The sequence below is a fragment of the Gopherus evgoodei genome, chromosome 2, assembly GCF_007399415.2.
Source record: "Gopherus evgoodei ecotype Sinaloan lineage chromosome 2, rGopEvg1_v1.p, whole genome shotgun sequence".
In the NCBI taxonomy this organism is placed as follows: domain Eukaryota; kingdom Metazoa; phylum Chordata; order Testudines; family Testudinidae; genus Gopherus; species Gopherus evgoodei.
Genome location: NC_044323.1, coordinates 24580831 through 24725009, shown reverse-complemented (window position 1 = coordinate 24725009; position 144179 = coordinate 24580831). Strand labels below are relative to the sequence as shown.

Here is a 144179-nt window from a genome sequence, read left to right as displayed (position 1 = left end):
GGTCACTTGCTGGAGGATTCTCTGCAGCTCGAGGTCTTCAAACTATAATTTGAGGACTTCAATAACTCACACATAGGTTAGGGGTTTGTTATAGAAGTGGATGGGTGAAATTGTGTAGCCTGCATTGTGCAGGAGGTGAGACTAGATGATCATAATGGTCCCTTCTGACCTTAAAGTCTATGAGTACATAAGTTGCAACAGCTGCACAGCTATTTTTTTACCATGCTCATGTGAGCACAAGTTTGTGAACCTGGACTGTGAGGCTTGCTCCCAGATGCAGTATAGACATACTCAAAGACTGTACTTGACAGGTCATAGAATTTCATCTCATTAACCCTGCATTGACCTCAATGACCCGTTTGTTACAGTTTCCATAAACTTTCATGAAAGAGAAATCTTGTTGGTAAGAAATTATTATGGAAAGAAAATATATCCCAAATATTCATGCAAATATGTTTTTGCACATGTGTTTCCGAGTGGCCATTTTCACATGATAATCTTGAAATAAGTTTGTAAGTCCTGGAGTCATCCAGTCAGGAAGCAGGAACAAAACTACATAATATAAGTGATCAGTCGCACTGCACGAAAGTCAATTACCACTAATGGAAACAACAAACACAGTTGTGACAGTGCACAGATTGCAAGAAATCCATGGGATACAAATGCCTAATCGGGCCACCCTCATTCAACAGTGAGTACAAATTGACTCCCAGATTGATAAAAATTGAAGTTTGTTCAACAAATGTAGCCCCTTTTACTTTTGGCAAATCATTTGTGAATAAATTGCTTGTTAAGAATAGTTCATCCAAGTCTACTTGCACCTATATGTTATGTAAAGAAAAATGAATGCCCTTGATGCAAAAAACCCCACCTGAGTGTATCAAATAGAGAAATGAATTATTGGTAAGGTCAGACCAATTGCACCCACTGGGTCCCAGTGTCAAAGGCATGCATGTGCATATAATTGCACGCAGCTAATTTATGTGCACATATGGCCACTTAGGTGCCTTATTGGCTAGATGCACTTGCAAAACACCCAATGTATTCACACAGGTTGGATTTTTGTGCTCATAAATTAGGAGCATGCAAATGTGTGTGCACATCTTTGAAAATGTGGTTTCCCCTTGTGCTGTAAATCAATGCAGCTGTCTCCTTTCCCACAATCTGCTATTTAATAACAGCATCTAAGGAAACCCAAAAACACTGGTAAGAAAAAGCACTCATGTGGATGCAATTCACATGTAACCCTCCTGTATCATAGAACAGTGGCAATCTGAAAAGTTTTAAATCAACAGACATTCCAGTTCACTGTTCAACAAAACTTCAGCTGGAGGATCGAAGAACATTGTCTATGAATGAAATACAGAGCATATCAGGGAAGAGCAATAATTTTTCTTTCCAAGAACTCTTAGGATTTCATTCGTTCCAAAGTTCATTTCACCCTGTTTATTAATCAAATGTTGATGACTCTCCTTTCCATGTGTTTTTTTTTAACCTCTTTTATATTTGCAGGAAGGTTTCCCTTTGTGAATCATCGAATTTCACATAATTTCTATTTGCCAGCTCCTGTCTATCTCTTACAGACCTGTCAAGTGAGAGTAGCGATTGGGTCTGGGAGATAACAGTGCTGTTTAAATGTGGATGTGGCATCGCGGATCAGTTTCAATCACTGGCCCCTGGACCATTCTGCAAGAGATCACCAACATTCAAGAGGTGAGATTCTGTGCTGTGCCTCTAAAACTCTCTGTTGAAGTCAGGCACCTATCCTGCTTATGCACTTTTATAGATCCCACCAGGGCCGGCTCCAGGCCCCAGCACGCCAAGCACGTGCTTGGGGTGGCATGCAGCTGGGAGCGCTCTGCCATTTGCCAGGAGGGCGGCAGGCATCTCCGGTGGACCTCCCACAGGCATGGCTCCGGAGGGTCCGCTGGTCCCGCAGCTCTGGTGGAGCATCCGCAGGCACGCCTGTGGGAGGTCCACCGGAGCCGCAGGACCGGCGAGTGGCAGAGCGCCCCCCGTGGCGTGCCACCATGCTTGGGGAGGCGAAATGGCTAGAGCCGGCCCTGGATCCCACTTGGCACCTTCCTGCATCTTCAGGCACTTAAATATCTTTGTAAATCTGGCCCTAGATTTGCTTCTGTCACTTCAGTCTCTTATAATTATTTGTGTTACAGTAACACCTAGTGGCCCTAATATATAAACACAGCCCTTGCCCTGATGAACTTACAATCTAAAGAGAAGCACAGATAGGCAAAGTAACTTTCCCAGGACAACAAACACCAAGAACTGGGAATAAAACCTAGCACTCTCTGGTCCCAGTCCTGTGCTCCATCTAGTGACCCATATTATCTCACCTGTTAACATGATGTTGTTCTTAGTCTTCTTCTCGGGATAATGAGCACAATTTAAATAAACATCCAATCTCTCTTATCTGGTGCCAATGCTTAGCTGTAACTACTGGGCTCCAAAAGATACTGCTAAACAAGTGGTTTTTTCCTTGCATCCAAATTATGTTTTTCATTGCCAAGATAATGCCGAATTCTGCAAGTGTTGAGCCCCTCACAGGACTGGGCATTTATCAGTGGATGTCCTGGAATTACTGTGCTAGAGATGTCTAACTGGTATTGTGTAGTATTGCTGGATAAAGTAATCCCTATACAACTTTCACCTACCTTACAGGACTGCTGTGTGATTTGAGATCCTTGAATGTACAGCAAGGTGCAATGTATTGTAATTATAGTTCTGTTTGGTTATTTCTAGAAGTCTTGTAGATGTTGAAATAAAGTCCTTGCTATGGAGACTGGGCTGGCACACATATAAGTGTCCATGGATTTATGGGATAATTAGTGAGTAATATGTGGAGTGGAGTTTCCTTTCAATTCTGTACCATTTTGCTAACACCTCAGAAATATTTGGGTTGTCAAATCTGATTACTTCTCTTTTGGTGTAGGGGAACATACAAAATAAACTGCACCAAAAATTAGCATTTCTAGCCAGATGAGAAATGTGATTGTCATCTTTCTCTCCCTTTCTCTTTCTTTTACTTCCATGCACATCAATATTACGTGATATCCCAAGCGACCAATTTAAAACCAAACCAAACCAAACCAATGGACTCTAATCCATTGCTCTTGATAATTTCTGATTTCCTATTTTTAAAAAAATCCTGAAAATCATGAAATATCTCTAAAAAAATATAGCGCTGTTTAAATATGTAACTCGGGGATCAGAAAATACTTCCAAATATGGAAGTATCTACAATATGTTCAGCCAAACTATTCAGCATTTCTTTAGGTCAAGGCAACTGTGGGTTTCACTGCCAATCCCATGCTTTGCTGTAAAGTGGTTAAAACTGCAATCCTGACATTTCTAGTTAGTAGTACAGTCTGTACTGGATGCTATGGGACATGCCAGAGGGCCTCTGGCATTCCTCTGGAGTCAGTGCTACATTAAAAATTTCACTAACTATGCAAGAATGTTCTCCTCTGGTGCACAATAATATATTTTTTGTGGGCAGTCATGAAGAGCACTTGCGATTTTCCCCAAGAGTAGTGTAGGGTTTCTAGTCCTCTCTTCTATTCATTGATTCAACTGCACTCCACTCCTCTATTTGAATAAATTCCTTTTGATGTTTTAAATGCTTCTTTCCATATGTTGGTGGGAGCCAGTGCAGAGATTATATTGCCTATACTGAGGTACTATTAAGTCCCTTTTGTTTTTTCTCAGCAAGGCTGTCAATTAACCAGCCCACACAAAGTAGCAGTCACTAGTGGATCCTTCATGTTAGACATGCTACATGTTTTACAAATAAAAGTGAAAATTCAAAAGTGTGTGTATAGAGTTCCAGCAGAGCTGAGAGTAAGGAATAGCTGATGCTTATCTACATTCTGGACTCAAGTAACTAAGTAAAATTTCTCTAGATTTCTGATCTTCAAAATGATACTTTCTTGCACTTCACAAGAATCCCTCAAGTTTCCTTACTTTGCTGCCCAGAACCAAATATATACGAGTATTTGTGTCTATGTGTATAATTCAAACATTGTGGGCCCTAATTCTGCATTCCCTATGGCTTAAGTAGTCATTAACCCCATTTTCACACTTGCTTTGCATTAGTATAAATGACTACAGCAAGTGTGGACAACAGAGAATCAATCAGGCATTTATATAATAGACTTTGCATAGATGCACAAGTTCTGAGAGGATGCAATGAGCCTGCCCATGATCTCCTTGCATCCCCCTGAACAAGGGCAGGCACAAATGAAGTCTCTGCATGTAGAAGAAAGCCCGCATGCTCCCGCCTAGCTCCCCGGAGTGCTTACCACACTGACAGATAGGATCTTGGACCTAATATTCACCAAACCAGCCAATGAGGCTGCCCTGAGAACAAAGTTCCGGGTGAGATTGTGCTTCCTGTGCCTGTATCTGTTGGGTACACTCTGGACTCTGGAGTCAACCTTTATTATATATCAATTTTGCATCCAATTTAAGATAAAACAATAAAAGATAAATATTTCTATACAGTAAAACAAAAAGCATCCCCTTCCTCTGCCTGCCTTGTTTTGCTCTTCCTTCACTCCACGCTTTCTACTTCTTCTTGAGTTCAATCCTTTTCAAAATGCTTCACTTTATATTTTCCTCAAATGTCTCATCCTTCTTCCAACCCTCTTTTCCTCTTTAACACTATTTTCTTTCTTGATGCTGCCTTTCACCATCTCCTTGTTTGCTCTCTTCCTAACTCCATATTCTGAAGCAGGAGTCCAACCCCAGAAAGATGGTGAGGGCATTACACATCCAGAGGTTTCCTTGTGCTGCCTCATTGTTTTAGGCTTGAGAGACTGGCTTCATTTTGAGTACTTCTTTTGATTCACCCTGTCAGGCCACTACTCCTGCAGAGCAGTCCGCTCCAACAGATCAGGCAATCTTACCTGAGCATCCCTCCAACAAAGCTAAGATACCCTCTCAGCCTCTACTGGATACTTGGTAGCCCTCGTTGGGCAACTCCTCCAAATGCAGGAGACAGATGCCTCAAAGATAGAATGAAGTGCCGCCTTCTCTTATTCTCAGAGGTTCAAGGGATTGGTCAGACACCCTAGTAGCATCCACAAATAAGAGCTACTCAATCTGGAAAGCTCCCAGCAATGCACACTGCAAATGTATAATGGGCAGGGGAGTCATGAACAGTCACAGAGTGTCTTATGACATCAAACTAGGGGAATCAGGTCAGAACTGATGAACAATTTGGCCATAAATAAAAAGAAATTGGCCAGATCCTATTCTACTTCATTTTCCATCCAGCCTTTCCCCTCTCAGTCCAATTCTGATAGAATTGCCTGTACTGGGACAGCTGGGGACAGTCATCAAATGCAAGAGTAGCAGAGGCATGACTCTGCAGTGAAGGACTTTCTGATAATCTCATCTAGACATGCAAAATGCAGGATTTCAGATAAAGTGTTAAAATGCTTTCAAGTTGAGAAAAAATGCAACCAATAAATCCTACAACAGAGTTTATAGGGACTTTGTTTTGTGGCCAAAATGAAAGTTAGGAAATAAAATTTGCTTCAGGGAGTTAGCCTCTAATCCTTGACTCTCATTTGACCAATAAAGTGGCTGATGGAAAGTGTATGTCTCTATCAAATCCTGTCCCTCAGCACTGGCTTCTCTGTTCCCTGGAGTCAACAGAACCAGGGAATTTCACATGCTAGTCAGAGCTGTCTCACTGGACAAATCTCTGAGGCCAAAATATGACTTTTAGAATATAATATTTTGCAAAATACATCTCCCAGACTTGATGACAAGCTATATGTAGCTCAAAAGCTTCTGTCTCTCACCCATAGAAGTTAGTTCAAAAAAAGATACTTCACTCACCTTGTCATTCTAATGTCCTGGAGCCAACACAGCTACAAAAACACTGGAGGTTGCAAAATACTGAAATTTACTGCAGCCACTGCTGGAATACTGTGTCCAATTGTGGTGCCCACAATTCAACAAGGATGTTGATAAATTGGAGAGGATTCAGAGAAGAGCCATAAGAACGATTAAAGAGCTGGAAAACATGCCTTATAGTGATGCACTCAAGAAGCTCAGTCTATTTTGTGTAACAAAAGGGTTAAGTGGTGACTTGATTACAGTCCATACGTACCTATATGGGGAACAAATATTTAACAATGGACTCTTCAATCTAGCAGAGAAAGATATAACATGAGCCAATGGCTGGAAGTTGAAGCTAGACAAATTCACACTGGAAATAAAGCATCGATTTTTGATGGTGAGAGTAATTAGTCATTGGAATAATTTACCAAAGGTAGTGGTGGATTCTTCATCACCGACCATTTTTTAGTCAAGGATGTTTTTCCAAAAGATCTGCTCTATGAATTATTTTATGGCCTGTGCTATACAGGAGTCCAGACTAGATGATCACAATGGCCTCTTCTGGCCTTGGAATCTATGAATCTTTTGGTTCAAACTGTGTTATGCAGAAAGTAAGGCTAGATTATTAGAATGGTCCTTCTGGCTATATAAACGATGCCTCTATAATCGGCTCTTCTTAAAAATACCAATGAACCCTCATTAAAGAAAAAACTGAATGGATGCAAATTTTAGCTGTCTGGGGAACACCAATTCATTTAGGGTGAAACCCCCTCTGTGCAAGGGGCCAGCCCAAGTCCTATACATCATCCTAACAAAACCTATTGGTATCAGAGGGGTAGCCGTGTTAGTCTGGATCTGTAAAAGCAGCAAAGAATCCTGTGGCACCTTATAGACTAACAGACGTTTTGGAGCATGAGCTTTCGCGGGTGAATACCCACTTCGTCAGATACATGTCAGATTCACCCACGAAAGCTCATGCTCCAAAACCTATTGGGTTTTTAAAACTGCCTTGCTTTTATTTTACTTCTTGTGCCTAGTCCAAAATCAGTTGAGACTATTATGTCAGGCCTATTTCTAAAGGACAGAAATCATGACTACTTGGTGCAAAGGGCTTGTGTCAGCTCTGACTTGATGACTGGTGATAATCCACATATAGATCAATGATGTATCATTATTCCTATCAACCAAACAGAATCACTTGCTCTTTAAAAATCAAAGTGGTGTTTTCTGTGAGGCCAGAATCAGATCCATTAGTCAGGCCCTATTGGAGTAAGGTACTATTCAATGTGATATTAGAATTGGGCCTCTTATATGTAACCTTGTCTCTTCCCTTAGTTACTAACTGAGCTGCAATTTTCCAAAGGATCACCCCAGACTGTTAGATACTCAACTGCTATTGAATTTCAGGGGTGTGTGGGCAGCTTTGTTCATTAGGCTCCTTTGAAAATCTCTGCTCATGTGAAAAACATGATTCCCACAGTGTCCTGAAGAAAACTCATGGACCCAGGGTTCCAAGGACACTTTGGCAAATTTCCCTCCCTAAAAACATTTCCAAATATGTGTGGCAATATCCAACTGTTGGAACAAAACTGACTGACAAGGTAAATGTTGGTGACCAAGTGGCACAGGAATTTGTGGCAACTGAGACCTCATAGCTGCAGTTTGGGAAAGGAGGATTTGATCTGAAACAACTGGGCAAGTTGGAGAATTAGGGCATATTGTAAATGATCTAGGATTTATTAGCAGTACATAGTTCAAAATAGGCTGGATGGACTGTTTGTGCTGGGACTGATGTGAAAATACTGAGTAGCATGATGCTCTGGCACTCTTAAAGCCCTGATGGTATTGACATCTTAAGAGACTAAAAGGATCGAAAGGTGTTCCAGTCTTGTCTGCCAGCTACCATCTTGCTCCTTGGGTGAAAAGTGTTGATAATGTACTAATAGTCCATCTATCCCACACAGAAATGACAGACTAAATTGGCTGCCTACTGTATGTCTCAGCACTTCTAACCTTGCTATTGATATTAGCCATTTCACCACTGGTAATTGGCAGTACATCTTAAGTGCTCTTTAACAGGAATACACTATAGAGGAGTACTATAGCACAAGGAATAAGAATGTATTCTGATGTACAGTCATTTACAGTAACTCAGCCAAGGAACATAATGCATAATGTAAGCACGGCAAATCACTACAGACTACATTAAAAGCTTGTGATAGGCTACGTCCCATATTCCTTTTCTTTATTGATGTGGTACATACTCTTGATCTTTCCCATGATGTGAAATGAACATCTCTTTACTTTAAAACACATCTCTCTTTTTTTTTTTCCTTCTAAGAACAGGCTGCTGCTTTTTTTTTTTTCATTTTGGCCCATACCAGAGACAGTTTAGCTTTGATCATTGCCTATGCTCAGCAACAGGAAATATACAGCACATATTGTGCTGTCACTTGGGTGGACAGGGAACAATACACAAAACTAAGTTAACAATAACATGATGAATGCATATATATGCTGTTCCATAGATTTCCTGAACCAAAGGGCAATTTACGCAACACAGGCTCCCTCACATTGTTTTTGTTAGCTGCCGTTCTTTATTTGCTGCCACTGCCACTGGAAAAAAACCAGCTGATTTTCTTAGTGTCATGAACAGGAATTTGTGCTGTGGCTGGCTGTACATCCTATTTTGCTCCAATTTCTTGCGTGTTTTATAAGCCCTTTTCATTTTATAGCACCTCAGTCCTTTATTCCCTCTGATATCAAATTGATCAGCTATTATGTACATTGACTACCTAGAATATTATGGTCTACTTCTAATGAAGCATAAACAGTTGCATGAGAACATTTAGCTCTCTCACCAATATACTAGAGATCCTTTAAATGCCTGTACTCTCAGCTGGCCTCTTCAGTAGCATGGGTTTAATTTCTACCTGTCACAAAATTGTCACATAAGCAGAGGCGTTTTGAATATACAGCTTCCAAACCCCTATAAAGCATAAGACCTATTTTACTAAGACTTTTAGGTTCTTATATTGTATATAAGGTGCAAAGACCTTTTTTTTTTTAATTGAGCATCTCATAAGAGCTCCAGGTCATGCATTTGGAAGCTCCAATTAACACTGATGCACATAAATACCCATTTGGTGCACCTAGACGCCCGTCCTGCAATCAGCTCCATGCAAAGCTTGTTGCAGTATTGAGGCTCTAAATACTGATTTGATTCCCAATGGGGATTTGTTTATCCCATTTAGCATGGTCTTTAGGTAAAACTTGATTCCCTATACCTCTATGATGGCTCTTCAGTGCCAATTTTTTCACCAAAGGTTGAATATTTAATTGATGGACATTTATAACAATGCTGTGATAGGATTCTGAGTGCCCTTTGGTGTTAGAGCTGGGAGGAGAGTGTAAAAAATTATATGGAAATATTTAGTCTAATTTTTAAACAAACTAATTTCTACTACATCTGTGCATCTTCAGTTCAATTTCTATGTCTAGTCTAGCAATCAAGTTTAATAGCAGGAATAAGACAGTGAATTTTAAGTAAATATTGCAGAATATTCCTGGAAAGTAAATTGTAAATTCATATTCATAAGAGATGCATACTGTAGACCTGGTTTTAAGAAACACAGCCATCCAGTCAGGTAAGAGATAGACATAGATATATAAGTTCAAGCAAAATATCTCAAGTACCAAATTATGGCTATTAGAACAATGTTCATGCTTCCAGGTTCACAGAGTATTACATTCATTTGTTTGATTTTTTTCAAGTGTTTCATTACATATAAGATCCACTAATTACCTTTTATCGGTCCATTTAGAAAATATTATCTGACTCCTAATTTCTAAGCAAAGTAAAGTTACAGTGAAAACAATGTACACTACAATTGGAGAAGCTGTTAGAGTAAGAAAAATTGTGAAGACCATGTAAAGACTGAGGTTCATGGATTCTCAGTTCAATATTTCTTTAAATGATTAAGTCAAGTCTCTTTCAAAGGTAAAATATTTAAAGTAAGAATTCAATATTATTCTTGGAAAGATTATTGTTTACATATAGAGGCAGATATTTTTTTAAAAGCCAAATCTCAGAAAGGCTGTGAATGTTGGAAACATAATAGCTTTTGTGGTTCTCTGACTCACATAGATAAATAAGCTTCATGTGACTTTTTTGCTCAGGGAAACCTTTCCATTTCTCATTTGTTTCTTTGCAGAAGCACTATGAAATTCTTGTGAAGTTCTGATTCCTTTGTGTTAGAGGTGATTGAGGGGTGACCCCCTCATATTTGCATAGTGCTGTAAAATAAGTTATATACTTCACAGTGCAAATAAAGAGACAGTCACGTAGTCCTTATCAAATGCCTTCCTATTGTTTGTTACTTTCACATGAGAGTAACATACAATAGGAAGGGATACAGAAAAAGGACTATAAATGGCTATAGAAAATGCTATAGAAAATACCAGATAGGACAAGGGTTGCTGTACTAAGATCAGATGGTTACTTTTGTTTAAGTATTTAATAGGATAACACACTTTTGGGGTGACTGGGTGATAAATCAATGGGAACATTACTAGTGTGTATACTGAACAATGACTTGTTAAGTGACACTGTTATAAACTTTGTTTACTTCATTGCTTTGGATTATGGTATTATATTTATCCAGTGTCTTTTACTAAAATAAGTTATATGCAGCTTTCAGCTGAACACCCTTGTCAGATTTTGTTGTGAGGAGCTTTTTAGAATCATTTGTTTCATCTTTCTTTTTCAGTTCTCTACCCAATAAAATTCTCTACCTGAATTGTGATAGGTTGCTAAGCAACAGCCTTACCTTCCAGTTCTTTCCTAATTCTACATACCTTTCAGTTGCAGGGAATCAACTTTTCATCACAATTGGAGCTGGCTAAATAATTCATTAGGAATAATTTAGTGAACAAATGTTCTAAATGTTTGTCAAATAAATTATCTGTGATTGTTTTTTAAAAAACATTCATTATTCAACCATGATTTTACAACCAGATTAGACACAAAGGGTCCAGATTTTTAAGTGACCAGTGACTTTGGGTACCCATCTTAGAGGGGCTTGATTTCAGAGAGTTCAGAGCACTCACCTTCTCCTTATCTCAATTATACTGGTGTAAATCAGGAATAATTCCACTAACGTTAATGGAACTACACTGGTATATAACTCATGTGAGTGGGAGTAGGATCAGATACACTTGTCAGTAGACCAATTAGTAATCATATACTTGGAGAAAAAAAGGTATTTTCAGAGAAGATTTGAAGTAAATGAGGTGGAAATATACAGAAAGTCTATTCCAGCTAGTATTAGGGACAGAGAAGAAGAAACTTGCATCAAGTGTGATAAGGTTCTATGGAGGACAGAGTGGAGACCAGAACTTGATGAGTAGAGGAAGAAGAGGAAAGTAGAAGAATCAGGCCCTGTGATAAGTTGAAGGAAGGCTATACAAATCATTAGTATGTGAGTGACTATCCTAAGGCTTGTGTTGAGCATCCAAGCATGCCCACTGCAAGCTAGATATTTCCAGAAACCCATGCACACTTGGACTCAATCCTGGTCTACACCTAAAAATTAGATCTAACCTAATGACATCACTCAGAGCTGAGAAAATTGTCACACCCTGTGAGATATAGTTAGGTTGACTTAACTCCAACTGTAGATGAAGCTAGGTCAATGGAAGAATTCTTCTGTCAATCTAGCTCCTGCCTCTCGGAGAGGTAGATACTTACATTGAGGAAAATCTCCTTCCCCATTGATATAGGAAGTGTCTATGCTATAGCTCTGTCGCTGTGTTGCTGTAGTGTAGACATGGCCTCAGGTAAGTACTCATACATTTAATAAAAAGTGCTCTGCCTTCTCCCTGGACACACAAATCCTTGTTAAACATTACAAAAAAGGGCAGTTTAAACCTGGGTCCTGAGGCAAATGAGCAGCTCATGGGATTGTGAAACAGTTTTATTTCTTGGTAATTGTTATCTCTATGTTATAGGACTATCTTTGATCTGAACTTTTTCCTGTATCCTGTAGTCATAGAATCAAGAACTATTCTACATAATCTGTCCCACAATGCATGTCTGATAAAGGTATGGGGAACAGATACTTTAAATATTCCTATATCTTGCAACAGAAGCATGTTTTTAAAAGTATTTAGACACCTAAAGACAGTGGTGCTGGAACAATTTTTATAGTGGGGGTGCTGATGTGGAAACCATCTGAGACAGGTTCGGTCACAGAGACCAATCTGAGGCTGTCACATGCTGGAATAACCTCTGAGTCCATTTTCCACTGCCAGCATGAACTCCAGAACCCTACCTTGTTGAGCCAGACATGCTAGCCTGCTGCAACACAGACTCAGGATCTGGGCCACGCCCCCAGAGCTGCAGACTTTAACCAAAAACTGCTCAGCAAGTCATCTATCTCAGACACCCAGCTCCCAAAGGAATCCAAAACCCCCCAAAATCTGTTTTACTCTGTATATAGCTCATACAGGGTAAACTCATAAATTGTCCAGCCTCTATAACACTGATAGAGATATATGCACAGCTGTTTGCTCCCCCAGTACTAATCGCTTACTTCGGGTTAATTAATAAATAAAAGTTATTTTATTAAGTATAAAAAGTAGTGTTTAAGTGGTTTCAAGTAATAACAGACAGAACAAAGTAAGTCACCAAGTAAAATAAAGCAAAAACACAGAAGTCTAAGCCTAATACATTAAGAAACTGATACAGGTAATATCTCACCCTCAGAGATGTTCCAAAAAGCTTCTTTCACAGACTAGACACCTTCCTAGTCTGGGCCCATTCCTTTGCCCTGGTACAGTTCTTGTTAGTTCCAGCTCAGGTGGTAACTAGGGGATTTCTCATGACTTGCAGCCTCCTTTGTTCTGTTCCACCCCTTTTTATAGCTTTGGCCCAAGGCAGGAATCTTTTGTCTCTCTTGGTCCCCACCCCTCCTTCTAAATGGAAAAGCACCAGGTTTAAGATGAATTCCAGCATCATCTGACATGGTCACATGTCACTGTAAAACCTCATTCTTCATTACCCACTTCACATACACAGGAAGGCTTGCAGGTAAATAGACTCATTCACAACCAATTGTCCTAGTCAATGGGAGGTATACAGGAAGACTTACAAGTAAAACAGAGCCATCTACACTCAATTGTCCTGGTTAATGGGAGCCATCAAGTTTCCAAGCCAACATTAATGGCCCACACTTGGCATAATTACAATAGGACTTCAGAGTAATACCTCATACTTCTAGCTTCAGATACAAGAATGATACATTCATACAAATAGTTTGAACAGACTCACTAGATTATAAACTTTGTAATGATAGCTTACAAGAGACCTTTTGCATAAAGCATATTCCAGTTACATTATATTCACACTCATAAGCATATTTCCATAAACACATGGAGTGCAACGTCACATCATCTAGATGGTGTTTGTTATTATTACTTCAAGCCAGAGGATGTGGCAGCACCCCTGGAAACCTTAGTTCCAGCACCTATGCCTAAAGATGCAGATGGGATGAGTTCAATGGGAGTTAGACACCTGGCTCTTATGAAACTTGCACTAGGGCCTTATTTGAATTTTTAGGTGCCTAAATAACATTTAAAATTTGGTGCTTTGTTCCCTGTAGCGTTAACTTTAGACAAAGGCTGTGAAACTGGAAGAGAAGCAATAAACTAAAAGTGCTATATTATTAAAACAGAAAAGAAACTGAACTTTTCCTTAAAATGCAGGAAAATGTCTTTCCTCTTTCAGGACAATAAACACCTTCAGTAATGATGGTCAAATACATACTATACATTTTTTAAAGCAAAATTAACAAAGAAGCCCAGATTTTTTTTTTAAATGTATCTCTAAATAGTTGCACCTGCTATTTTTGTTCATACAATTATTTGCAAGAATGTTCTGCTACTTTTCTACATCAGAAAAGTGGAAACTGGATAGCTGGGCCTGCTCTAAGCTAGATAAAAACAGAGGTCTAGAAGAAATCTGGCTGGAAAATAAGCATTTATAATTTAAAAGCAATTCTAAAAAGGCCTCAAAAAAGTATAAAACTAGAAAGACACTCTATCACAAGCTAGGATCAACATGGTTTTACATCAGATCCAGAAAAAGAAGGGGTGGTTGATAAATCTCTGAAGGAATGATGCCATAGCATTTGTCACTAAGTATATTGCCTAAAAATGTGGTGACTATTTCAGGAAGTATCATTTTGATATTTGTAATTCCAAAAATATCTGCATTAAGAAAGGAATTGGGAGGAATGTAATGAATAGTAGGGGATTAGTAAAGGGATTTTCAATGGGACATAGATATTTTCAAAACTTTACCCATGAAGCTTTTCACTTCTAGACCACACATTCATTTATGTTGTATATCCTTAATGAATGCCATGAACAGCTCCTGGTGTTGCTCTCTGCACTTCTCCTGAACTTGTTATGCCATGAAGATCATTTTGGTTGTGCCTCGAGATGGCCTGAAGCCACACTATGATTCAGGGAGGAGTTCCTTGGCAAGGGGGAGGAGATGATTTAATAGGATCCAGGCAAGGATCTTCCTTGCAATGGAGAGGAGGGCAATGCCTCTGTAGTTCCTGCACAAAGATTTGTCCCCTTTCTTGAATATTGTAACAATATTGGTGTTCTATCAATCATGATGCTCGATGGAAGGTGCTGTGTAGATTTGGTTGTCCACAGAAATTCATTTCCATCATCATACTACTCCATGATGGGATAACTGCCACCGTTCTGTGCAATGGCTCAGAGACCGAACCATTCATCATTCGCACTGGTGTCAAGTAGAGCTGTGTCATTGCTCCAACACTCTTTTCCATTTACCTTGTTGTGATCCTGATTCTCATCTGTGACCACCTTACTGATGGAATCGGGATTCAGCATCATAAGGGTGGCCTGCTCCTCAGTTTCCGATGTCTCCAAACAAAATCTAAGATCACGAGAACTGGCATCACTGATCTTCAGTATGCAGATGACTGTGTCATCCTCGCACACACAGAGGCTGACCTGCAAAGCACCCTACATCTTTTTGCAAATGCCTATCACAGCTTGGGTCTCTCTCTCAACGTCGGGAAAACTGAGGTACTCTATCAGCCCTCATCTGCACAAACTACTCTTCATACTCCACAAATCACCATTGGTGGAAAACCCCTGGAAATGTGAACCTTGGCAGCCATACCTTGGCAGCCATCTCTCCCAAACAGCCAGAAATTGAATACGGGATCTGCTGTGCCAGCACATCCTTTGGTAGACTACTCAAACGAATCTTCAATGATAGGGATCTGCAAACAGGCACCAAGATCTTGGTTTACAAGGCAGTTGTCTTTCCCACCCTTCTCCATGGGTGTAAGACCTCGGTAACCTACAAATGACATCTCAAGCGGCTGGAGTAGTTCCAGCAGTGCTGCCTCAGAAGGATTCTCAGGATCAGCTGGGAAGATCAATGCACTAACATCAGCGCTCTCTCTGCAGCCAACATCAGCAGTGTAGAACCAAAGGTCATGAAACACCAACTTCGCTGAGCTGACCTTGTGTACATATGCCTGTCACTCGCCTCCCGAAGCAAGTACTCTTCTCTCAGTTAAGTCAGGGAAGAAGGAGTAGTGGAGGGCAGCAGAAGCGCTTCAAAGACATATTGAAAGTACACTTTAAAAAGGGAGGCATCAACCCAACCAGCTGGGAGGATTTGGCACAGAATAGAACACAGTGACACCACACCATAGACAAAGCCACAGCTCACTTTGAGAACAGACGTGATCATAAGACAGAGAAGTGACAAAGGAAGAAAGAAAGGGCACAACACTCCACTCAACAACTGTGTTGCCTCCAAGATTACACCTGTCACTTCTGTGGGAAAATCTGCAGGGCATGAATTGGGCTCCTTAGCCACCTAAAAATCCACCAATGAGCTCCCTTGGCAGACATCATCCTCACATCAAGGGGCAGCCGAAGGAATATCCTTAATATGGCCCATGTCACTATCTGATAGTTATTGGGTAGCCAATGTAAAAAGTCTATGGTGCTAGTAGACACATTATAAATACTACAGTACCACCATGTATGGCACTGATTAGTACCCTAGTAAGAAATCTTAGCAGAGAATCAAAGTACTAAATAGGCCTGGGACTGAACTACCTTCTTACTCATAAAGGTGGTTGTCACATTTAAGAGGCAAACTGCACCTCTGACTTCTCCCAGTCTTCCTGAGTGCACCGTCCTTAAGTCTCAGGTCTTGAGCTGTGACTTGTCTCTTGGGATGAAATCACATGATTTTCCCTGCTCAGTCCAGGCCCTAGTTGCAGATCCCTGTGCATCAAGTATGATTTACCTAAGCAGATCTGACTTATGTCCAAACCCTGCAGTTATGTTCCCTCCAGGGCAATGGCAGTGGTAATCAGTGACCAAACATCTTCCACAAAGCAAAGTATTATTTATTTAGAACAAAAGCATTGCAGAGAAAACATATCTCAAAAACAATAAAACAGACTGTACAAGTATCTAGATTTTTCCAAGGCTGACCATTCCATGAATCAGAGAAGGCCCTACTCCTTACACTCCTTCTGCAGATTCACTATCTGAGACAGCCTGTCTCTATAGACAGAGTCTGACAATTGACTTTCCTATACCTCCTTGAGAAAAGTTTTTAACTCTTTCGTGTTCTGTTGATCTCTAGCCTCCCAGCTTTGAAAAACATAAGGATTGCACCCTACTAAAGAGCAGAGACAGAATCTTAAGGCTAACAGAATAACTCATTGTCTTTCAGGTGTGTATTGGGGTGTCCTTATCTAGATCTGTTGTCTGACTCCCCTATTAGCTCCTCCCACAGTCTTCTATTTATTTAGATACATTCACCTGCTCACCAACCTACTGAAGAGGTCTTTAAATTAGGTTCAAAGGAAGCAGAAGACAAAAGGCCACAGGTTGATATAAAAAAAGGTAATCTTATCAGAAGGCTAAATGTTAGAGGAAGTATATCGGGCAGGGGGAATAGGAGCAGCAAGAAGGATAACAGTGGAGGAATCTGCTGAGCAGTTTAGATGTTTATACATAAATGCAAGCACAATGGGGAATAAACAGGAAGAAGTGGAAGTATTAGTACATAAGCTAAATTATGACTTAATAGGCATCAGAGTGACTTGGTGGGATAAATCTCATGACTGGAATATTGGTATGTAGGTTCAGCTTGTTCAGGAAAGACAGAAAGGGGTAAAGGGAGGAAGTGTTACATTATACATCAAGAATACATACAGGTGTTCCGAGGTGAGCAGCTGAAAGTCTTTGGGTGAAGATAAAAGGGGAAAAACAGGAACAGTGTCATTTTAGGGGTCTACCGTAGACCTCCACCTCAGGAGGAGGCGGTGTATGAGACATTTCTAAAACAAATAACAGAAATAAGAAAAGCACAAGTCCTGTAAAGGGTAAACTTTAGCCATACAGACATCTGCTGAAGAAATAATACAGCAAAACACAAAATGTAAAATAAGTTCCTGGAATGTATTGCAGAAAACTTTTAGTTTCAGAAGGGAGAAGAAGTAACAAGGGGACAGCCTTTTCAGCCTTGACTCTAAAAAACAGTGAGGAATTCATTGCAAATCTGCCAGTTGAAGGTAATTTGGGTGAAAATGATCATAAAATGATAGATTTCATAATTATAAGGAAAGAAGGAGTCAGAGAAGCAGAATGAAGAGACTTTAACAAACTCAGAGCTGTTAGGTAAAGTCCCATGGGATGAAAATCTAAGAGAAAAAGTAGTTCAGGAGAACTAACAGTTTCTCAAAGAGACAGTGTTAAAGGCACAACAGCAAACTATCCTAATGCAAAGGAAAGATAGTATGAGTAGGCAGAGGACAATATGATTGCATCAGGAGCTCTTTAATTACCTCAAAATTCTAAAAAGAATCCTACAAAAAGTAAAAAAAAAAAAAAGATAAATTGCTAAGGATGAGAACAAAAGAATAGCGCAAGCATGCAAGAAGAAAATCAGAAAGGCTAAGGCACAAATTAAGTTACACATAGTAAAAGACATAAAAGGCAATAAAAAGAGGCTCTATAAATACAGTAGGAGCAATCTAAAGATGAAGGAAAATATAAGTATTCTACTTAGGAGGGATAGTTCAGTGGTTTGAGTATTGGCCTGCAAAACCCCGGGTTATGAGTTCAATCTTTGAGGGGGTCATTTAGGGAACTGGCATAAAAAAAAAAAAGTCTGGGGATTTGTCTTCCTTTGAGCAGGCTGTTGGACTCGATGCTTTTCTGAGGTCCTTTCTAACCCTGATATTCTATGAAATTAATAGCTGATGATGACAAGGAGTTTAATGCCTATTTTGTTTCAAGAAGAACAGGAGTACTTGTGGCACCTTAGAGACTAACAAATTTATTTGAGCATAAGCTTTCGTGGGCTACAGCCCACTTCTTTGGATGCATAGAATGGAACACACAGAAAGAAGATATTTATACATACAGAGAACATGAAAAGGTGGAAGTAGCCATGCCAACTGTAAGAGGCCAATCAACTGAGATGAGCTATCAGCAGGAGAAAAAAACCCTTTGAAGTGATAATTGAGATGACCCATAGAAGGTGAGAGAACTTAACATGGGGAAATAGATTCAATTAGTGTAATGACCCAACCATTCCCAGTCTCTGTTTAAACCTATGTTAATTGTATCTAATTTGTATATTAATTCAAATACAGGGGTCTCTCTTTGGAGTCTGTTTTTGAATTTTTTTGTTGTAAAATTGCCACCTTCAAGTCTGTCACTTAGTGGTTAGGGAGGTTGAAATGTTCTCTCACTGGTTTTTGAATATTATGATTCCTGATGTCAGATTACAGCCAAGCTCTAAAATACAACCTCATTTGTTCCAATCCCTCAGTGCTCCAGGCTCTTTTGCTCTACTACACCCAGTATCCTTAATCTCCTCAATTTACAAGCTATATGAGCAGGTAAAATAGCACCAATATTGGAAGGGCAGCTGACTGATGACCAAGATGGTGTCTGACAGTGACATCCATGCTGTAGCCAAGTTGTAAATTTAACTGAGTACTTCGAAGATGGTTTTGAAACGAGCAAAATGGTCTGTGATCCATACAGGAAATTCTAATAATCTTCCATAGTTACATAGTAGCTTTACCTCACTGAGCAGTACAAATTCATACCATTATTGCACATTATTATTCATAGAATGTCACATAGCAGCTCCATGATTGTCACAGTGGCCCCTTTAGGGATACCTGGATAAATGCACTCACTGTTTCTGCATTCACTCATGTGTGTCTGGGGACATATTCCCTGGCTGGTGTTGAAGTGTACTGACAGTGCAGTGTGAATAGGTTTGCAGTCCCGCTGCCCATGCTTGTGATTGGTAGGTAGACAGATACAGATTTCAATCTCCGCTTCAGCCACGCCAGCACTTTCCACAAGCACTAAATGTACTTTTAAAAAGTGTTTAAAAATCAATTTAAAAAGGATAGGATGTGATTCTTATACCCACCAGTCTGAAGACACATTGAATAGGCAATACACAGTTGCCCTGCATTTATTTATTATTGACCCCCAAAAAAGAGCAAATTCTAATGTGCAGGGGACCTCCCAGGGTACTCAGGATGGTCCAAATCTATCCATTCCACCTTCAGATAAAAGCCTTTTTATTATCACAAAATTATGAGATCCTCACGACTCCATCAAGAACATGAAGGATCCCAGAGGGAAATGAAAGGTTGTATTTCAGGTTTTTAGAGAGACAGCTATAATTGAAGCTATAGAATACTGATTATAAGATTCTACTATGAGAACACTGAAAAAAGAATCAGCAAAAATAAGAATCTTGATTAAGCAGGGGTTTGATGGGGATAGTTCAGAGAAGTTAGTGAAGCATAAACTGAAATGGAATTCTCGAAGTCTCAGATTGACTTAAAGACAGGAGAGATAATGTTTAACTAATTTTCAGGTAATGTCTTGGTTCTTCACTTCCCCATATTTCCATTTGATTTTATTCATAGAATGTCCCTGATGATGAGCATAGAGTTTTGCCAACAGCAGATCTTAGCACAGTTAATGGATGAACCCGAAACTGTTTTGAGCCTTAGTTTGGTCCCGATTAGCAAAGATTCCAATGACTTTCAAAGCCCACAATTCTGGCTCTTCCAACTTGCACTGAAAATCTCAGAGAACAGGCTTTCCTGATTCTGGTTGGATTGAGAATACTGTGATGAAGAGAGGCTGTATTGAGGTATTTTGACATCTCCATTGTGGCTGAGGCTCATAAAAATGAAATGTAATGAGGGGAGGGAGGGTGATAAGGGGCTGTGATTTGAACACAGGATCTTCACAGCTACAAGTATAAACCACTACTACCTAAATGAAAGGAACCATTTTACCTCTAGCTGTTGGCCCAAGTAGCTTCTTATCCTCTTATGTGGACTAGCCACTAGAGAGAAACAATGATTTACACTTTGCTAGTTCAGGTTACAAAAAAATAATGAACAATAACCTAAATTTTTCTGACCCATGCAGTTAGTTTGCTTTAGGATCAGTTTGAATTTATTATACAGGTCGTGTGAGGCAGGTGCCTATAAAACCTCACAAATGGGATCTCATATCCCAAGTACAGGAAGAATTCAGCCATGTTTTTTAAAGGTACACTTCATTGTCAGGGATATTTCAATGATCACATAGAACACAGGTGGGTAATCTACGGCCCATGGGCCACTTCTGGTCCATCAGATGTTTTTATCTTGCCCTCTAGCTCCTGCCGGGGAGCAGGGTTGGGGGCTTGCCTCACTCTGGCACTCCAGCCAGGAAGTGGGGTTAGGACTTGCCATGCTCCACCTGCCTGGCGCTCCCCAGCCCTCGACTCACTGTTCCCTTGATGAGCACCATCTTCTGGCATGCAGAGCCACATTGCACAGGCGAGACTTCACTGCACTGTTTCTGGGATCGGAACCTCGCCCCTACGCAGCAGAGGCCCCCCCATGCAGCAGCATGCCCAATCCCCTCCCAGTCTCCTACAGCCCTACCCTCAAGAGCCTCGAAACAACCCAGCGACCACACCCATCCAGCTGGGGTGCCTTCGCCCATGGCGGTGCCTGATACGGCCGCCTTGGTGTCAATGCTGGCAGGGCCCCTAGGAGTCCCCGGTATTGCCCCTGTAGAGGCCCCCTCCTCCCACCTCGGTAACATTCCTTATAGAGCCCCCCATGCTGCACACCATACAGTCCTGCTTCCCCACCGAGCATTCATGACCCCCTATACAATTTCCTTACCCAAATGCGGCCCTCAGGCCAAAAAGTTTGTCCACCCCTAACATAGAAGAAACAAGCTTCTCCCCCCAACATAGCTACTGCCTCTCGTGGAGGTGGATTGACTATGCAGACAGGAGAACTCTCGCTGGTAGACATAGAATGTCTTCAATAAAGTGCTATAGTAACACAGCGGAAGCTGTGCAGCTGTGTGAATGCAGCCTTTTAGGTGTAGATCTGCCCAGAGGCAAGCAACCTTGACTAAATTCAGTGTGTCACATTTGTGAAGTAGATGAAAAATTCCTCACAGTGAGAAACATTTTACTCTGTTTCTGACAAAGGAAAACTGAGTTCAGCAGGCTGACAGGATCTGGCAGATATTTTGGAGACATTTTCTTTGCCTTCGTCACAGCAAAGTGGTGTGGTGTTCAATCAGAATTAGGGCATGATGTCATCTCTGGATATCAAGGTGATTAGTGAATATGGCATAAATAGAGGGGGCATTTAAGAGGCACCATAGCAATATTTGTGGAGTAATGATGATGATAACATCCCACAGAACACAAATTGCTGCTCACTAGTTGTCAGAGAGCACTAAAACCCAGCTGGGTTCATTAATCCCAAAGATGTGCCTTAACATCAGCTTGAATGAAGTAATGGTCAGACCATGACAAGGGTATAAGATTTCTGACATACTCCTTGCCACCAAACTGCCAACTCCATGCCAAAAATAAGAGCCATCAATATGTTTTGAATATATGTTCAGACACCGTCTGAAGTAAATATAAGATGTAAGTTCTTGACTCAACCTACTGTACCAGAGTCATTGCATAAATGCTGAAGGACAATATTCTTTAGTGACTCCAACCTCAGGCCAGAATGTAACAAATGCAGCCTGGGGTGGCAAGCCTGGGGTGGCTTGTATACCTCCACAACTCCAATTTTATTCTAGCCCAGAACTCATATATGAAGTGTTTACTCTGAAACAAATCTTACTTTAGAACGGGAGACTTCCTATCTTTATGTTCCGATGCAACCAGTAGAGTTATAACCATTTCTTAACATACTAAAGCAGATATTCTGGGTTGATAATAATTCAGGTACATCATCCAGCCAGTAGTTAATAATACAGGCACAGACAATGCCACATAAGCAATTGTGCAATTATTATATATTTAGATTTTGTACATAAGTTATTTACCTATTTATTTATTTATTTATTTATTTTATTTATTTCTATTGTGGTCTTGCTCAGAGGCCCTATTTGTGCTAGATATTGTACAGAGAAATTCAGAGATAGGGTGCCTGTCCTCATGAGCATATAGAGGTGCTATATTTGTAAAATTTAATAGAGTAAATCCAGTTATTAATCTCAGGGTTCTGGTCTTCTGCCTTGCTGCTATGCTGTCTGGTCAAACTCTTTATGAATTCTGATGAATTGTTGAAACAGAAGTTCAAGTGCCGGAGGTGACAAACTACATGGAACCAGGGTGAAAAGTTTCATCAAATTACCTTAATATTCAATCACATGTTGTATGTAAATATCAAAAATCTCATTAAGAACCTAAGACTACTGACAAAACAGAAAATAAAAATCTAGGGAAACAGGAAATAAGTATCTAAGGCCAAAACAGGAAACATCACAGGAAATATTGAAGAAAAATTCCATTTAAACACCAGCAGGGAGCAGGCATGCATATGAAGACTTTGCATGTCAAATTTAGAGTCATTTTTAACTTTAGATTCCTTCACTTGATACCCAGCAGGAGTGAAATGTCTATGTATTTGTGGAGATATTGGTGTTTAATTAGTTGTCAGCAGCTTCTTAGGGATAAATGGGAATTCAGTTACAGATTGTGATGGCTTAGGAATTTGATTGGTTGTATAATATCAAAACTACATTTGAGACAAGGTATAGTGTTAAAACTAAGGATCCTCAAATTCCACTACATAGAAGCTTTCAAGTTACAACTTATACATTGTTAAGAACAGATTACGTTACCTGTATTACTACTAATATAAAAAACTATTAAAATGGAGATAATTTTAAATATCTAATTTGCCTTTCACCAGTTTTGCTGGATATGTACTTTTCCCATGCTGTTTCAGCTTTCTTGTATGTCACTTTAGTTTTTTTAATTTACACAACCCTTAAATGAAAATTACAAGTCTAGCCTGAAAACATCTCAGCCATATAACACATCAAATCAACCCATCAGGCTATCAGCTATGAAATGAAAATCCTAACCTCCCTAAAAACTCCAGCTACCCTATGCTTCTCAATTGCCCTCTAAACCAGTGAAAACAAATAAACCTATCCTGGAAGTCAATACATCTAGGCTATTTTGAGTCAAGGGCGTGGAAGCAAATTCCTAAGTAAAGAGCCCTTCATGCTAATGAAGTCAGGAAAAATTGCACAGTGGAGCAGAAGAGAGAGAGAGCATGAGGACTGTCCTGTGGAGTGCTAAGAGGGATTGTGACATCTGAAAAATTTTTTATAAGGAATGTTCATAGAGTCAGAGAGGCCAGAAGGGACCATTAGATCATCTAATCTGACCTCCTGTATATAACAGGCCACCAACACCACCTGGCACTTGCACACTAAATGTGAAATAAGATCAAAGTACATGAGACCCATGGAAGACTAGTCTATATTATGCCACAGGCAGAGAATAAGAGGGACCCACATGCACCAGAGCTCGAGGCCCCTGAAATGGCAGATGATCCCAGCAAGTGACCCACACCTACGTGCTACTGAGGAAGGTGAAAAAAACCCAAGGTCACTGCCAATCTGACCTGGGGAAAAATCTTTGCTGCTTTGGAATATTAAGATGGAAACATTCTAAATGCCAAAAGATTCTAGTCCAAACACCTGAGAAAATGGCTAAATTCTCACTCAGGGCCTTGTATCCTTACAGAGATCACTGCAAGATTGAGGCCTTACATCCTTCATAAAATATTTCATACACTTCATACATCAACCGTTTAGGCTCCCTTTGTACCCTTTTCCTTGGACTGTAGGACTTGTACACCAGCATACCCACTGAGAAAAAGAGTTGGCTCTTTTACACACAAACATGTTCAACCATCCTTCAAGGAAACCAGATTTAGATTCTTTATTCCTGGCTGTGTCACCACGAACTCATCAGTGTGCAGCTAACATCAGTGTGTAATAGGGTGACCAGATGTCCCGATTTTATAGAGACAGTACCAATACTTGGGGCTTTTTCTTATATAGGCTCCTATTACCCCCTACCCTGTGTCCCGATTTTTCACACTTGCTATCTGGTCAGCCTAGTGTGTAATGATGTTTTCTTTCATTTTGGTTGTCTCAGGTGTACTGACACAGTTCAGTAATGCACTGTAAATAAGTAAACTTCCCTTTTGTATGCAAGACACTGTGTCCAACTTCTTCAAGTGCTATGAGATTTGATCCAGTGCTACAAGAGAGTGAAGACAGTGGGAGTTGAGAGGGCGCCTCATCTCTCAGCACACACTCTCATCACCTCTCTGGTGCTTTCAGTGGAGCTGGACCAGTGGCATGCCCTCTAGGTATGCAATGCATGCATTGCATGTCCCAGAACTGCCTATGCCTGTGGGGCAATTCTATCCAGCCCCCAAAGGCACATGTAGAACAAAATGGCTTCCTCCACACAGCATGACCTCACATGCATCATATGTGTGAGGTCATTCCTTGCAGCAAGTGCATGTCATACTAAAAATGTCATGGCATGCCACTGAGTTGGACCTTCTTACACTAGTGATGAATTCAACTATGTGGCTGGAAATCTCTGGTCCAGCCAAAATGCACTCCACACAGTACCAGAAGTGAATAGCAACAATGGCTTTGCATCACCTTTGTAGCTTCTAGATCTATGGGGTGGCCACAGGCCAGTAAAGCCAGCTCTAATACATGCCTGGATCCTTTGGTTCCAAGGAGAGACCTTTCTGTGATGTTGCACTCTATATGATTTTATAAATAAATGCTAATGAGTGAATATAAAGTAACTGGAATGTGCTTCATGCAAAAGGTCTCTTGTAAGGTATCATTACAAAGCTTATAATCTACTGAGTGAGGTAATCTTATTTGTATAAAAGTATCACTCTTGTATCTGAAACTAGAAATATGAAATACAGCTATTGTAATTATGCAAAGTGTGGGCCATTAATGGTGGTTTGGAATCTTGATGGCTCCCATCAACCAAGACAATTGACTGTGGATGGTTCTGTTTGCAGGCAGGCCTTCCTGTGAGTTAGGCTGGGAGGAATGAAGGCTTGAAGTCTTCAAGTGACATGCGATCATGTCACCTGAACTGGAATCCATCCTTAATCTGGTGTCTTTCCATTGAGAAGGAGGGGGTGGGAACCCAGAGTGGGATAAAGGATTCCTGCCTTATGCAAAAGAGATATAAAGGGATGGAACAGAACAAAGTGGAGATCCATCATGAAGAACCTCCTAGCTACCACCTGAGCTGGAACAAGAGCTGTACCAGGGGAAAGAACTGTGCCCAGGCCTGGAAGGTATCCAGTCTGAGAAAAAAATTTACTGAAGCATCTCTAAGGGTGAGATTATCTGTATTCAGTTTGATTAGACATAGATTTGCGTGTTTTATTTTATTTTGCTTGGTAACTTACTTTGTTCTGTCTGTTACTACTTAGAACCACTTAAATCCTACTTTCTGTATTTAATAAAATGACTTTTTACTTATTAATTAACTCAGAGTATGTGTTAATACCTAGGTGGACAAACAGCTGTGCATATCTCTCTATCAGTGTTATAGAGGGCTAACTATTTATGAGTTTACCCTGAATAAGCTTTATACAGGGTAAAACAGATTTATTTGGGTTTAGACTCCATTGGGAGTTGGGCATCTAAGTATTAAAGACAAGAACACCTCTGTTAGCGGCTTTCAGGTAAGCCTACAGCTGTTAGGAGACGTGATTCAAACCTGGGTCTGGGTTTGCAGCAAGCTAGTGAGTCTGGCTCAAACCAGGCAGGGCACTGAAGTCCTAAGCTGATAGGGCAGGAAAGCAGGGGTAGTAGTAGTCTTGGCAGATCAGGTGGCAGCTTCCAAGGGGGGGTTCTGTGATCTAACCCATCATACTTACCCAGTGGTACTTTGGCCATACTCCCTTCCCTGGGAACACCTGCACTCGGAGAATCCAGTTTACAAGCCCTTTTCCAGGCCAGTATAATACAGAGAGACTACAGTAGGACTGAGAGTCTGGCCCTCCACCTGTGACTATATCTACACTACCAGGTAGGGGTGTGATTCCCCACTTGCACTAGCTCATAGCAGTGCAGCCATGATAGCGTGGGTAGTGGCAGTGGAGGCGTGGCTTCGCCATGCCAAGTCCATACCACTGGCATCAGGGAGGTTAGTATTTGGCATGGCTCACCCATGTTCCCGCTACCTGTGCTACTATGACTACACTGCTATCTATACTTTTGTTGACTCAATGAGAGCTAGCAAAAGTATGTGTACATGAGCTGGGGAATCATACCCCTAGCTTCTAGTGTAGATGTAGCCTAAATCACCCCTCGCTCCAAAGCACTTTGTATTGATAGCACCAGGCCAAGTACTCCACTGGTAGATCACTTTTAGGCAGGTGCAATTCCACTGTAATTAATGCACCAGCCTAAAACTAACACAATACAGCAGAGAATCAGGCCCAATTTCTACCTCTAATACAAATAAATTGCATTAAGAAAATATCTTGTAATCTGAGTATTTATCAGGTAAACTGTTGTCTGCCTATATTTTAATGTATGTCTTTGTCTTAGTTAGCATTTGTACAGTGCTATAAAAAAACTAAGCATCAGTATTATACTTAAAATTAAATCTGTGAAATGCCTGCATAATGTTTTCAGTTCAATCTACTCTCCATGTAGCCCTTAAAGCAGACCAGTGTCACTGTGGTTTGCATGCAAGGACCGCACCTACAGTCCAACTCACTTCTTCCAATCCTCTCCTTGGCTACTCTGAAAACAAACAGAGCACGTTGTTCAAGCCACAGCAAAAGACAATATGAATCACAGCCTGCCTTAGCCACACACCAGATTACTGCTTTCCCTACCAAAAGTAAAGAGCAAAGAGAACAAGTCTCTATGAACTGCACTAATTACAGGCTCAAATCAAGCAAATACATCATGAAATAACTATGATGTTTATGTATATAAAGAGAGAAAAGATTTGCAGAGGGTTGCTTGAGTCAAAATAAAGGCTGGTGGGGATCTTGAGGATGGAATCCTGCCTTCCTTCTGGTTGCTGTACTAGTCTTTAGCTGCTAAAGGCCACATTCAGTGGAGTTTCAGCAGGAAGGAATTTGGCCCTTACAATCCTGAAACACAATACCACTCCTGCAGCCATGGCAATGAGCAATTCAACTTTCAGCTATTCACCAAATTAAAAGAAAAGATACTGTGCCAAATTCTGCTCTTAGTCCTATCCATGCAACCCTGTTGCCATTATGGACCAGAGAATGGAATTCAGGCCAATTATTTTATCGTTTTCTTTCAATGGTTTCGCAATTCATAATAGCAATCATGACCTCCAAGTTGATCATCTTCCTGCAATTAATGACTTTCTGGAGTAAGGACCAGCAGGGTATGTCTACAGAGCAACTAGACACCAGCAGCTTCCCTGTGCCAGCTGACTCAGGCTCATGGGGCTTGGACTATGGGGCTGTTTCACTGCAGTGTAGATGTCTGGGCTCTGGCTGGAGTCCCAGCTCTAAGGCCCGGTGAGGTGGAAGGGTCCCAGACCAAGCCTGGAAGGGCTCCAGGCCAAGCCTGGAAGTCTACACCGCAATGAAACAGCTCTGCAGCCTGGGCCCCAGACATGCACCAGCTGTGGGTTTTTCTTTTCTGCAGTAAAACACCTTGTCCTGCCCATGTCAGCTGATTTGGGCTTGCGGGGCTCAGGCTGTGAGGCTATAAAACTGTAGTGTAGACATTCAGGCTCTGGCTGAAGCCTGGGGTCTGGGACCCCACATGGGGGGAGGGTCCCAGAGTCCAGGCTCCAGCCTGAGTCTGAATATCTATGCAGCAATTTTATAGCTCTGCAGCCTGAGCCCCAAAACCCAAGTCAGCGGACATGGGCCAGCCACAGATGTTGTATCGTAATGCAGACATATCCTCAGCTACATCTCAGGCCTTCAGCATGTCATTAAGGGCCAAGAGGCCCGACCTACCAATCATTAATGCCGAAATAGCAGTTTCTGCTTGTGCTAGATGACAACCACCATACGAAAGGAAGGCTGGTTTTGTGCTTAATGTACTGGCCTGGAACTCAGGAAGTGTGGGTTTATTTCCCAGCTCTGTCTCTGTGATGTTGGACGAGTTACTTAATCTTTCTGTTCCTCTATTCCCCACATGTGCAACGACAATAATACTGTCATCTCCCCATCCCCCTCCCCATCTTTGCTTGTTGTGACTGTTCAGACTGTAAGCTGCTTGAAGCAGGGGTTGTCTCTTATTACATGTTCACACAGTGCTAAGAACAATAGGGCACTGATCTCGTTTGTGCTCTCAAGGTGCTGCTGTAATCCAAATAATACTAATAAGAGGAAGACAGATGTTCAGACAAGAAGTAAGTTTTCCTTAAAAGGAATTGAGACTCATAAGCATGGGGCATGTGTTAAACCATGAAACAAGCTTAGTGAATAGTGTCATTGATATAAAAATAGAGCACATTGCCTAATGGAACAGGGCAAATTTAAAAGAAAGAAAGTAAACAATTTTATGAGTTTAAAATAGCGTTATTTTTATAATAAAGAACAGCCTCATTTAGGAGGCATTCACATCATTCCGTAAAAGTAAATTAAAAAAACAACATAAGCATATGATCATCATTTTCGATTAGTAACTCTGGGAGGGGAGTGAACTAGAACTTTTCCACACCACTTCTTATGTTATTCTCTGAATCCATATAACATTGTCTACATGGGAGAACGTGGAAACTAACCTGCCCTAGAAAGAACCATCCCACCCACCCCTATGTTCCTGAACATAACTTTGGACACCTAAGGTAGAGACAGGTTCTGAGTAATCTATCATAGAAGCATAGAAAACCCAATGCACGCTGTGAGAGCACTTTGAGTGTGTTACTTAGAACTGTACATTAAGCTCACCAACACTTGTGTGCCTTGACAGAGTGGATTTGTTTAATAAAGCTGATCATTGTCACAATAACGCTGAGTCCGTGGGGTTAAGTTCTTTGCTGACTTACATCCATGTGATGCCTCTGTGCCAAATTCTGTTTCCTTACCTGACTAAATCTCTGGCCAAAATCAATGGAATCGCATCGGTGTAAAACTGGTGGAGAAACAGGCTCATTGATTTTATTTATGGGATGAATAAATTGGGGTGAAAGTTGATATAGAATTGGACCTTACCATTGCCCCAGCCTCTTTGCACCATGTAAAAGAGCTGGTACATTGTAAAGGGGCTCTGAAAGACATATAGGCAACCAGGAGAGGATTCCCCCGCCCCCACGCAGACTCTGTGCAGCCAGCTGTAAGGCTACCCTCTAAAAAGTCCCTGGTGCAAGGTGTGTATCAGGGATGTTGAGATTCTGGACAGCACTGTAGTCCATAAATAATGCTGCAGGGCTGTTGTAACTTAAACTTGCACATAGGGCAGCTTAAATTATGCTCAGGGCCTCTCTAGTTCCTGGATCAAGAAGGTACAAAGGTGGCTCAATATTAGTGCTAGTCAGAACCTGAAATTCCATGGAAATTCCAAAATATTAAAACGAATTATTCAATGTTGGAACAAAAACTTGCAGTTATGAAATTTCCCCTGGAAGTGTGGGAGAGGGGCAACATTTTTGCTTTGAAAAACCCAAACAACATTCTGTTTTGACTCTTTTAAAAGGAAATTGATGAGGGTCCCCAAGTTGCCCATTGCTTCCACTGCCCAGCTGGTGGGGTGCTAAGAATCCAGGATTCTGACTTTAGGCAGGGCTCTCAGGGCGTCTAGGGTCCCAGTACTGTAGCAAGTGGCCAAATTGGCAAGCCGGAGGAAATCAGGCAGATTTCCATTAAAACAGAAGATGAAACTAAATTGACATATTAGGGAAATGTTTTGACTTTGACAAATCAGCATTTTCCAACTGAACATTTTTCCATCAGGAAATTTCCAACCAATTCTACTTAAAACCACCATAGCTCTCTCTATGTGCTGTGTCAGAAACTCACCCTTTGTATTTGAATTCTGGGTTTGTGGCTGTCTGGAACCAGAGGTCAGCTACTTTATTTTTTCATATTCATGTCACTGATAGCAGAAAGCAGGCGGAAGGCAGAGTGGTACACAATACCAAGTAGAGGCTAAAAGATAATAGGCAAGTATTGGTGAGAAAATTTTTAAAACGATAACTTTGAAAAATGCACACAAGTGTAGGTAAGCTTAATGAAAATTAGCAGATAACTACCCAGCAAACACAGCATTTGCTGTAAAAATGCTCATTTACTTTTGAGTTCTCAGAAGACTTTCTCTTGGTGTCAGATATACTCTGATTCCACCAGACAAAATTGATCTTCAAAGGAGCTGTCATTTCAGCATTTTTTTTTCTGACTAATTGTTTGTTGTCAGTAGTCACTGTCAGGCTTTTAATTAAAAGAAAGGCTCAACGTAAAGCATGAGAAATGGTAAACTTTAGAGAGCTGAGGGACTCAGGGCCTATTTCTGACATCACTTACACTAGATTTACACTAAGGTAACAAAGTGGAGTACTTCCTAACTAGCACCAGTGTAAATGAGAAAACAATCAGACCTTTAGTCCTCCAAGTGAGAAACATTCACAAGCTGGTAGAGGCCCATCTAGTTTAGCAATGAAAAATGTGCAAAGCCTATGGTGTTAAGGAGACAGGACTTGATAAACTCAATGCTGCTCCAGATCACTTTGCTAATTTTATTTATCTCCATGAAATCTGTTTCCATTTTGAAATAAGATGTAAATCCTGAGTGCCTCTTCATCAGGCCCAGAGAGTGACTCAGAATCTTCATCTGTGCTATCTTCTTCAAGAAACACTAACACCAACTGTAACCATTCACTTTGGTTCATTGCCAGGTTACCTGGCAAATCTGTAGATCCAGGCAGAAACGTTCATTCAGTCTGTCATTTTGCCAAGGTGGTGGTGGTGGTGTTTTTTAATTATTAACCTTCTGTCATGCCTACTATACAGCAGTCCAGAATCCTCTGGAGTCTTTTGCAGAGCTGCCAGGGATAGTTTCTGACAAAGAAACAATAAGGACTCAAAACCAATGGCATTTAATTACTTGTGAATAACAGTAAAATATCACAGGATTGGATGGCTCTGGGTATGGAATCTCATGTGTTAGTTTGGTTATGGGGGGATATGTGTTCAGTGGCCTGCCTGAAATAAATTTGGTGGTCCCGTTTCAGTTCCTACAGAACAGATCTCCATATTTCTGCACCACAATTGCTGCCGTATAGCATTCTTGGTTTGAAGTCTCAGTAGAGGCCAAGGACTGAATAGGTATGAAAAATGAACTGCCCTTCCCCTTACTCGAGATAACTAAACCAAAACTCAATTCAGAACACTCAGATTTTCAAGGAGATCAGAATATGGCTCTGACTTTTGTGGATAGCCTCCCATTTCAGCAATGGGCTGAACTAAATCGCAGCCCAGGTCCAAATTTTTGCAGTCCAGACCCATCTATAGTTGTTACTAAAGATGGTCTCTAGTTCGGAAATGACGTGCATTAGCCACTCCAAATGCATTTGTTCTGTGGATAAACAGAGGCCTTCCGTCTTCTGGGCTCTTCTGTCAGCCCTATACCAGTTCTAAATTCACTATAAAAAAATACCAACAATGAACCATTTTCAGACAAAACACACTGTTTTCTGTGATTATAAAATTTCAAACATAATTTCCTGCTTGTCGGACCCAAGTCCTAAATGATGGACTGCACCAAAGGTAGCTGTTCCCTCAAACACAGGAACAGCTGAGGGAAATCCATGGAGGCTGTTTGGGAAACTGGTGTTTCCTTCTCATAATGGTCAGCGCTGCCTATGATTGGATGACTCGTCAGTTTCCTGCAACATTCTTTGAGACTGGCCTGTCAGTGGGGATCTCTCACATAGGGGAGTGAGCTATAGGAAAGAGCAATGAAGCCTCTCAATATCATGTAATACATGGGTTCCCTGTTGGCCTCAAGCTTCTCCAGACCCCAAGAAGAAGCAGTACAGTAGCCAACCTAACATGCTTTCACCATTCCCTGGCAGTGATGCCCTCAGCAATGCCCATGTGCTTACAACAGTTTATCCAGAACACATTGTTTTACTTTCTCAAGGGAACATGCCAGAAAAAGCAACATATTTCTGAGTTTTCATGAGCCAGTCCTGCCCCCACTCCCAAACACTCTCCCGTTTGCTATGCATTATTGGTGTAAGGGGACTGCAGCTGGCTAAGCCAGAGAGGGCAGGGAGGAGTGCTACCACTCAACAACTTTTTCCCTCTGTGTGGCCCTTATTACTTCATTTGCGTGTAATATCCACTATTTTGCTTCCCTCTGCACTGGACAGTGGTGAGAAACACATGACCACAGTCACATCTTGGTTTGTCTATTATTACTTCCCATCTTTGTCAACAGCAATTGATGTAACGTACTAACAAACCATAATCATTTACAATATTAGCACCATGTTTGCATCCTCACCACAAAATGGCAACCACCCATGGTATTATTTTATTATATATTATTATGTATGGTGCCAATGGTTTTTCTTAAATAAAAGAAATTGGCACATTCTCTTGAAAAAAAATAAGGTTCTCTAGTACAGGAAAATAAGTTCAATGATCTGTAGCCAACAACCTTTGTGTGACAGAGGAAAGTTTTCTAAAATTACCAAGAGGCCAATTCCTGCCAGCTCTATGCAAACAAATAGTTCTTCTAGCATCAGGCTTTGAGATCTTGAAGTCAGTAGGACTAATCACTTGGGTAGAGCAAGCAGGATTTGGTCCAAAGATAGCAACATAACTGGTTGGATATTTTTCCTTTTAACAAGCTACCATGTATGATGTATTTAAAAGTAAAATATAAAAAGAGATGGTCTTGCATCCCTGCTGCTAACTTGCATCCGAGAGATGCAGGTTCAAATCCTGCAACTTCCATAGACTTCCTCAGTGGTGGTTTTTAAGTCACCTAATCTCTTTCTCTCCAGCCCTGATTTGGCAAGTGCTTACATGCTTTGCTGGATCAGGCTTTTTTGTGTCCTAGTTTCTGTGTAAAGTGAAGCTAATAATGTTTCCTGACCTCACAAGGTGATGAGAATTTTAAATCACTGAATGTTTGTGGGGTGCTGAAATACTATGTGATAAGAGCCACAGCAGTCTAGACAGATAGACTCCTCACTGTGATGAACACTTTACAGGGTTGTCCTAATATTTCAGTGCATGCACTCACCCACACAATCTTTTTTTTTCTCTCACTCATATACTTTCTAACTCACTCTTTATATTCACCGTGAGATCCGGTCGTCATGTATTACACCAATTGGAGAATGCATCAACTGACATTACAGCAGGTTAAGACCATTAATAAAATCTACTGAATAAGCAACCTTCCAATGAACGTGTGCCCTGTGGTAATGATGCAACTGTCAGTAACAACTAAGCAGCAATAACAAACCTACATAAGGAAACTAATAATCATCTAACCTATGGTAGCTGGCAGGTCACAACCTAACTCGATACTGTAATGTATACCTTTGCTTAATGAGTGTAGTGAAACAGAGAAAGGGAAAATATGTGCATATCTCAAAGTGCTCATTCAGTAAAAAGCAAGTGAGGCACACTTGTTAATGACTGATTATTAGCTGTTAAAAAAAGCCTTTTGTCAAATGATGCGGGGACGCATAGATACATTAGTTTGTGGTCACAGTCCTTATAACTGCAGTATTGGAAAGCTGGATCCTGTCAAAGCTTACTTTCTTGAGCAGCCCAGTTGAAGTCAGTGAGCCTACTTGTCTGAGTATAGGTTACAGGATCCAGGTTGCATACTGTTATACAATGGTAGCAAGCAGTATAATAATAATGTATTCTTTATGTATGTGAGAAATGTGTGACATAACAAAGCCATCTTAAGCATCTGGAGTAGTACCAACTGCGCTGCCTTAGGAAGATTCTCCAGATGGGAAAATCACCAATGCCAGCATTCTCTCTGCAGCTAACACCATCAGTGTTGAGGTGAAGATTATGAAACATCAGTGTCATTGGGCTGGCCATTGTATGTGGATGGCTAATACTCATCTTCTGAAGCAAGTTCTCTTTTTTCAACTTAGTCATGGTAAGAGGAGTCACCGGGGACAGAGAAAATGCTACAGGGACACCCTGAAAGTATATCATAGGGAGGGAGGCATTGACCTCATGAATTGGGAAGAGCTGGCTGGCAACAGATTGTGATGGTGTCGCATCATACATCAAGCCTCAGCCATCTTAAGTCTTATCAACGACTTTTCCCCCCAGCAGACATCATCTGCGTACGGAGCGGTAGCCACTGCTAAATAACATAAGAGGAGATTTTTATCTGATGGAAAGAAAGTGTTTCCACAATAAGGGCAGGAGGGTCCTCGCAGTAAAAGCAGAAAGGCTTGTCCTACATAGAGAAGCTGTGCTGATTTAACACTAATGAAGCAGTACAACTCCCCAGGCCAGCCCTACACATGGAAGGCTTTGCCAGAATTGTTGTGCAAGCATACTATACCTACCAGCAAAGCAGTCCTAGTGTGGATGCAATTTATATTGACAAAACTGCACTTAAGCTTCTTCCAGGCGCCACTGAATAAGCTATGCCAGCAAAAGTGCAGTTTTGCTGGGATAACTGAATCTATGCTAGGGGATTTTTCCTGGCATGCTATGTTATACACAAATCACACCTCTTCACACCTCCAACCACCATAGCTATACCAGCAAAAGTTTATCATGTAGACCTGGCCTGGTGTGGACACAGGTATCCCTGTATAAGAGCACTTTATATCAGTACAGCTATTACCATACAGGAAGGGAGATAAACTATACCAGTATAAGGATACTTTATGTGAGTATAACTGTGTCCACACTACGAACTGAACTGATATAACAATGTCAATAAAAAATCATATCAGTAACTCAAATAGCTGTACTGATATAAACACTGTGTGTAGATTAGCCCATGGCATGGTTAGCAAGGGGTAGGGGGCAACAAGCTAGAGAGGAGAACTATGTGAAATAATGGCACATTCAGAGGCAGTGGGGCAATATTCTGCATCATGCAACCCCTTGATGTCACATTGGGCAGAATGTTTTTTTGCAGTCACTGAAGAAATGGCCTACCTTGGTATAAACTCTCAGGTGCCCTGTATAGTGTTTACATAGGCAGGGATGCCTGGTGTGGAGCAACACCAAAGAAGAACTCTTGTGGGCTATTACCTCATGCTGCCAAAGTTGCAGCAGGGTGAAAGGAACGGTGCTGGCAGGAGATCATGCTTTCAGGTCCTGATCTTCCACGATTAAGTAAATGGAAGCTTTGCCACTGACTTCAATGAGCATAAGATGAAGAGCAGTGATGTTAGAAGGTATCTTCCTTAAGCCAGAAGTATTCGATTACTTGTTATTATATATGCAGGTTAATAGTGCCCATCCTTATTGTACCTGGGTCCAATATAATGAAAAAGCAGTGGTAAAATGAAAATTACCTTTATGTTGATGAAAATCTATAAACATTTTTTGTTTCTATTGATTTTCTCTGTTTCCTTGTGAGCAAGGACAGTTTTGGTGTATAAAAAGAGCTCTCTGTTTGCGGAAGATATTGACTTTATGCAACCAGCCAGACTGGGAAAAGGAGGATAGTGGATCATGTGATTCTCTCAAAGACAGCATAGATTACATTTTAATATGTCTTGAGAGCAATTCTTTCTCTTTCTCCCCAGCTCTTCTTCTTATCTTTTAGGATCCAGTCCACCAAAGGGTCCTGCTACAACTACTAGAGACCAGAGATTGGAGTGCAAGGGAACCCAGTGGGAATGGTTTAACTGTAAAGCAAGACTGGAGATAAGACTGTGGGTCAAATCTCGTGCTAGTGTAAATCACCCTAGCTCCACTGAAGGCAATGACTTCTATTGTTTTCATTGGAGCAACCCTAACTTCTACCAGTTAAGAATAGTGCCTTATATTTCCAAGAATTAACAAACTGTGGATCAAACTAAATTCTGCATTGTCATTCTTATGTTGTAGCTCTAGTCTGTTTTCTTAGGGGAAGGTAATGGTGTTACTTACAGTATGTTCACTGATATATGGTTATCATTAATTATCTTTTTGTACATTATGCATATCCTATTAATAGATGCACTTCCAAGCTGTAAGGATCAAGATAAATTGATTGACCAGCTGTTACTCTGAGGACACAGTATTTCTGCAAAGTAGCCAAAGCTGTGAGTCTTCACCTTGTTTTAACCAGTATTTATCATCACTTTGTGTGAAAATGGAAAAGATACCTTCTCAAATGTGGTTAATTCTTCTACTGTGCACAAAAAATAAAAACCTTTGCTTTCTCTGTTTAATCTGTTATTTGTGGATCTCTCTCTCACGCACTCTCTCTCACACACACACACATACTCAAACACACACACACACCGTATGTACCTTTGGTTTACTTTCAAATATTTTATAAAAAATACTTTGGCTGAAACAGTAACAGCCGGACTACCATTTGCTGGTTGATGCTCTGCAGAATAATTACATTAGCCAAGGAAATTGCATTAACCTGAGAGAAGTGTGCTCTGTATTACACTGTATCAGACACTTCAGTAGTTAGTATTGCAAATCAAAGGACATATGGGAAAAACAAAAAATCAAAATGACCAAAACCTGATCTGGACATCATCTATTCACAGTGTGATTTGTTGTCAGGCTTATTCTAGTTTTAATGATCCTGATCATTTAAACTTGGGTTTATATGCTGAAAAGCACAATGAATCTGATGCTGGGTGCTCCTAGCAGGAGCGTTTTGCAAACCTAATTTTCTGCTTTTATTTAGAGTCTGGGGGAAGAGGGAATAGAGTGGGGGGAGAGGAGAGAGGTTGAATTCATGAAATTCTTTCTTTGGGATTCAGCAGATAGTGCTTCTGGAGGTGGACATATTTCCTCTTGGACTGACTCCATCTCCTTTTTTGGTCTGCAAACCCTTGAGGTTAATGGCTGAGGTTGGAGAACTTGGAGCACATGCCAGTGCTTTGAATATGAAAAGGGGAATTTGTACAATATGAGCACATTAGTCATTTGCAGTTCACTAATTATCTGTTTTATTTTAATGCTAATGCTTCATGTAAGTAGAGTAATTGACATCCTAATATAAGAGAAGAAATTCATGGCATATATAGCATTTGTAGCCATAATAAATCTGATTTCATGCCGCACACATAGCAAATAGTCTGCTTAGGTCTCTAAAGTAAATTAGAAGCTTGCTGAGACCTTGCTGCTCTAAGTAACACCAAGGACAGGCTAACATGACATAATATTGTTGCCATAGTAACAGGGATGTACACCAGCAGAATCATAACTATATATCATCAATTTAGCGCTCTACTAAACACAAAATAATACCTCTCCCAATTATGTTATGGCTTTGATTCTTAAGAATGTGGTGCCACTGTTAGCTAGAGTAAACGATATGAAATTTTTGACAAAATGGGTGGGGGCACATTTAGCTCTCTGTACACCTACCAACATGAACAAATAACTCCACAAGTCTCCCATAATTGTCCTAAATATGCCACTTAGAGAAGATAATTGAATGTGTGCCATTTGGCAGTCCCCTTCTATAAAATTTATCTGGGGCTTTGTGATATGAGCTACTTTCCAGAGCATGGCAGCTCAGACTCGACTCAGAACCACATCTGGTGCTTCTGGGAATCATACTCAATATCAGCAATTACACTGCACACACACAACTTCCAAAATATCTTACCCATACTCCAAATCATAATCTTTGGAGGGAAAAAAATCTGTTGTGATGAAATGATTAAATGTATTGATGGTAAACCACTGACTCTGATGAATCCACAGTATGGTACAAAATGGCTACAACTGGCTTAATGAGAAATGATTCTGGAGGCTATTTTCATCTAACTGGGCTTTTGAGCTCACACAATGTACAGTTTCCAGACGCTCTTTTAGCTCAATAATGTACATACTCCAAGTGATCTCAAACAGGATACTCCTTCTAATCCTCTCAGTTCGGAGCCCTGACATTTGTTGCTAGACCTGATTCAGCCAGGTATTTATGTATGCATGTAACTTTTAAGTACAGGTGCAATCCCACTGAAATCAAAGGGACGACTTGTGTGTTTAAAATAAGCGTGCATAAGAATCTTGCTGATTTGGAGTCTGACCACTTCATTTTGCTCTGCATTGTCCTTCAAACACTTCATGCTGTTCCCTCTAAATGGGTTGGCACTTTCAACTTATTTATTTTGAATCTGTGTTCCCTTTTGGATTTGCAACAAATGTGAACATGATTAGATAATTATGCTTTTTTCAGTGAGTGGAATGTTAGTCCCAGAACCATATACTTGTTTGTGGAAAACCTCTGAAATCCTGAAATGATCCATTATCCTTTCCCAGGCCACATATCTGGTTGACCCATTTTTTTAGGACAAGAGCTGAAGGCAGTTCCCCATGGAGCCATCCTCTATTCAGCGATGTATTTTTATTTTCACTTGGCTTTGGTTTTCTTTCTCCTCTGTTTTGTCTGCTGGGGGTATGTACAGAATTGATCATATTACCACTTTAAAAAAAATCAAGAGGAGTCATGTTTTCTTTAAATAGTCTTTTCTAATCTAAATTCAGTTCCTAGCCTTAGTTAACAAAAACAGGCACATTTCCTATACGAGTAAAAGTTCTATTTTTAGTACATTTTAGAATCATGAGGGGAGTGGGTTCTCCTGAAAAGACAATGTGTATGCAGGTTTCTTGGTTATTCTTCTAAAGGACATTTTTCTTCAAACAATGATTATACTTCTAACAAGGTTCAATACAAACCATGATTTCACAGGATATAGCATCGTTTCTGCGGAGCACACTGACACCTGGTGGAATACAATTGTATAAAGATTTACTGTATGAAATGCTATGAATTGTACAGTCTGCCCATTGCTTGTACTAGTAGAATGCTTTGATCATATTTGTATACCCAGCAAAACACAGAATAAATGCATCTAAATTTTCTAGACTATCTGTTCCTGTGATTATCTTTAAAACCCTGAAAGCACCATCTGTGTATGGTGTTCAGTAGGGGGCATATTCAGATGGTCATGTGAACTCCCGGCACTAACAGTTTTGTGCATGCACAGATAAGAGAATATCACTAGATCTTCAAACAAAGATCCACTGCTGGTGGACACTGTATAAAGTTTAACTTGATAAAATACTGACTATTTCTACTTTTCATACATTTTTCAATTGTATATAGGACAGCAGCAATCTAATATCTTTTGCTTTCATCCTATATTTCATTTGATTCCATTAGCTTTTACATTAGTTAAATATAGTGTGTACCTGTTTTATAATCTGCTATTAAAAGCGATGATACTCCTACCAGTAGTTTTCTCTAGGCTTACTTTTAGCCTCTGCTTCTTACCTATAGTAGCCTTCTGATAGATCTAGGATTACAAGATGGATTTGCCTGAAATAACCTCTGCTTTAATAAATCCTTAGCAAGAATCAGACTATCGTATTATGGACCAATCCTTCAGAATTAGCATAACTCCACTGAAGTCCGTGGAACTAGTCTGTTATACACTAGTTAAAGATCTGACTCCATGTATCTTAGGTCTTATTCTCAGTTACTTATGGCAGGTACTGGGTGGGGTGGGGGCTTTAAGTCACATTTTTGCTCCCCATATTCTAGGGCCATACAAAAATTGGAAAGGAGATTCACCAGATGAACTCAATAACATACATTTGAGGAAATCACTCATCTGCTTGCAAATATTCTGCAAATAGAAAAAGAAGTTAAAGTAGTTAAATAATTTGTTCACTACAGGTGATTTCCTCCAAACTAATCAAGACTGTGTTGCTAAGTATGTAATAGCTGTCTGCAGTTAAAATCTTACAGTGGCAATTTGTAGAATGCTGTACTTCATCTAAGAAAATGAATTCCACATTCACCACCTCATAGTGACTCACTGCAACAAATCCAGTTAGACATCAGCACCTGAAGGGGGCAAACTGTAGCCCGTTGAGTCGTGCACTCATATTATACATCAGTCTATGTGAAAATTAAATGTGAGAGCAGCTCTTAGTCATGACATAGTTTACTTCATTCTGTCTTTAGCCTTTCCACACAGGACACCTTTAAATGGTCATTAAAAACGGAACATCATTAATTATGATGATTTGTATGTATGTATCTCTGCTCTGTGGTGGAACATGACGGAGCTCCTTGGCTATAAGCATTTCCTCTAACAGCTGCTATCCCTAAGATACTCTTTGAAGGTCTAATCCAACTCCCACTGAAGTCAATGGGAGTCTTTCTTTTGACTTCAATGGGAGCTGGATCAGAATCTTAACTTATGCAATAAGGAAGCAGGTGGGACGTAAGCCTGTAGGTACTCCACCTAAATCTACAGGTGATGTAGATGGAAGGGATGATTAATAGCATGGAGTTGGAGTGAGAATAACAGTTGATTAATCTTACACACCATTGCCATTGAATTCTTATAACGAATCATTGTAATGGGAAATGTGGTTTTGTGCAATTTCACTGAGATCAGAAGAGTAGTGTCCTACACATTTCTGGGCCTAGAAAATAATAATACTTTGAACTCAGAGACTGCGTTTCATCCAGTGGTCTTAAAACATGTTAGATATAATAATTAAGACAGTCTTGTGAGGTAACTGAGTAGTATTACAGATGTGCAAGACTCAGACAGCACAAGATCACACAATAAATCAGTGGCAGCATCAGAACTAAAACCCTGGAGTCTTTCTTTACTCCCACTCCCCTGTGTGACCGCTAGATCAAATCCAGAATAGCTGGGTTTCTCCATTTCCTTACCTGACAATACCAGACATATTTTACAAACTTGTTATAGAGGGTTTTGGACCAAAAGAAAGCCAGATCCTCTGCTGGTGTAAATTGGTGCAGCTCCATTGACTTCATGCACCATGTCACGAATATGACCTACCTCACATTTAGCTTTCATGGAGAATGATATAAACTATGAGAACTTAATTTGGGCTTCAATGGGCCATCTTTAGGTCCTGCTGTCTAATTCAATTAACCTTGTCTCTGACTTCAGTGGAGGTATGCCAGTTTAAACCAGCTGAGGAGCTGGCCCAGAAATCTTATAAAACCTTTGAAAATACAAAAAAAAACCCTCCTAAAATATGAAGTAACATGAATGACTGATTTATTATAAATCATTAAGCAAATATTTTTGCATTTTCTATATCCAACAAGCATGAGATTTCATGGTGGATGGATACAGAAACACAGTTGACTATAACAAGGAAGTGATGTAAGAATGTACAAGATTGCTCTCTTTTATCAAGTTTACATTTACAAACAAACTAAAATTGAGACTCATACCAATGACAGAGAAGGCTGGAATGATACACTACTTCAAGCAATCATGGATTTCAATTAATAAATAATGTTTATAAAGTACTTTACATGTTCAAAGCATTGTGAAAACATTAGTCAAACAATCCTCACAAGATCTTTGCAGGTTAGAATTTTTACTATCATTATTGTCCCCATTTTACAGATGGGAAAACTGAGACATAAAATTGATGTGTCTTGCCAAAGTGCACACAGTTTTTGCTCAATCTTCCAGACTTTAGAATCTTAGTTGAGGAGGGATTTATCTAGTGATACACTGTTATCATTACAAGTCATCATTTGGGAGAAAAGAGGTAGTATGACTGGGCTTTACAATTATCAGTTTTCAAATATCTCTTTGAAGATTTGTTATATTTGGTCAGACATGAGCTCTGTCTGCCTTCTGGTACTGGTTTTCTCAGACTTGTATTTCAGATATGTATTATTCCATCAGTCAATGTCTGAAACTACCACAGCTTCAACAAAACTGACTTATTAACAGCTGATTAAGCACTGAAATACCTTTCCTTTTGGTAGGAAAACATCACCTTAGACAGAAATATGACAGAATTAGCATTCATATGTATGTATGTAACCCCTGCCTGTTCCATGTAGCACTCTGTCCCCCTCTAGTGGTGGCTAGGCCAGCTAGAGATTGATGAGCCTGCTACAGCCTTGCCTGAGAGAAAGGTGCTTTTTAGCTCAAGTGGTAGAGGCTCGTACTTTAAACTCTATAGGTTCCAGGTTTGATTCCTGCTGTTGAAGAGTAGGGTGGTTGGCTTTATATATATATATACATGTAATTCCATAACCCTTCCCTTTAGTAGCAATGTTTAAAACAGGTTGGATTTGATTTTAAACACACAAATGTGTGTGTGTATTTAAAATCAAATCAAACACGTTTTTTACATTGCTACTAAAGGGAAGGAGTATTGCCTCTAACATGTTAATGAGCCTTTAGATCAATGGCAAGGGCTCTCTTTAGTCCTTCGCCGTATACACTGTTTGGCCCTATTCTTAAATTCCAGTATTTATTATAGCACAGAGTTATCATTTTAGCACATCTGTCATCATTTACAACACCAGTGTTGCATGTTAATGACCAAAACCAACCTCACTACCGCAGAGTGTAGAAGTAGCATTTGAACTTGAACATTTCATTGATGACTTTCTGAGCTGAATGGCATGAATAGAAAGGATAGGTCCTATTGTATTAAAATGTTATCTTCCTATAGATTCATGTATTATTAAAGTCACCACCATCTATGTAATTTCTGGATCTGGAAAAATGGTGAATCCATCCACTGAGAGGCCCTGTGAGCAGCAAAGCCACAATTTTGGCTTTGTTTACATTGTGTGAGAAAATGTTTCACGATAGAAAATGTGGTAACTAACGCCTTTTAACTAACATGCTGTTAAACATGACTTACTACCTAGTGTCGACAGGGACAATTTGTGTTTTAAAACATGTTAGCTGGTTTTGGTTGACCATAGGGCTCTATCTAGGGTTAACCATGACCAGCTATGACTGTCCATGTCCACTGCTAAAGTGATTTTTCCTCCTTCTGATAATAGCCCACTTTAATTGAATTGTCTCATTAGAATTGGCAAGGCAACCCCCATCTTTTCATGTACTATGTATATCTATCTATCTATATCTTTCTACCATATTTTCCACTCCATGTATCTGATGAAGTGGATTTTAGCCCACAAAAGCTTATGCCCAGCTACATTTGTTAGTCTCTAAGGTGCCACAAGTACTCTTCATTGTTTTTGCTGATACAGACTAACATGGCTACCACTCCGAAACATGTCCACACAATAAGGGTGAAATCATGGTTAATGTCATTTTAGTTTAAACCTGTTAACTCAGTTTCTAATACGGTACATTTTTCCAGGGTTGACCAGGCCTTTGATTTAGCATTGAATTCCAGTTTTAATACCTCCTTGATCATTCAGGTTGCTGATGCTGTGGGAAAAGAAATCATGCCACAGGATGTTTCAAGCAAGGAGTCAGCACCAATGCAAACATTTAATCCAGTTACGAAGGCTGAAGTTATTTTATTTTTACAAATGTTGTCAATCTCTTTTACGTGCTTTAGTGCTAAGAGTTTCAGTCCCAGTGGAAGTTTCACACTCACTTTAAGGCTTCAAGGACTTTCCACGTAGTCAATGGTTTGGCTTGATTGTAGGAGCCATGCTGTTGGGTTTTAGGTTTTTTTTTAGGACACATGCTGAACTGGGGCTACTTTTATGTCTCTGAGCTAGATCTTCAGCTGGTATACATTGGCATGATTCCACTGAACTCATTGGAGCTATGCCAGTTAGCACTGACCCCAGGTTAATTGATGGAATGAATAGAAGATATGTGGCTGAATTCCCTGAACCAATTTGAAAATCAACCAGGGATTTTGCACATATCCATTGGACGTTTATACAACCAGTAAATATATCCTGAACAGGGGTGACCATAAACTCTCAGAGTTTAGGATGTTCGGGAATTATGAAGGCATCTGTAAAATTCACAAATTTAAACTATGGAACTTGCTTGCACTATAGATCTCAATGAGAGTTCAAAATCAAGCAAAATTGAAAAAAAAATCACAAACATGGTGAATGGATTGAGGACCTTTAAAAAATCCAGTTCATGTGTAATGCTGGACCTACAGTCATTTGCATAAAGAGTTGCCAAACAAAAGAGCAGTAAACAATATGTAAGCAAAATGTTTGACTCTGAGCCATGACTATAAATAACACATATGAAGTGGGATGTAGAACTGATATAATCTGAGATTAAATAAAGAGTTTTAGCATAAATTAATAGGAGGAAGGGATTAATTTGTTAATTTAAATTTATGGAAGTTATGTTGCAAACCCCCACCACACTGCTTTGAAAACCTTATCCCCTTATTGTAAATTATCATAATTAAAAAAACTAATGAGCTACTTTCTTCAAATTTAGTCAAATTTTCCTTTTTTAACTCCCAATGGGCTAGGTTTTGACATGGACATAGCCTTGAAAAAAGGGGTGGTTCTTGAGCTGCGTCACCCCAACGCCCCAGAAATAGGCCTATTGACGCATCGTGACTTACCATCACAATTTTTCCCTTGCTTGCAGGAAATTATGACACCTCCTGCAATCTCTCATCTGAGCTGGCATGCAAGTAGGGCTCGAGCCAAGGTTCAGCCCATCACTACCTACTCCTTACCCAACTGCTGGGTGCAGGAGAAAGCAGGTGCACTCAAGATTCAAGTAGCCGGTGCAGCGATCCGCAAGGATTCTGTCCCCCCCACACAGCACAGGCATGTAATCCAACTCCCATTACAGCCCTGTGAACCCTACAAAACAAAACAAATTTGGTGTTTCCAACACCATTTGTTTCTGAAATATCCAAAGATAAAATCTCTAATCACAATACTTGGAGAAAAGTATTTTTTCCATAGGAACATGGGAATTGCCATATGGCTTTAGACCTGCAGTCCATTTAGTCCAGTCCCCTGTCTGCAGATGCTTCAGAGGAATGTATAAGAAGTTTCCCAATCCCTGCTAGTTAGACATTGTTTTAAGCCCTGAACCATGAGATTTAATCTCTCTCTGAAAATTTATCCATATAAATGCCCAGTTCTTTTATTAATCTCACTAAATTTTTGGTCTCAACAGCTTCCTGTGGCAATGAGTTTCACAGTCCAATTACCCATCATGTTAAAAAGTATTTCCTTTTATCAGTTTTGAATTTATAGCCTTTTAATTTCATTGATTGTCCCCTTGTTCTTGTGCTATGATACTGGGAGAAGCACCCAATCTACTTTATCTATACCAGTGGTCCTCAGCACGGACCCGCGTCTTGACCCCCAGGAGAGCACCTGCCGAAATGCCACTGAATTTCACCGGCATTTCGGTGTGTACACCTTTCGATGACGATGCTTGTTGCCAACAAGTGACATCATCGAGAGGTGTAGCCCCCGAATTTTGGCGGGGATGCCTCTCGATGACGCCGCTTTGCCGTCGACAAGTGACGTCATCAAGAGGGGTCGCTCCTGAATTTTGGCGGGGATGCATCTCGATGATGTTGCTTGTCGATGGCAAGCGGCGTTATTGAGAGGCGTCACCGCTGAAATGCCACCAAAATTCAGCAGCATTTTGGCGAGTGCTCCACCACCACAGTGGTCCTTCATCTGGCGCTCGCCAGACGAAAAGGTTGGGGACCATTGATCTATACCATTCATTATTTTACATATATATTATCATGTCTCTTTTTATTCATCTTCTTTCTAAGGTAAACAATCTCAATCTTTTCAATCTTTCTTCATATGAAAGTTTTTCTCCATTCTCTAATCATTTTCTGAAAATGAAGATGAAACGTAGAAGTTGGTCCAATAAAAAATATTACCTCACCCACCTTGTCTCTCTCATGAAAAATGAAGTAATTTTAAAAATGGTTGAATCAGATAAAATATCTGGAACTTTTACAAATATTACTTCTGCACTGAGACCAAGCATGAAATATTTTATTAGAAAAGTACTTTGTTTGAGAAAGCTATGAGTAACTGGAATAACTAAATAGAATGGGAATTGCAACTCAAACTTAAATATAATCGTTGCAACCACTTTAACATATAAAGTACACCTGCACACATAAATACACGAATGTGTGTGTGTGTGTGTGTGTGTGTTAGATTAGACTTCTTCAGGTGTGTGTGTGTTAGATTAGACTTCTTCAGCAAGTTACCTGAATGAAACATCAAGTTACATCAACTACTGGAAGTATTTTATCTACACAGATCTGATAATTCATGCTGGTATCTCAGCTGTCCTGGAATCTAAAATTAATTTGTCACACTATTTTAATGGAATGTATATTAATGTGATAGAAAACTACATTATTCATGGAATCATAGAAACATAGGGCTGGAAGAGACCTTGAGAGTTCATCTAGTCCAGCCCCTGCGCAGAGGCAGGACCAGTCATCCCAGACGTGTTTGTCTAACACGTTCTTAAAAACCTCTGATTACAGGGATTCCACAATCTCCATTGGAAGTCTATTCCAGTGATTAACTGTCCTTATAGTTAGAAAGTTTTTCCTAATATCTAACCTAATCTCCCTTCCTACAGATGAAGCTCATTCCTTCTTGTCATACCTTCAATGTATGTGGAAAACAATTGATCACTGTCCTCTTTAAAACAGTCCATAATATATTTGAAGACTGTCATTGGGTCCCCCCTCAGTCTTCTTTGCTCAAGACTAAACAGTTTTTTTAACCTTCCTCATAGGTCAGATTTTACAAACCTTTAGCCATTTTTGTTTCTCTCCTCTGGACTTTCTTTAATCTATCCACATAGTTCTTAAAGTATGGTGCCCAAAACTGGACATAGTACTCCAGCAGAAGCCTTACCAGTGCCAAGTACAGTGGGACAATTAGCTCCAGAGTCCATACAGCATTCTTGTTAATACATCCCAGAATAATATTAGCGTTGTTTACAACTGTATCATATTGTTGACTCTCATTCAGTTTGTCAGTCACTGTATCTCCCAATTCTTGTTCCGCGGTACCACTATCTAACCAGTTAGTCCTCGTTTTGTAATTGTGGCATTTGATTTTTTTTCTTCTTTGTACTTTGTATTTGCCTTTATTGAATTTCATCTTGTTGATTTCAAACAAATTCTCCAATTTTTCAAAGTCATTTTGGATTCTGATTCTGTCCTCCAAAGTGCTTGCAACCCTTGCAAGTTTGTCATCTGCAAATGTTATAAGCTTACTCTCCATTCCATTCTTCAAGTCATCATTGAAAATACTGAATAATACCAGACCTAGGACCAAAATCTGTAGGACCCCACTAAATACATTCCCCTAGTTTGAGTGAACCCTTGATAACTACTCTTTGAACGTGGTCTTTCAGCCAGTTTTGCACGTGCCCTATAGTAGATTCTTCTGGATCACATTTCCCTAGTTTGCTTACGAGATTGTCATGTGGGACCATGTCAAAAGCCTTACTAAAATGAAAATATACCAGTGTCTACAACTTCCCCCCTTCCCATTAGGTAAAATAAGGAAATTAAGTTGGTTTGCCATGATTTGTTCTTGAGAAATCCATGTTGGCTATTACTTATATCCCTATAATCCACTACAAATTGATTGTTTAATAATTTGTTCCAGTATCTTTCCAGGTATTGAAGTTAGGCTGACTGGTCTAATATTCCATGGGTCCTCTCTGTTCCCCTTTTTAAATACAGGTGTTCTGTTTGCCCTTCTCCAGTCCTCTGGGACCTCACCTGTCCTCTGGGTGTTCCCAAAGGTAATCATGAACATTTCCAAGATTGCATCAGCTAGTTCCTTAAGTATCCTAGAATGAATTTTATCAGACCCTGCTGACTTAAATACATCTAAATTACCTAAAAATTGTTTAACCTGTTCTTTCCTTATTTTGGGTTGCAGTCCTTCCCTCTTGATATTAATATTAATTGTGTTAAGTGTCTTGCCTCAGTTTACCTTTTTTAGTGAAGACTGAAACAAAATAGGTATTAAACACCTCAGCCTTTTTGATGTCATCTGCTATTTGTTCTCCTGACCTGGTAAATAAAGGATCTATATTTTTCTTCCTCTTGCTCCTAATGTATTTATAAACTTCATTTATTGTCTTTTATGTCCATGGCTAAGTGTAACTTGTTTTGGGCCTTAGCCTTACTGATTTAGTCCCTACTTGTGCTGTTCTTTTGAAATCAGCCTCAGCAATTTGCCCATTTCCACTTTTCGTAGGACTCCTCTTTGATTTTCAGGTAACTAAACAGCTTCTGATGGAACTATATTGTCCTATCTTTCCTTTGCATCTGGATTGTTTGCTGTTGCACCTTTAATATTGTCTCTTTGAGAAACTGCCAATTTTCCAGAATTCCTTTTTCCCTTAGATTTTCTTCCTATGGGACCTTATTTACCAGTCAGCTTTTCTGGAGAATTGTCCTTATTGATCTGCTTTCACTCCTTCCATTCCTTTGAATCATGAAGTCTGTCATTTCAGCTAAATTGCCTTTAACCTTCAGATTTGCTACCAATTCCTCCCTGTTAGCCAGAAGCAATACCACAATGGCTGCCCCCGGTTACTTCCTCCGCTTTCCGAAACAAAAAATTTCCACCAGTACATTCCAAGAACTTATCGGTGTATATGTTTTAATTATGTAATATTTTTGTAATATTAAAAGACTGTCAGTATGGTGCCATAAACCAGTCCAGTTCCCAATGAAATCCAGGAAAGCCCTTATAACAAACCTTGGGCCCAGTCTTACACATACTTATACATGTGAGAAACTTTGTTTACATGTGAGTAACTTTGCAGGATTTAGTCTCTTGTCTTCTCCAATTCTTTCATCAATTCTTGCTTCAGCTTTCACATTGAAGTAGTTTTCCTCTGAAGCCAGAGGCTAACGAAAAAAAGCATTTCTGAGATGACAGATACATATTCTGGTTCTCCACAAGTGATGCCATTTTATCTTATTTTATTTTACTTCAGAGCTGTCCTTTTTCATTATAAATGACAATACATGCAACGTCATTGGATAGTAAAGCTGTAATTCAGTCTTGACTCTCAGCCTCCATACAAAAGTGTGGGTTATAATATGTCTCACACTGAAAGCAAAATCCTTGACCAAATTACAGCCTCAGTCTCATCACAAGCAGATCCCAGTCTCTATATACTTTATCAATGTAAACAGTAAGCGATAGCCAGACTCTAATAGGTAGTTGTATTTGCTGCTGCTTTTTAATAACATGTCCTTTATATTTTACACTGGGAACCGATGGAGAGCAGAGCCAGAAGGCATAAAAGCCACACTCCTATGTGAGTTAATCTCAACTTCAATTACCATTCAGCAGTGTCAGAAAATCTACTAAATTCTACCAAAATCTTGTATGCTGAAGCAGAAATTTACTCAGGGACTAAAGTCTTTAAGAAGGATGTAAAACAAGTACAGAACATGGGCTAGAGGGTGGCATTTAGCCACCTCTCTAAGGAGGGTTTGGGAGACACTGCCCCCACAGAGATCTTAGACTGCACCATCTCTTTTCAGAGTGCCCTAATACACAGAATGAGAGCACAGGCTGCATTTAAAATCGTGCTACCTGTTCCCGCTCTGCCGCAGACTGGTTCTACCAGCTAATGCAGACAAGGTAAGCCCCTGGCCCCCGGCTCCTCCCAGCCCTTTTGGAGACAATTTGAGCCCCCAGGATGTACCTGGGGAAATTATCCTTCCATTCAGCTGAGCTCAGAGACTACAATTGTCCCTTGCCCAAGGAGGAGGGAAGGTTTTTTTATCCACCATTCCACACATTGTGGTAAGGCCAGGAACAATTTGGCCACATAGTATCTATCGAACACACTCATACAGATACATTGGCAATATCATGGCACAATATCTTTGGTCAGGAAAACACAAATGTGATTTATTTATGGCTAATGCCAGTTTCTTAGGGCTACTGGCAAAGGAAAATGCAGAACTGGCACCTCTCTGCCTCCAGATTACTGTGGATCATCTCCACAACACACCATTCTCTCACTGATTCCTGGTGTCATGCTCTGCATTGAATTCTTGTCCATCACTACACAAGAGATCTATGAAGTGAGCTGCTTCCGCTTATTGCTGTAAGTTAACTATGGGGAAACATTAAATCACAGTGTGATGTGGTTGATTTTCAAAAGGATCTTGAAACATTAGTCAGTTTTGACTGATGTGGATTCATGGTGGTTATTTAAGTCTAGCCAGCAATGGAATGCCACTCTTCCATTACTGTTATGGGGCCTAAATATTGGCTCCTGTATGAAATCCAAGTACAAGAATTCTGTTCAGGGAAGAAAATCTTCCCCATTGCTGCAATAGGACCTGATGCTCCCATATAGCCAGTCTGAGGCCAACGCTTCTGGTCATGAGACCAGTTGCAGGTGTGGCCCACTGCATCCTCCCATGCAGATTTGGGGCCAATGGACTCAAACTGTGTGCAGACCCACTGGCCAGTCCCCTGCCAATTTGGGAAGCAGGATGCCAGTTTGGCCATACTGTACAATGACACAAGAACTGCTGTACTCCCAAAGGATGGAGTTTGTCCACAATAATTTCAGGTGATTTTGCATTTTTCTTAGAAGGACAGCTTGCAAGGGGCATTACAACCTGGTCCCCAGTACACAAGGGAATAAACTCAATTTCCATTTTCCTCTTCCCTTCCGCAGATGCTCAGACAAAGGGCTATATGAATCTCTTCTGGAAGCACAGGGTCTGATCCACAGCCCACTGAAGTCAGTGGATCAGGTCTTCAGTCCCCAAATCAGCATGAACCATCTATCCTGGCTCACATTCATGTTCAGGAATTTGCTCAGTTGTCATCAGCTAACCAAGATGTGTAGCTAATATTTATCATGCATCATTCCACTCAGTCTGGCTGCCTGGTTTAATAATATGCCAGTCCTGTTCTAAAGAAATGCTTCAGCCTGGGACATTACTCAAATGCAGGTTTCCTCTAAACCTCTCACACTCAGAGCTAAAAATATTGGTAATGGTGTTACAATAAAAACTGACAAGATGTCACCCTGACTGTGCTAAAGAGAGAGAAAAGTTATGATTTTATGGATTTAAGAACTAAGAAAAATAACCTTGCAAGCACACGTTTAACAGGTTGCAACACAGACTGACTTGGTAATTAAAAGAAGACACTGAATTCAATGGGTGATGTCACCATGAACATCAGTGTCTGGTTTCAAATGCCCCAGAGGGATGTTTTTAACAGTGAATATTTTTGTAAGTTGCAAGCTTCACAGCCCTGGAGACTGAAGTAACAGTATAGTATTGGCAGCAGCAGTTCATGTTTTCTAGACTGACCCACCTATGTTCCTCACTTCTCATCACCAGAGCCAGGGCCTCCATGCCTATTTCATTCTTGGTCTCACTGTCTGCTGATGTTGCCAGAGGGTCACTTTCAAACACAGAGACAACAAGGCATCACAAATGCATAAACATGTCAAAACTGGACTGTTTAAAACCCTGTTTTATTACATTGGAGCTTGCAGCACTGATCTGGAATGAATGATGAGTCTGGGCTTCAGTTTCAGGGTGACCAACCTTTCATTAATTTACATCACTTTTTGCCCTCAGCCATTCACAGTTATTTTTTCAACTTTTCTCTGGCACAGCTCTGCTTGGTTTCTTTCCAGCTGACCATCTCACAATAGGTTTAGCTGATTGTTTTCAAGAGAGGTTTTATTAGCATTGTCTAGTGGAGGAGATCAAAAACTTCACTCTTAGCCAGAGGATGCAATTTCTCTATGTGCAAAAAAAAGTTGTAGTGAGCCAGTAAAACTAGAAGGAAGAAAAATAAAAAAATCAACAATAACAAGAAAAATAAAGTTGCCAGAAAATGTTTTAAAATAATAGGAACTAAAACCAGAGGGGAATTGTTACTGGAAAATGGATGATTCAAAGTAATTAATAGGATATAGAACTTTTCACCTCTAGGTTACTGATTTGAATTTAGTACAGGGTAGTAATAATTGAAAGACACTCCATAACCTGGTCTTTCTTTCCCCTACCTCGCTGATTGTAAGACCTTGGCAGAAAGACCTAGGAATTAATTATTATTGTTATTATTTGTATTACCATAGCATCTCTGAACCTAATCATGGACCCCAACCCCAGTGCACCCGGCACTGTACAAAAACGGAACAAAAAAGACTGTCCCTGCAGCAATCGACTGTTTGTTCTTTCTACTGGTTTATTCTGTCTAGAAGCATGTCAAGGCTGATTCTCCACTCTGGCACTTTGAGTGCAGATGGTGGGGGCCCGCAAAGCATTCTAAAATTAGTATTGGCCATTCCAGGCTTGTATTAAACTCCCAGGTTACAGTTTTTTCTATGTCTTTGGATGGGTGGATGCTGCCACCACCCAAATGCAAAAAACAAACAACAAAAAAAACCCTCAACCCTTTGAAGCCAGAAAGGCTCACTTGGGAATTCCTTCCTGTAGGGTACCCTAAGCCCTTTCATGCTCCAAGGGAACAGCTGAGAAAGAAACAAAGGAAAATCAGCTGTTGCCACCAGCTAATTAAACAACATATGCACACACCTCTTAAGACATCAGAAATCCAGTCCTGTTCTTAAAAGAGGTAAATTTTATTAAAACAAAAAGAAGAAAATACATCTGGAACTTAGGCTTTTGCTAGATTTAAAAACCCACTTACAAAATTCTAAACATCAAGAATAATCCTCTTGAGGTCCAGCTAAAGGTTACAAGAAGAACAAAAAGCATTTGGGGTTAGCACAGAGTTGTCCACAAGCCTTATAGAATTAAAGAAATAAGTCTAATTTTGTCTTTCTGGACATTCCTTAATTTACTTACATATTTGGGGTTTGAGATAAGCAATTTTTAGGTATGATCTGATGGTTTTTTCGAAGCTGGCTTTCAGCTTCTCATAGCGTAACTGCTCCCTGTTCCTCTCTTTCGCAGAGAACCACAACACACAGACAAAGGGAAGGTTTTTTTTTCCCAATTTTAAAACGTTTCTACTACTCCCACTGGCTCTTTTGATCAGGTGCCCACTCCCTTCCTTTTACCTATGGGCTTTTTTAAACCCTTTGCAGGTTAAAGCAAGTAGACAACAGCTCCTAATAGGTGTTTTATAGCTAACTGGCCAGCTGGTTGTCCATAAAAGGGAGCCACCACACACACACCCCCTTCATTATCATAATCTCCGATGATTTTTTTCAAAGGAAAATGGAAAATTTTGATTTTGCTGACGTTTTTAACTATCCTGATAGAAAATGTGATGAAATATTTCATTTTGGGTCAGTTCCACTCAACTGAACATTTTAGTTGTTGGCCTAAAATAATTATTTTCAGACTCTCTGCGCTCCATTGGCGTTGTCGTTCAGAAGTCTCATACCCTCACTCTTCCCTGGACTACATCTCCACTGATGCACCGTAGTTTCACCTCTGATTGTGCCACATGCTGTCTCAAGGCAGTCACTTTTCTGTGCATGCATCATGGGAGATGAAGTCCTGCCAAGAAGCCCAATTATAGAAGGAATAATGGTGGTAAAAAGCACCCAAACTACTGCTCCCATGAGGCACCCACACCACAGGCAAATGTAGTTTTGTGCCAAACTAACCCAGAACAAAATATTTTGATTTTGTTCAACAAAGAGAAGTGAAATGTTTTTATTCAGGAATGTCAACACTTTTAAGTCAACATTTTTTTGAAAATTCTCATTCCACGATAAATTTCAGTATTTCAACTTTTTGTCCCAACTGAGGACAAAACAAACTTTGAAATATTGGAGCATGCCACAGAGTGGAAATTCCAATTTTCAATCAGCTATAATTACAAAACTCATGATAAAATCTCCAAGAGCTGGCAACAGTGTTATTGTGAAGGCATAATACAGAGTCATGCCGATTGTATTTGTTGTTGTTTTACTCATTACCATAGCATAAAACTTCTGACACACAAATTCAGATAGATCCACAATTCAGGAAAGTACTTAAGCACACTGTGATTCCTCTTCAAGATGGCACTGAAGCACATACTTAACTTGTGTATAGATGTGACCAGAGCTATGCCCTCACCTCCTCCCTGCTCCCTTTAGGGAATTATGTGGCCCTGGAGGGAACATCCTGTACACCTATGTTCATCCTTGAACAAGGGATGTTTTTCCCATATCAGAGTGTTTATGAATAAATGGAAAATAATCCATTTTTTCGTACAAGTTAAAAGTACAACACATCAAATGTGTACGGACAATTTGAGACCAGTGAGTAATAAAACTATATTGCAAGGAATACTCTGACATCCCCCTGGTGTTATCTGGACTAGTGATCTGTTAGGTCACTCCAATCCTTGACTCTGGGAGCCAGCCTTACCCTGCTGCGCTGTGAGAACCCCCACTCCTGAGCTATTCATGAACAGCATCTAGCATATAAACTGTTTCCTGCTGCAGGAGTGGGCACTTTTGGCCAGCCTCTGCTTGGATTGCACAACTGAATGACACTAGCCAATATCTCTGGGCTCAGACACAACCCTAGGAACCTCCATCTTGCAGTGTCCAGTTATGCCTGCTGGACACTGCAAGCTTATATGAGTTCGTCAATTTAACAAAGAAATTGATATGTACCAGGATTGTTATCCCCTGGGGAGTCTGACATGCTTCAAATCAAACACATTGCTTCAAGTAGAATTTAAAAACAAATTATTAACTACAAAAATAGCTTTTAAGTGATTATAAGTCAAAGCATAACAAGTCAGATTTGGTCAAATGAAATAAAAGCAAAATGCATTCTAAGCTGGTCATAACGCTTTCAGTGCCCTTACAAACTTAGATGCTTCTCACCACAGGCTGGCTGGTTGCCCTTCAGCCAGGCTCTCCCTGTGACCAGACCTATGCCCTCACCTCCTCCCTGCTCTCTTTAGGGAATTATGTGGCCCTGGAGGGAACATCCTGTACACCTATGTTGGGGGGTGCAGGGCTCCAGGTAACTGGCAATATGGCATGGGGTTAAAAGTTTACATTCTCAGGCCTACGATTGCCTTTCGAGCTAAACAATATGTTCCTTTAAAGTTAGCATGAGTACATGTACTCATTTATCATTTTCTTGTGTTCTTTTGTTTATGGTACAAGATGTAATTGATCAAGGGGGGGGTCAGTAGTGTGGGTTAAGGATATAGTTAATTAAAAGATCCGGTAGTTAATGAATTGTAAATGATGAATTGTAGCACCTGTGAACATCTTTGTAAACAAGTAAGTTATATAAGACATGGCAACGGTTAGTGATTCGTGCATGATCTGAGATTGTATATCTCCTTGCACCTTATTTGACTCAAATAAAGATACTTGCTTCTCCACTCCGGTGTGGTCATTGGGGATACGCACACCGGGCAAACGAACCCCAACTGTTGCTCCCCCTGCAAACCTATGTTTATCCTTGAACAGGGATGTTTTTCCCATATCAGAGTGTTTATCAATAAATGGAAAATAATCCATTTTTTTTGTACAAGTTAAAAGTACACCACATCAAATGTGTGTGGACAATTTGAGACCAGTGCTTCAGTTGCTTGGTGGTGGTGTCTGTAGATGGAGGTGGAAGAGGGAGCGGCATGGCAAAGGTCTCTCCTTTTTATCATATTCTTTCTTCCCTCTTGGCCTTGCCCCTCCCCCCTTCAGAGTCAGGTAAGCTTTACCTCATTTAGTCCCAAACTGAACAAGAAAAGGGAGGTGACCTCACCTGAGAGCCCAACAGATCTTTTGTTGGTGCCTAGGCAAGTGTCCATTGTTCCTGTGAGGCTGGGCTGGGTTTGTCCTATACATGCCCTGATAAGGTGTGAACTGCCCCTCTGCTCCTTGAGAGTTTTGCCTGAGCTTCTGCTCCTGGAGAGCTTTTGCCTGGGCTTGTTTTAATCCACGAGGACACATTTTCAGCCTCAACAGCAAAGAATCCTGTGGCACCTTATAGACTAACAGACGTTTTGAAGCATGAGCTTTGTGTGTGAATACCCACTTCGTCAGATGCATGTCAGCATTTACAGCCTCATAACTATATATACACGAAATTACAACCGATAACGTTACTATAAAAACAATGCTCAGTGCATCACGAGCCTTCCAAAGACACCCAACATGACAAACTTTGCATTGGATACCACACAATCATATTATAAGGATGAACATAGGAGTGCAGAGTGTTCCCCTGAGGTACAGAGCATCACAAATACCTATTAGGGAAAAAATCTATGAATTGTTATATAAATAAACAGATTACTCTGCATTAGATTTTTCTAAATGATCTCATTAATATAAATGTTAACTCAGTTATGCTTCCCTTTGTAGTACTACTATTTAAACTAATTGCTGGGTGTTAGAACTCAAAATCATGTACATGCAGAGCTGCTGAATAATTAATTTCTACCGTCTCACTAAAGATTACAGGGGTTTTCCCTCTTTTTGGTATCCTTTAGGTCTTTTTGGTATCCACCAGAACCACTTTTTAGTGAAGAGAAGGGGAAGAACGGGTAACCTCATGAAAAATCTTGGAAATAGATTTTGGCATTTTTCAAAAGACTAGATGGAAACCTTCTAAGAAAATCATTGGTATACTGGTAAAGTTAAACTTGAAAAAGCCAAAATGAGATCATTTTTCTCTTCTCATTACAAGATGACCTCAAGAGGGCTTTACTTCCTTGCCTTCAATTTTCCACATCAGCTTTTTCCATCCCCAGCTGATTTTCCACTGCACATTTTCAATGTGCACAACATCCTACATAAACAACAGGATCAATCCCAGACAGTACTTACACTAAAATGCTATTACCTGAAAAGCTCAGGTTGTAATTTTTGGCCAGGTCTTTCTCCCAGGTTTCCTTTAACTCATAGTAAGGGAATGTTGACACAGTTATAGTCCCAGTGAAAACTATTGGGCTTGTGGGCCGTGCATAGCCCTAGAGAGAGGAAGCTGTTGTCATTATGCCTTAGTGCCTGCCTCCTGGCATTCACAGGCATGCAGAAGTTGTGTTCGTGTCATTACATCCCTTTATAGGGTTCAGCTTACGCTCTCCTAATTGCGAGTGGCTGATGCATAAAGGTGGACAGAGCTATGGTCTCACTTCTTTCCTGCCCTCTTTGCAGTATTATATGGCCCTGAATCTAATGGCTCTGGCATATAATAACTTAAACTCAAGAGATCTTGGTTCAGTTCCTGGGTCAGCCACAGATTCCTGTATAACCTTCCTTGTGGCTCAATTCCTCAGCTGCAAAATGATGACACTATTTCCCTCACAGCTCTGTTGTGAGTGTAAAATTAAGTAATGGTTGAGGTGATTAGAAATTATGGTCATATAAACAGAGAGCTAGTGCTTAAAAACTAGAAAGGCAGAGTTTGAACCACAGTCCAGGAGACTGATCAGCTCTCAAAGAGTAAGACCAAAATACTTCCAAGAAGCAAAATATTTAGCTGAAAACTGGACACCTCTCAGATCAGATGAATGAACCAGAGCTGAGGGTATCAGCTGACTGGAGTTTAGAACCATTATTTAAAGACTACACTGTGTAAAAACACAGCCTTCCTCAAGGGATGCCCAGCCAGGGAAACTGAAATATTTTACTTTGTGCAGTTCTCATCTCTCTGCTAAGACTATAGAATAAATTAATGAATTCCTCCTACTGCCACATTATTTTAAAATAAGGTTTATAAGTGTGCACTCACCTTAAATATAAGTTGATTATTTTACACCGAATACACTTCTGAGAGGTGGGAGCTTCTATGATTTAGGAGACTAGTAGTAGGACACAGAACCTTTCATTCTAGATTATAGGTCCAAACCTAATCAGATTGTTACCACCTGATTGTGAAATTAATGAATGGCCTTGGCCACTTCATGGTGGACAGGAAATCCACTGTTATAACTGGCACTCATTGGCAGACTTGTTGGCAGTTTCGTAACAGAGAGATTCAGGACTGAGCAGGTGTGGAAGCTGAACTGCTTTCTCACCCTAGCAGACGATCACTCCAGGTTGAGGTCGAAGAAACTGACAGAGAAGAGTGGGGGAGCTTTTACTAATACTGCCTCTTCTGTGAATGATGGACCCAATCCAAAGGTGGTTGAAGTCAGAGGGAGTCTTTCCACTGACTCCAATGAGCTTTGGTTCCAACCCAGAAGGAGGCCTTTAACTTTCCTAAGCAGTCAATCTAGCATTTTTCACAACTATAGCAACATTATTTATTATTATATTTAGTAGCTGATTTACAGTAGTGTCTAAAAGCCCCAGTCTCATGGTTAGGGTTGCCAACTTTCTAATTGCTGACAACTGGATGCCCCTGCCCTACCTCTTCCCCCTAAGCCCCTGCCCCTGCTCTGCCTCTTCTTCTAGGCCTGCCCCCCACTCTCCCCTCTCATCCCATCCCCCCATCGCTCGCTGATCTTTCTCCTCACCCTTCCTCATGGCTTGATCCTCTCCACCTCCTTCCCTCCATCCTCCACCCTTCCTCTGCAGCCTGCCTGCCTGCTCACAAGATGCAGGTAGGAAGCAGCCCTGGCTGAGCAGGGGCTGGCGCAGATTGATGACCCAGTGCCTCCTCCATCCCAGCACCCACCCACAGTAACTGGACTTTCAGTGTCCAGTCAGTACATCTGACCGGACACTGCCAGGTCCCATTTTCAACAGGACATAACAGTCAAAAACTGGGCATCTGTCAACTCTACTCATGGTGCTATGCAATGTACAAGAATATAACAAAGAGATGGCCCTGCCCTGAAGAGTTTGCAATTAAGACATAGCAGTAATATAATGGTTGCCATTGTTAATAAATCCATAGTTGCCAAGGTATCAATAGAATTTGCCAGGTTGCTGGCAGCAATTGTAATAAGAGTCAGATTTCAATGGTCTGCTACAGAAGAGACATAGTGAGTCTGTCATTTGCACTAGGGCCCCTTTATATGACCCTACCAGTGTATATGGGCCTTAAAGTGAGCATATATTATATTTGTACTTATCTTAAGGCAGTGTAAAGGTAACTGAGTGTAAATGAAAATCAAGTCATGTGTGTTCTGATTCACAGACAATTGAAGTCGGTAGAAAAATTTCCATTGACTTCAAGGGCTATGGATCAAGCTCATGTTCTCGCTTGTTGTTCTCTTGATATGAAATAAAATAATGAAAATATATGGTTGCACTTTTTATATAGAAAAATGTAACACTCAGTACCTTGCAGGATTGGCTTCTTCAAGCTAGATTTCTCAAAGGAGACAGTATTTGTTGTCTTGTAAAATTAGGAAGAGAGTAGAAAATCCACTATGCAGCATGAAGCAGAAACTGTAGAAAACTGCCCTTCTTTTTGGAGACTTTCTTAGATTAGTCTCCATAAACACTAGCCAGAATAGCTTTTATTTTCCTCCATGGATTGCTTTATGCATCCATGGAACATTAGTTAAATTGAACCTATATAAATTCTCATTTTGGATTACTGAATGCAATTTTCTTTAATCAGTATAATAAAAGGAAAATTACATACCTTGGTGAGGCCAACTCGTATCATCTCCCTGAACACACTGATCTTTCCTATTGATTATATTCAATCATATTAAAAAGCACTGTCAAGCAAGCTACTGGAGTGTAGTAGTCTTAGTTTTGACTTTATTCCTTTATTTTATAAATGACATATTTTCAGCCATGATTTCTGAGAGCCGGACCACATGAAAGGATTTTTGTGACTGTTCCAGAAGTTTGTGGTCTATTTCTTCACTTACAGCCATCATGGAAATAGTTATTCCCTGACTGTATATTTTTATGGGGGGTGGGGTCATCTTGTGAGCAAAGATGAAAGAAAAACCTAATTATTGCAAGATTAAACATCTTCATGTGAAATACATTTCTCTATGGCCATGTCTACATCTAAAATTTTGCAGCGCTGGTTGTTACAGCTGTATTAGTACAGCTGTATAGGGCCAGCGCTGCAGAGTGGCCACACTTACAGCAACCAGCGCTGCAAGTGGTGTTAGATGTGGCCACACTGCAGCGCTGTTGGGCGGCTTCAAGGGAGGTTCCGGGAACGCGAGAGCAAACCGGGAAAGGCGACCAGCTTCGCCGCGGTTTGCTCTCGCGTTCCCGGAGCCACCCAGCAAACCGCAGGGAAGGAGACCCGCTTGCTCGGGGTTCCGGGAACGAGAGAGCAAACCGGGGAAGGAGATCAGCTTCGCCGCGGTTTGCTCTCGCGTTCCCGGAGCCACCCAGCAAACCGCAGGGAAGGAGACCTGCTTGCTCGGGGTTCCGGGAACGAGAGAGCAAACCGGGGAAGGAGACCAGCTTCGCCGCGGTTTGCTCTCGCGTTCCCGGAGCCACCCAGCAAACCGCAGGGAAGGAGACCTGCTTGCTCGGGGTTCCGGGAACGAGAGAGCAAACCGGGGAAGAAGACCAGCTTCGCCGCGGTTTGCTCTCGCGTTCCCGGAGCCACCCAGCAAACCGCAGGGAAGGAGACCTGCTTGCTCGGGGTTCCGGGAACGAGAGAGCAAACCGGGGAAGGAGACCAGCTTCGCCGCGGTTTGCTCTCGCGTTCCCGGAGCCACCCAGCAAACCGCAGGGAAGGAGACCTGCTTGCTCGGGGTTCCGGGAACGAGAGAGCAAACCGGGGAAGGAGACCAGCTTCGCCGCGGTTTGCTCTCGCGTTCCCGGAGCCACCCAGCAAACCGCAGGGAAGGAGACCTGCTTGCTCGGGGTTCCGGGAACGAGAGAGCAAACCGGGAAAGGAGACCAGCTTGATTACCAGAGGCTTCCTCCTTCCACGGAGGTCAAGAAAAGCGCTGGTAAGTGTCTACATTGGATTACCAGCGCTGGATCACCAGCGCCGGATCCTCTACACCCGAGACAAAACGGGAGTACGGCCAGCGCTGCAAACAGGGAGTTGCAGCGCTGGTGATGCCCTGCAGATGTGTACACCTTCAAAGTTGCAGCGCTGTAACTCCCTCACCAGCGCTGCAACTTTCTGATGTAGACAAGCCCTATGACTTTGAACATTGGCAATACAGATATAACAATTCTCATTTATAACACAGAGGTTGGGAAGATGCAAAGGGATTTACAACATACTTATATATGCCCATTGTCTTCCAGTAAATATAAGGAATATTATAGAAAGTGCTAATTAACTTTTGCAGTGTGAGCAAACATTGTTTAACCATTTTCAAATTTTAAGGAGAGAAAACATTTTCTAAATTGTAAAAAATAATTTCATGAGCCTTTTTTCCCACGTCAAAAAATAGCTAAATGTATATGCCTCTTGATGAAATTTCCTATTTTTCATAAGAGAATTTCCATTTTTGTCAATTGTTGACAATTTTTGTCACAGAGAAAACCAATAATTTGACATTTTTATGAACTCCCTCACAGTTTGACAAATGTTCTGACAAAAAAATAAATTCACTGAATATTCTTCATTTTCACCAACATTTTTTTGGGGGGTGGGGAGGGCATAAAACATATTTCTCAATCAGCTGTAATGGAAAACTCTCTTGCTGTGGGCCTGATCCATGTTCCCAACTCCCACGGAGTTCAACTGAACGGTGGAGATACTCAGAACCTTGCACAACCTTTGATGTTAAGGGACCCATCTTTGAGTGCTTTCTGGCTTGAAGCATTTCTGGGGTAAGCTACCCTAGGCCAAGTTTACACCAGTGCAAGGCATCTATATTAGGGTTTTGTATCTGTGTAGCTATACCTTTGCCTAAATACTCTAGTGTAAATAGGCCCTAATTATTCACTAACAGCCAGATCGTATTTACCTCACAAGTAGCCTTATTAATCACAATGAAATGAGACTACAAATGGAGTAGTAAGGTACTATCCTTGATGAATAGATAGATATCATAATCTACCACATTTTAGGCATCAGAATTAATTGTCTTCCTCTTAGCAGGTGAACATCTAGACTATAGAATTTGTTCTAGGATAAATGCAAATATACTATTACTGAGGCTTTGACATAGCAGATTGCATCCTCTGCAGTAACTCAGACCTGAGGCTGGCACACAATGGGACTGATTCGTAGCAGCATTACTCCAATCTCATGCTAATATAGTGATGAATGAAACCCAATATGTATTTCTGGTATGCAAGCAAAATCACATGCAGATACATGCATTTTGCCTCAAAATTCTAGTTTTCACGCTTGTCTGATTCTCTGACACATTTTTCATAGTACAAATGCAAGATTTTATTATTTGAAATGAAACATTTGCTTTTATAGTAACCTTTGCCAACATCTCCCTTCTGATCCGAAGTAAAGGTTGCCTCTTAAGGGAGGAATAAATATCCCAATCCCTTATAAGTTACCATTTCTCCTGCAATGGCTAAGGTGGGGAGGGTCAGGGAAATCTAGGGGAAAAGGTGTGAGAGCTGTTTTTGTAGATTCCTATAAGTTCAGCACTTCTCCAAGAATGGAAATCAGGGCTGCAGTTTATCTATAACTTTTGGAATATGACTCAATTCTGCAAACCCCTGAATCTTTGACTCTGCATATGGATTACCAGCAATTGCCTGCAAATGTTTGGATGCACACAAGTACCATTTCCTTACAAGCCTTTCAAGATCAAAGTATCACTGGATGTCAGATTCTATCTCAAACTTTCTGAAAAAATATTTATAAGCCTAATGCAGTACATGCTTACATTCAAAGTCTCATTCACAATGTTAGACAGAAAGTAGATCATTGCCACATAGCAAATGAATGAGCATAACAGTAAAAGAAATCTATAATGCTCTCTTGAGGGTTCAACACAGGGGTGGGGAAAGAAAGAGAGAGACTGGATTAATTCCACAGAAACACTGTGTTTGGTCATTGTTCTTTATGTGGATCAATATGAATTGAGTCTGGGCTATTTTAAAACATACTGTTACTCTCCAGAAGGCAATGAGATATTTTAGTAGTGCTGTGAACCATAATAGTTGCAATTTGTCAGGATATTCATTATAGATCACATTTCCACAAGAATGCTCAGTGCTCAGATATACCGTTACAATAATTTTGGTATTTTTAGGAGGAGGTGAGATAACCTCTTGAGCCTGTTTGGGTTTTTGTTTTGTTTTGTTAATGCTAACTTATTCTTTAAAAAAAAACTGAGGGCATTTGGTCATAACTATCCTAGCCCCTTGTTTATTTTTAACATTCATTTACAGTCCAATCTTGCAGAGTGCTGCATGCCCCCATTCCCTTTGAGTGTACTAGAATCTGAGAGCTCTCAGCATATGGCAGAATCAGCCCTTTAAATATTAAAATGACATATTATGCCTATTAGTAAAGCAGTTACTGCAAGTCCCTTTCCCTCTGCCTTTAGAATGGTGGGACTTTACTTATTACCACCATAATTCTTACCTAACACAGAACGCCTATATTCACTGAGTGAATATACTATGGTGTTGTTGATATCTTTAGGGCCTAATCCTGTAAGGTGCTGAGCAACTCTTGGAGGTCCTGAGTACCTTCATCTCCCAGGGCTTGATCCTAAGCTGGTGTAAATTGTCATAGCTCCAGTGATGGGAATGGATTGAATTCAATGGCACTATTATGACAAATTACATCAGCTAAGGATATCTCCCCTCACCCTGCCCCATACTGGCATCCATAGAAATTAAGGCAATGCAGCACCATGCAAGATTGACGTCCTTAAAATGAAAGATAAAAATCCAGTCTCAACGTATAAGAAATATGTACTCAGAATTAATATTCAAAAACTGCTTAGAGCTGCATAATGAACAGTGCAAATGTCCTTCTCTCTTCTGACACAATCACTGCATACACTGTTATGACATTGACACAATTTGTCTCAACCCTGCACAGAATTCTTCATGCTTATAGCGGACTACTCTTCAGTCTATTTATCTTTGCTGCATCCAACTATGTGAAGGTGCAACATGCATGCATCTTGCACCAAATTGTGCATCTATGTGCATTCTTATAACAGCCTCAGTGAATGGCATCAGGGAGTGAACAGGGGTGCCCAGAAGCAAAGCAGAAAAGACCTTAATAATATTATTGGGTGCATTAAAAATAAACTTTATAAATGTGAGCTGCATACGATTTTTGTGTATTTTTTTCTTCACTAGGATATGACACGAAAGGCTGAAAGGTTTAAGAAATAAAAGAGAAAAAAATCTATTTGTTTTCTGCTTTAAAAATATCAGAAAGGTCAAATCTATCTGTTTTTCTTTGAATTTGCTGGAAGGTTTTCACACTTAACTAAAGAGCAGGCAGAGGGGACTGAATCTTTGATAAATAAATCATTTCTAGTAAGTGTTCAGTAGGCTCTGGAGTTAAATAGATGTCAAAAAAACAGGCAAAAAACCATTGAAAACAGTGGCTAAAAATCAATTCTCTTTTCATTTGCTTAGATTTCAGTCTCTTTTCTCTTGCAATGGCATAATGTCATTATTTGTCCAGTCACTGTAAAGCCTTCCAAAGTGGACTAGATGTAAATTTCAGATGTTAAAAAAAAGGAACACGTTCATCTTCTTTCTCTTTTCCTTTTCAAGGCCATTTCTGAAGTGCATTTCTGTTGATGCCTATTAAGAATCCATGAGAGATTAAACATAATTAATGTTAAAATAATATTGAGACTGTGACATGCAATTCCAAGTTAGGGAATTCCTATTCATTTGGTGTATCTCAACATGTCATAGAAGTTTAAGAAACACACATGATCTTTGTACTGTTAATGCTTAATACTTTAGATCCTGTAAACATGCACTTCAAAGCATATAAGAGGTCCCACTGACTATGACGGAACTACTCACATACTTAAAGTTAAGCATGTGCATAAGCTTTTACAGGATGGAAAATAGGCATAATAGGTGACTCAAGATAGAGAACTTTACTATGGATTAAAAAAAATATTATTTATGTATGTTTTTTCTATAGAAGACAACTTTGTTTTTGTACCTAATATATTATTACACTGTCATAAACAGATAAGAAAAGTTAATAGCACAGAAGTACTTTATATCTCTTTGACTGTAAAGGGTTAACAAGTTCAGTAAGCCTGGCTGTCACCTGACCAGAGGACCAATCAGAGGACAGGATACTTTCAAATCTTGAGGGAGGGAAGTTTTTGTGCTGTGCTGTTAGTTTTGGTTGTTGTTCACTCTGGGGGCTCAGAGGGATCAGATGTGCAACCAGGTTTCTCTTCAATCTCTCCAATACAGGCTCTTATAAGTTCAGAATAGTGAGTACTAGGTAGATAAAGCGAGTTAGGCTTATGGTTGTTTTCTTTATTTGCAAATGTGTATTTGGTTGGAAGAAGTTCAAATGTGTATTTGGCTGAAAGGAGTTCAAATTGGTATTTTGCTGAAAAGATTTTAATTTGTACTTGTATACTTAGGCTGGGAGGGTGTTCCCAGTGTCTATAGCTGAAAGACCCTGTACCTATTCCATTTTTTTTTAATTAACAAAGATAATTTTTACTGTTTTTTCTTTCTTTAATTAAAAGCTTTTCTTGTTTAAGAACCTGATTGTTTTTTTATTCTGGTGAGACCCCAGGGGAGTGGGTCTGGATTCACCAGGGAACTGGTGGGGAGAAAGGAGAGAAGGGGGAGAGAGAGGCTAATTTCTCTCTGTGTCAGGATTACTTTCTCTCAGGACGAGTCTGGGAGGGGGAAAGAGAAGGGGGGAGGAAGGTGAATTGTCCTCTCTGGCCACGTCCAGACTAAGGTATTAAAATCGATTTTAGATACGCAACTTCAGCTACGTGAATAACGTAGCTGAAGTCGAATTTCTAAAATCGAGGTACTCACCAGTCTGGACGGCGCGGCATCGATGTCCGCGGCTCTCCGTGTCGATTCCAGAATTCCGTTCGGGTTGATGGAGTTCCGGAATCGATGTAAGCGCGCTCGGGGATCGATACATCGCGTCCAGACTAGACGCGATATATCGATCCCCGAGCAATCGATTTTAACCCGCCGATGCCGCGGGTTAGTCTGGACGTGGGCTCTGTTTTGTGATTCAAGGAGTTTGAATCACAGTGATCTTCCAGGGTAACCCAGGGAGGGGAAGCCTGGGAGAGGCAATGGTGAGGGAAAGGGTTTACTTTCCTTGTGTTAAGATCAGAGGGACTGGGTCTTGGGGTTCCCCGGGCAAGGTTTTGTGGGGACCAGAGTGTACCAGGCACTGGAATTCCTGGTTGGTGGCAGCGCTACAGGTTCTAAGCTGGTAATGGAGCTTAGAGGAATTCATGCTGGTACCCCATCTTTTGGACGCTAAGGTTCAGAGTGGAGTATTGTACCATGACATACACACACACAAAAAAAACACATTAAAGGACATTTAGGTTAAAAAGTCAAAAGTTAAGAGGTAGCCTTTCAGATATGCACACACTGCTCCCACTGTCAGCTAATCAGCATGCCTGAAAATCAGGCCACTTGTTCAGCTAACTAAATATAGATTTGGGGCTGGGATTTTCAAGTATGCTTAAAGGAGGTAGGCACCCTAGTAATATTTCCATACACATCTAAGTGACTTTATCCCACTGAACCTCCCTCTTAATTTTTTGGATCTCTTTGAAAATTCATGACCGTGAAACCCTGGCCCCACAGAAATCAATGGCAAAACCTCCGTTTTATTTTGATAACACCAGGATTTTATGCTAGATGTCTAACTTTAGGCATTTGGGTCTGAAAATTGTCTATGTAAGGGGGTTTCTCTTGCTCCTACTAATGATTTCAATAGGAACAAAATCACACCAGAGGAGATAAGCATTTGACTTCAGTCCATTTAAGGCAAACCACTTCAGGCTAAGACCTTGACAATAATAGTTGGACTTTGGAGACCACTGTAAAAATTGCAGGGCAATTCTATGCAATAAGTTTCACTGAAGTTTTATTATCCCTTTCCTGGACAGCAGCCAGTCTTGTTGATCTCTGCTGCCACCTTGTGTCATTCAGCGATCTGAAGGCCTGGTAATTTCAACTCTTTACAAATGGCGTATTTTCTGTGACTGTTCAGGATGAGTTAATTCACTGCTCCATTAACAAGGGTCATTGGTATGGGAAAATGCACATGTAATAATGGTTGTTTTCCACCTGACATCCATTCCAATGAACTGAACATACATATGACTGCACTGAGGGAATCTGTATGTGTCTCAGTGTAAGAAAATGTTAATGTTTTTCATCACATGAAATGCAAATGAATATTTACTTCCCACATTTACCAGGCACAATTACAAGATATTTTGTCAAATAGATATTTTCTGGAAGATTGCAATCTGATTTTATTATAAATTCACAAATGGCAATGATGGATAAATATACCAGTGCTGTTTATTCCTATTTACAATTAAAGATGTGTAATCATTTTAATGGAATTTTACTTAGACTGCAAACTCTTTGGGGACAAGGACAATATTTTCATTATGTGTGTGTGCAGCACCTGGCACAATGGGACTCTGATCCTTGATTATGTCCTCTGGGCACTACTATAATACATATAACTAAATAACAATTTCTTCTCAAATAATATTATCTAAGTCTGTACCTTATGCTGCCCCTCTCTATTTTTTTATTCCATGCACATCTAATTATGCAGCTATAGGTGTGCTTTATTGGATAAGGAAAAAAAGGTGTTGGACATTTCCCCACAGGACAAAGTTGAATTTCTGCCTTTTTAAAATACTTGGAAAGCCCTTATGGCAAAAGTTCTTTCCATTCAACCACACTATTCTGCTTCTCCCAGAATGAATTTGTAAACAGTAGAATATAGTCCATTCATTGAAATAAATTGGCATCCCTACCACACTGATGCCTTTCCACATGGGAATGGGTTTTGTGGGTGTAATCAACGTTTTCCTCCATGTGAAGCTGACACCAAAGCTTTCAAATTCTTCCTGATTTGTGGCTCTCCCCATATCTGTACTGACCATAGCATGTGGCTTTTTAATGGGTAACGCCAACCCACACAGGGGCATCAGCAGCAGGGATCAAGCCCTCTTGAGCTTAATACATGAGCCTCTCCTGCCTCAGCTAAAAGACCTCTGTGTGTTAGCCAATGTTGTAGCAGGCTCATCATTCTCTAGCGGGACTAGAGCATCACTCTGAGCAAGCAGAGGTTATATACTCCCCCTGGGCATGGCAAGCAGCGAACAGAGGACAGAAGAACAGATGGAGTTAGCCTGGGAGTTCACCTGGGGGTGGGGTTCCCACAGAGGGTTTGTTTTGTTTGTTTGTTTGTTTTGTCTTCCAGGCTTCTGTGAGCAGTAAATATAACATCTGAAGAGGCTCTTAGAAGGAAGACATTATGGCTAGTGAACAATCAGTTGTTGTGACCAGCACAGGATGTGTCATGTTTGTCTTTCTCCCAGAGGATAGAAGTGACTTCGTTTGTACGAAGTGCAAGCTGGTGTCCATATTGGAAGAGAAGGTTAAAGAACTAGAGACCCAAGTCTCAACCCTGCGTTGCATCAGGGAAAATGAAGATTTCCTAGATAGAAGTTAGCATTTGGTACAACAGGCACAGCATGCTGAAGGAAGAGGGTTTGTCATGAGAGAGGGTGATAACAGCAATTTTAAATGAGATGGGGAAGAAATAGTATATATGGAGGTAATATAGCTATACAGCAAGGAAAGCTGTTTCTGTGATAATTCTTTATGCCACAATATGGAACACATGCCCTCTACAGGGTTACTGGAATAACAAACCAGTGCTGCATTTATAAATTAAAACTGATGGTTTGTTGAATCTTGCAAATATGGGTGAATTGTTTACTGTGTTGAAAATACTATCAGCTGACCTCATTTTTCCTGACTTACACCCTCTGTGATGCCGCTGAAGTTAATGGAGCATAAGTGAAAGTAGCACTGGAGCTATGTAGAAATCAGAGCAGTATATGGCTAAATAGTTTTAGCTCTCCCAAAGCTTCCAGAAACAAAATTATGTCTCATGAGCTGAAAATATGATTTACAACTAAATACATTAGCAGTGCAACAAGCGCAGAATGTACGGACTTTAACGAAAGAGGCATGTGCTCTATTGCAATGTACCTCCTTGAATCAATGCATGGAGATTGGAGAGTGATACATGACTGGGAGCTTTACTGATCAAGTCTGTACTAGGCAGATATCCTTTCCCTATTGCCCAGCTGAGTATCTCAGATGGCAGTTTGGAACTCCACAGAGGGAAGGACAGAAGAAATGCTCTTCACACAGACCTAGAGCAGAGCTTCTCTGCTGCAGCACTTCTACGTAAAGGTCCCCTCCACAGGTAAAAAGAACAGTGGCTTTGCAGTGTGGAGGAGCCACACCTCCCATTCACAACTAGCCAGGAAGCCACTAGGGAGCTGGGCTCTGGGACATGCAGAATTTATATACCCTCTGACACCTCTATCAATCCAGACTCTACCATTTGTTCAGCCTCTTGAAATTCTGCCCTACTAGTATTGGTTTCTCTACAAGAGGTCAGTCCGCACCTGTGGAGGAGAGGGTAGAATTTGATCTCTATGAATACTCACACGGAAGCAACTTGTCTCCCACAGTCCTGTTCCAGCATGCACTGGGCTCAGTAAAACCTAAGATTGGTTGTCTAGGAGCATACTATTCTTTGATAGTTCCAAAGTTTCAGTCAGGAATCTAGAGAACTATCCCCAGGACATTACAATGGGAACAATAAAAGAAAAAGCTTCAAGCTATCAGAAACAATAGAAAGAAAATATTTTTAATAGTGCGTCACTGCAAATGGGAGTTTGGTAATTCCCTCCCCACTTTTTATGTTTAAAATATGCTTAATTTTGTCTGAGGCTCGCTAAGGCCCAAATTTTTAAGATCAATTGAATTTTAATCTCTTACTAAACTCATTATCCAGTTCTCCTATTAGTCTTCTCTAAACCAGCTCTCCCATGAGAGATTATTCACAGCTTTTTTGTGCAAAACTGGTAATTTTGATAAACTCAAAACAAAATTAAATTATGCATTCATTTGAATTTCCAGCTGGAGTTGACCTCTTCAGTTTTGAATGATACTTTAGGTACAGTTGGAAAATCCACATTCATCAAAGGAACAGGTGACCAAGAGAGGTTGTATCATTGGAGGTTTTTAAGAACTTAGACAAACATGGCTTAGGGATGGTTCTCATCACACAGACAGCAAGCAGCAAAAGACCAGAAGTCTGAAGTGCAGACAATGCGATGTTTATTGGGGTTATGTCCAAACAAGCATATCCAGGGCCATCCCAAGCTATTCTGGTGCCCTACGCAGCCCCCCCACCACTCAACAGCGGCACAGCTGGAGCCTGGTCACTGCACTTCCCGCTGCCTGTGAGTGCAGGCCTGGCCCTGCTGCAGTCCTCAAGGGAATTAGGGCAGGGCTGGGGCAGAGCAGGGGCAGGAAAGCAGGGTTGGGGTGGGGCAGGGATGGGGGCCACAGAGCAGGGCGGGGGCTTTGGGGTAAGGGTAGAGTGGGGGTGGGTCTGGGGCAGAGCAGGGGTCGGAAGAGGTGGGGCTGGGACAAAAGGAAGGGTGGGGGCCATGGTAAGAGGTGGGGCAGGGGCTGGAGCAGCATGCAGCTGCTCAGGGCACCAGGAAATTTGGTGCCCCAAATTTCCTGGTGCCCTACGTTGCGTATGGGTAGGGACGGCTTAGAGCATATCCATAGCTCTACACACCAGCAGAGTCTGTTTCCTAGTGTTCCAGTCCCAGCTCTGACACCACAGAGCATTTCCCTCATTCCCCCTTCCCAGCTCTGATGCTGCAGAGCCTTGCCTGTGTCCCTATTCCTCATTCTCATTTCCCATTCCCCAATTACCCTATTCCCACCTCCTCCTTCTTAGCAGGCCCAAATACTCCTGCAATGCAGGCCCACAGTCCCACTCCTAACAACTCAGGGTCATGTTCCATTTTGGCCCATGGGGTCTTCATCCCGCCCCTTTTGTACCCCATGGGAGGGGCAAGGAGTGAAGTTGCGCTGCTTGGTCTTTTAGTGTTTTATACCTCCCCACAAGCCCTGTTGCCCCTTCGAACTGGTTGCTTGACTTTGCCTAGAGATAAGGGTTGAGGTGATCTTAAAGTGTGCTCTCAGTAACACTTTAACTGCTCTTATCTGTTCCCATTCTACTAACAAATCCAGCTGACTAGGCAGAAGCAACATCACAGTGTCTTTTTCCCTTGTTTACACATTTTAGTATAAAAGTATCAAAAAGTTAAATCCAAAATACTGTCCCAGGCTAACAAACAGACCTACATACTAACATCTGCCACACAAGAATGAGTGTGCATCTTTGGGACCTTGCTAGCTACACAAGGAGAATAAAATGCACTGAAAGGGGAATGGGTGAACAATATGTATATATTCTTGACCCTAAGCCATGGATCCAACTTGAGCCTTCAAGTTTCCAACATCCATAGAGACAAGCTTCCTATGAAAGAGGCATTCAATTTCTTTTTCATCCTCATTCCTCATAGATCAGGGGTGGCCAAACTGGCTCACAAGCCACATGCAGCTTTTTTACTGTTAAAGTGTGGCTCGTGGAGCACACCACACCACTACACATTCTCCGCCTACCAGACTGGGCTGAGGGGAGCTCTGGACCTCTGCCTTACAGAGGGTGGTGAGGTAGGGGCTTCTGCCAACAGATCGAGAAGTCTCGGGGCTTCTTCCCTGCGGGACAGACCTGCTGGGGCTCGGGGCTTCAGCAAGAGTGAAGCAGAAGCCCCAAGTCCTGGCAGACATCTCCTGTGGGGTGGAAGCCCCATGTTCCAGCAAGTGTCTCTGCGGGGCGAAAGCCCCAAGCCCTGGCAGACATGCCTCAGCTCTTAAATTTCTGAAGATAGGTGTATGTGGCTTGGATGGTCAGTAAGTTTGACCACACCTGTCATAGAGCCACAACCACTGAATGTACATACAACGGGACTCATGATTTTAGAAGCTTATCTGATTTTATGTTTGTATATTTATGCAGCTTAGTTCTTGATACAATGTGATGCTGAATGCCACCTACTCCCATTTAAATCAAAGGGAGATAAAGACACTCAGAACCTTGCACAACTGAACCCATACTTTTTTCCATTATGCTAAATCAGTCAATTTCATATCCATATTTTAGGTTTTTGGACTCCTTAAAATTTGAAAGACATGTCCCTTGAACTACCAGAAAAAGTAAGTGTCAGACAGATATAGATTTCCCATAAACTTAGATATTGACTTAACTGCAAAAAGACGGGGGGGAGGAGGGTTTGTTGTTTTTTTACCTATTGCCAGAAACTGAAGATATCACGTCTGTCAGAAGAATTCCCTTTACAATTTTTCTCTACAGTTTTGGTGACAATTATCAAGGAACCTTTCTTCCTACTATTTAATGTACATCTTGTCTCTTTAGAAATTGTAATGATAGGCAGTGTGAGTGTATGGGGAGATCTTGGCAGACTAGTAAAGTGCCCAAACCACTGCTGCTAATTGCTAAAAATAGCCTTGTCAGCAGGTAATAAGTGGGCCTATGCAGCAGCCTTAGCATGACCGTGTCAGGAGAGGAGAAGATTTGGGCGACCACAAAAAGGGCAGCTTGACCCCATGTTCTTCTTGATTAGATCTCTGCTGAAATTGCTGAGGTATGACGTTTAAAAAAACAGGAATCTTATCTATATGTCCCCTCAGGGATGTGTTTGTCAGGGCCTCAAGGCATGTGAACTCTGAAAAAGTCACATCTGGCTAATTGATGATCAGAGGGAAACCTCTTGCTTAACCTTTGAAATTGCCTGCTTAACAAGTTTTCTTTGACTGACGTGGTGTTGTAATACTAATGAATAAATAAGGAAGGAAAAATGTGGAGTAGTTGGACTCTTCAGGGACTCTCTTTCAGGACACATGGCGGGGGCCCCATTGGCAGACCGAAGATTGGCCATTGACTGCTGCTGTGCTGTTCGAGAACCACACTCAATTTTGGTAATTATTGAGAGTTGGGGTGTTTTACTAACCTGTTGGGGACATGTGTATGTGCTTGAGACTAAGTATAGGTTTAAGTGAAAGCACTCGTGTTGTCTTGTTTGTGCCAGCCATCTATCGGTCGGACCGCCGTGTCTCCACTGATTTATTTCCTGACACTACCTTACACAGAGTAAAGTTATCAAGAGCTTTGGGCTGAAAGAACCCTGGGTCACATGAGGAATCCAAAGACTTTGATAGCAGTTTTCACTACTGGGTGAGCTTGGAGACCCTTAAAATCTTGTTTTACACAAATTTTCAGTAAAAAGGTAAAGCTTGCCGAACCACACAGCTGAGCACATTTTTGCCAAGAAGCAATCTTTGCTCAAAATCAGATGCAATTCACTCTAAAAAAAATCCATTTACGCAAGGATTTCAAGTTTCCAAGTTCATAATGGAGGCTTCAGAAAAGAACATTTCTTTACAGATGGAGCTTCACATGGTCAAACTCTACTGTGACTTCAGTGGGAGTTGCAGCCACATATCAGGGCAGGATCTGGCCCAGAGTGTCTAAGAGATTCCACTAAGAAAAATAATCTTGTTTAGTAGTTAGACCAGGAAAATAATCTTGTTTAGTAGTTGGACCAAGAGCCACTGAGTCCAGACTTCTAGGTTCTATTTCTAGCTCTGTCATTGACTCACCGTGTGACATTGGCCAAGTCACTGTGCTTCAGTTTTCCTAAAATGGAAGGAATAATATCAATCTTACTCTATAAGAGTTTTGTGAGGCTTAATGGTTTTAAAACCTTTTGGAATTACAGAAATTATGGATAAAATCCTGGCTCCATGGAAATGAACTTTTGCCATTGACTTCAACAGGGCCATGATTTCACTCTAGAAGTTGGTAGCAAACCTACAAACAGATTCCTGGAATCATGATGTCCAATCCTGTTTTAATAACTACCAGAACTATCAGAAATAATAACTGGATTCTTTTTCTTGTGCAGGCAACCGTCCGACAGGAAATTTCTATGGTAGTTTGCCTTAAATTATTAAGCAGAGAGGTAGCAGGTCTTCATTAGGAACAAAGATGAAAAAGAATATTTTGCTTGAATATAAGATGGAAAAGACGTTGCTGAACATAATGAACTATATTCTATGTGCAGTATATCATAATGTGCTCTTCATTTGCATTATGTGTTGAAGATGAAACAAATATGTCCAGACATTCTGGAGACATTCTTTCAAAGCTTCAATCCATCTCATTTCATTCACTTTGGACAATATTTTACATCTGACAGAGCCTATGACCATTATGAAGATCAGGTCACGTTACCTATTTGAAGACTCAAATGGATTATTCAAGGGCTTAAGACCTACACATCTTGGAAACTAGGCTAAACTTTTGTAGGCTAAAAATTTTGGCTCAGTTCTGAAATCCTTTCTCAGATAAATGTGCCATTAACAAATAGCTAAAAATCATTGGTACAGCTGTGGCATGTCCTTGCAAAAGTGCAAGGATCACATAAGACGTCATTGTCTTTAACAAGGTCTGATCTTTGCATGAAATATTGCATATTTGATCCTTTCATTTCTGTCAGTGCACAGTGATATTAAAAGTGCTTGTGACCCTTCCCGTCAAGCCAGTGATCATTCAGGCTAATGACTGGTCAGATCTGGAAGTAGCAAGGCTATGAGGCAAATCTGCTCTGAAATGCACTTCATGCAATCCCATTTACTTTGATGGGACTACGCAAGATGTAAAATAGTGCAAAAGTTTTTGGCCTATAATATTTAATAATTAACTGAGAACAGGTTATCCAGCAATGAAAATCCACACACTGTCTTCAGCATCACTGATATTTTTACTTGTATCATCAAGACAGATGACCGGCATTTCTTTTTACTTTGATGAAACGGGATGATGGCACAAAATGCAAATATTTAACAAGTCTTGCAATCATATTTGTCTAGAATATGATTATGAGCTGGACAATTGTGCAGTAGCATACAGATGTTAACAGTGGAATGAACAGAGTTTCTGCTTCACATTTTTGTAGTAATGAAGTGTAAATCTAAGTGTGTTTAGTGCTGCTTTTTAAACAATTTCTACGAGTCACTAAAATATAATTGTTTTGCTTTTTTTAAGCAATGGGTAAATAGGTGAATTTTCTGGATGATATAACTTTGTCTAAATTGAACGCTTTTTCTAGACAATTAGCTCTTCGTGTCTGAAAACTGGAGTTTGAATCCCAGATTAGGTTATAAATGAAAACAAGGTATGTTCACTCTAATTGCTACTTGAGTTTATCAAAATACCTCCATTTGTGCATATCAGAAAGCAGGTGTTGTGTCACACAAAGAAGGTCCAGGACTAGCGGAAATTTGACTTTCTAGCTACTACAGGACATATCCCCTGGGGTATAGACAAATAAGCCAACTTTGACCTTACATGCTTACCTGTGCCAGCCAAATTTTCAGGAGAGAAGCCAGGTATGATCACTATGTCTCTACTGCCCAGAAGGAAAGGAGTTTTCCCTGGCTAATTTGCATCAGTCAACCAGGACAAACCATTTTAAAAGGGATGAAAGGACTCAAAAAGAAATTTCCTCTGCTGACAGCATAAGGGAGCTCAGACAGAGAGATGCAAGAAATGCACTGAACTGAAGATTTCTTCCCCCAAAGGCGGGGAGAGCCAGAACTTTGAGTATATGTGAAAAGCCCTACTACATCTGGCATCTGGGGACCAGAAGTCCCCTCCAACATCAGTATGTGTGGATGAGGACCTCAAGTCTAATCAGGACAACTACAGGGGCTTGCAAGCTCTTGCCTCTGTTCAAAATAGAGTAAAAGCTATATTATCTGGCACTTTAGCAACCAGAAAGCTCTTTAAACCAGCATTTCTGATCTTCACTGAAAGTCTGGTTTATAGTCTGGTTGGCTCAGGGCCGGCAGGCTACCTACCTGGCTCTGTGTGGCTCCCCAGAAGCAGCCTAACCGTGCCTCTGCCTAGGAGCAGCAGGGACATGTCGCCACTTGCAGGGAGCCACCCAAGGTGAGCACTACCCGGATCTGGCACCCTCCACCCACTCCCATACCCCAACACCTAGCCCTCAGTCCCCTCCCACACCCAAACTCCCTCCCTCTTAGTTAACCAGAATTTTTTTTACTTACCAGCATTCCCTGTTTCCCCAATGTGCCAGATACCAAAGCTTTTACTGTATGTTGTTTCTCTCTTGTACTAAAAATCCCCTCATTCACCTATATGTTCCATTCTCTTCCCTTAGATTGGTATTGTAGCCCTACAGGATCCAGCCCTCTGTTCTGGAGAGGCAATGAGCTCATTTACATGAACTCTTCAACTCCATATAAGTTCCACAACCCCTGGATGCAGACATTTTTCCCACCTCCACTTAGTGCAGCATTCTGTCCATTTCTCAGAGCAGACCTGCCCAATATGCAGCTGTGCAGATGACGTACACTCCTGAAGGCTGAGAAGACATTCTTTTTAGCAGCTCTGGAATATAGGGATTGAGGTACTTTGTCAGAGTAGCGTGAGAACTGTTTGCACAGCATTTATCTACATGATGCTTGTCTCATCCCAGCACAATTAGTCCCATTAAATGGACTTAGAAAGTTTGGAAAGTAAACAAAATTAAACACAAAAAGAGGGAAAAATATGTTTAATAAGATGGGAATCACTGAGCAATATCAAGAACACAGACCATGATAGCATTCTCCACTTTTTAATCCCCTTTCCAGTCCTGAAGATTGTACAGTTTTTGAAATGGTGGTATAAACCAGGGTCTGAATTAGCTTTCCCCAGCTATCTATTAATGAACTGCAGAAAAGACCTCAAGGGCAGATGGTATTTGCATAGCCATAACTACTTTGCCAACGTGATCAGCAAACCTACTTTTCCAGAGATCAATTTTGTCTGTTTTGGGTTGAAATGAACTTTAATCTTTAACTCAGGGTAATAAAATGTTATTTTTATTGCATGACTAAAGGACAGTAGAACTGTACTTAACGTGACTTAACAGAGGGTGTCACCCTAACTTAACCTCACTCACTAAGCAGGGGGCGCTAGTGATGCCAAATCTAAGCTGAAGTCAGAGGGAGTAGGAACAGGTATTCTGAGCTGGTGTGGGCTCTGTTTAAAGACTTCTAGATACCAGTTCACCCTCCTCCTCCTGATCAGACTCAGTGTAGAGTCTATGGTTCTAAGTAATTACTAGAGCTGCCATTGCTGATGAGTAAGGCTACAGTTTAGTCTGGAAATTGCAGAAGTCACAGAATCTGTGTCTTCCAGAGACCTCCATGACTTCAACCTGTGCCAGAATCTCCCAGCTCCCAGCCGCCACGGGCTGCAGGGAACCCTGCAGCTCTCAAATGCCATGGGCAGTAGAGGCACCTCTCAGCTTCTGGCCAATGTGGGCGGTGGGGGCACCCTGCAGCTCTTGGCTACCATGGGCAGTGGGGGCACCCCCATTCTCCCAGCCACTGCAGGCCCCCAGAGCTGTAGACATCAGTGGTACCCCTCAGCTCCCAGCTGCTGCAGGCAGTGGGAGCCCTGCAGGTCCCAGCCATGGGCAGCAGGAAACCCTGGAGCTCTGACACCCAACCTGTGGTTGGAGCCCCTGGAGGCCCAGAGCCACCGAGAGTGGGTTCAGGCCCTGGTGAAAAAAAATTTTCAGGCCCCCCAGCAAGGGCAGACGGGCTAAACAGGGTCGAGGAAGCCAGGCCCTCTTCTGGACCACCAGGCCCCGGTAATTTGTACCGGCTTTCCCCCCCCCCCCCGCCTCGTTGGCCCTGCTTGGAGCTCTCAGCCTCCATGCAGTTGCCACACTGAAGGCAGTGTGGGGACCTGCAGATCCCCATATTGTCACAGATATTTTTAGTAGAAGTGACGGGCAAGGCTCGGCTTCCATGAATTTTTCTTTATTGCCTGTGACATGTCCCTGACTTTTACTAAAAATATCTGTGACAAAATCTTACTGATGAGCAGGTCTTGAGTTGAACTTTATATCTGATGTGGGGACAGTGTTGCAGTGATAGGCAACACAGAGGATGCAGCAGCAGTGAGGTTCCCCGCTACCCAGTGAACTCACTAAGAGCTGAAATCACTAATAACTGGGCTAAGTGGTGGAACCTCAGAACACAGCATCGTAGCAAGAAGCAGAAGCATTCTTCAACACACACCCCCTTCAGGGGTAGGACATGAACCCATGGGAATGCACCCCTAAATTATGGAACTTCATTGACTTTGGACAACCCAACAGTGAGTGGAGTACAGCAGAGGGAAAGGAGAGTGGTGTGATAAAGGAACATTCATTTGTTGGACTTCCACCCCAGAAGGTGGGAAACTGAAGCAAAGGACACAGCCCAAGATACTGTGAGGTGGGTGCTTACTTATGGTTTGCATCCTTTTGAATCATTGTTGAGGGGGTTTCCCAAATTAATGCTGGGCTCCCTTTCTCTTTTAATAAAAAAAAAAATATTTTGTTAGACCCAGACTTGGTGCTTGCCAATGAGGAAGTATTGCCTCTTAGATGTGCCCAGGGGTGGTATTTAGTTTTTCTAGATTTCTGGATGGGGGCTCAAGCTGGTTCTGTTCTATATTGTTAAGTGGAACCCTAGATATAGAACCTGGCCCTTGTTGCTGCAGATATCAGCTGGCAAAAAGGTTAGAGTGGTAACAAAGTAGTTTATTAGTACTGAGGCTAAAGCAGTTTTCTGTTCTAGGCAAGAACTGGATAATAGTAATACTATCTTCCCACAGCAAATAAATACTAATGCAGAGCTAAGGTGGAAGATAACCAAAATAAAACAGGATGAATGAAGAGGTATGTCAGAAATATTTCTGAGTGACTTAAGCGAACAACAAAGGAAGGTAATTCCTCCAGGCAAAATGCCAAGTAGTGTTACAAGAAACCGACATTGGGTAAATTAAATGCATACCCTGTCTCCCAGTAGTTCATTTCATTAGCAGGATAACTGTAGCTTTTGCAAAAAATATGCTGTCAGTTTTCTAAATCATTTCTGCTCTGTGTTATCTGGGAGATTTGCAGTCCTTCAACTCTTTGCTGTTAATACTATTTTGTGCAATATTTGAATACATTTTTAAACTGCAACCTGGATGCAGCACAGAGTAAGTTCTATATGGAGTTCTGGTGAACCTCTGAGATACTGAAATACTAAGCAACTTTCCTCTCCTGCAATTGCGATACCATGGATAAAGTTTTGAACATAAACCACCACTGTAAAGAATCCAGAGTACTCAGAGGGATATATATATATATATAAAACAAAACCATCTCTCACACAAAATCCTATATTGAAAGAATGTTCAAGTTCCAAAGTCAAGCACTTATAAGTTAGAGAACAACAGAATTAATGGATATTTTTCTGAAAGGCATTGTGACACTCAGGCCTGGTCTACATTGAGGGGCGGGGAGTATCGATCTAAGTTATGCAACTTCAGCTACATAAATAACGTAGTTGAAGTCGACGTACTTAGATCTACTTACCATGGTGTCTTCACTGTGGTGAGTCAACAGCAGATGCTCCCTCATTGACTCCGGTGGAGTACTGGAGTTGACAGAAGAGCCCTCGGTGGTCGAATTAGCACATCTAGACTAAACACAATAAATCGACCCCACTGGATCGATCGCTGCCCATTGATCCAGCAGGTAATGTAGACATGTCCTCAGACGTGCAAATCCAGAAAGTAAGGGGTGATGTCACTACTGTTACCTCACTATTTGGACTTAAGGTATCCCAATACTAGCCTGCCTATCCAACTGGGGAGAAAAGTGATGATCCTCCCTAAGGAATTGCCAGGGTATTGTCAGGTGGTTTGTCTCTGATCTGCAGAGGACTCCCCAGGGCAAGCTAGTCCAGCTAACCCTTGAAAGGACATGGATACAGCCTTCTGATCAAGAATAGGCACACAATCAGTAATACTTCAAAAACAAAGTCTTATTTATTTAGAGAAAATTAGGTGATGACAATATATTTAGTAAAGAAAGAATGGAAATGAAAAAGGTTGCAATGTATACTATTTGGTAAAATAAGTAAGAAAAGGAAAAAGAATCATCATATGTCATAGCTAATAAGGCACACTTGGATTGCTTTTAAAGATTATACATTCAATTGACTCAGAAAACTAAACAGACTAGGAGACCAATACAATGTTGTGAGTTGGTACACACTGAACTTTTCATACCTATACATAAGGCCCCAAATATAATAGCTTTGGACTTATTACAATGTAACAACAAGCACCCGATGCATAAAACAGTGCTACAGCATAGCATTAAAGAAACACTGAACAATTAACATTTACCATTCTGTGAGCAGTGGCCGGCCACTCAGAGGATGGGGTGGGGCAGATCACATTCAGAAGCACACATCCAGCTTTATTGACAGACACACACAAGCAGTCTCTTTAAAATAAATAAAAAATCAGGTTTACATTCCTTTGCCTATCCCTCTGATTGCCAGGGTTCTTTCTGCTCTGTCAATCTCTGCTCTGTTCTTTCCCTTCGGTCTCCACTCTCAACTCCGGGCTGCTGTCTGGTTGCCTTCTCTTGATCTTTTGCTCTTCTCCTGATCTTCTCCATTCTCTCTCCTCTCATCCGCCACACACTCTAGCTTGCCAGCTGACTTAGGGCTTGGCTACACTGGAGAGTTGCAGCGCTGGTGGTGGGTTTACAGCACTGCAACTTAGTAACTGTCCACACCTGCAAGGCACATCCAGCGCTGCAACTCCCTGGCTGCAGCACTGGCTGTACACCTGGTCTGCTTGGGGTGTAACGATTGCAGCGCTGGTGATGCAGCACTGCTTGTCAAGTGTGGCCACCAAAAGCGCTGCTATTGGCCTCCAGGGTATTAGGAGGTATCCCAGAATTCCTGTCCACAACAAACCGGAAGAATGGCTGAACTACGAGCTCCCGAGCTCCCCAGAGCTACTTATCTAAAAAACAAACACAGCTGCTCTTTGCTCCAGCGAGCGACGAGCGGAGGCAGGGTAATTGCTTTGGAATGTTCACAGCTGTTTGCTTGAGGAGAGAGGGGAGTCCGTGTTGAGCAGCTGCTTATGTGGTCTGAAGGCTATTTAGGAGTGCATAATTTGCATTTAGTGAATAAGAGAGCGGTGGGGGAAGGGGTCAAAACTTTTAATATGATTGAAGATAGGTGCTGTGTATCTTCCAGTCCTTAGAACTTGCAAGGCAGGGAGCTGAGAACAGTGTCAGCTCCAAAAATCCACTCTCTCCGTCTCCCCCACGCTCCCTGTCACACTCCACCTCACCCCCCTGTTTTGAAAAGCACGTTGCAGCCACTTGAATGCTGGGATAGCTGCCCACAAGGCACCACTCCCAACAGCGCTGCAAATGCTGCAAATGTGGCCACACTGCAGCGCTTTCCCTACACAGCTGTACGAAGACAGCTGTAACTCCCAGCGCTGTACAACTGTAAGTGTAGCCATACCCTTATATTCAGTTTCTGGTCTCCTCTGATTGGTTGACCTTTACAGCACTGAAACTTGCATCATGCAGGGGTGTTTTTTTTTTCAGTACTGTAAGTAGCAGTGTAGACAAGGTCTCAAACTATTGTCCCCTACAAATTAAAGCCTTCTAATGCTATCACTACCTTTGTAATATTAATTGGGAGAGGTGAATTGTTCATGATGTTTCTCACTCCCCTCCTCATCCTCGACTGTCAGTATCCCTATCCAGGGTGCTGCAATTTATACAGGATTTAAACAAGTGAAAACTCTGATAATGCTACCTGCCCTGTAACCTTGGGCACCTCACAAAGCTTTGCTGCTGTAGCTCCCAACCTGGGCTGCTCCCAACCAGCCTACCAGCATGCAGGTCACACCCTGAGCATCTGTGTGCTAAACATCTCTGGTTCAGCAGCTCTGACACCAGTCCAACAGTCTTGATTACTATTTGCAGGGTGAACAAACATGCTCCCACTCCTGAATTTCCACAAAACCATGTGCTCTGTAAGTCTAGCCTTCTACTGAACAGTTCAGAGAAATAATATGGGTTGTTTGTTCCTCTAAAGACACAAAGACACAACACAGCTTATTAAGTTTACTGGGCTGAATATACCCTTTTCTTTAAACACAGAACTAAGTTGGTTTATAGCAAAATAAAACAAATGTATTAACAACAGAACATAGGTTATGTGATGCTAAATAAAAAGGAATAAAGTTAGAAAGGGTTACAAGCAAATACAAGTGAAAACACACATCTAAAAATCTAAAACTCAATCTAATAAGATATCGGCTTCGTTCAACATGGTTTCTCTCACCAATCATTCTTCTTCCCAGCCATGGTTGACTTTCAAAGGACCTTCAAAAAAAGCACAAGCTGCTGGTTTCCCTTGTCTTCCAAAGTGAGAGATCTTTGCTTACACAGGCTTCTCATTTATATTCAATTCCAGATCTTTCAAGTATCTCTATCCCCTTGGTTGAAGGACCCATTGTTCTCAGCTTGCAAGAGCTCTGGCTTCTTGTGTCTGTCTAGTGATGAATGCCAAAGATAGCTTCTGTTCTTGTTTATATCTTCCAAAGTTCAGTGAATGACAGGATAACCTCATGCTGTCCTTCCCCTCCTGTGGGCTTCCCACCCCCCTGTATTATTTCTATGAAAATGGGGCCTCCATTGGTTCTAATTCCACGATGTTTAATTTACATGGGAGACTGGTAGATAGCTGTATGGGAAGATTATACAGCCTAATATCAATGAGAATCCATAATTCCTTACATAATGTTAATACATACATTTTACAGTGATGTTAATCACCAGTGTCTTATTAGCTTTCAGAAAAGGCCTTACTCTATACATTTGTATAATACAGCAGTATTGCATGCAATGAATTGATTCAATGCTTATCACCTGAGGTTCTTTATAGACAGCAAACTTTTGAAATGGATTCTTCTGAGGATTAACTCTCAAAGTTTATTCAAGCTGTGAGGAAGACAACATGGAGTCTGGTTGTGAAGGAAGCCCCATGCTTTTTCTTCTGAAATGAAATTGTTCTGTTTCCTGCCATCTCCTCACCCTGATGTCTTGATGGTCCTGTTTCTGCTGATATGTAAATATGGACCTACATTGTCTTTGCCCAAATATGGGGCTTGTCAGAGTTCCCTCCCCACTCTGAACTCTGGGGTACAGATGAATGCCAAAGATAGCTTCTGTCCTGTTTATATCTTCCAAAGTTAAATGAACTCTGAACTCTGGGGTACAGATGTGGGGACACACATGAAAGACCCCCTAATCTTATTTCTACCAGTTTAGGTTAAAACCTTCCCCAAGGCACAAATTCTTCCTTGCCCTTGGAAGGTGTGCTGCCACTACCAAGTGAGTTAGGCAAAGATTTAGGGAAAGCACCACTTGCAGTTCCTGTTTCCCCAAAATATCTCCCTCCAACCCCATGCCCCATCACCCCTTTCCTGAGGAGGCGTGAGAGTAACCAAGGTGAGCACAGACCAGACCCTTGGATTTTTAGGACACTAAAAACCCCAATCAGATTCTTAAAAACAGAACTTTATTATAAAGAAAAAGTAAAAGAAGCACCTCTGTAAAATCAGAATGGAAGGTAATTTACAGGGGTAATCAGATTCAAAACACAGAAGCTTTCCCCTCTAGGCAAAACTTTAAAGTTATAAAAACAGGGGTAACCCTCCCTGTTAGGATAGATATGTATTACATTATATACCAGTGTTAGATGTGTAGAAAGTGTGAATAGAAAGGAGTAGTTAAATGATTGGATGTGTGCCTGCCTTTTTAGCCTTGCTGTAAATTGTTATAGCAATTTCTGTAACTAACTCAAGGACAGAAACACTAATTATCTGAGGCCTAGAGAAATAAGACAGAAAAGTCTGTACCGGGGGTGATAAGAACTTTGGGAAACAGTGCTGTTTTATCACTAATCCTTTCATCCCTTGGAATTTTGATTGTGCTTATGTAAATCTTGTAGTCATGTTCTTTAGCAATGTAAAGGGGGAGAGAAAACAGAATAATATGTAAATCAAATGTGTTAGACTGGAACGTAAGAACACTGAAATGTAAGCATGCTGGGTGAGTGGAAGTGAGTGTCTGTGACAAGTAAATGATCGATCAGGAAATAGTACCAGCCAAACTCAAGAAAGATTCACATCCATCTATGCATCCGAAGAAGTGAGCTGTAGCTCACGAAAGCTCATGCTGAAATAAATTTGTTAGTCTCTAACGTGCCACAAGTACTCTTGTTCTTTTCACACCTATCTGTTGGCTGAAGATAACGCAGGAAACTGGATGACCCCTGGAGGGCAAGCCGGAATCTGCCCAAGGCGCATCAAGAAGAGATAAAAGATAACATATGCGTAACACTTGCCTGTCATGAATGTGTCATCCACCGGTCAAGCTGATTGATGGCTATCTCAATCATGACAGAGCAATTCCCATAGACTTACATTGAACCAAAGACCTATAAAAATAGAGCCAGGGTACTGTGATCTTTGAGTCTGGTTCTGCAACCACCCTCCAGGAGCATCGGGTGAGCATCTGACAATGGCTCAGCTCCAACCTCATGTCCAGGGCACCTGGCCAGTGACTTGGCACAAGCAACTGAAGGCTGGTAACTATAACTGATCATTGCAGAATCTGTGTGAATGGTTGTGTGAGTGAATGTTTTTAACAGCTGTCAGTACTATCCTGTTGTATTTGCAATAAACGTGGCGATTTACCTTATCCCTCTTATAAGATCCTGCTGGTATCATTTTATTAGTGTAACATCCCCCTTAGCACAGGGAAAATTCACAAGCTAAAACAAAAGATAATCTAGCACATTTCCTTCTTATTACTTACAATTTGTAATCTTAGATGCTTAGTTCAGGTATGACTTTGGAGATGTATTTCCCCTGTCCTGATTACTTGCTGACCAGAGAGAACAAAGGAACACAAAACAAAAACCTTCCCCCACAGATTTGAAAGTATCTTCTCTCCTTATTGGTCCTTTTCGTCAGGTGCCAACCAGGTTATCTGAGCTTCTTAACCTTTTACAGGTAAAAGAGGGATTTTATGCTACTTTTAGCTGTATGTTTATGACAGGGCTGGTCAGATAAATAAATATTCCTTTTTCTCAGATAGATCTGTTTAGCAACTATCCAATATACCTGGTTTACATAAACTTCAGTCATAATTTCAGAATATATTCATAACTCTTATACACATAACATGCATACATCATGCAACAGTATAAATGATCAGTGAGTTATTAGTTTTTAAATGATACCTCACAAAGCATATTTTGTCCAACGATTATTACAATAGCATGTAGGGTATGAATACAGGGGTGCTTAGAGTCACCTGTATGCTTTAGGAATTATTTTAGTCTTATACTGGAGATCAAACTACATTACCTCAATAGTTCCTTCTGGCCCTGGAATCTGTGAATCTATAATTTCTCTTAAATAAAGGCTTAATAAAACACCAAGGACCCAATTCCAATCTTACTCTTCATCAATGAAAAAGTCTACTGAAGTCAGTGCAGTTAATCTGAATTTACATTAACATAACTGAGAGTAGACTTTGGCCATGACAACTCAAAATTCTTTATATGATGTTGTGCAGAACTAAGATTATGCTCATTTTAGACCTATTATACATTCTTTTAATTTGGTGGAGAGCATCCTTTGAATTCTCCTTTTTGTTTTAAATTCATCATTCCATTTCAAATAAATTTTAAACAATATGTATCCACAAACTATATTTTCACTCTTATGTTACTTTTGCAGGAGTAAACCAGCACAATTAGGAAAGGAAGCAAAATAATCACATGAATTTCAGTTCTCTTTCAGAAAGAGAAAAAATATTAATGTATGAGATATAGTCAAGGGTAAGATCAATTGAGAAAAATGATGTAAAGCTACCTAAAAGAGAGTTATAAGAAAAAATATTTTTTTAACTAATCCCTACATTTAGGAATAAAAAACTGTTGCAGATTGTCTGAGTTTGCAAATACATGCTGCTTGCCAAATGCACTAGTATGAATACAGACAGTCAATGGGCCTTCATACCAATAAAAGCACCCCAAATGAAAAATAAAAGATGGCAATAGAAAACTCTGCCATAATTACAGTCACAAATTACAGCAGGCAAACAAAGGAACAATGACAAAGAAATATGTAATAAGATATGGTAGTTCATCATCAAATTAGGGAAATGCTTCATACTAAACCTTAGAAAATAAGTAACATAACTAAATAGGAAAGAAGAAGGTCAGTGTAATGTTCTTTAAGTACAAATTGCTCCCTGGTGTCAAACGCTAACATTGTAGTGTTAGTGTGAGAAAATAAGTAGCAAATATTTCAAAATGTAATTTTAATAACACTATGAACAGTAAACTCATTTCTTTGGAGTTCCAGAAACTACTCCTTTTTATACATCTATTGTTTCAAGAACATAATGTATTATATTTTTAAAATTATGAGGCAACCTAATTAATTCCTGGTGTAATTATGGTATTATATTACTTATTGTTATTACTCCTCCTACTACTATTACTGTGATAGTATCCCGAAGCTAGGTCCTGTACACACACAGTAAAAATAGCCCTTGTCCCCAAGAACTTATGATCTAAGCTGAACCAAGATTCAGCAAATGAAATAAGAAACAAAAGAAGTGAAATGTGGGGAAGGAAGGAGAGGGGAGGAATGGCAGGTAGGTGAGTTAATGCTAGGGTGACCAAACAGCAATTGTGAAAATTGGGACGGGGGTGGGAGGTAATACCCTATAAGATAAAGCCCCGAATATCAGAAATGTCCCCCTATTAAATTGGGACACCTGGTCATCCTAGTTAGTGCACATCTTCCAAAACCTTCTTTAACTACATCAGAGTTACACCAGGAATGAATTTGGTTCCTGATGTTAAATTTAAAAGTAAAACAAAAGATAACAGAAAACTTAAATGAAAAACACATAAACTGAGAGGTAAAGTGGGAGAGGCCGAAAGAAGCTAAGGATAAGCTGCAATACTGTAGCTGGTGAACAGAGATAAGGGAGTAATATCTCCAGTGTGTTTTGGTGGAGCTGCACCTTGTAGTAGAGGAAAAGAGAGAGGAGAGAGATGAGGGAGCTGAAACATGTAACGAAGATGAAAGGAATAAAGGGGGTACACAATGTAGTGGGAGAAAGAGGAGAGTTGTGCCATACAGTGATGATATTGTACTTGGAGGTCTGGATACAGTTACTCGCATACTGGAACTTTTCGTTGTACTCTCGGGTGTTGGCCTTCACCTGCCTTTCTTCCTTTGGGGGGTGTTTTTTTGCACACAGCTCCATGGCATCCACGTCCAGCTAGTCAGGCCCATGGGAGACCCTCTGCGAGCAGCCCCCCGTCCCCGTCCTTGCAGCAGTGGGTGCGCGGGGTGTGGTGGGAGGAGGCCCTGGTGCTGCGCGCTGCCCCCTCGCCATCCCAGCTGCGCTCACAGCCCCAGGAAAGTAAAGATCAGAGGATGCTATGCTGTGTAGAGGCGGGAATTAAAGTGGCTGAACTGTTGGTAGACAGTGTGTCTTTTTTTTTAACCTTTGTTGTCGTGTTTGGAGTCAGAAAGATGTAGAATATGTTGATTTAGTAAAATATTTTAATGGAAATTGCTAGACCACATATGATTTCAAAGCTTTCAGAAAATGCCATAGCCGAAATTTTAAAATTTTGGTGTCTAAAATGTTGGTACCTAGATAAAAATGGTCAGATTTTCAAAGGACTTGAGCACCTGCTTCTCCTGTTGACTTAAAATGGATTCACAAGTTTCTCAGAACTTCAGAAAATCCAGCCGCTTTTATCTAGGTGTCTAAATATGAATTTAGGAACCTACATTCAGAAACATAGGTTTGAACATTTTGGGGACATACTTAATTCCCCAGATCCTTGGTCTCTTTCGGTATATGTATTGGAGTCCATACAATGAAGATGAGACATCAATGCCTGTATTAGGACCAAAAAATGTATTATTTCAATTTATAAACTAAATCAAATATCAAACCATCTCCAGTAAAGACCAGAACAAGAATCTAAGATTGAAGTGCAATAGATTCTCCAGTGGGCACACAGAGTGAAACTGATCTCTAGTGAATCTCCACTGAGGTCAACCAAATGACATCAGAGATGCACTTGCCAGTCTACATACACTTCTATCAGGTCTCTATTCAAAATATGTTACTACTGTATCTATAGGGCTGTGGTTTGGTACAAGTATCTCACACAAGAATCTAATTGCAGGCCTTAATTAGTTTCCCCTGTTGTTTGTGTCTGTCTTTCATGTAACAGGAAATAGAAAAAAAAACATTTAAAAACTAAGATGTGATTGTAAAACCACAAGTTAGGAGGATGTGGGAGCCATCAGTAACAGGTGCGGTATGTGAAACTAGCTTTAACTTATTTAAAAAAAAAAACCTGAGTAGGTTTTCAGGGTTGCCTTTAAGGCTGGACAACCATTTTTGTTCTGGACCACTATTCTGAGTTGCTTGTAAATTTCTGAACTTTTCCACCTTGGAAACAGAAATTTGCCAATTTGCATTGAGATCAAAACTAACTGGCCTACTCTCCCATGGTACCAATACTTTCAAGTTAGGTATTACATTTTTCAGCTTTCTAGAAAAAATGTGTGAAGTCATGCTGCAGAAGGGGAGCAGGGAGGACACCATTTTTAAGCGCACCCCTGCACTGACTGCCATGACCTCATGTGCACAGTGCATGTTATGCTGTGCGGGAGTGGCACACTCTTAAAATAAGGTGACCAGATGTCCCACTGTTTGGGTCTTTTTATTATATAGGCTCCTATTACCTCTCACCCTCTGTCCCAAATTTTCACACTTGCTGTCTGGTCACCCTACTCTTAAAATGTGCATTCCCCACCACCCCCATCAGATATTGGGCAAAGCCATGTTCAGACTTGCCAGCTGGGGAACAAACCGCCCCCAAAGGGTGGCTGGTTCAAACCCCATGACTGGGCTCCCTAATATTCACGTCTCTTTAACCCAACGCTGACTGCTGCAGTGATTAGTATTAGGCTTTCGACATTTACAGAACAAGGGTTGGCGAACCTGCCAATGCTTCCTAAAACAGACAGCCCCAAGCCCTTCCCAAGTTGGGTCTTTTCCACAAGTGACCTATTCTGGGCCCAGCAGAGCGTGGCTGCCCTCCAGCCCCACGAGATCGGGGCTGACCCCGCCCAAGAGCCCAGCCCGGCTCCCGCGAAAATGCCCGAGAGGCCCCCAAAGGGGGTGCGATGCGCCCATGTTAGGAGTCCCCCGATCCGAGCGTGAGGCCGAGCAGGCCGACCCCGCGCACCGGGCCTGCTGGCGCTGCGGTGCCGGCTCCGATCAGCCGGGGACCCGCTCGCCCGGCAGGCCAGGCCGGGGACCTCCCTCTCCGCCGGCGGGAGGCGGGGCCATGGGCGGCCGACGCAGCCGCGCCAATGAGGGCCCGGCGCAGGCAGCCTCGGATCCGCCCCTGCCGCAGGCTCCGACAGGCTCCGATGCGGCCCGGCCTGGAGCTTCGGTCGGGATCGTGCGTCGGGGGACGGGCTGAGCCATGTGGGGCCGCTACCTGGCGGCGCGGCGGCTGCTGGGCCTTAGCCGGTGAGGAGGGGCCGAGCGGGGGGCGTTGTGCGGCGGTCCTGGGCCCGATCACCCCATCCACCATCTCACACGCATCGCCCGCCCCCAGCATCTTCCTCGCAGAACCCCCCGGGGTCCCCCCCGTATCCTCCCCCGCACCCCATCGTTCGTCTCCTTAGACCCCCCCAGCCCCACCCCCTGTATTCTCCCCCGCACCCCGTCATTCGTCACCCTAGACACCCCTCTTCCCCCAACCCCCACCCCCTGTATCCCCCCGCACCCCATCGTTCGTCTCCCTAGACACCCCCATCCCCCACCCCCTGTATCCTCCCCCGCACCCCGTCATTCGTCACCCTAGACACCCCCCTTCCCCCAACCCCCACCCCCTATATCCCCCCGCACCCCATCATTCGTCTCCCTAGACACCCCCAGCCCCCACCCCCTGTATCCTCCCCGCACCCCATCATTCGTCTCCCTAGACACCCCTCTTCCCCCACCCCCTGTATCCTCCCCCGCACCCAATCATTCCTCTCCCTAGACACCCCCCTTCCCCGAGCCCCCACCCCCTGTATCCTCCCCCGCACCCCATCATTCGTCTCTCTAGAATCCCCCTAGCCCCCACCTTCTGTATCCCCCCGCACCCCATCATTTGTCTCCCTAGACACCCCCCTTCCCTCAGCCCCCACCCCCTGTATCCCTCCACACCCCATCATTCGTCTCTCTAGACATCCTCCTTCATCCTCCCCTGCATCCCCTTCATTCATGTCCCTAGACATCCCCCTTCCCCCAGCCCCCACCCCTGTGTCCTCCCCCAGTCCCCACAGCATTCATCTCCCTAGACTTCCCTGCTTCTCCCAGCCCTTCCCACCCCTGTATTCTCCCCGCACTCCATCATTCGTCTCTCTAGACATCCTCCTTCATCCTCCCCCACACCCCCTTCATTCCTCTCTAGACATCCCCCTTCCCTCAACCCCCACCCCCGTATCCTCCCCCGCACCTCACAGCATTCGTCTCCTTAGACATCCCCCAGCCCCACCCCCGTATCCTCCCCTGCACCCCATCATTCGTGTCCCTAGACATCCCCCTTCGTCCTCCCCCACATCCCCTTCATTCATCTCCCTAGACATCCTCCTTCCCCCAGCCCCCACCCCCGTATCCTCCTCCATACCCCACAGCATTCGTCACCCTAGACATCCCCCTGCCCCCAGCCCCACCCCCTGTATCCTCCCCTGCACCCCATCATTCGTGTCCCTAGACATCCCCCTTTGTCCTCCCCCACATCCCCTTCATTCATCTCCCTAGACATCCTTCTTCCCCCAGCCCCCACCCCCTGTATCCTTGCCCACACCCCACAGCATTCATCTCCCTAGACATCCTCCCCTTCCCCCAGCCCCCACCCCCTGTATCCTCCCTCACACCATTCATCTCCCTAGACATCCCACACCCCCTGTATCTCCCTACACCCCAAAGCATTTGTCTCCCTGTAAGCTTTATGTATATTGCCCCTCCCCCTAGTCTGTGTTCTTGCAGTACCAAATGTCCTGTTATCCCCTATAAATTCTACATTCCCCTTGTCCATACACACCCTAACATATCATCCTGACCTTTTCTAATATGACCCCCTCACAGTCCCTACTTCTGATAACACTCCCTCCTGCCTGCCATTTACACATGGGTCCTTATACCAACATGCCCAATTTCACCCCCGCTGTTAATCTGCTACAAAAACACCTCCCATAGTCAGGTCATAATCCATCTGATGCTGCCTCCTAGAAACCCCTCCTTCACACTCCCTAGATCTTAATCCCTCTATGGTCCCTCCTTCTAACTGTCCTTCTCAGCTACATTTCTAATATTGCCCTGACACACAGCCTCTCCCATCCTATTATCCAGAACTTGTTCAGTTCCCTTATATTACCCCAGCAAAACTGTTACTTCACTTGAAGTCTTCTTACCTCCTAGAACTCTGATCAATGTGACTTAACCCAGTGATCCTGATTGCTCTCCCAAATCCTCACCTTGCTCCCTTAAAATATTGCATAATTCTAGGCCATGTTTGCACTGGAAAAACATCCATAAAAATTCCTACCAGTTCAGCAAGAAAAACAGACATAACTAACACAGAGATAATAATAAGTCTGGCGTCTGGAGTATTGACTACACTAGGGCTTTGCTGAACTGGTGGGAATGTTGTTTTTGTTTTGTAATTTTTCCAATACAGACAAGACCGCAAAGTTGACACCCACCCTAACCAATGTTTGCCTCTTTTGTTTTAGGCCCCAATCCTGAAATGTAGGCAGATGCCCATTGAAGTCAGTGAAATTTTGTGTGGGAGGGGTTGTTCATATGAGGCTCCTTTCTCGCAATAAGCACAACTTTATCTTGTAAACTCTTCTGTGTAGGAACTTGGCATTTATCTATTGCAGTGGTTCTTAACCTGTGGCCCATAGGCTGCTTGTGATCTAGTCAGCACCCAGCTGTGGCTCAGGTAACATTCTTAGGGCCATGCAGGTAGCATTGGATGCAGCCCACATAACACACATGCGGCCCACAATGGCAAATAGGTTGAGAATCACAGGTCTATAGGATGCAACATTCATAATAATACACTCTTTTCTCCATTCCCAAAATTAAGCGCAGAAAGGAGATGGGGTAAAGAGAAACCTGTGCATGCGGTTGCATCTTTTTTTCAAAAATAAAATTTTATTTCAGGACTTTGAGTCAGAAATCATGGAGGTGGAAGAGTGGGTCTGTAAATGAAAGAGCACTACAATACAAGATAGGAGAACGAATCCATGGGTTCACTGTAAACCAGGTACAGTATTACCTTTTTCTCCATCTCTAACTGTGAGCACTTTATAACTGGACACAGAACTTAGCGTAAGATATTTCCCTGCAGAAGCTGAGACCAAGAGTTAGGGTTGCAGGGTAAATTTTTACATATATCCTTTGAGTATCAAATAGAGGCAGATAAAATATTCTTGTGGACAAAAATCTTCATGCATTGCTAATACAAAATGCCTGCTTCAAAAGAAGACACTAATTCTGCTAGAATTTCTGACAAGCAAAACACAGTGACTCGTGTGTAAACTTTGGAGAGGAAACTCAAGCCATTGAAAACTATATTAAACATTCAATCATCTGTCGGTACTTGTATTTCATTGCATGTTCTTTTATTTGTTTCTGCAAGTTATTACAAAAATATGAGTTCTTCTTAGGTCGGGGAGGCATTATCTATTTATTGTAGCGGAACTAGCAATAGTTATGTAGCTCTTTTCATCTGATATCCTTTTAAAGGAAGTCAGTATCATTATCCCCATAATACAGAGGGGAAAACTTTAGCACACAGAGTTGGAATTAAGTTGGCCAAAATCAGTGATCTGCGCTAAAGCGAGTAATAGAAACCAGATCCTTAGTGCAGTGCCCTATTTTCTGAATCTCATGCTCCCTATAATTTATACAAGTGGCCAGATTGTTCAAAGATTGTTTCCTATACCAGATAAATATTACTGGTTTCTGGTGCAGATACAACTATAATTTCTGCCTTTCAGGTAATTGTGTTATTTAATTTATTTTTCTTGTATTTATTCACCTCTAATTCAACATGCTATGAAAACTACAGTATCTGCTAAAATAGACTTGCACCACTTATGTTTTATTCACCAGCTAAGTTTTATTTACAACCTAAGATTCTGATCCTGACATTGGTGCAATTTAGTGGCTTCTTGAGTTCCATTGAAATTAGTCAGACTTCATTTGGGTGTGAGGGTCAGGACTAATGCATAAATCCAGCTGCAGGATGGGAGCATAAGTGTTTGATCTGACTTTCCGAAACATGGTACATAAGTACCAAATGGTCTTGCAAAATCATTTATATCACGTGGAAGTATCTGTCAGTGACAGTGTAGTAACAGTGCACCTTTGAGCAAATGGGAACACAATAAAATCCTAGGCTTTTCTACATAGACCAAAAATATTTAAAAATTACTCCTTAATACTTTGTTTCTTACAAAAAAAGTCACCATTATTTTTAATATATCAAAGAGTTGCAACATAAAACAACAAAGACAAGGAAGGTAAAGCATACTTGCATGTAAAACATAGTGGGATGACTTAATCCTTTGAATGTGCCTGATTTTAATATAATATAATGAATTGTATGGTGGTATAATCTTCCCTATGAAATTCTTTGTTTTTGCTTTTCATCATAACCTTAATTTCTTCTAGTTTAGTTCTAATTGTGTTTCATGTGCAGAAGAGGCTAGTTGGTTCTTTTCATAGTGTTCACAAATTATTTTACCTAGAATTTATCCAAATACTAACATGGAGGTTTTCTTCCAATTTAGGTAACAGCTGTTCCTGAGCTATTCCTAACTGCAGTGAAGCTTAGTCATGAGAACACAGGAGCCAAATATTTACATGTGGCACGTGAGGACTCCAATAATCTATTTAGGTATTCAACCTGAGACCTGCAAATACTAATACAGCTTCATAATACTCGAACATTGCTAATACTTTCCATTTAAGGAGCTCATAGTTGCAAGAATTAAAAAAATTCTATTTTATCAAAACTGTTGTAAAACTTAATTTCTCTTCTGCCTTTCAGTTAGTGAAATGAGTTTATTTTTTGGTAAGGAAAAATTCATACTATCAAATCAATTTCAGAATGCGTTATCAATTTCTCTTATGTTGATTGCTTATCTTTGTAAACTAAGTTGGTGTAATACCCTCTTAAATAGATTTAAGAGCTTCTACACAAGGTGGTTGTGCTGTTTTTAACTTAAAGTGGTACAACTTTCATATGTAGTCAAGGCTTAATTCACACAATTTACCTGTAAGGTTAGTAACAAATATTGCTATAGTCACTGTCAAAAGGGGACGTACATTTACAATATTGGTGTTAGCTACTGTAGCTATTTTATTGACAACCTTAGTTACTGTACTTAGTTTGTCTGCTGAACCGCATATCATGCACTGGAAAAACACCGTATCTCATCTAAAACATATACATTCTCCTGGCAAGCCCCCAAAAGTCCTCTAATTGTGAGCTTGGTGGTTTCCCCTTGAAAGGAATGATATTCCTGCATCCCAACTGTATCAGTATTGGAAGACTAGTTTAGTTACTAAACCATGCTGCCTTTCACATAAGGCCAAACTACCGAACAAGTAATGAATGTGCTGTCTTTTGGTCACAAACCATTGTGTTGCATTCTTTTATAGTGTACAATTTCGTACCACCCCGCTGGACAGTACTGGTGTTCCACATATCCTTGAACACACTGTGCTTTGTGGCTCTCAGAAGTATCCTTGCAGAGATCCTTTCTTTAAAATGTTAAACAGATCACTGTCCACTTTCATGAATGCATTTACAGGTGAGTTCAAGATAACTTAACGGCATATAATTCAGCGGTTCTCAATCTGTGGGTCACGACTCTTGTTTTAATGGGGTCCCCAGAGCTAGTTTAGGCTTGCTGGGGCTGAAGCCTGAGTCCCATCACCTGGGGCCAAAGCCAAAGCCCAAGGGCTTCAGCTTTGCCCACACCTCACCCCCTCTGCCCAGGGCAACGGGACTCAGGGTTTGGCTTTCTTCTCCCTTTCCTGTCCCACTTGGGGTGGTGGGGCTCTGGCGGGCTCAAACTTTGCTCCCTCCCCCTGGAGTTGTGTAGTAATTTTTGTTGTCAGAAGGGGGTGGCGGTGCAATGAAGTTTGAGAACTCCTGGCATATATAATATTGTTAATTATCCTTTACTTTATGATTATGACTTACTTCCTAAATTCAATGTTTATTTGTTTTTGTTTTGCTATAATTATTTACAAGTATTGTTGAGCCTCTCTAATTACATTGACTGGGAGATCCATTGCAAAATATTGAATTTTATAAACTAGCAAGCAAACAAGCAAGAAAATGCTCATTTACAAAATGTATTTTGCAGCAAAGAATCCTGTGGCACCTTCTAGACTAACAGACATTTTGGAGCATGAGCTTTCGTGGGTGAATGCCCACTTCCTCAGATGCATCTGAGGAAGTGGGTATTCACCCTCGAAAGCTCATGCTCCAAAACGTCTGTTAGTCTGGATCTGTAAAAGCAGCAAAGAATCCTGTGGCACCTTCTAGACTAACACGGCTACCCCTCTGATACTTGAAAATGTATTTTGTTCATTTGACAAGTGTAGATTAGTTGATACTTCATAGTATTATAAGTAAATGTTCTGTTAGCATCACTTTTACAAAACAACCCTCTTAATGATGAGATCCTTACTACAATATTAGATCTTTGCTGAGGAGCAGAGAGAAACTATCACATTCTATAGATGTTATTGGGTGCGCAAATTAGTGAGGTTCTACTCTGTTCCAGTTAATTACTTGGACAATAGAACTTAAAATAAAAATAGAGAGTGAAATGCACTGCAAACTTCCTAAAATACTTTGGTCATTAATACTTGACTTTGTTTGTAAACAGCCAGTGATTACACACTCTACCCATTTTCAACACAAAATCCAAAGGATTTTCAGAATCTCCTGTCCGTGTATTTGGATGCTGCTTTTTTCCCATGTTTGCGACAACTAGATTTCTGGTAAGACTTGTACAGTTGGGTGTATAAACATTAAAAATGAAAGACTTGCTTATAATTTTAAAACTTTTACAGGCAAGAAGGTTGGAGGTTAGAACATGAGAATCCAACTGATCCTCAGACACCACTTGTCTTCAAAGGAATTGTTTTTAATGAAATGAAAGGGGCATTTGTAAGTTCTGGCTTTTATCATAAATACTATTTATAAAGGTACATTGTGAATATTTAAAATAGTTTAAATTGCAGATTAATAATTTCATAGTTTCATTGAATTTGAATAGCTCCTTTCTCCCCAGCATTAACCTCCTGCACTCAATAGTAATATTGAAGATAGATAAGATAGATTGAATGGGATTTGTTTTGAAGGATAGTCTGTTGAAAAGCTTATTATTTATATTAATGTATTATTTAAGCAGTGGATTTTGCTGTTCTCCTATCTTTTGAGCAAAGGTTGGAATTATAATGTTGCAGCAATAGGTCATTAGTCATCTGATTAAACAGTGGCAACAACTTTTTTTTTAATAAAAATTGTTGTATTAAAGTCAATGGAACTGGTGGACTACAGGCTTGTGTAAGAATTACTTTTATGAGTAGGGCGTATACAATCAGGTCTTACTGTTTAAATATTTTTAATCTTAAAATTTCCTCTGATGTCTTGCTAAAATGTTTTTTTTTTTCCCCCTTTAAGACAGACAATGAGAGGTTCTTCTCACAACACCTACAGAATAAACTCCTTCCTGATCACACTTATGCTGTAATATCTGGTGGAGATCCATTAAGTATTCCTGACCTTACATGGGAACAACTTAAACAGTTCCATGCCACTCATTATCATCCAAGCAATGCTAGGTACTTTAAATTGTTGTTGTTAACTTCTTAGGTGATATACTGGGTTAGCCGTGTGTGTGTTTACTTGTGTCTCTCACAATAATGCAGATATTTACTTCATATTAGTGTTTAGTATGTAAGGTGTGGGGCAAAATTTGATAGCCCCAAGAATGGATAAATGGGTATGGTGTGTGGGTTTTGTTTTTTTTTTTTTAAATTTTTGTCACTCATTCAAATCAAGCCCATATTGGAAGTAACAGAAAGATATTATAATCTGATGGCTCTTCAGTGGCTTGTGTGACATGAGGTAATGGTATCAGATTCCTACTGGTAGGTGTTATTGCTCAGCCATTAACTGTTGGTATATTTGACAAGGCCTGCATAGAAGCTAATAATTAACTTGACATGGAGACTTAAAGGTGATTCCTTCAGATAGAATTGAGAGGTGCTAGTGGGGAAGCTTGTATTGCTTCTGCCTTTTCTGAACCATTTCTGTGCATAAATAGAAATTCAGCTTAGAGGGCTGTCAATCCAGCATCTTTCTTGAGAAATTAATTCAGCTATTGCAATGCTGACCTCCCAACCCACATCCCACTGTTGTTTTTCTCTTCAATCTGCTATTTCTAACATGTCTGAATATTGATCTTGATAATCCAATATGCTCTTCATAGGCAGCTCCTAGAGCTTGTGCAGAGCCCCTGTAAATCAATGGCAAGGGTCTGCTTCAGTGGAGCCAATTGCGGGATCAGGTCAAAATTTGTAACCTCATTGAGGCAAGGATTGTGAGATCTTATCTGTGTAGCGAGCCTCTAAATAACCTTGCTTCTCTTCTAGAAAAATAGTGTTTTAGGAATTTGGCTGTTGGGATTAGGTTGTTTTGGACACTCAACCTTTTTTCCCTCAAGAATACTATATGATTGTCCTATAAACTAGCTGCTGGCATTTAGTGCTCTTGACTTCAGTGCATGAAACTGACTGGAAAATGGCATGGGCTGATCAGCTCTGAATAACTTTCTGATTAGTATGTGTGTGTTTTATTTCTGCAGCAGAATTTTTGGTGGTATTTTTGACAGGGTTGTGAGCCATGAAGACACAGTCACATCTCACTACAAGATGCATGAAATTCAGACTTCATTGCTACTGTATTATGCATGCAGACTAAAAAATTAAATCCTAATCTTACATTTTAAAATGCAGGTTCTTCACTTATGGTAACTTCCCATTGGAGCAGCATTTGAAACAAATTCATGAAGAAGCGCTAACTAAGTTTCATAGAATTGAACCAAATACTGCCATCCCAGTACAGCAACTCTGGGATAAGCCTGTAAGTAAAGATAAATATACAACAGCCTTTGTATTGCAGTACTTTAAATATTGAGTCTGGTCTGCAGTGCTATTCAACTTACTGTTATGTGTTTTCATAGAACACTCAGACATTTTGTTTGGTTATAAAAGTGTTAACTGTCTTTGGGCCTTATGATAAATTTAAATGATTGACTTCTAGGTTCTGTATACTGTTATGTTAGGGTCTAAATGATCCTCAGTGTTTGAAAACTGCCACATTGTATTCACTTATTAGAGAATTAGCCATCTAGCAACTGACAGAGTGTTGGGAGTTAGGAGAAAATGCAGGGATAGCAGGGAGGGATAGCTCAGTGGTTTGAGCATTGGCCTGGTGAATCTAGGGTTGTGAGGTCAATCCTTGAGGGGACCACTTAGGGATCTGGGATAAAAAAAAAAAAAAAGAGTCAGTACTTGGTCCTGCTACTGAAGGCGGGGGGCTGGACTCAATGACCTTTCAGGGTCCCTTCCAGTTCTATGAGATAGGAGATGTGGGCTTCATTCCTAGCTCTGCCAGAGGCTTGCTCTGTTCTCTGGATCAGTTCTTGCTTTAATTTGCACCCAGAATTAAATGGGATGGAAGTTAGGGTAGGATTTATTTGGCCCTTTCTTTCTCAATTTCCCACTTGTAATGGAGATACTACCTACCTCTCGTGGATGATAACAAGGAAGGATGATGTAATCATGAATTTACAAGTTAACTCATTAGCATGTGTAAAGTGCATTAAAATCTATGGAAGGAAGATGCTATAGAAACACAAATTATCCTTTGTTATTAACTTCTGTTCGAGTTTAATGTTTTTAAATTATTTTACTGCCTCTAGTTACTTATTTATTATACTTGACAGAGAGAACATCATGTGAAATGTGGCTCAGATTCATTTGCTACAGACCCTACAAAGCAGACAACTATTAGTGTCAGCTTCCTGTTGACAGAGTAAGTGTATTGAAAATGAAATTACAACAGAAGAACCATGCTTATTCCTTTAAATCAGGATCTTACTAAGAGTTTATTTCACCATGAGCATAATCGACAGAATTGTTTCCTCTAAGGATTCTCAAATTTGTTTCATAGTATGGGTCACCTCGCATCCCATCATGACTGCGTGGCCCTGTGTGGAAATAAAGAGCTAATACCATTAATTCTGTGGACCAGTGATTCACTGTATTTTAATTAGTTACGTTTTGCAAACGTATTAAATGTAATGGGGTTGCCCAGATGTACCTCAAGGCCTAATTAAACCAGTAAAACTTTTGACTGGCAGTGATGTAGCAAGTGGAAAGAACCCCTTTTAGCTCTAGGAGCCCAAGCTGCACACGCACAACTGTCAGTGACTTTAAAAAACAAAACAAAAACCTCTTCCTTCTCCCTCCCCCACTTCCCCACCCACCCCCTGTAGTTTGATACCAACAATAACTTAAATATAATGCATAGTACCCCACAATGCCATTTTAAAGAGCACCATGCTGTAACACTGATTTTTTTTTTTTAAACTTACTTTTTTTCCTTAGCATTACAGATACTTTTGAAACTTTCACACTTAACCTGTTGTCTTCCCTGTTGGTTGGTGGACCTAATTCCCCCTTCTACAAAGCCTTACTTGAGGCCAATCTTGGTACAGACTTTTCTCCTGATGTTGGGTAAGTGTCATAATTTACTTTACATCATCTTTTAATGACTATAACTTCTGTAACATTAATACTGCTCTTGTTATAAAATTACTTCCTTTTTTGAAAAATACGTCGAAGGCTAGGTTGGGAGAAAGCTAACTTTTCTTATAATTTTCATTCAAGAATCTTTTGGTGTATTTTTACTCTTTTCCATAGTGGAACAGTGAAGTATCTTCAAGTGTAAATTATGACCTTACCAGATAGATAAATAGTTTTATTCCTGACTTACATTGATGTAATGGAGATCAGAATAAGGCCCATAATTCACAATCCATGTTGCTATTTTGCTGTTACCAATTACTTGCATACAATGTTTAAATGGTTGTTTTCAAATGTGTTTCTGTACACTGGAGCAAGTGGATTGAAACCCTGTGGCAGTCTGTCGCATGTCAAAGTATATATTTTCAATATCCAAAGCTATTTTATCTTGACGTGTTAAGTGCTTAGAATTATTTCGGAACAGTCAGTAAATTAATCTTTGGTAGACTTTTATTTACTTATGGTGCTCCCCCCACCCCGATTGATTTAGTGTACAATGAAGACTGTCACAAACACGTCTTTATTGGTGTAATGAAATACCAGATTTTCATAGTACAATATCTAAGTTACCTTGCATTTCCAAAAGTCTCTTGTAGATCTAGGACATTCTACAGATGCTGTTCTGTAATACACCTCTACCCCGATATAACGTGGTTCTCAGGAGCCAAAAAATCTCAACACTTCATAGGTGAGACCACGTTATATCTGGTTTGGTATGGTACGCCGTGTTGGACTGGACCGACTTCCCCAGCGGTGATTTAAAGGGCCCGTGCTCCAGCCACTGCGGGGAGCCCCGGGTGCTTTAAATCACCACTGGAGCTCCGGCAGCAGGGCTCAGGTGGGGATTTAAAGGGCCCATGGCTCCCCGCAGCGGCTAGAGCCTCTGGCCCTTTAAATCACCGCCCAAGCTTGGCTGCCAGAGCCCTGGCGAGTATTTAAAGGGCCCGGTGCTCCAGCTGCTGTGGGGAGCCCCCCAGGCTCTTTAAATCACTGCCAGGGCTCTGGCAGCTGGGCTCGGGAGGTGATTTAAAGGGTCCGGTGCGCCGCATGAATTCGGATATAACGCAGTAAAGCAGCAGGGCTCGGGTGGCACTTTAAAGGGCCGGGGCTCCCCGCTGCTTTACCATGTTATATTCGAATTTGTGTTACATGGGGTCACGTTCTGTCAGGGTAGAGGTGTGTGTTGAACAGAAGAATGGGACTCTCTGTGAGTAAAGATACCCATGTGTATAACTGTTGGTAGGATCATTTCCTAAGTACTTAATGTTTTAGATAATTACCCTTCATTCCAATTAAAATGACAGTATTTAGTACCTACTAGGTTAATGTGCAACCTCTTGGCAAGAAATTCATTGGTAACTTTCAATTTATCTTGTATGTATTTATCAGTGCAACATTAAGAAGCAGCATAGTCTACTCCTGAGAGCATTCTGCACCAAAAAATTAAAAATTCTGCACACAGTATTTTAAAATTCTGCAAATAAATGAGGAAGCTCCAGCATGGCATTGGGAGGAGAGGCCACTGGCTGTACAGAGACGGCAGGCCACTGTGCAGTTCCCCCTGGGACACGGACTCGGCAGTGAGTGCCCTGACACAGGGCAACGACCAGGCCTGCCCCAGAAACACCCCAGGGCCATGCCCATCTGTGCCAGGTGCACCAGGTGTGGACAGGCAGGCTCAGCAAGGATCCAAATGTGGAGGGGCTTAGTATGGGGAGATCCAGTGTGGATTGAGAGGGTTCTCTATGGGACAATCTGAATGCAGGTGGCTCAGTGGAGGATCTGGATGCACGATGGTTTGTTGAGCGAGTCTAATGAAGGAGGTACTGGCTCAGCAGGAGGGGTTCTGGGTGTGTGGGAGCTCCTGAGTGTGTGTGTGTGTGTGTGTGTGTGGAGTCGGGATCCAAGTGCAGCTGGTTGGGGCTCGGTGGGGTGCGGATCCGGGTGCGTATGGCTCGTCATCTTGGTCCAGGTGCAGGGGGAGTGGGGCTTTGCGGGGCGGGTTCTGAGTGTGGGGAGTGAGGCAGAGCGAAAGGGTCTGGATATGAGGGGTCTGGATGCTTGGGAATTGGGCAGATGGGAGAAGCAGCTCCCTGTACAGGGATCCTTCCTACAGGAAGTGATGGGCACAGGAAGTGGGATGGGAGTGGGAAGATAGATTTTGCAGAGCTTTCCACAGCCAGGCGAGAAATCTGGGAGTGTGTCTGACCCGCCCCTGCATGCTGTGCAGGGGAAGAGGAAGTCCCGTCCTCCCCGGCCCAGCTGGGACTAGCAGCTGAGCCTGGTGTAGGGTAGGAGCCACCAGCTGGGTCTTCCCAGTCCAGCTTCCTGCAACACGGTGCTTTACCTCTCTGCTGGCTGCCCTGGGCCCCTGAAACATACTGCTGGGAAGGGCATGCTGAATTTTAAGTGCAGGGGAGTTGATTTTCAGCAGTGCTGATCTCCTACAGCTCCTATTACATTGGCTTCTGTTGGAATTGTAGGAAGTTCAGGACTTCTGAAAGTGGGACCTTAGGTTTCTAGAGTTGAGCCCTAAAGATAGTCACTTGTGAAAACTTGGACTACAATTTCTTTATCTCAGTTTCCCTAAGTCTATTGAGTCACTGAGACATAAACATGGAACCCCCAAAATATCATTTCTGTACTCAATTTTCAAAGACTAAATTGTAGATGCGTTCTACTTACTGTTATAAGTAAAACATACATGTTGGTTTAGTCTTAGTGTCTGCCATCTAAATAAAATTATATAAATACAGAAAAATCTTCTGTATTTGAAAACACTAATACAAATTAATTCCAAGATTTTTCTATCCTTCCTAATTTAGTTTTGGTTCTCTAGCTATATTTCATCCATTAGTTTGAACCGTGGCTGAAACTTTGTAAACAGTGTAACATTCCTACTGAAATTGAAAAATAAATAGCTGAAGATTTTGGCTCCTTGCCTTTTTGTTAGATTTTTTTCTTTTCCACCTTAGTCTAGATCTTGTAAATTCTAACTTTATTATTATTTTTTGCATTCATTAACTAGTTATTACCTTTCAGTGGTTCTGTGTAAATGTTTCAGTACCTACCGCTGGAATAAATGTTTTTTGTTGTAGGTTTAATGGCTGCACGAGAGAGGCTTACTTCAGTGTAGGCCTACAAGGAATTGCTGAGAAAGACATTGAAACTGTCAAACAAATTATTGCTAGAACAATAGATGAAGTTATTGAGTGAGTAACGTTAAAATTTGTGAAGTATTCTTTTAGCAAAATCTATTTCTAGAAGAATATTTTTAAAATATCTATTTTAACATGTATGAAAACTACACTAAAGTAGCAGTTTTCAATGGTTCAGTACTTTTAAGAATTAATCTTATTTCTTACCTCTCCCCCCCTGCTTCCTTAAATACTTGTCCTATAGTGTGCCTCTCACCATAATATTTAGGAGTTAATAGTGCTGTTTCATTAAATGACACACTATGATCTTACTTCATATCAATTTTATTCTATATGGTACGTATTAAGTACCAATGCATCAATACTGTGTTTCATTTTCATGTCTTTATGATTAATAGCATATTAATGGGTGTATGCGTGCTTTTCTTGGGGGGGGGGAGTGCGCACGCACGCACACAAAACATCTATATTAAAAAAAATCTTTCCCCAAAGAAAAGGATTTGAGGAAGAGAGGATTGAAGCTCTACTTCACAAAATTGAAATCCAGATGAAGCATCAGTCTACAAGTTTTGGACTTGCCCTGACATCAGTAAGTGCTCCTTTTTCTGAGTAGGAAAAACGTCAATTTTCAATGTGTCTTAGGCCTTGCAAAATCTGACCCAGAATTCTTTCTTATGCAGACCTTCTACAGAAATATCTTTTATCTCCCTTCCTTCCTTCCCCTCAATGTCAACAAAGGTCTGTCGTCATTAAACTTTGTACAGGAACTCCTCACTTAGTTGTTTTGGTTAACGTTGTTTTGTTACATTGCTGATCAATTAGGGAGCATACTTGTTTAAAGTTGTGCAATGCTCCCTTATAACGTTGTTTGGCAGCCGCCTGCTTTGTCCTTTGCTTGCAGGAAGAGCAGCCCATTGAAGCTAGTGGGTGGGGGCTTGGAACCAGGGTGGATGGCAGCCCTCCTACCAGCTCCCTGCTCCCCCAAGTTCCCTATGTGGCAGCCACTCAGTAGGCTATCAATTGCCAGTAGTTCAGCTGTCCCTTCCCGCCAGGATGGAGGGAGCTTCTTGCAGCAGCTGCTGTCTCAACTTGCTGATCTACTTAATGGCAGTGTACTTAGAGTGGGGCCAGCCTACTTAAAGGGGCAATGCGCATCTCTCTCTCGCACAGAGTATGTGTCTCTGTCTGCCATAGTCTCCCCTCTCTCCATTCGTGTTGCCTTGTAGAGTGTGAAGCTACATTAACAAAAATAAGTTAACCCTTGAGGGCTCAGCCAAAAGCTAGTTCATTATTTAGCAGGAAGGCATACCCTGGGAAATACCTCACTCTCTGACTTCATCACTTCAACCAAGCTTCACAATCATCATCACTGTGTACAGTATTAAATTGTATGTCACATTTTTCAGGAACATAACTACAACTTTAATGAGGAGTTACTGTATTAATTGTCTAATTCAGGGCTCAGTCCCCTAATGTTTACAAGATTAGGTCCACTGGAATTACTTGCTTGGGTAGCGATTTCTCCTGGGTTTGTAAACTCAGGGCATAAACTTAGACATTTCTAAGGCCTCCTGCACCCCACAGCACTATATAAATAATGATGGAATACTTGGTCCCATGTACTTAGTTTTGCTGCTGTAATTAAAATTCATAGTTTAAACATGAAAATATGCCTTAGACTTGAATGTTTATCTAAAATTTACCCATAGAAGCAATTGTAGAGATGAGCCCCCTAGAAAATGTGAGTGGCTCTGAAGAACCTTGAGAAGCCTTCTAAGCTTTGTAAAGTGGGGCGCTCTGTGAGGATCTGCAGGAGAGTTGGAATATTTCACATTCTGCCTTTCCCAGTGATCAACTTCTCTGCTGTCTCCTATCCTGCTACACCCTGTGTTCCACTTGTTCACTATTCCTCACTCTGCTGCCACCCTTCTTGTCTTCACCACTGTGCCCTCCCTCACTTTGCTAGTATTCTATATCCTGTTGTCCACTATGTAATCCAAGTTCCATGCTTTCTCCAGCCTGCAAATTCCACCTGTGGACCTCCCTAACTAAGATCCAAAGGAAGTGAACATTTTAGGAGGCCTTCTAGAGTGGGATAGTGGGGTTACCAGGAGAGTTGGGGAGGGGACAGCAGCAAGAGAATGCATTACATGGAATAATCAAATCAAACTTAATTTAAAATGTCTCCCTGTCCTTTTCAGTTAGGATCTGGCAAAAGGAGCTTTATAAATTTCTCACTACGGTGATCACCATTTTTTAAAAATGTCTTCAGCTTGTCTGATTAAATTCTACTGCAAAAAACCCTCTTTTTAATTGGTAAGACTTTCAAGCAATTAAATTGAAGTTTAAGGACTATCTCTGCAAGAAAATACTCTAGAAACCTACTTTATTTAAAAGAAGAAGAATCTGCTTAAGTCGCCAGCAGTAACATCCCATATTAATCTTTCCATATTTCTATTAATAATAAAAATGGAAATAATTTCAAGTTTTCTAGGGATGATTGTTTAAAAACACTAGATCTTTGCTGAAGTTCAGTACAGTAACTGAGTTCTCTCTTTTCTTTAGTTAATTTCAAAAGTGACAAAAAAGCAAAAGTTAGATTTGTTGAACTTGGAACACCTTAATTTTAGAGTGAAATCATACAGGAATTTGTCTTTTTTTATTTTGTCTTTATTTTTTATTTTAACAGCATTTGTAGAGACACATTGAAACTGTCAAATGAATTATTGCTAGAATGATCAAAGTTAATGAGAGATGAATGTTAAATTCTTCCAAATCTTGAAGTATTCTTTGGAACAATAACAGTTTGTATTAAAAGTTTGTAGAAAAATTTACCTCTGCCGAAGACCTAATCTACCCATTTTTCAAAAGATATTTCCTTTGCTTGAAGATTTTGGTGAGGAACTCGCATTGGTCTTATAATGGAAGCCCAGTTGCAACCTTAACTATGGAGTGCTTATCATCACTCCACAATAATTACTGTGAGTATATGGGAAAGAATAATGTTCTTTGAAACAGAAAGTTCCCATGGTATTCTTAAATATTTTTTTGAATTTTGACGAATAAGAACGTAAGAATGGCCACAATAGGTCAGACCAAGGGTCCATCCAGCCCAGTATCCTGTCTCCAACAGTGGCCAATGCCAGGTGCCCCAGAGGGAGTGAACCTAACAGGCAATGATCAAGTGATCTCTCTCCTGTTATCCATCTCCACCCTCTGACAAACAGAGGCTAGGGATACCATTCCTTACCCATCCTGGCTAATAGCCATTAATGGACTTAACCTCCATGAATTTATCTAGTTCTCTTTTAAACCTGTAATAGTCCTAATCTTCACAATCTCCACAGGTTGACTGTTTGCTATGTGAAGAAAAACTTCCTTTTATTTGTTTTAAACCTGCTGCTATTAATTTCATTTGGTGCCCCCTAGTTCTCATAGTATGGGAACAAGTAAATAACTTTTCCTTATTTTCCGTGTTCACTTTCTCCACCCTACTCATGATTTAATATACCTCTATCATATCCCCCCCTTAGTCTCCTCTTTTCCAAGCTGAAAATTCCTAGCCTCTGAACCTTTTCTAATGCCATAATATCTTTTTTGAGATGGGGAGACCACATCTGTATACAGCATTCAAGATGTGGGCGTACCATGGATTTATATAAGGGAAATAAGATATTTTTTGTCTTATTCTCTATCCCTTTTTTAATGATTCCTAACATACTGTTTGCTTTTTTGACTGGCGCTGCACACTGCATGGACGTCTTCAGAGAACTATCCATGATAACTCCAAGATTTCTTTCCTGATTAGTTGTAGCTAAATTCGCCCCCACCATATTGTATGTATAGTTGGGATTATTTTTTCTAGTGTACATTACTTTATATTTATCCACATTAAATTTCGTTTGCCACTTAGTTTTGCGAGATCTTTTTTTGAAATTCTTCACAGTCTGCTTTAGTCTTAACTGTCTTGAGCAGTTTAGTACCATCTGCAGACTTTGCCACTTCACTGTTTACCCCTTTCTCCAGATCATTTATGAATAAATTGAATAGGATTGGTCCTAGGACTGACCCTTGGGGAACACCACTAGTTACCCCTCTCCATTCTGAGAATTTACTATTTATTCCTACCTTTTAACCAGTTCTCAATCCATGTAAGGATCTTCCCTCTTATCCCATGACAACTAAATTTACGTAAGAGCCGTTGGTGAGGGACCTTGTCAAAGGCTTTCTGGGAATCTAAGTACACTGTGTCCACTGGGCTCCCCTTGTCCACGTGTTTGTTGACCCCTTCAAAGAACTCTAATAGATTAGTACGACATGATTTCCCTCTACAGAAACCATGTTGACTTTTGCTCAACAATTTATGTTCTTCTATGTGTCTGACAATTTTATTCTTTACTGTTGTTTCAGCTTATTTGCCCGGTACTGATGTTAGACTTACCGGTCTGTAATTGCTGGGATCACCTCTAGAGCCCTTTTTAAATATTGTTGTTACATTAGCTATCTTCCAGTCATGGGTACAGAAGCTGATTTAAAGGACAAGTTACAAACCATGGTTAATAGTTTTGCAATTTCACATTTGAGTTCTTTCAGAACTCTTAGGTGAATGCCATCTAGTCCCCGGTGACTTGTTGATAAATTTAACAGTAACTAATTCCAAAACTTCCTCTAATGACACTTCAATCTGTGATAATTCCTCAGATTTGTCACCTACAAAGGACGACTAGGTTTGGGAATCTCCTTAACATCCTCATCTCTGAAGTCTGAAGCAAAGAATTCATTTAGTTTCTCCACAATGACTTTATTTTCTTTAAGTTCTACTTTTGTATCTCGATTGTCCAGGGGTCCCACTGGTTATTTAGCAGGCTTCCTGCTTCTGATGTATTTAAAAAACATTTTGTTATTACCTTTTGAGTTTTTGGCTAGCTGTTCTTCAAACTCCTTCTAGGTTTTTCTTATTACATTTTTACACTAAATTTGACAGTGATTATGCTCCTGTCTATTTACCTCACTAGGATTTGACTTCCACTATTTAAAAGATGCCTTTTTGTCTCTCACTGCTTCTTTTACATGGCCATTAAGCCATGGTGGCTCTTTTTTAGTTCTTTTACTGTGTTCTTTTAATTTGGGGTATACATTTAAGTTGGACCTCTCTTATGGTGTCTTTGAAAAGTGCCCATGCAGCTTGCAGGGATTTCACTCTAGTCACTGTACTTTTTAATTTCTGTTTAACTAACCTCCTCATTTTTGCATAGTTCCCTTTTCTGAAATTAAATGACACAGTGTTGGGCTGTTGAGATGTTCTTCCCACCACAGGAATTAAATGTTGTTATACTATGGTCACTATTTCCAAGCAGTCCTGTTATAGTTAGCTCTTGGTCCAGATCCTGCACTCCACTCAGGACTAAATTGAGAATTGCTTGTCCCCTTGGGCGTTCCTGTTCCAGCTGTTCCAAGCAGCAGTCATCTATATGCTTAGGACGTCTACTAGTATTTTTCTTTTTTAAGAAAATGAGAATGGAGAACTGTAGGAAACATAATTTTGATAAATGAAGTTCAAGAACAATTTTTCTTAGTTTATTTAACATTTTCTTTGTAGTGTACTTTATTTCAAGTCCCCTCCACCCCCCTGTGTTTCTTCTACTGAACAGAAACTATCAGTCTCTTCAGTTCTGGTTCTTCAATAGTGTGGTCAACTCTCAATAGTAATTCCACAAATTTTAAACTTAATAACTGCTCCCACATGTGTCCTAACAACGAAAACAAAACCTCCAAAACAAAAAGACTTAGCAGATTTCTGCTTATAATATCTTATCTACTTTAACAGTAGTCCCATTTAAATGCATAACTGAGTTATGTAAAAAACACAGTCATCTCTTTGGGCTGAAAAACTCCTACAAATGTGTAGTTGACTGTAGTATCTGATCTCTTAGCAGTTTTGGTTCAATTTTACTTTTTCTGTGCCCTTCCTCCCAGTTGGATTGAATATTTGTTTGTTCTAAAAAGTAAGGGGATGGGTGAGATCTGGGCTATGGGGGAAGAATGTGACAAAAGACTCCTTAAGGTGAAAACCTGGGAAATTTGGAGCCTTCCAAGGTAACTTTTTTTTTTTTTTTTTTTTTTTTTTTTTTTTTTTTTTTTTTTTTTTTTTTTTTTTTTTTGAGGAGTATGAGGGAGGGAAATAACCCCGATGTCCCTTTTAACAAACAATAGTGTCTTGATGTACATATCAAATGGCAGTATTACTGAAGTGTTGCATGTTGCTTGTCTGCTATAAATATATAAATAAGACTGGTAATGTGTGTGTTCTGGAATAAGCAAGCCAATCCATGAAATGCCTCTGTGTGCAGTTAAATGTCATGTTTATCTAATTTCTTGTCAATCAAGTACATAGCCTCCTGCTGGAATCATGAAGGAGACCCTGTGGAACTTTTGAAGATTGCAGACAAAGTGACTCAATTCCGGCAGCACCTGAAGGAAAACCCAACATTTCTTCAAGAAAAAGTAAAACAGTATTTTAAGGTAAGAAAGAAGAAGCTCTTTCAATGCTAATTTCTGTATCACACTGTTTGAGCCTGTGACAGTAGTACTAGCTTCAGGCCTCTTGATTTTTTTCATAATTATAGAACCCATTATTATAAGTAGCTTAAATGCCAGCATTTACAGATGGAGTCCATTCATCATATACACCGTAAACCTTTGGCAAAAATAGGCGTTAGCTTCATTTTGAAATGTCCAACTAAAGTGTGTACATGAACTCTGGGCAAAATGCAAATATGAAATTACGCAGGGTACAATCCAGCCTGCTTGAACAGCTGTGTCCTGGGGTGCTTTTTACACTGCTTCCCTGTGAGAGCAGTCACTCCTGGCCTTGCTCACGCACAGCCTCTAGCATGTGAATTATTCCCAGCTGAGTTATATGAGCCTCTCCTTAATTGTATTGCACAATGACACTAGCAAATTCCCAGACCTGTACTTCTCCCCAGAAATGTGGATCTTGTACTGCCCAGCTCTTTCCTTCTGTGTAGTGCACGCTCACAGAAAATATGTCATTTTATTGTAGAAAATGATATGTACAAATCTTGTCATCCCAAATTAAGTTTCTCAAACACTTCAATCCAAGCACACAGTGGTTTAATTAAAAGAAACAAGTTTATTAACTACAGAAAGATAGATTTTAAATGATTACAAGTAATGATGCATTAAAGTCAGAATTAGTTAAAAGAAATAAAAGGTAAAAATCAGGCTCTCGCCATATGTTTACAGCAGTCTGGCTGGATTTTGCCCCAGTTCACTGATGCTGCTTTTGTCTTTCAAATGTTGATGATGCCATGAGTAGAGATGAGGCTTGAGGTGATAGTCCATTTGATTTTGTAGTTGTCTAGCTGAGATGTCAGTTTGACTTTTGTCTCTGAGGAAATGGTTTGGGCTGCTTCCCTAGATTTGGAATATGCCATAGTAACATCCTACAGTAGAATCATCTAACGTTATATATAATGGTGCCACACATATTAAGAACATAAGAATGGCCATACCGATCAGACCAAAGGTCCATCCAGCCCAGTATCAAGTCTATCGACAGTGGCCAATGCTACGTGCCCCAGAGGGAGTGAACCTAACAGGTAATGATTAAGTGATCTCTCTCCTGCCATCCATCTCCACCCTCTGACAAACAGAGGCTGGGGACACCATTCCCTATCCATCCTGGCTAATAGCCATTAATGGACCTAACCTCCATGACTTCATCTAGTTCTCTTTTTAAACCCTATTCTAGTCCTAGCCTTCACAACCTCCCCAGGCAAGGAGTTCCACTGGTAGACTGCGGTGTGTGAAGAAGAACTTCCTTGTATTTATTTTAAACTTGCTGCCCATTAGTTTCATTTGGTGGCCCCTAGCTCTTATATTATAGGAACAAGTAAATAACCTTTCCTTATTCACTTTCTCCACCCCACTCGTGATTTTATATACCTCTATCATATCCCCCCTTAGTCTCCTCTTTTCCAAGCTGAAAAGTCCTAGCCTTTTTAATCTCTCCTCATATGGGACCTGTTCCAAACCCCTAATCGTTTTAGTCGCCCTTTTCTGAGCCTTTTCTAGTGCCAGTATATCTTTTCTGAGGTGAGGAGTCCACATTTGTACACATTGTACACATTTGTTCACGATGTGGGCATACCATGGATTTATGTAAGGGCAAGAAGATATTCTCTCTTATTCTCTATCGTTTTTTTTTATGATTCCTAACGTCCTGTTTGCTTTTTTGGCTGGCACTGCACACTGCATGGACATCATCAGAGAACTATCCACGATGACTCCAAGATCTCTTTCTGATTAGTTGTAGCTAAATTAGCACCCATCATATTATATGTATAGTTGGGTTTTTTTTTTCCAATGTGCATTACTTTACATTTATTCACATGAAATTTCATTTGCCATTTTGTTGCCCAATAACTTAGCCCTGGTCTACACTATGTTATTCACGTAGCTGAAGTTACGTAACTTAGATCGACTTTCCATGGTGTCTTCACCGCGGTGAGTCGACTACTGCCTCTCCCCTGTTGACTCTGCCTACCCCTCTCGCACTGGAGTACAGGAATCGATAGGTGAGGACTCCGGGGTCGATTTATTGTGTGTAAATCATTTATGAATAAGTTGAATATGAATAATATTTTACCAGGACAATACTGATTAGTGAATTATGAATTTTGAAATGATACCTCATGAGTCCTACATTGTACAAAATTTATCCTAGTCTTATAAAAGTGGTAAATATAGGGGTCCAGTCTGTCACATCAAGCAATTTCAATTCCTGTTGCTAGCAATTTTTTTGTAATTATCAAAGGACTTTCTTCCCTTTTGAATGTTCTAATAAGGTTGATGATAAGGTCACTTTAGAGTCTTCCTGTTCTTAGAGTTTCTGTTTGAATTTGCTATGGCGGTTAAACACTGTAACTTAGTTCTATGTCTTCCTTTTTATTTTCCCGTTCTTTTGGTTTAGTCTTTTCTATTTTTTATTTTTTTAAATTAAGTACTATGATGGGGAAGAACAGCCTTAAACATCTGAGCCTTTTTTTTTTTTTAATCCACTGAGCTGCTTTGAACCACAGTGTAAATTCTGATGCCAGTAAACCACAGATTTTTTTTTGGCTGGGTAGGTGTACCAAAAGATAGAAGAAGAAGGGAAGGGGACCTTATTTTGGGTTGAATGTTTTGTATGTTTGTATGTTTTGACATACATAGCAAAGGAAATGCAATACAGGGTTTCTGAGAATGTCCTTTTATAGTATAATTCTGTTGAGAAGTTTAAAAGAGAACCCACCCGCTCCATCCCTTAAAATAGAAAGTGATGATGGTAATACTCAGAGATGTTCTTATATCTGAAGATTTTTATTTGTTGTTACAAGAAATACCCTAATATAACTGTAGCTGAACAATTAGAGGTGAGGGAAGTGTTTTCACTCTATACATTTGACAACACTTCCCTAATAAAAAGAATAAAGAGTATGTGTGGCACCTTAGAGACTAACAAATTTATTATGCCCAAGAAAATTTGTTAGTCTCTAAGGTGCCACAAGTACTCCTTGTTCTTTTTGCTGATACAGATTCACACAGCTATCACTCTGAAACACTTTCCTAATAGTAAGTTTCACTGTTGCCCTGTATAATCAGTCGCGTTTCCTTGTTCATATGGACCTTTCACCCAGCAGGTGAGAGAAACTCCTAAAATAGGAAAAGTGCCCCAAGTATTGATAGTGGGTCTCAGAAGCATGTGTATCTTGGCCTTTTTAAACTAATATTTTAAACGGACAGTATTCATGTTCATTGTGTCCTTTTAATAGCCTCCCCAATATTATATAAAATGGAAACTATTGGAGTTGTATGATTAAAATTCAGAGTAAATATATCAGCTCTCTGCTTCAGAGTAGAAAACAAAGCATTTAATAGCAATTGTGAAATTTGCACAATACATGTGGGATCCCTAGCAGGAGAACTGGTGTTATTCATTGCCCGTCTGAGGCTGGATTTCAGGTGGCTGTATAGGGTATGTCTACCCTCTTTGTGGCTTGGAGCTCCATTTCATGTGGACTCTGAGCTCTTGCTCTTAAGTGAACAATGGGACGTACCTGGGGAAAGGGTCTAATTAGGCTGCTCTACCTATCCTAGCACATTAGTTAGGTGTATTTTCTAGGACATTTGTGTCTGTGGCCTTATCTATGAGAAAGTTACACTGGTGTATTTTATATTGATTTAATTAGACCAGTGACCATTATGTCATTGAGGGATGATGGCTGCTCAAATGTCACAGAAGGCTGCTTGTGCTCATTTTTGTGGCTATGTGCGTCCTTTTCTACCCCTTATTTATTAATGCATCAAAGGGCAGGATTTTGCCTGAAAGAAATGATGAGACCTTAAGTGGCTTCAGATGATAATGCAAGCAAAATAATATGCATGCAGCATATATCTGCTTGGTGATGGCAATAATCTAGGGATCTGAAGATGAAAGGGAAGAAGAAACAGTCCTTAAACTTAATATTTTGTTATGGGAATGTATTTGTACAGGATAATCCACATAGATTGACTATGTCGATGAGTCCAGATGAAAGCTACTATGAAAAACAAGCAAAATTGGAAGCAGAAAAACTGAAACAAAAGGTTAATGCTCTTTCTGAAGAAGAGAAGAAAGAAACGTATGAAAAAGGTTAGCATCTTATAACGCTTTTTTAGTTCTGATAACAGTTTAAAAAAATGACGGCCAGTTATTTTGTCACTTGTAGAATATTTACAATTCTTTGATATATACCAGAAGTCAATCAGTATTTGTTTTGAAAGTGGATGACTTTACTGTTGTTTTTTTTTAATAATCTGTGTGTGCTCGAATGTGCATGCAAAAGACAAATGTATGGTTAAAGACATCACTAATATATTCCACTATCTAGAGTACTCTTCACTTAAAAAAGGAAGAAATTGATCAGAGCCTTGGAGAGAGGGAAGGCAATATTCTTTTTAATATTAACCTGCTAATACTAGAAACATATAGTGAATTTGCTCTCAGGACAGCAGACATATCATCAGTTCCATCACTGTTGTTTGTATGAGCAAGTGAGAAGACCTATATAACACTTCTGAAGAGTTTGAGCTTTCTTTATTGTTTCCAGCTTCTTTTGCTTACAAAGATAACTTTCAGAATGTGAAATGATACAATGATGTCTTTTTCAGGCTGCAGATTTGTAGTCTCTCTAACATTGTAGTTTACTCAAGCAGCTCCTAAGTGAAATTAACAGGACTTGGAATCTGTGTGCAACTGTGAAACATACAAACATCATGTTAGTTACACTCTTGGTACTTGGGAAGGCTATAAACATCAGAAGTAGGACAGGCTATAAAGTATTCACCAAGAAAAAGGGAAACAAAGTCTAGAGGATAGAGAAGCTGAGATACTGCTTCAGAATAGTCTGGAGGTTCTGGGCTTGGGAGAGGGAGAGCAGCTTTTTAGCAACTAGATGAGGTTGCCTACATTTTAAGGTGAATTTGAGGGTTTTTTAAGCAACCACTAGCCAGAGGTGGATATAAAAGATAGAGGTTGAGGTTTTTCAAACAGACTAACAGATTTAGCCACACAACATGTAGCAAGGTCCAGAGAGAGAACTCTGGCGAGAATGCCAGGTGGATACTGAGCTTTTCACTTGAAAGCTGTGTTGCTATTAGGTTGAGGTCTTTGACATCTGACTGGTAGGTATCTGGTAACTTTTTTGAGCTCTGGATCATGAGCTATCATAAAAAAGGGCAGAGATAGAAACACTTTATTCTGTTAGGATGGTGATGGATTTTGTATGATGCCCTCTGATGTGCATTTTAGTAAAATACAGTGACTATAATAGTTTGCAGGAGCTGTTTGGAATGGGAAATATCACTCTTATCTGGCACAGAAATGTTTTTTATCCTCCTTAGCTACCTGATTTCACTGGGTTTTGATAGCTTTTATTGGAAACCTTTAAGCATTAATGTTAGAATATTCTGCTTTATTAGGTTTGGAATTAATTGCTCTTCAAAGCAAACCTCAGGATACCTCCTGTCTCCCGGCTCTAAAAGTATCTGACATTGCGCCTACAATCCCATTCACTGAGCTGGAGATGGCATTTGCAGGTTAGTATACTTAAATTTTTTTGTAAAATGAAGAAACAGTTTAATTTGCATTTTATTTTGAGAAGTAGAATGAACGGGAAATCAAAAGGCTTCGTATATTTGGCAATATATTGGTTCAGACTTATGCTTTTATTCCATATCCCTAAATCCAGGTTGCTCACAGGTGGTTGCAACACTTGAAATACAATAAATAGCATAACTCTTCCTATCTGGTCCAGGAGCTGTTCTGTTAATTGACGAGAATGAGTAACTGTAGATTACTTGTATTAATGATAAAAAGATTAATTGTAGAATTGTAGCAAAATCCTGAAAGTGATATTGGGTTGCACAACATTTTCAGTGGGAGCCTTTCTGTAAAACAGCAGCCTTTGACATCAGCAGTCGAAATGGACTAGAAGTACGTGTCTCAGATTCCCAAATTGCCTGGTTGTGTCATCTGTTAGCTTAGGCTATAGGACAGAATCTTCTGCTTTGGCAACTAAAAGTGGTAAGAAACATCCATCAGACTGAATCACTAAATTGAATAGAGGAAAAACAAACAGGTGTATACTGAATAGCTGTTCTTTTGTTGCCAATTGCTAGCAAGTGAATATAATCTCCCAGTTATTACAGGAACCTGTACAGAATGAAAAATTACATTGGCCATCCACTAAATATCACCACTGGGCAGAATTCCAAACTGTACCTGTTTCTCTGGTGAGAAATAGAAAGGTATTTCTTTCAAAATTTAAATGTCTATAATGAGACCAATGCATAATTTAGTCAACCTACATTGTTGTGGTAACATATTATTCTAATTAGAAAACACTTTTATAGCAGGAGTAGCATAATTAATTGTAATGAACTAAAACACCTCTTCCTCTAAGGAAATGTTGATGGATCAAATTCTGGCCCCAGAGAAGCATGTGAGAGCTGCTGACTATTAAAGGCAGTAGGGTCTTTTGATACAAAAATTGAGTTACTTCAGGCAATCAGAGTTCAGAAATGTTTGGGTTTGTCTCAGTCATGTTGTTCCCTGAGTTTTGATAGATATTGACTTATGTAAGCATAATTAGTAAGCACACGAGTCTTGTGGATAAGGGAGAAGCGGTGGATGTGGTATACATAGACTTTAGTAAGGCATTTGATACGGTCTCGCATGATATTCTTATCAATTAAACTAGGCAAATACAATTCAGATGGGGCTACTGTAAGGTAGGTGCATAACTGGCTGGATAACCGTACTCACAGAGTAGTTATTAATGGTTCCCAATCCTGCTGGAAAGGTATAACAAGTGGGGTTCTGCAGGGGTCTGTTCAATATCTTCATCAACGACTTAGATATTGGCATAGAATGTACGCTTATTAAGTTTGCAGATGATACCAAACTTGGAGGACAGGGTCATAATTCAAAATGATCTGGACAAATTGGAGAAATGGTCTGAGGTAAACAGGATGAAGTTTAACAAAGACAAATGCAAAGTGCTCCACTTAGGAAGGAAAAATCAGTTTCACACATACAGAATGGGAAGAGACTGTCTGGGAAGGAGTACGGCAGAAAGGGATCTAGGGGTTATAGTGGACCATAAGCTAAATATGAGTCAACAGTGTGATGCTGTTGCAAAAAAAGCAGACGTGATTCTGGGATGCATTAACAGGTGTGTTGTAAACAAGACACGAGAAGTCATTCTTCCGCTCTACTCTGCACTGGTTAGGCCTCAACTGGAGTATTGTGTCCAGTTCTGGGCACCACATTTCAAGAAAGATGTGGAGAAATTGGAGAGGGTCCAGAGAAGAGCAACAAGAATGATTAAAGGTCTTGAGAACATGACCTATGAAGGAAGGCTGAAGGAATTGGGTTTGTTTAGTTTGGAAAAGAGAAGACTGAGAGGGGACATGATACCAGTTTTCAGGTATCTAAAAGGATGTCATCAGGAGGAGGGAGAAAACTTGTTCACTTTAGCCTCTAAAGATAGAACAAGAAGCAATGGGCTTAAACTGCAGCAAAGGAGGTTTAGGTTGGACGTTAGGAAAAAGTTCCGAACTGTCAGGGTGGTTAAACATTGGAATAAATTGCCTCGGGAGGTTGTGGAATCTCCATCTCTGGAGATATTTAATAGTAGGTTAGATAAATGTCTATCCGGGATGGTCTAGACAGTATTTGGTCCTGCCATGAGGGCAGGGGACTGGACTCAATGACCTCTCGGTCACTTCCAGTCCTAGAATCTATGAATCACTCTATTGTCAACTCTATGCCACCTCAGTTTCACTCTCGTTTCAGTGCAAGCAACCCCTCTCTCCAATTTATTTTAAATGGGGGAGGAGGAAAATAGCGCAAAGAAAATGGGGATGAAAATTGCTTTATCTAGGTTTTTTTAAATGATTATTTCCTCCTTTTTCTCCTCCCCCCTCTTCTCCTGTACTTCTCCAAACAATGCCCTCCTTTCTTTCCCACAGGTCAGCAAGACTGTTATCTCCACATCAATAACTACAATATGTTTGGATTTTCCACTGGTTTTGTTTACAATGAAAAAAATCACAGCTATTCTTTGAGATGTGGGGTCCAAGGGAAAAAGGGACAAAGGTTTCCTTAGTGCAGTTTTCAAAAACAATTTGCCTTTCATTTGTTTGACTGCTTTCTCTTATTCTTGTATGCAGTGTGTTCTAGCTGTGTCAGTCCCAGGATATTAGAGAGACAAGGTGGGTGAGGTAAAATATTTTATTGGACCAACTTCTGTTTGGTGGGAGAGAGAAGCTTTCGAGTTACACAGACCTGAAGAAGAGCTCTGTGTAACTCAAAAGGTTCTCTCTCACCAACAGTAGTTTATTGGTCCAATAAAAATATATTACCACACCTACTTTGTCCTTCTCTGACTCTAAAATTTAAATATTTAATGATCTTTCCCAACCTGATAATTTGGAAGGTGATTCCTACTGAGTATAACTATATATTGACCTAGAAAACCTGTGATTCAGTCCAGGACTCATAACAATATCTTCAATTAAAACAGGAAGTGCCTTCCTATTACCTTTGCAGTGTCAAAAATAACTCTAGTAAAAGTCCCTTTGGCAAATGTCATAGTTATGATGTGCTCAAAGTGAGGGATGCAGACTGCAATGTTTTTCTCTTGCTTATAGCTGATGAAATCCCTGTCCAGTATTGTGCTCAGCCGACCAATGGGATGGTATATTTCAGAGCTGTTTCCAGCTTGAACACACTTCCAGAGGAACTCAAACCATATGTGCCACTCTTCTGCAGTGTCATTACTAAGTAAGATAATTTAGCGTATTTGAAACTGTGAGGATGATATGATGTGTTACAATACATGGAAATAATATTGATAGAAAGCAATCGTTCTAGGAATTGTTCACTGTCTTACCTCTGTTTCCTGTAATTTCAGTGATGCTTCAATAGTGCAAATAATTTTGATTATGGGGGAGAGTCTGAGACAGTTAGCCAGTAAGTTTGTAAACCACTTGATTTATCAAATACAAAAGAGTGTATTAAAAATGTATTTTAATTTTTTTCTTTGTTTAATAGCATATATTGGGTATCTGCTGACATTTAAAAACAAAAACTAGTGTCTTTATTAATTAACCCCCCCCATGTATTTGATAATGCCTCAGATTACTTAAGCTTATGCTTCTAAGTTACATTGCGTATTTGTATTGGACAACTTGGATTGTTTCTGGTTTTACTATATGATTGAACTTGGTGGAAATAAAACACTACTTTTTTTTTACAGAATGGGCTGTGGAGCCCTTGGTTACAGAGAGCAAGCCCAGCAAATGGAGCTAAAAACAGGTGGCATGTCTGTCAGTCCACACATCATTCCAGATGATTCACATCTGGATGCGTATGAACAGGTAAATCATAACAAAATATATGCGGTTGTGTTACACTGACTGCAATGTAGTTAAGGGTGGAGCAAAATTTCTCCATAAAGCAGGCACTTAATGTTGAACACTTCAGTGATTTCAAAACATGTTGGGCTGAAAATTGGTGTAGAAGTGGGCTTTTGTTGACTTAGGCAACATATAAATTTCACCATCACAGTAACTTACCTTTATCCTAAAGGTAACGTTTTACATGACTATTTATCTTCACATTTTTTTTTATAACCTTTCTTACCACAGTATCCAAGTAGCATAAAAGAAGCTAAGCAACAAAAGATGTTTTCCTGTTTAAATTCTTCCATGACAAAGGGGCAGGACTTTTTAATACATATATAAACTTGGAAGGTTTAGGTTTTTGTCAGAAAGCATTGATTTCACTGTACACACACAGACCAAAATATATTTCCATCAATGATAATGGAAATTTACAGATAGGCAAAGTAAGAAAAAAGTTGCTTGAAAATTTATTAGAGTTTGATATAAGGCTATTTACTTTATATTTTGACATGCGATGTTGACAATTTGTGTTATAGTGGTTAAAGTTTTAACAATTTGATTCTCAACATTTACTGTCATTGAAAATTGTCTGACCTCCCCAATAGTCTGATCTCCCCCAATTTAAATGGATATAATTTTGAAAATGCTTTAAAGATAGACATTGATATTGATAGATATTATAAAATAATAAAAAAAAAATAAAATGCTGCCAAACCTACATATGCAGTGCACTAGGAATGTATAGTTAACAAATATTCAACACTGAGTATTCATATTCAAACTCATAAGGGGTCTGACTTGTTAGGACTTCCCCACTTAACTCAACTAAGACACTTATTTTTTTCTTAATGTTGATCTGTTGTGATCCTCTTCTCCTGCTGTAACTGCTGTGCAGTAGTTACTGCCCCCAGTGTATGGAGAGAGGGGAACCAGTATACCTGAAAGGTTCTTTAGGGGATTAGATTAGGGACTCATTTGTAGGAGCTCTCTATCCCCTGAATAGCATTTTTGATCCAAAGTCGCACTGCCTTCCTTCTACGCCACATTTAACTACTATCTGGATGTGATGGGCTGACATAGAGGCACACAAGCTGACTCTTACTGTCACATGGGGCAGGGTTTACCCCATAGTAGGGAAGGTACCATTCATGTAGAACTATGTAACTACACCTCTTGTCTGCCCTGCAGTTTTAGCAGTGGGACTCTCTTGAATAAAGTGTAAATCTGGTGGTTGTTCTGTGGTGTAGGCTATTAGGACTGTAGACACTGTGGAATCACTTTCATGAAATGCTACCACATGTTTCTCCAGCCTTTATTTCAGTCGTCTTCTATTGGTTTATCCTGTGTGTGAAGTATCTTCATTTTTCCTTTAGGGTGTGCTCTTTTCTTCTCTATGCCTGGATAGAAATCTGCCGGACATGATGCATTTATGGAGTGAAATCTTTAACAAGTAGTGTATTGGCTTTTTTGTGTGTTTTTGGGCCCTCTTCTACCTTCCCCTCTCTCTCCAAAAACAAATAAAAATAAAAAAAAATTCCTACTTACTTTTTTCTGGGGCAGTTCTGATTTTGCATAACTTAATTTCAGCATGCTCTAAATCAAAGTATCCTGCTCGCTTTATAAACCATATTATGCATTAATCTGCTGAATGGGTAAGGGCCAGTTTTAGAACTTATCACAATGAACCATTTAATATTTTAAAGCAGACTAGAACGTTTCTGCAGGAGACCTGGAGAATTCTTGTGTTTTTTCTCTGTTCCTGTGTCTGAGTTTTTCTTTTTTTCTTTTAATGAATTTCCACTATTGTAGCAAGTGACTGTTGTTTTCTCCCTTTCCAATACAGCCCACACTTTGAAGAAGAGGAGCATTTTAGAGTACTCGTTAAGATGACTGCGCAAGAGCTGTCAAATGGAATTCCTGATTCTGGGCATTTATATGCATCTGTTCGAGCTAGCAAAACCCTTACACCTGCCGGAGAGTTACAAGAAATGTTTATTGGCATGGATCAGGTAAAGGGGGGCGGTGGTTCATTTAACTGATGTCAAACTCTTATATAATGCTGTGCTTATTACTTCTGATGTATACTCTACCTACACATTTGCTGATTATTTCTTCCCTCCTTTTCAGGTGAAACTGATTAAGCGAATTGCAGAAATGTCTGATATTAAGCCAGTACTACGCAAACTACCACGCATTAAGAAATATTTATTAAACAGTGATAACATGAGGTGAGAACCTGTCAATGTTCCTTTTCTGTTAATAGTCAATGAAAAATCTTAATATTCTTAAACTCATGTAATTCAGGTTGGAGAAGTTCCTGCTTCTAAGCACAATTGCCAACTTTCATGCCGTAAAAAAGCACCCTGACTTTCACAATAAGCCAAAAGTCAAGCTAAACTCATTTCAAAACAAGGCTAAAATAAACCAATCCCTAAGAAAAGACGGTTACTCACCTTTGTAACTGTTGTTCTTCGAGATGTGTTGCTCATATCCATTCCAGTTAGGTGTACGCGCCGCGCGTGCACATTCGTCGGAAAACTTTTACCCTAGCAACTCAGTGGGCCGGCAGGTCGCCCCCTAGAGTGGCGCCACCATGGCGCTCCATATATACTCCTGCCGGCCCACCCGCTCCTCAGTTCCTTCTTGCCGGCTACTCCGACAGTGGGGAAGGAGGGCGGGTGCGGAATGGATATGAGCAACACATCTCGAAGAACAACAGTTACAAAGGTGAGTAACCGTCTTTTCTTCTTCGAGTGATTGCTCATATCCATTCCAGTTAGGTGAATCCCAAGCCTTACAAAGGCGGTGGGGTCGGAGTGAAATGTGGCAGAATAAAACTGCCGAGCCAGAGGCTACAGCCTCTCTTGAACCAGGGCATACTGCGAAGCAAAGGTAAGGACCGAGGACCAATGGAGCTTCGCGACAGGTCTCGTGGTAGAAACACGAGCCAGCAAGGCGGCAGATGAAGCCTGAGCCCTGGTAGAATGCACGGTAATGTGGCTCGGGGAAATATGAGCCAAATCATAACAAGTGGGGATGTCCGCCATCACCCAAGATGAGATCCTCTGAGAGGAAAACAAGCAAGCCCTCCCTTTGGCCCGCTACCGGGGCAGAGCTGGGGCACCTTAGGAAATGATTCTGTCAGCACAACTAATGCGAGCACTCCACAGATGTCCAAGGAGTGCAACGGTTATGCCCATTGCGTTGAGCTGTGGGTAACATAAAAGGCCAAAACACCTTAGGGAGGAAAGCCGGGTGCGGTCATAACTGCACCTTGTCTTTGTGGAACCTTCGTAAGAGCTCTGATCTCAGAGACCCGTCTGGCCAAGACTAGGTTGAGGCCCCAGGGCGGGGCTGGGCGGCGCACCCGAGGGTGCAAGCGCTCCAAGCCCTTGAGGGACCTCGAACCCATAGTGGGACACTGAACGTCCATCTTAGCCTGCTGGAAGGTAGGGATGGCTGCTGAGAGTATCCTCAGCGATGATACCGCCAGATCCTGCCGCTGAAGGCCAGAGGCAGGCCAAATAGAGGGGATCGAGACCTCAGCAGGAGCAAGATCGAGCGTACTGCAGCTGTAAAGGAAACGCTTCCACCTGGCTCGGTACGTTGACCAGGCGGAAGGCTGCCTGTCACCCCGACTCAGGTACGTGAGGCGAAGAGGCTGCAGGTCCAAGTGACGAAGCCTGTCATTGCCCTGAGTGATGAGGTCTGGGCTGACAGGCCGAGCAACGTGGTATGTCAGTGCTGCCTGGACCACTCTGGAGTGATCATGATGATGATGCACGCTCCGCCCCTGCGGAATTTGAGCAGGACGTAACGAACCAGTGGGAACAGCGGGAAGGCATAATGCAGTTGGCCGTTCCACGGCATCAGGAATGCGACCAAGGTCGATTCCGAGGAGAGACCTTGGAAGGAGCAGAACATCTGGCATTTCCTGCACTCGCGGTGAGCGAACAGGTCTGTGCGAGGAACCATTTCCACTTCCGGAAAGCGGGACGCCTCACATGGGGCAGAGTGATGACTCGTAAGACAGGAAAGACCTGCTGAGTCAAAGAGATAAGACGTTCCGAACGCCTGGGAGAAAGGACGTCGCCAGCTCCATCGAGTGGGCCATGCAAAAGACCCGGAAATGGATGGCCTCCTGACAAAAAAAAAAAAAGGGGGGAGGACTATGTCCCCCCTGAATGCTTATGAAGCACCTGGCCATTGTGTTGGCTGTAAACACCGAGATACAACGGCCTCGCAGCTGCCGATGGAACCCCTGGCATGCCAGGCGGACTACTCTCATTCTTGGGGCATTAATGAGGAATGCCAGCTCCCTAGAAGACCGAAGGCCTTAAGCTCGGAGGTGACCATGAGCACTCGAGCAGAGAGATGATGCGTCCGCCGTCAGGGGCAGTGAGGGCTGGGGCGGATGAAACCGCATCCTGTCCACACCAAGGAGGGAGTTAGCCACCACTCTAGGGAGCCTAAGGCGTTCGAGGGAACGGTGACTACCATGACCATTGGCTCCCTGTCCAAGCGGTACGCCGAGGTGGGCCGGACTTGGAGAGGACGGAGGCGGAGCTTGGCGCGTTTGGTTACAAACTTGCGGGCAACCATGGACCCAGGAGACTGAGACAAGAACGAGCTGAGGTCGTTGGGAAAGCCTTCAGACCTCAGATGATTGATGCCATCGCCTAAAACCGCAGTTGCGATAAGCAGGCTCCGGCTAGGTAGGAGACCAAGATAGCCCCTAGGAAGCCCAACCTCTGCGTGGGAACCAGAGCGGATTGCTCTATTAGTAAACATCAGGCCTTGATCTGTGAATAAGACCGTGACGATGCCCACTGGCTGAGTGGTTTGTGTGTCAGAGTCTCCTCGGATAAGCGAATCGTCCCAATACGGAAAAACGCATATCCGACATAGCTACGGTAGGCGGCGACTATGGCCGTAAACCGGGAGTATTCACCGCTGGCTATAAAGCGGAGGCATCTCCCATGCGGAGGGAAGATGGCATTGCAAAAGTACGCGTCCTTCCTATCCAGGGCGGCATAGTAGCCCCCCGGAGGCAAGGATGGAATAATGGTTCCCAGGGATACCATGCAGAACTTCAACCTTATCCCAAACCGGTTGAGTCCATGCAGGACCAGGAAGGTCTGACCTGTGGTCGAGTGGGGGACTAGGGCATAACGGGAGTAAAACCCCTAGCCCCTTTCGTCCGCTGAAGGGGGACAGGGCTGGAGCAATTTTAAGGTGGTACCTATGCTCCATCGTGCGCAGGACCCAGCGACCTAAAAGTAACTGGGGCCATGCCAGGAGAAAGCGGGATCAGGATCCCGTCCTGCGACTGGTACACCGCCCTCCGGTGAACCTTGGAAGGTCCGTCTTTGGTCCCAGTGGTAATTGCGAGGGACCTCGACTTTGGCTTTTTAGGGGGCCTGACGTTTGTCTGCGACCACCTTGGCCTTGCCGTTTTCCAGAGTTCTGCCTCTGGCTAGGCACAGAGTATGGCGGCTGGGGCCATAAAGGCCTGCGTTTGGTCGCAGGCGTATACATGCTGAGACGCATTAGGACCCTATTGTCCAGCAGGCTTCGCAGTCTGGGGCTGTCTCTGCCGCGAAGATGCCTTTACCAACAAAGGGTAAATTCTTTCCCCCGTCCTCCAAGACGGCAGCGAACTCTAGGTGGGAGGTTCGAGGGAGAAACTCCTCCACCCAGGTGCTATAATTATCGCAGCTAAGCAAGGCTTGTTGCTTTGCTACCCAGAGGTGCAGGGCCCCTGCAGAGTACACCTTGCATTCGCCAAGGCTCTTTCCGCTTCGGGGCTGGCGCCCGCTGGCCATGATATCAGGATCGTGGTCCTGAGCATAAAATCCGCGCATATGGGGTGACACGGATGCGTGTCCGGACGGCCATGGAGGTACTAAAAGAGGGCACGGGCCGAGTCCCTGACTCACTCGGACCTTGCCCAACTCGGCACCGGGGACCGGCATCGGGAAGCGTATCGGTACCTGGAACGAGATCCAGACCCGCAACCAGAACGGTGTCGGGAGGTCGACCGAGATCTCGAGGCTCGGAGAAGAGCTACAGGAGTAAAGGTACCTGCCCCGGTGCCAGATGTCGGAACGGTGCCGATAGCGGGTCGGCGAACGGGATACCGACCGGTGCAGTGAGTGTGACCAGTACCGAGGAAAACAGTACCGGGACTGCCAGTGGTGTCCGGCGTGCCGACAGGACTTGGAGCGTCTGCGGGACCGTGATCATAGACGGTGCCGCTCTGCTGTACTGACAGGGGACAGTCCCTTGAAGAGACTGTATTACCCGTACCGGCGGTGCCCGGGTCAGGCAGCACTGACTCCGTCATGGCACTGAGAGCCCTCGCCGTTGGTAACATCTCCGGCGCGCAGGGAACAGCAGGCTCAACCACAGTGCGTACTGGGGAGCTGTCAGGCACCGGATTCGACGGCCCTCGTGGGGCCGGGATCCATGGTACCGAGGTCATCAGAGCTTCGGTAGGTGCCGGTGCCGGGAGAACCGAGTTAGATAAGCCGTCTGGCTGGGGTGCCGTCAGCACTGAAGCAGCGGGAGTAATACGCTCAACCACGGCGCGTGCCGGGGAGCCGTCGGGCACCGGATTCTACGGCCCTTGCGGGACCGGGATCGACGGTGCCGAAGCAGGTGTCGGTGCCGGGCGATCCGACTTAGACTAGCCCTCTGGCCGCGGTGCCGTGGGCACGGAAGCAGCCGGAGAAGTAGCTCGACCACGGCGCGTGCCGGGGAGCCGTCCGGCACCGGATACTATGGCCCTTGCGGGACCGGGATCGACGGTGCCGACGTCATCGGTGCCGCAGCAGGTGTCGGTGCCGGGCGATCCGACGTAGACGAGCTCTCTGGCTGCGGTGCCATTGGCACGGAAGCAGCCGGAGCAATACGCTCAACCACGGCGCGTGCCGGGGAGCAGTCAGGCACCGGATTCTACGGCCCGTGTGGGACCGGGATCGACAGTGCCGACGCCATCGGTGCCGCAGCAGGTGTCGGTGCCGGGCGATCCGACGTAGACGAGCCCTCAGGCTGCGGTGCCGTTGGCACGGAAGCAGCCGGAGCAAAACGCTCAACCACGGCGCGTGCCGGGGAGCCGTCAGGCACCGGATTCTACGGCCCGTGTGGGACCGGGATCGACGGTGCCGACGCCATCGGTGCCGCAGTAGGTGTCGGTGCCGGGCGATCCGACGTAGACGAGCCCTCTGGCTGCGGTGCCGCTGGCACGGAAGCAGCAGGAGCAATACGCTCAACCACGGCGCGTGCCGGGGAGCCGTCAGGCACCGGATTCCACGGCCCTTGTGGGACCGGGATCGACGGTGACGACGTCATCGGTGCCGTAGCAGGCGTCGGCGCCGGGCGATCCGACTAGACGAGCTCTCTGGCTGCGGTGCCGCTGGCACGGAAGCAGCAGGAGCAATACGCTCAACCACGGCGCGTGCCGGGGAGCCGTCAGGCACCGGATTCTACGGCCCTTATGGGACCGGGATCGACGGTGACGACGTCATCGGTGCCGTAGTAGGTGTCAGCGCCGGGCGATCCGACTAGACGAGCTCTCTGGCTGCGGTGCCGCTGGCACGGAAGCAGCAGGAGCAATACGCTCAACCACGGCGCGTGCCGGGGAGCCGTCAGGCACCGGATTCTACGGCCCTCGTGGGACCGGGATCGACGGTGCCGACGTCGTCGGCGCCGGGCGAGTCATCTTAGACGAGCTGTCTAGCTGTGGTGCAGCTGGCACAGAAGCAGCAGGAGCAGTAAGCTCTACCACGGCGCGAGCCGGGGAGCTGCCAGGCACCGGATTCCCTGGTCCTGGGGGACTGGAATCGACGGAGCCGAAGTCATCGGTGCCTCTGCAGGCCGGATAACGCAACTGAGGCGAGCTCTCTGGCTGCGATGCAGGTGGCACGGAAGTAGCGGGAGCAGGGGGCTCAACCACGGCGCGTGCCGGGGAGCCGCCAGGCACCAGCAGGAATCGTAGACTCTCTCGACCTCGGAAGAAGGGAACGGTGCCGAGTCGACATCGGTGCCGGCGACGGTCGGTGCCGGAAGGCCTTGGTGGTACCAGCGGGGTCCGGTGCCGAGGAGGCGCTTCTGCCCGCCGCTTGAACATCGCTCCGCGCCCAAGGTGGAGGGGCAAGTGAAAGCCCCGCACCTTTTTGTTCTCGGCTTAAAAGCCTTGCAAATGGGGCACTTATCTGTCAAGTGTGATTCTTCAAACAGGAGTCATGTAGATCTCTCTTCGGCCGCGGCTTCTGGTAAGCCGGGCCCCTTTTGAAAATCCGGTGAGCCATGCATGGCTCCGGCACTGGGCTCATGGAAGGGGCTACTTCCTGAACCCCGCTAACTAAACTAACCATGTTAGCAAGGAAAACACGTATAACCATACAAATATATATATATAAAAGTGTTATAACTGCATAATTATATACGAGAAAACGAGTAGCTAGGGAAGTGGAGGTCAGCTAAGCCGCGCTCCACTGTTCCAACGACCGACACGGGCGGTAAGAAGGAACTGAGGAGCGGGTGGGCCGGCAGGAGTATATATGGAGCGCCATGGTGGCGCCACTCTAGGGGGCGACCTGCCGGCCCACTGAGTTGCTAGGGTAAAAGTTTTCCGACGAATGTGCACGCGCGGCGCGTACACCTAACTGGAATGGATATGAGCAATCACTCGAAGAAGAACCTCAACACTCTATGTGACTAGATCCCCTGGCAGAGAGTCTGGGACTGTGGTGGACCTGCTGTGCACCCCTGATTCTAGCCCCTGCTTGCTGGGAGCTGATCAAAAAAAAAAAGCAACAAGCTGCTATGAGACAAACTAGCTACAAGCCAAAAACTAGCCAGCAAGCAACTCACAAGCCAATTAAGCCAAAAACAAGCCCAAGTTCTGTGTTTTGGGGTTTTTTTTAGTGGCTTTGGCGTGTCTGCTTCTGAGGAGAAATACTGACATCATGGAATCCACTTCGTATTTAAATATTGAGAAAGATGAGTGAAATGCTAAAGTCAAAATGCTTGTACTCAGGCAGTGTAATTTCAAAAGTTACTACTGAAGTACTAAACTTGTTTTGAATTTGTTAATTTGCAAGATATTGTACCTTGATTTGGGGGCAGGGAAATGCCCTAAATATAGTTTTTTGTTGTTTTTTTTAATTAAATGCAAGAATCTGTAGTAAAGATCTAGTTGTAAAGGAAGAATTGGTAATAGTGGTGTGGAGAGATTGCCTTTTAAAGCTTAAACATAGTTTAGCTGTCTCTTCAGGGCAGGAATGCCAGGTTGTCAACAGAGTGCTAAATCTGATGCTGCTGGACAAGTTTTGATTCACTGTCTTGGGAAAAGCAATGAGAATCCAATGGAGGTTTCTCATGACGGTGCACTGGTGGTATACTGCAGTCAGAATTGTCAATACTTTCCTTATTTACAGCTGTAATTTGTCTTTATCAGGGTCACTGGCACAGAGATTTTCTGAGATTTGGATGATGCTTAAAAAAAAGTGTACAAGGACAGGAAATAGTTGAAATCTAAAAGGTTGTAAAACTACAAGAAACATGTTACTATGTGTAAGGGTTTTGTTTTTTTAACAGATGTTCAGTGAATGCTACACCTCAACAGATGTCACAAGCATCTAAAGAAGTAGAAAACTTTTTAAAAGGCATCACTAGAAGCAAAAAAGAGAGAAAACCTGTCCGCCCCCATGTGATTGAGGTATGCAAAAAGATCTGATTTGTGAGTAAAATTTGTCATTAGCCACTATTTTTGAAATAATATACTGAATAGGATTAATAGTAGACAGACTAATGCTGTGTAGCATACGAATGGAAGGCAAAAGGTGTGGTGAACTTATGCGCATCCTGTCCATACAAAGAAGCTTGTGACTTCTCAAAGAGAAATCAGTCCCTTCAAACTGCCTAGCTAATGTGCACTTTTTACTGTTTAGTTAATCAACTCAGTGATGATGAAAATAGTTTATAATGCCATCTAGTGTAAATATTTTCTGGGTAGAATATCAATCTGCTGGGCCACAAACTATTTATCTATTTAAGAGGTGGATGGAGATTTTAGGGAAAATCTAAACCAGTAGCTTCTCACACAGCTAATGAAAAATGTGCTTCCTTCTGCCCCTGAACATCACAGCTTTCTGTTTTGGGCCCATCTCTAGGAGAATGTATAAACCTCTTTGTGGCTTCAGTGGAAGGGCTCCTCTTGATTAGGTGGGAGTTGAACTTCTGATTTCAACTGCTGGGACTTGTATTCCACACCCTGATTGCTGTTTCAGCTGTTGGGGAGAGGGGATTTTTTTCCCTCCCATCACATGGGTCCTGTCACTTCTCTCTAGCAGAGCTCCATTTAAGATGTATTTCAGAGAGAAATATCTTGTGCCATGCAGCTCCTCCAAACAGTCATTCAGCTGTAGAATAACTCCTTCCTGGGCTAGGACATCTAGCAAAGTATTATTATAGTGCTCAGTGGTGTTCACACTCAGGTGGAGCAAATTCTGATCTGTGATCATGGACCATATAAAACAACTGAAATAAGCTTTAAGGACTGCGTCCAAGAGAGGAGTAACTTGTGTAAATCTTTTGGTCCGTTGCAAGGTAGAAGGGATTGAGAAGCCCACAGTCATTGTCTAAAGCCTGGCAATACAGCCCTTAAGAATTTCAGGTTATCATATGGCACAGCTTTTTGCCAGGTTACCCATGCGATGAAGTCCTTTTTAGTGTTTCCTCATAAATGCAAGGAGAACCAAGTAATCAGATAACCTTGATGTTTGTGGGGGAAGGAGGGCAAAAGGTGATGCATGACCCTAGAGGGAAAAACAGGGAAGTTTTTGTAATATTCCTTATCCTGACTTTTGAAACTCTAATGCAAAGTCCTATATTTATAGAAGTCTCCAGAGCCCATGCTTGTTGGAAGGGAAAGGCTTAATTGTTCACAAATCACAAGGAAACTAATTACTGTAAGTACAGTTTTTTACTTAATTAATCATATTACTGATCTAATTGGCCCTTTTTATGGTTATTGCAGTGAACTGTACTGTCCAGTTATTCATGCTTAACTGAAATGTTGTGCCTTCTCATCCTGCACTGTCATTGGATACTGTCCTTGGAACTTCCAAGGTCTATGGCCATGAAATCTGACCCTCACCTCACCCTGACATGCTGCCTCAGCTTAGACTTCTTAGACTTAGTTCTCCTTTTGGCTCTACTTGGCCCCTGATGGCTTTGTTTCACACAGACATCCCACCCCACCCCCGTTTACTGAGAATGATTCATTTTATTTTTGTGGTATTTGAATATCTGACATTAGGTGGGATGAATGGTTAGTTCTGAAGGCATTGCAGAGAGGAGAGGGTTATGCAAATCAGAACTCCTAGTCCAGTAAGGTACAAGGATTGCTAACTAAGAATGTGTAGTGTGATGATGAGGCAGTATTTGTACAACATCCCTGTGCTGTAGTAGACCAAGACAATTTCAGTATGTCTGATGATATTACAAGGGGGCATGTGCACAGTTTCATCATTTTTTAACAAAATAACCGGGGCTAGGTTGAATGCTTGGGTGCTGGTATTTGAGTGTGTCAGGCTCTTATTAAGAAGTATGCAATGGTACTAATATTCTCAAATGAATGGAATGTTGTAGCTACTTAAAATGTCTAACTGCCCCGTTAATCAACCTGATATAATTTTCTCTCAGGAGCCTACCTTCAAACCATGTCAGATGAAGACCCATTTTCTACTTCCCTTCCCAGTGAATTATGTTGGAGAATGCATTCGAACTGTTCCCTACACAGCTCCTGACTATGCAAGGTGGGAAATAGAAAGGATCAGCAGTGTAACACAGCACATAAAAATAAAATGGACCTAGTTTTATACTGAAAACCATTAACCAAGATGTATTCAGAAATTCTTCTTTAAGTGCTGGTCTCCGTGTAGGTGTGCATGTGTGCCAAGCTCCCGAGTCCAGAAATTCTAACAGGCCGAGTCCATTGGCCCACACATGCGCAATAGTTCCCCTTGTGCACCAGACCCAGGACATAAGAGTAGTGTGGGTCAACACCTCTCCAGTTCCTTCTTACTGCTGCATGGCATGAGTTGGAATCCTTGTGTCTGTGTATTTCTCCAGCTTTTATCCTTATACTTTGTAATTACATTTCTAAATAGGGTATAGTTTATATTAGCATAGTTAGTTATTAGCATAGGTAAGGTATTTTCCCCCCATACCGGGGACTCCCTTCCTGTGGTCTGGGACTGTGTTTTAAAGTCCGAGGGTTCAAGAACCATCTCCCTTGCCCTTGCTCCTTTTCCATGAAGGACAATCACCAACACTGTCTCTATTGTTTGGGTGAGACACATTGCTGCAAAGTGCAGCATCTGTCACACTTTTCTGCTACGAACTTGCAAAACTTGGGAACTTTGATTAAGAAAACACCTTATGGAGAAGGCTAGGGAGACCCTCTCCCTCTGCCCCCTGTACATTTGCCCCATCAGATGAGCAGCACCCTTCTGACCACGAGCTTAGGAGCGGAATCTGCAGTTGCTTAGCCCAAAAACTCCTCCTCCTTCCTGAGTTTCCCATAAGACTAAGGAACACTCTCTGATGCTCGTAAGGCAAGATGACCTTCCGGATCTGTCTGTGAAGGAAAGGAACCTTCCCCGAGCCCATCCAAGCTGGGTGAGCATTTGCATGCAAATCTGATGGGTCCTGGACCACCAAAGACCCCCAAGTTGGAGGGTAACGTATGCAGAAAGGAGCCATTGGTAGCTCCGGCTCCAAAACACAAGGACTGACACCCACTGGCTCAATCCAGAACTGCTAGGCCTGATTCATCCTCAGTACTGTCCCATCCTCCTAAGGACCACCTGGCTACAGCTCCCTGGGACGAGACAGAATCATCAGTCCTGACTGTTGGAATGCCTCAAGCACTAAGTCTTATGGATGCTTTTATACTACTCTGGAGGATATATTCCTCCCTTATGCTCAGTCTTTTTTCTTCTCTGGCCTGGTGCTTGTGAGGAACGTTGCCACAGTAGAGGACAACGCTGTGTTTTGTTGTCACTGGAACCATTCCTTCTCCAACCCTCTGGTATTGTTGGTCCCACCAGTGAAGTGAGAGCAATTGTCAGACTTGAATAGGACACTCTTGCTGTTCTGTCATCTCCTTATAGAGAGCTGAGCCATGATAGGCTGTCAAGGAGATTTGAGCGTCATCCTCCCAGATCTGACTTCCCTAGGGATCCCTGGTGCACAATGTTGTAGGCTACATATCACATTCAGTCGATTGTGGCCTTTTTGGCCTTACTGGGGGCCCTGGCATCCCTGTCCTGGATCTGTCCACAAATCCTACCACAACTCTCCTATGTGGCACCACTGGAGTTACGAGAAGGACATAGACCTGGATTTGCTGGTATTGACAGGAAACTCGTTTTTGTCTTCAGATGAAGCCGTCACTCGATTCTCACTATCTTCACCGAATGACTATAAGTAATACCAGGAGTTATTTCATACAGTTGCTGGTGACCTCCAGACACCACTGGAGGAAGTCCAGGATTCTGCATCCGGTCAAAGCAAGGTGACGCTCCTGATTAAGAAGGCAATCATGGAGCCAGCCAGAGTAGTCTGGCACACTCCAGACTCATACACCACCGCATCTAAGAGGGCTGAGAGATGCTATTATGTCCCTCCCAGAGGGGCTAAATTTTTCTTCTCCCACCCAGTGCACGACTCCAATGCAGCCATGGAGAGAGCAAGGTCACAGCATCTCAAGACCACCCTGGCTGACAAGGGCTAAAAGAGATTGGACCTTATGAGGAAAACGGTCTTCTCTTCTATGAGCTTAGAATTCTGTATCGCTAACTATCAGGCCTCATTAGTGAAATAGGATTTTAAGGACAGCTTTCCCTCTGATGGCAGAGTCTAGTTTCAGCCTCTCTTAGAGGAGGGCAAATTAGTGGCTAAGGCTTCCTTTCAAGCTGCGGTAGATGCAGCTGACACTGCATCCAGAGACTTATCCACTAGCATAGTCATGAGGCATGAGTCTTAGCTTCACTACTCACAGCTTCCCAGGGGGGTCCAGAACACCAAACAGGACCTGCCTTTTGATGAGCTGAGTTTGTTCATTGAGAAAGTGAACAAGTCCCTGCACTTGTTGAAATACTCGAGGATTACTCTACACTCCCTGGGGATTTACACCCCAGCCCCGTGGAGAATGCAACAAAAGGAGGGATAAAGACCAAGGCCACCCCCTCCACAGTCAAAGCTCAGCCTTCCTGTAAATGACAGGATTCAGAGACCTTGATTTTCAGCCACCTCTATTATGATGACCCCTGCCCATTCTCAGCCACTTGCCCTGGGCTACCTTTGATGCACACCTGAGATCCATCTACCACTATTGATGCCAGTCACTTCTACTCTCATGATATTTGTGGGTCACCTCACACTTTTCTCCTACAATTAGGATTCCATCATGACAGACAGTTGTGTCCTAGAAATTATATATCAAGGATATTCCATAGAGTTTCTCCCTTCCTCCCTCCACGCAACCTCCTTCCCAGTCCCCCTTCAAAGATCACTCTTACAAAGTGATTTTTGCCAGACATCCCTCCTCCTATGAGGGACAATAGAGCAGTACCACCTCAGTGTTGAGGAAAGTGGGTTCTATTCCCCTTACTTCTAAGTCCCCAGAAATGGCAAAAAGTGGAGACCCCTTTTGGACCTTCAACAGCTGAACAGTTTTATTAAAAAGTCAAAGTTCACAACAGGAGAGAATGTGGTTTGTGGCTCTTGACACGAAAAATCCTTATTTCCATGTAGATATTCAACTGAGCCACAAAAAGTTACTTCATTTCTAGTGGCTCAAGAGCATTTCCAGTTCAGAGTCTTCCCCTTTGGGCACTGTCATCCATTCAAAGTATTCATAGAATTCTTCTCTATGGTGGCAGCCCAATTGAGACAAGGTTACATATGGGCTCTCCCGTATCTCAGTGCCTGGGTCCTGGTAGGTCTGTTTGGCAACTTTGTTCCTGCTGCAGCTGTTAGCAGGAGTCTGTGTAAACAAAGTAAAATCCATTTTAACAGCCACACAGATGGTAAACTTTATCAGAGCAACACTGGACTCCACTACAGCAAGAGCTTTTCTCCCCATGGAAATATTTCAGCTAATGAGTCATTTGATAGCACAGATTACTCACAAACCAAGAATTACTCAGGATGTGCCTTTTTCTCCTTGGCCACATGGCCTCATGCACTTACGTGACTCATTCTCCAGGTTTCATAATGCTGTTTACAAGCCTGACTCTGTTCCGTGTACTCATCAGAAAAGGATCAGATTAACACCAGGGTAACTATTCCCACCGGAGTCGTCATTTCTCTTACTTGGTGGTCAAACCCAGATCAAGTGAGAGCAGAGGCGACGTATGGGATGGTATGCACATCACGTGCCCCCCAGATTTCTCCCAAGGTTTCAGTCCCACTTGGTCACATGATGTGGTCAGGCCCAGTCTCTGTGTGGCATCTTCCAGAGCCGGCAAGCTGTGAGCCCTTTCCCATCGGGAGAGGTAGGAGCAACAGCTGGGAGCTGCAGGGAGGGGTCTGCAACTTTCCCAGTAGGGAGACAGGTTAAGGCGGGAGACTTGCCTGGGAGGGGTATGACTCAACCTGTTCTGAGGTGGCCATACGTTTAAATTGTAACCCTTCAGTATCAGCAGGTACGGGTCGTCTCTGAGTGAGAATGGGCATCCCCTTTGTCACTCCCACCTCCACAGTCACCATTGTAACAGACTCATCCATTATGGGTTGGGGTGTTAACCTGAACAACACAGTGTCGGTCTTTTTGCAGTAGATGGACATTCTGTCTTTATTCATCCTACAACAGTGACGCTTATGAAAGGCCTAATTAGAACCTTTCTGCTAATCATCAAACCTACACCTCATTGGGCCCTTGCTCTTGTACTGTCAGCACTCACTGGGCTGCCATTTGAACCTTTGGAAACAAGTTCCTCCTGTCATATTACTTACTAGTGACTATTAGATGGTGGGCAAGATGGGAGCCCTCATGGCAGACCAACTGACTGCTGTTTTTTCATAAGCAAAAGGTCTTTCTTTGATAGAATTCTTAATTTCTCCCCAAGGTTATTTTGGAATTTCATGGCAACCAAGCTATCCCAAAACACCATACTTCTGTGAAAGAAGCTTCAGTCCTTTGACATCAGACACACCTTAGCATTCTACCTGCAGAGGATCAAATCTATCAGGAAGTCTCCTAGGCTCTTTCTTACAAAGAATTCACAAGGACAAACTGTATCTTCTAAGAGGATCTCTAAATGGATTTGTGTGTGCATCCTTGTGTGCTACCAATTGGCACATATCCCTCCACCTGATAGGGGAAGGGCACTTTCCACCAGAGCACAAGCTGCCTCTGCAGCATCACTGCACAGAGTGCCATCTCTAGCTAGCCGTCCTGCATATGTCCAGAGTTAAACATTGCACACTAGTTCAAGCCTGCACAGACACAGCAGTGGGAACTGTAGTAGTTCAAGTATCTTTCTTGCCAGCATCCTTGCATCCCCTTCCAGTCTGAATACTCCTTGTCAGTCAACCACATGTGGAATACACACAGGGACCAGCACTTGAAGATGAAATGGAGGTACTTACCTGCAACTGGAAGTTCTTTGAGGTATGTGGACCCAATCTATATTCCAGTAGCCACCCTCAATGTCCCTTCGGATCTTTTTGGATTCCTAAGAAGAACTGGAGAGTCATTGGCCTGCACCGCCATTTATGTCCTCAGTCTGGAGCGTGAGATGAGCTACTGCGCATGTGCGGGCCAGTGGACGCTGCTTGTTAGAATTTCCAGAGTTGGGTGCATAGTTTGCATGCACACCAACTTGTGGACTACACATAGGGATCACCTATCTCAAAGAACTTGCAGTTATAGGTCAGTAAGCTTTATATATTTTTGAAGCACACTCATGAGAAATCCTCTAGAGGGCAGTCTTTGCACAGCTTTTGATCTAATTGTGTTTAAATAATTGCCTAAAAATATCATCTGCTTGTGTTCTAACAAGTTCTGTAAGGGAGGGTGGAGTCATTGGGTCAAAATCCACCCTGGTTCTGCTCATGACTCCTGCTGAAGTCTTTTTCCAAGGACAGAATTTGCCACGTTGTTAGAATTTGGGTACCAAAGGCAACTTAATTATAACTCCCAAATTGAAGGAGGACCCTACGCTGATCCTATTTCTTTGTGTATATGATGACATGGTGTGTGACAAAATAAGAGGCTTAGAGAACTTTACATTTCTTGGAAGGGGATGAAATTTAAAGAATTTAGGGAAGTTAAGGAGTATCATGGTAGTGCTATTCTAGTATGCAGAAGTTAAGAGACTTTGTATTGAAGATGGCACCATTTAAAATTCTTCAGTTTTGTGCTTACATCATCGTTACTGTAGGGTGCAATTAGGAATACTTCATTTGTATAACTTTGAAAAACTCTGGTCAAGAGGAGAGGTGATAGATTTCATATCAAATGCCAGAGGGCAGATTTAACACCTATGCTTTAATCTTTTGTTTCAGCCTTCAGATCCTTGCACGGTTGATGACAGCTAAATTCTTGCATAGGGAAATCAGAGAGAAAGGAGGTGCTTATGGAGGAGGTGCTACACTCAGTCATAGTGGCATATTCACTTTCTATTCATACAGGTAACGTGTGTCCTCTGTAGAGTCTGTCTATAAAATGTAGCCATTGTCTCTGCATATGCAGCCATCATTTCAGACTCAATTTAACTTTACCTGCCAGGACCGTAAATGAATTGAACAGAACAATAAAGTGAGGCCTGAGCTAGAGATGAGGAAAGAGGTGGCTTACCACTGAGAGATGTCACTAGGCTTCTGGCTTCCTCCCCTGGCTTCTCCCTGCTCCTCCCAGGATTCAGTAAAACCCCTCTCGCATCCTAGGCTTCACTTTGTCCAAGCTTGGGGGTAGCTGTTACCGTGTTGCTTCCTTACTCAGTGTATGTGGTGACTAGTGTGCCAGTTTTACCATCAGCCTCAACTGTGTGCCAGCTTCAGCGTGTTTCTTCCTGGCCTCGGAGTGGGGCTGGATCCTGGCAGAAGAGAGGGAACTTAGGCATTTTAAGAACAGTAGCTGTGGGAGGTAGTAAGGTTCCTGGCATGTAGATCTAAATTGGCTTCTCCCAAAAGCCCTGGCCTCTCCCCTACCTAGCGGAACCAGACATGACTCCATGTGGGGTGATTGGGCTGTACACCCCCAAGGAAGACTTGATTACAGCAGAAAGAGGTGCTGGTGACATAAAGAAAAAGTGTAATCTATTTAATCAGCCCTGAACAATTGTTCCTGTCTGGTCTTGAGAGAGACATTATTGCTAAAGCTTCTGCTGTTCATTTTAGACTTGAAACCGAGATCATAACCAGGTGGTAACTAACTCCATGACTCTTCACCAGAGATGGGGTATATGTCCACTGTCCTAGCCTAATTAAATAATTATAAGGGGTTGCATGCAGCCAAGCACAGCTCCCACAGAAGGCCCTGGGCTAAATAGAGTGGTGTTGTAAGCATTTGTGTCAGCCACACAGCAGGTGTGAGTTACGACATAGAGTAATTTTTCACCAATTTGTACCTCAGTAGGTTTGCAAAATGGGTGTAACAGGCTCAGGGACAGAAAGTGGGTATAGCAGGGAAAACAATTTTACAGGCAAGTGTAACTTCTACCCACCCCACCTTATGCTATACCATCTCCAGAACTCATGGACCAAATTCATCCTTGGAATAATCTAGCATAGCTGATATTGATACTAATGAGAGTTGCACCTGCTTATGCCAGGCACTAAATTTGGTCCCCAAATAATATATCACTGTAGATTTTGTTTTGCACACCTGCTGAATGCCAAATCTGTGCAAGTTACGCTAATTTAGCACTTGCATTTAATTGTACCTTTTTCATGATCTGCTTTGAAATTATTTACGTCACTACTAAATTTGGCCCACTCTCTCTACCTACAGTCTGCTATAACTTCTGTTGAATAAAATACTCAAACTATTGTGTAGTGTTTCTACATGCTGTATAACTGCAGCTGCCTTCATCTGATATGATTTGTGTACATGTGTTTATGTGTGTGGTCTAGTTTCTAGAATTTGGTGACTGATTAGCAATCTTTGAATGAAAGGCAGTGGGTTTAAAAACAAACATTGTATTACAAGTTGTACAGACTTAGGTTGTGGTCTGTAATGCAAAAGTAATTCCTTCCAATTTGTTAGGGATCCAAATTCTATATCCACCTTTTCAACTTTTGAAAAAGCAGCTGAATGGGCTCAGGCTGGGGAATTTGCACAGCAAGACATTGACGAAGCCAAGCTTGCGGTGTTCGCAGCTGTAGATGCTCCTATAGCTCCTTCAGACAAAGGTATGTTCTATGTTCTTCGTTCCCTGGCGTGGGAATCCAGTGTTTCAGCTAGGCTTAGAAGGAAGTGAATGATTCCTGCTCTGCTCTGCTCATCTGAGCCCTTTCATAAGCTCATGTTTGGCCTCAGTGGATTTAATATAAGGATTCGTTTCTATAAAACAGCAAGATGCTACTGCTCACCTTAAAGATCAGACGTGTGATGTTTTTCTGCTGAAATGTTATTGCTGCTTGTGATCATAATATTGTCATGGGAGAATAGGGAGAACTTAAAGAAATAACTAACCCTTTAACCTGTCTTTCTCAGCCTAAACAAATTGCACCTGTTCCAGCACATAGGAAAACAATATAGGTCTATTGATTAAATGGAATACTTGAAAAAGTATATGGATTATATACCTTTTTAGCCAGATGTGTACACAGATCCTGAATTTGCTTAACCTCTCTGCTTCAGTTTACCTATTTTTAGAGATGGGGAAAGCATAAAGGTGTTTGGTGCTTTGGAGATATTTAATGAAAACTACTAAGTGTAAATAGTAAAATTAGCTGCACGTCTGGATGATAGTTCTTAAAAGAAAAGAAGCTATTTTTAAACACAGCTCAAAACAGTTTGTAGTTTGAGAGAACAGCTCCTCCCCTGCTGCTAAATCCAAACCAAAACTTAGTTAAGGCACCTACTCTACCCCATAACTATAAATAAATGAACACTAAGATTCAAAATCAATATATGTTCATAAAGTGTTAACACAAGCAGTGTATTTAGGTTATTGAATTAAAAAAAAACAAACTTAAAACATTTTTTACTTTTCCACCATTTGTGGGCTTTTGCTGCCTGTTAGCTTGAACAATGAAAACAGGCTAGGCACTGTCAATTTTCAGGTGCTCATATGTGAGCAAAATGCTTAAATGTCACATGCTGGTGGCTTGTCAAAGAGTAATGATTCTCATCCTTTAGGCTTGATCTGCCTGGTACTTCTATGCAATGCACAGGTTAGTCTGGAGCTGCTCACACTCTTAATTGGTATCAGCCAGAGTTAGTGAAGTACTGAAAATAGCAGTGTTCATAAGGAGTGAGGAAATAAATGAGGCTGCCTCCTAGCTCCTCCAGTGAGATGGATTTTAGAGGAGAGGAAAGAGAACACCCTTAAAATCCTCCCCCGTAGCTAGAAGGGGAGAGAAGAGACAGTTGAATGGAGCCGTAGAGCCGTAAATATCTGGTGATTGCTTAATGTTCCCCTTATTGGGTCAGAAGTTACAGTGTCAAGAAGTCCCTCTGTGAGTATTTTTAACCTCTTTGATCACTGAAGTGATTCTTGTTAAAATATAGAAGCATTTGTTTGCAAAATTATGTAGACCGAATATAGGAAAAAAAGGTGGTCAGATCTTTGCCTTAGCATTGACTAAAGCTGGCTGCAAAATTTGAACATAATAGCTTTCCATTGGATAACTTGGTTGCTAAAATCAAAACCTTCATGAAATCATTCTGAGTTCACCAAAAGTCTGTTTGGAGAAAAAAGGGAAAAAGTTCTGACAATGTCAAAATGTCTCATTTTGACACTTTTGGAATAAATTTAGTTTTTTTTTTTCTCCTTCCAAATGGCTTTTTGGTAAACTTTTTTTGCATTTTGTATTGTATAAGTTCAAAACAAAACTTTCTGATTTTTTGTCAAAACTTGTTTTTTTTAAATTCTCCACAAAACGGAACGTTCTTTCTCTGCCCAGCTCTAGCCTTGAAACTGGTTAACATACTGTACTTCTTATGATGAGCCTAGAATTGTGGCCCTATTAAATAGCTGTAGACTGTATTCATTCCTCTCCCAGCTGATCCTGCTCTGGGGTACTCTGTGCATGTATCTGATTTTTATCATTCGATGCCTGAGACACTTACCAAGTCACATTTTTACTTTAAGGGATGAATCATTTCTTGACTGGCATCTCCGATGAGATGAAGCAGAGACACCGGGAGCAGCTTTTTGCTGTCAGCAGCGATCATCTTATCGATGTGGCAAACAAGTAAGTCTGTGCTCATTTTAGAAACGCAAGTAAACCCAGATCCCTTGTAAGAGTTTGTCAGATTAAAATCTGTGTGATGTAAAATAGCTGGTGAAGGTGTGAATTATTACATTTCTCATGGCCTCTGACCACTGTAAAGTAACTTTTTTTTCCTGTACCTGCATTCATATCATCACTGTGCCTGTGAAAGGAATATTGCCATTTTCCATTTAGCATTTTAGTTAACATTGGAATTTGTTTGAACTCCGAAGTTCTTAATTTGCTGAGATTGCTGTTCTGCTTCTGACTGGATCAGAAACGGTTTGTTTATTTTTTGAGCTCAAACAAGATGGTTCCAGATTTAGTCCCTTTTCTATGAAGATGAATTTGCTTTTCTAGACTCAGTTCTACCATTTTTTGCCTGCTTATAGGTGTCTAAATCAGTGGTTCAAAACCTTTCCAGACTCCTACACCCCTTTCAGGAGTCTGATTTGTCTTGCATACCCCCGAGCTGCACCTCACTTAACTGCTTGCTTACAAAATCAGACACAAAAATACAAGTGTCACAGCGCACTATTACAGAAAAATTGCTTGCTTTCTAATTTTTTGCTATATAAATTATAAATCATTTGGAATATAAATATTTTACTTAAATTTCAGCGGATAGCCTGTAGAGCAGTCTAGACAAGTTGGCCATATGAAATTTTAGTTTATTCTGACTTCGCTAGTGCTTTTTATGGAGCCTGTTGTAAAACTAGGCAAATATCTAGATGAGTTGATATAGCCCCTGGAAGGGTTCTGTGTACCCCAAAGGCTACATGTACCTCTGATTGAGAATCACTGGTATAAAATTATATACTAAACCATACTGAATTATATATTACATCAGGTGAATGGGCCACCTGGCCTGGGATCTTGTCTCCAATAGGTATCAGCTGTTTGCACCTCTCTCTGAATACCTGCTGGGGGAGTGTATCACAGGGAATTTTCTTCCTACTAGTGTGTAATTAGTGTCTTGCTCACTCCCTCTCTGCAACTTTTATCCCATGCAGTGTAACTGCCAGTCTCATTCTTATTCATAGAAACATCTAGTCCCTTTAAAAGATTAAATGTTCTTTGTTTACAACTGAGGGATGTTGAATCTCAAGGGACTGCTGTATCCAGTGCCTCTTCTGCAGGAAGCGTAAATCATCTTCACCAGTTTCACTAGTGTTCATGCTGTTAATGGGCTAGAATGTTACTTCCTTTTAAGACAGTGACATCCTGCCTTGTGTGCTCTTTGGAGTAGCCTTTTGCTCTGCCTCCAAGCATGCACCTCTTTTTTTGGTATTGTTCTCACCAGTCCCATCATATTAAGTTAGTTGCCCAAGTGAGGTTGGGGAGAAACATACAGATGAAAGGGCATAGGGTCTCAAAGAACCACAGGGCTGGTCTACACTAGGGGAGGGGATCGATCTAAGATATGCAACTTCAGCTACGTGAATAACGTAGCTGAAGTCGAAGTATCTTAGATCGATTTACCTACCGTCCTCACGGCGCGGGATCAATGTTCGCGGCTCCCCCTGTTGACTCCACTACCGCCATTCATGTTGGTGGAGTTGACAGGAGCGCGTTCGGGGATCAATATCATGTCTAGATGAGACGCGATATATCGATCCCCGAGAAATCGATTGCTACCCACGGATACGGCGGGTAGTGAAGACGTAGCCACACTTACAGAAAGTAAGTAACCGATTATTCTTTGTCTTGGCAAAAGTGAGTTAGAGTTCTGTGTAGGAGAAATGGCGAGATCCACTCACGTGGGCAAAAGAGGTGGTGGAGTATGTCAAGTAAAACTGACATTGCCCATCTTTGTGCCCCTTTTTCTGTTGCTTAGGTTCAGCACAGTGCTGAAAAGACCTGCGCTAACTATGGGGGAAAAGGAGAAACAAACACCTAAACATTTTTTTCACATACTTCAAAACAAAAGTTGACTAGCTCAAACCGATCAGTTTTAGAACTAGCATATTGGTACAGGGTAGCCCAAATAAGAATATTTAACATTAGTTGTGTGAAGGTACTGTATAGGTGAAAGGTTTCATCTGAACGTGTCCGGCTGCTTTGAGACTGAGTATAATGTGACTTACACTTCAATAGTTATGTGGTGGCTTTTCATAATTTGTCTCTCTTGCAGATACCTTGCAGGTGGGAAGAGCACCCGTGGACTGGCTGTACTAGGCCCAGAGAATCCGCACATTGCCAAAGATCCATCCTGGGTCAAACGATAATATTTATCATCATTGATAACGTTTGTACTGAAAATGGCTTAAAAGAAATAAAACAAGCCAATTCATAAGTGACTAAGGCACATTAGAATTTTTAATTTTCCTGCTAAGGTCCTAGTGAAAGGTCATTACAACTTCTATATTCTACATGCAGCAAGCCACTCAGATGTCTTTCCTCAAAGAAATTAACTCTGCCAAAGGAGGTTCATCTCTACAACTGCATTATATTTAAGAATGAAAACTATTTGTTCATCTATGGCTAAAGCAACTCTTCAGTTCCTCCATAAGTATTAACTGCGGTGGCACAAAAATATGGATTTTAATAACTTCTAAATATACACACTTTTTAAAAAACAAGCTAAGACTTGAATTTTAAAATGTGTTTTAGCTTAAATCATGTTTTCTTAATATCTGTATTTTTAAACCTCTACTATTGGGCATGAACAGATTTATGTTACACCTACATAGGTACTTTGTAAGTCTTTCCGAGTGTGTTGAGTTTTCCATAATTAAGTTGTGCAAAACTCAGCATCTCCATAACTATTCTTGTTGTATTCTGTCTACACGCTGGATCAAAACATGTCCTCTATACAACTCATGGCTAATAACTGATAACTACAGGAAGGGGAAAAGGGGGGTTTATTCATAACAGGGCTATTTTAATGGAACTCCTACCTGTGTGACCTTGGGCCAGTTGTTCTTCCTCCCGGTAGTGAATGGAATTTTCAGGGGGCTGTTTTTGTCCTTTGTTTACCTTTTGGCTAAGGTTCCACAGCTCAGTGTTGTGAGACGATTGTGTTATGGAGAAAAAACTGCTGGGTCAACCATCGTGGTTATAACCTGGTCTCAGATGTTTCAGCTGATCACAGAAAACAGTCCTTGGTGTGACTGAGGGTTTTCCTATTGTCTGAGAAGCTGAGGTTAGTTAGCATGATCTCTATGGGTATGTCTACACTGCAGCTTGGAGTGAGCCTCTCATCATGTGTCACTTGAGCTAGCATGCTAAACATAAGAGCACAGACATTGCAGCTCAGCCTAGCCAGCCAGTTTTGGACTCAGGTGGCTAGCCTGAGCCTCTGCCAGAGCA

The 144179-nt window shown here is 41.7% G+C and overlaps 1 protein-coding gene across 1 annotated transcript; it reads left to right on the top strand.

Moving 5' to 3' along the window:
* Positions 1-89673: 89673 nt before the first annotated feature.
* PITRM1 (pitrilysin metallopeptidase 1) lies at positions 89674-143552 on the top strand. Its single transcript, XM_030550141.1, has 27 exons — positions 89674-89802; positions 92494-92596; positions 94128-94234; positions 95002-95153; positions 96243-96357; positions 96430-96526; positions 97043-97203; positions 98380-98506; positions 99372-99460; positions 100036-100164; positions 103332-103445; positions 103884-103980; positions 109779-109913; positions 113949-114087; positions 115416-115532; positions 118650-118782; positions 119258-119378; positions 120779-120855; positions 121249-121414; positions 121533-121633; positions 129009-129129; positions 130310-130381; positions 131118-131230; positions 136992-137117; positions 138694-138839; positions 140747-140849; positions 143002-143552. The coding sequence occupies exons 1-27, from the start codon at positions 89756-89758 to the stop codon at positions 143093-143095; spliced, it is 3102 nt and encodes a 1033-aa protein (XP_030406001.1). The 5' UTR covers positions 89674-89755; the 3' UTR covers positions 143096-143552.
* The last annotated feature ends 627 nt before the right edge of the window (positions 143553-144179 follow it).

Excerpts from the sequence above, each read along its gene's own strand:
- PITRM1 (XM_030550141.1), top strand. The coding sequence starts at position 89,756 with ATGTGGGGCCGCTACCTGGCGGCGCGGCGGCTGCTGGGCCTTAGCCG. Across the intron at positions 98,507-99,371 it reads AGCAACTCTGGGATAAGCCT|AGAGAACATCATGTGAAATG; the intron begins GTAAGTAAAGAT and ends TATACTTGACAG. Across the intron at positions 115,533-118,649 it reads GCTGGAGATGGCATTTGCAG|CTGATGAAATCCCTGTCCAG; the intron begins GTTAGTATACTT and ends TCTTGCTTATAG.